Genomic DNA, 121,896 nt, shown 5'->3' with positions numbered 1-121,896 from the left:
GCTTCATAAACGGTGTAACTACCGATATGCAGCAAAGGATGCTATGTCAGATAACTCAGGTAGGGCATATATAATCTTGCGATACCTGAAAGCTTCTCCTAATTGCTGCTTTACTTGTGGCAGTGATGCCTCAGAAGAAAATCCCTAAACCTCTTGAGTGGAGCAGGGGCCCTGCCTCACTCTGCCATAGCAACAAGAGTGCTTCCTGCTGGAAAAGCCAGCTGAGTCCAGAGAATATCCCCAGGAACCTTTAGAAACTCCAGGAAGCTTTAGCCTCAAAGAAAGAGGAAGAGGCACAACTCTGGAGCTGACAAGACAAGAGTTTGCCAGTGGCAAGCATTCAAACTTCACCAGAAAAAGGTCCAGAGCCACAAGAGATGGCATCAGTATCTTTCATTTGGCTTCTCTTCTGCACTCTCCCACTCTGGTGCTTGGCAGAGCATATGTAAAACATGGCACACTGCTTGCGGGGATACTGGTTACAGTATCAGATCTAGGATCCTCAGAGACAGCTTAATCCTACCACTTATGACAGGCTGAATCTGTGGGAACTGTTGGATCCTTTTACTGGATCCAGGCATGATAATCCTCTCATTGGAAAGCTTTTTGAAGAATTACAATTCTTCATGCACACTATCATGCTTAAGGCTGTATATGATTGCAGGAGTTCACTCTTGCATGCTTAAAGCATTTGTGTAAAAATTCCTTAAACCTGTATAAGCTGTGTCTGATGATAAGTATTTTGAAAAGAAGAGCACTTTTTTCCCCCCAAAGATGTATTAAGCCTGCTGGGTTTAATAAGAGAAAGAGGCTGAATGCACAGCAGCAAACTGCACAGCCTGGCTCACTGACCTGAAACGCTACACTAGCCAAGGAACAAAAGCCTAACCCCGGCCTCCTTTCCTTCACCTCTCCTAAAGCAGCTATGCCAAGTACCATCACTGTGCAGCAAATGTAGCAAAAACACCAGCCCCCTGCCCCCCATCTCTCTCTGTTTAAAGAGAATAAACTAAAAGGTGCTGGGTGGAAATGTGTATTGAGGATTTAGCCACATCCTTAATTCTGCAGCCTCCTCTACTTCCAGTGCATACTAAGCAAGTAGGTCATTCTGAAGGCAGGAAACTTTTTAAACCACCACTTTAAAATACCTACAGAACACGCTTGGTGTTAAAGTTGTATTACTAAGAAGTTAAGGATTTTTAAAATAATTATAAAAGCATAGTTGTTACAAGCAAGAAACAGAGCATAATTAAAAAAGCCTTCTGAACACCTTAACAAGTGGAAATATTCAAGTCCTAACTTTTCTCTATGCTTTGTCTTCCTACCTGTCATTCAGCTTTTCATGTCTATCTGCAATGCATCGTATTCTTGTAACCCTAATGATTTCTAGGGTCTTTAAAAACTCTGCAGCTAACGTTTTAATTGGCTGTTTTTTTGTTTTTGTTAGGTCAAGGAACAGTTAAAAGCAATCAGTGAGCAGTGCCATCTTAATTATGGAAAAGCCAATACACAGCTTTGGGCAGTGTGAAGAACAGACCCAGCACAAGCCTTAGTACCTTGGTTATGACTTAAGTATATGTGTAACTTCATAAGAGGGTCATCATAAAGTCACTAAAGTCCCATAATCCCTGAGGAAAGGGGAGGGCAAATGAGGCCATGTGTGAAAACCTGTACTAGGTAGCTTTCTTCTTTCCCTCACTCCCTTACAGGAGACTTGCATAGCATTCTTATTCTCCAGTTACTTGTGATTCTATTTTACGTAGATCATTATTAACAGAATCAACTAGTTGACTGGAAAGCCATAAATGAGGCAAAAAGTCAGAACTCAGAATGTGGTATATGGAGGAAGCAGTAGAATAACATGCTTTTCCAAGATGCAAAGTGCTTCTGCACATGCTTTGATTAGCTCTGAAGAAAATGGCAGGCTTAGAGGTGGTTTAGTTGTGCTGGGTGAGGCCTGTGAAGGAGAAGAAAAAGCAACCATATGTGACCGAGCCCTTGCTCACATCAGGCAGCACTAACCTTGGGACTCAGATTGATGGCTGTCCTGCAGCACCAAGGGAGAGCACACCCAGCAGCAGGTGTGGAAGGAGTGCCGGGCTTACCTCAGGCAATGCAAATACTCCAGGACCAATCGGCACGATCAGTGAAGCCAACCCACCTTGCTTGGCGCAGCCAGCTAGCCACGTGGCACACTGGCATACCTTTGCTATATGGCTTTAGTGTAAGGGAAAACAAAGGCCTTCAAGCTTAGACTCAGCAAGCCCAACCCAAATGACCAGGTCAAGCGTACTGCAGGCAGTAATCAGATGCTAGGTAGGCTTACTTGTCATGAAACATGATGTGAAATAATAATACAAAGTATAACAGACTGTGAAATGTCAGGAACCATTGTGGCAACCAAGCCAGCCTGCAATACCCAGGCATTTTAGATTAACACTGTAGGCATTGCTAACTTGAGAAATATGGCAAGTGTGTCTACTATTTCAGATTGGACTGAAACTTCACATGAGATACCTACAAGTTGCTGCCACTTACCGGTGGAAATGTTAGTCAGGCGAAGAAAAGAATGAGTTGCCTGTTGTTGCCTGAGGAATGCGTAGTGCAAATACTTTACACATACAAATGCAAAGTGCAAACTGAAGGCAAATTGGACATAAACTGCAGAGCGTAACAGCTGCTGCAAAGGATGAAGCACCCTTAGGTTATAAAGTTGTATGTTAGGGATAGATGTTCACAAGGTCCTCGGGCACAACAAGTAACTGGGAAGAGAAAAGGGTAACTGCATGGTAAAGGCTGCATGCTCTGAGCACATTGTTTACAAGCCAGGAGCACAAAGAAACTGGTTTTTTTTTGTAAAATCTCTTAACTCTAAAGAGTAAATCTTTAAAGCAGCGCAAGGGAGTCATGCACACAAATCTCATTATTCTGAAAGCTGCTTAGAAACTTTAGCCCTTAGAGTCAACATACCACAATGCATTCAGAAGTACAGTTTCAAAGAGTTACAAATGCTTCTAACAATTAGCTAATTAAAAAAAAAAAAGGAAGAAAAAATAGGATTTAAAAGGATTTAAAAGGAAAGAATTACAGAGGGGTTATATGCTAAGAAGGAGGTAATTGAAAGGGATGAGAGGGTACAGTAGGAAGTGGATGTGGTTAAGGTATTTGTAAGATTAGTTGAAAAGTCTGATAAAACTGGAAGTAGGAAACCAAATCCTGCACAAATTAATAGAGTTTCTTTGATGTATTTGGAGCTGCATGGTTTATACATAGTCAGCGTCTGGCCTGTGGACCTTAAGAATGATTGGATAAAATAGTGGTGGAAGCTTATTAAAATACAGCCAGAAAAAAAGTGGTATATAGTATTTGATGCACAAAAGGTGCTTATATTATCAGAAATTAAATACCCAGTCAAAAGAACCGAACAGCTGCAGGTAGTGCAGCCTCAGGGGTCTTAGGGAATTAAGCAACTTAACAGTAATGGAAGCTGTGACTTGCTATGCAAGCTGGTTTATTGAAATAAAAAATTGAAACAGGATTTATTACTGGTTTAGAGGTAGATTGTGAGTTTAAAACTCCCTTTCAAATGTGCCCTCAAAGAAGCGGGATGATATGAATGTTAAAACTTGGGGGGGACCCATGGCGGTTGGAGGTTATGAGGAAAGCTCTGGCATGCGATACTGACTCCAATTAGTGCAGATACGCCTTTTGAAATGCCTGCAGGGTTTTTATAACTATAGAAAACATACTCAAACTTCGGGTAAGTAGGTTGTGTGTGCATGCTTGAGTTCTCAGTTTCTAGGATTAAGAGACTGTAAGTCTGTGCCTCATACTGTAGGTGCTCTAGTTACAGACTGGACTAGTCTGTGCCAGGCACTGAGCAAACATGGGACAAAGATACACAGCAAACAGTGTACAAAGCAAAAAGACAGCAGAGAAAGAGAAGAGCCAAACCAGGTCAGCAGGACAGTACCCAAACTTTGTGTTCCCCTGCTGAGCCTGCAGAACTAGGATCTTTTTGCATTTTACATACCGAAATTTCAAAACCATAAGACAAGGGAATCTGTCCTGACATTGAGCAGACTCATTTCAAAGATGACTCTTATTTCATTTTCGTTGCTTCAGTGAGCCAGTGCCATGTTCAGAGCAGTGTTAGCGTTGAGGAAGAATAGACAAGCACTGAGAATTTCATGGCTGTAAAAATAAACACTGTCAGCAGGATACATAAAATAATGTATTGAATTTGAAACACAATATCACAGGCAAATGAAGAAAACCAGTTGCATCTGCTAAGCATTTCTGGGCAGATCAATTTACATAATGTCATTCTGTAACTACACAACTTTATTTAAAAAGTCAGACAGAACAGTACTGCAGGTCTGGGATAAGCAGCAATGGACTTTCGTAGGTCAAAAGAAACAAGTAAACAAAAACCCCACCATCTCTTTTTATCTCAGTACAAAACACATCAGGATGAACATACTCAGAACCCCTGAGCTTATGTTTAATACTAAATTGAGTGTGTTCAGAGAACTACATAAAGATTTGCCTGCTTGATTTCTCCCACTTCTTTAGAATCCAGGGTGTCAACACATTTAATATGAGAACTGTTGTAATGATGGCATGTACTGTTGTGCAGAGGTGAGGAACCTCAAAGCCATAAACTTGGGTGGGGTGCAGGTATTTGTTAAGGACTTTGCCTGCCAGAAATTAAGAACCATAAATGAATTCATGTGCCTGTGAATCTGTCTGCCTATTCTTTGTATTTTATACTAGGTCTCAGGATGCATCAGTGACAGACTGGTATTACCTTAAAGTGCTGGAGGCTTATTTGATCACTTTGAGAAGCTTCTCCCACATTTGCAAGTAGCAGGAAGAAGGCTGCAACACCAGAAGCCTTAAAGAGGTCTGGCTTTTTCTTAGTCTGTGTAGTGAGTGTAGATGCTGATGCTGGTGCTGGTCCTGTCCATGCACTGTGGGGCAGGGCAGAACATTTGGATTTGAAATGGAGATATTTGAAAGGAGAGAATTATTCAACTGTACCCAGATAATTGACCAGGAAACTGGAAATCCTGGTATCAAGGTTGTAGCCTGATGAGGAACTTATACTGTATAAAGCAATCTTTTTTTGGGGGGGAAAGGAGGAGAGTTAGGGAGTGATGACAGACTAACGAAAGGGCAGTAGGAGGGAAGGAAGGATTTGGTGAAAGCTTTGAAAGATCAGAGAGGACACTTATCAGATGAAGCAATTTCTGGGAGGCATAGAATTAAGTATTTTAAATTTCAACAACAATTCAAGTAGTGCAGCCACTCAGAAAAACTTAAAAGCTTTTTAGAAGATAATTGCATGCATTTTACATGTACTATATGCACTTACACTTTCAGAGAGTGCAAGTAATTGATCACTCCTGCCAAAGTTAATAGGGCATCTCTGTCTAAATTGCAAAGCAATAACTAGTTGTTTAATTAATGAAAATTATGCCTAACAGTCTAAAACCCAGATTCTAATCACTTTTTAAGTTAAAGTGACTAATATATTTTTGGAATAACAACTTTGTGTTTTGCTGCTGTGTACAGGGCAATAATACTCCAAATTCAGAGCTTGTATAATCCACAAAAATAATTCCCAGGGCCCATCTATCTCTGTATCATCAAGCTGATATCACAAAGACTATAGATAAATCCAACAACCATAACTTTCACTAACAGTCTACTTAAGGCTGATGAATTTGAGAGGCTGGTCAGAAAATAGTGGTGAAAATTTAGTAGCCTAGTAGACACTGCACATGATGGGGAATGACAAGTTTAGAGAACAGTTTGGTGTTGTTATATTGTTACCACCATTAAACCACCCTTTCTGCAATGAGTGATAAAGAACAAGAAGAGGTAACATCTCTGAAGCAAAAGGAAAAATACACTACAATCTCTCAGTAATATACCTTGTCCCACACCATCAAGCTTATTTTTATCTTATTTAATGTATAACATCAAGAAGCCTGTCACTGACTGAAACACTTATACCAATCTAGTTATCCGTCAGCTCTGAACTGAGCTGCATGACTAGAATCCAGGCAGTTTACTTGCCTTAGTGCACACTGTTACCACTTGTAGGACCTGAAATACAGCCAGAAATGTGGGCCACAATGAAAAAGATTAGAGTCCATCTCCTATGCTGAAGTCCTGTGTCACAGCAGGCGACCTTGCTGGAAGAGCATTGTGAACTGTGAGGATTTACACTATCTCAGATTATTTTTACTATCACATCACCAGCCTGTGTGTGTTTTTTAACCTGTCAAAATAACTGACATTATTGTATTACCTCTGTGGGTTCATCCTAAAACATTAAGCTCAAGACAGTGGAATTTGGCATTTTCACAGCCCTGGCTATGGAATGAGATACATGTCTATGTACTTTTGCTGCAGATGCACTCATGCTGCACCTAAGAAAATCTGCTTTCCTGCTTCTAATGTGATCTGAAATATAAGATAGCTTCTCAAACACAGTATGTAGATGTAAGGCATGTTAATATGGGTATCAGCTGACCCACAACTGCACATTTGAAGGTCAGGTAAATCTTAATTTAGGCAAAATTTGTGGTTGATACTGATTTGACTGTTTCTCAAATGAAATTTAAAAAAAGTTTTTCAATATGGATTTTTTGAATGTGTTGCTATCAAGCATTTATGAATAGCTTTAGTAATCAACTCTCACAGGATAGAAAAACAAGTATGTGAAAAGTCTGCATCCTATTTACATTTGTAATATTTCATAATTCTTAAGGTATCAGTAGAAGCATTTTAATGAGGGTTTTGACAACAGTGCTGTACCAAATGCAGTGAAAATCCTTTTGATGATTAATTAAAGGAGATTGTAAGGACATCATTTGAAAATGTAAGGGTGGGGTTAAAAAAGATACCTCACCCACTAGAAAAATGCCTATGTTGTTCTTGGCCTATGTTTAAGTGCATATTAATAGATCTCCAAGAACAGGTATTTCTTCTTCTGCAAGTGGTAAGATGTCTTCTCATCTAGTATTTTACCATGAGGTATAAAAAAAATCATCTGGCCGTGTGCATACTAGACTAATGCATGTTTATAGAGCAATGGTTTGAAAAGTCACAATACTTTGCCCTCAGGATGCAAACATGGTATTGCTTGAGAGACTCAGCAACTAACACAAATACATAAAAATTTAGCAATGCCATTAATGCTTTATTTTTAGTACTGTGATTCTGTGCATTGCTATTGTGATACATGGAACAGGGATGCAGTGTATCCCTTCTTCAATAGGTGTGCTGGATTATTTTTCAGTGGTCAGCAGTTGCATATCCACTGCTCCACAGTGAAGCTCATCTTGATTTAAGAGCCCCCCATGCTGATGTGTCTCTGCAAACTGTTTATGTAATTCTAATAATGCCACGGAATACTGCAGACTGCAGTTTAAAGTGCACAAGTACAGTTCAGCCCTTAACTTCTCCTGGTTTGCAACAGGAATTTAGGTGGTGTACTTACTTTATTTTGCAGATCTGATCTTTCTGATTTGAGTTTGATTAAAAACCTTGTATTCACATTTAGCTTAGAAAAAGAAGAAAAATATGATTCTTTTGAATAGCAGCATAAAATTTAAAGTTGAGAAAGCTATAGCCGGTAATTTTTATCCTAAAAACAATTCAAGGTGAAATCTTGGCTCTATTGAAATCAGTGGCAATGCTCCACTAATTTCAAGAGAAGGTATTCACCCTGCTAAATGCTTTATATCCTAAGGGCTCAATAAGTTGTTGCAAAAACATTATGTAGTTAAATGATGAAAAAAACACACACCCATTTGTCTTTAGAAAAGGGAAATTCCTCACCTAAGGTAAAAAATTTTGCTGCCAGGTTTCCGTGGGAGAAGCTGACAGAGGTAATCCAGCAGTGATGAAATATTCTGGGATTAATTAGACATGGCCTAGATACAAGCAAGAGAGTATCAGGGCTGACCTAAATGTAGCAAGGAACAGTGCCTCTTTCTCCTCATTTCTGTTAATCCACCTTGACACCAAAGGCTGAGCAGGGCAAGTTTGAAGAGAGTGCTTGGATATAAGCCTAAAAGACAAGCAAGTTGTTACGCTAATCTTAATTCATATTATTATTTAGATTTAAAGTGTATTGAACACATGATTTAGCTTCCTGTGTCTTGTAGGTTAGTAAGAAGTCAAGCAGGTTTTCCAAGCACTTAGTCAAGAGTCTACAAAAACCCTCCTGTGGATCGCCATGCTTTAGCAGAATATGAAGTTTTCCTATTGCTTCTACTTTGTCCCAGAATACCATTTCGGCCGAGGGGAAAACAATTCATCACACACATGCTGTGTTCATTTTTAAGCACATACAAATATGTCAAAGTTGTTGATAGCAAATGAAGAATGGAATGAACTTCACTTTGGCCTAAGGTTTACAGGAGCAGCTTTCATTTGTTAAAACATCAGTGATTCTTCAGTTTAATTTGAAATAATGTCAATTGCAGTAATCTGCTCTGTAAGCATGTTTCTCAAGTTACAACCAGTGAAATAAATTGATTTTTTTTAAGGATAAAACTCTAAATTAGCCTTTTCCCACTTACCCTGTGAACTCCAAGTAAATTCTGAACTTAAAGGATGTCCCCGAGTTGATCAAAGTACTCAGAACAAAGATTCAGTTAACCCAGTATTAAAATGAAAGTACAATATAGAAATCTGCTTCTTGCTAATTGCAGGGAATTTTAGACAATTTTTGGTTTAATGGGAATACTCAGCCCACTAGTTTTTATGTCACTGCAGTTATACATTAGAAAAAGGGGTTTGAGTGGCAGTGAATTGAGAGGTCTGAAAACCTGCAGTATTTGAAGATGGATGAGATCCTGCCATTGTCACTATTGCTTGTCACAGGTGACTAAAAAGCAGCAGAGTTCAGCTTCCCAAGATGATGACTTTATTACAGTTCTTCACCTTTATTTCAAAGTCTTTTTGACAGGTCTAGGATTTTTTTCGGTGAAGTTGGTTGGGTTTTGGGTGGGTGTTTTTTTCAGTTGTGGGTTGTTGTGGGTTTTTTTGGCTTAGCTTTCAGTTTGGGAGAAAGATGGAAAACATTAAAAACCAAAAAGTTGAAAGGAGTATCTATCTCGATACTTGAATTAAAACTCCACAAGTTGGGAATAATTTAATTCATATCAAAAAAGGATATCTGTACGTAACTTTGGACCAGAGAAAAGGGAGAAACTACCAAAAAATGATGTATCTGCATGTTGTACTAAAGCCCTTATGAAATCTATTTCATTATGATTATATTTAGTAAAAGACTTGAATGTGTGCAGTGTTATGATCCAACAGCTGCTATTGCCTGCAATTCCACAAGCAATTCCCGCAAAATATGTCTTTTACAACAGAATCGTTTCATTGAATTACTAATCAATACAACTTGGTGTCAGACCATACATAATAGAAATAATCTACTGTTTAAGAATTTATCTCCAAATAGCAGCTCAGCTGCTGGTAATATCAAACTTAGAACTTATGAAATCTGGAAGAAGTAAGAAAGCTTGGAGCTGTCTGGCAATGCTTTTATGATTCATTGCTACTAAGACTCTCAACTTCCAGTCATCAATTTGTGAAGGAGGCTCTGTCCTGAGATCTTTAAATGACTAATGGCAATAGTTCTGCTATCATTTTCTATTGCAGAGACTTTCCCCATTCTCCAGGCATCCAGGGACCCCAGTCTGAAAAACAGAGTCCACATGATCTCTGTGATGTTGCTCAGTTTCTACTATTTCAATGTTAATGTATAAGCCTATCTACTGGACTGGACTTTCCCAGTAACTATTAATTTACCTTCTACTTATTTATGTAAAAAAGGGCTGATGACACTTTCTGAAACAATACTTTGCACGCTTACACTGTGACTAAGGAACAACAAAAGATGCTTGGTTTAGGGACTAGCAACTGTTGCATTGTCCATGCTTTTCTATATAAGTCTCAAGTGTCTTTTTTTGTCTATGAAGCTTCATAGGGTTTGATCTTGCTCAGATTTGACATGCTGACTTTATTGAACTCATCAAGTGCTTTATAAATGTTTTTTATCTTCAGTAGTTAGGTTTTGTTTCATTTTGGGCAACATGGCAGAATATATCCTGAAGAAAAAACTGTCAAAGTTATTGAAGTTTTACAGCCAATAATATAGCAAGTATGATACTGAATCGATAATTCCCAAGTTACCAGTTATATGTTAGACTATCGACACTTTATCACCAAATAGTAAAAATCCAGAAATATGAAAATCTCATTAATTTATCATTGCAAAATTTTCCATTTCACACCTCACATGCACTGCAGAGCTTGTTCAGCCTGACAGTTTCATCAAATTAACTCCCCTAATATTCTATATTTTAAAAGTTTTCTGGAAAAGTAAATCAGCATCTGAAATGTGGGTGGTTACACCACTCATTTTTTTTCCAGCATAACAGAAATTGCAGCAACCTATTTCAATTTTCTCTGCCCTAGATTCAGGAAATGATGCAAGTTAATTTCTGTTCATACTCAGAAATATGATACCTTGGAAAAGGATATTTTCTGGAGCTGATCTGATTACTTACATCTGGCTCAAAATACAGGTGAGAGTTCCCTAGGAAAAAAAAAAAAAAAAAAAAAAAAAAAAAAAAAAAAACTAATAAAATAGACATTTAAAATATTTTTTTTACTTTAAAAATGGCAAACCCCCACTTAGAATCAATCCAATTCTCTTCAAACTTAAATGAAACACCCACATAACAGACCATCCCATCCACTATTTTAATGAGATCTAAATCTGTCAAGAATTGTCAACACTCATCATATTGTGGATGTTTTGAGGACTTGCAAATCTGAAAGAAGTTAAATTTCTTCAGACAAAAGCAGTATTAATAATACAACATTGCTCATAACACTGATTGGTACTCAATACCAAAAAGGGCAGCTGAAAAAAAACCCAGCTTCTTACATTCCTGTCTTCAGAACACTGGTAGAATCCAGACCACTACAAAATAATGAGCTCATTTACTGTTGTGTGGGAAAAGAGAAGAGTAGCTAGAGGTGATACAGCAGGAGGAAAACCAAATAAGTAGGCATGACAGGAGTATGGGGGCTAAATGTAATGACAGGAACTTCATAACATGTTCTTCATAAAAATGACAGGAAAAGCAAATGAGGCAAACTGCACTCTGCCAAAAGCATTCATTCAAATCCTGAAATATTGAAGGATCATTTTTGGTAGGACACATGTTGCTAAACATCTGGTTAAAAAAAAATAAATAGGGTAAATGAGAATTATAGGAGGAATGGTACTAAAGGCTAGAGATCATGAACACAAAACAATGAAGATGAAGCACATCACAGTCTAATTTGCAAAAGCACACATTAAATATTACTGAGAGTCACTTATTTGATTAAAATACTTTTAAAACAAACACAGAAATTGAGAAGAATTTTAAATTCTGTAGTTTCTTTTTATCAACTCTGAGGTTAAAATTACACGCATTGTACATATTTAGGGCATAGTTTTATCTCCGTCACAGTACCACCTCATTAATCCAGAATCTCACTGCAAATCATTCAATGCTGGGGACAGTGTCAGAAGGGAGGATGAGCCTGTTTAACATAAATTAAGGTAAATTTGACCAGGCTTCTCCAGCCACATGTAGAGTTCCTACCTTCTCAGATGCAAACTAGGGAAGGAGTGTCTTGGATTCCACCTGGACACCCCAGAAGTTCAGCTAGCAGCACACAAGAGTTTTCCATAAGTGTCAGTGTAGCAATATGGAAAACTGCATCAGCTTTCTTCAGAGATGACTGCTCAAATGCAAATGACCTTAGAAGAGCTCGCACTTTAGTAGTGAAGGTCAGAAGAGGTGTGAAAAGGGAGCTGGAAGTTTTTACTGGAGCAGAGGTGTTGCTTGTGTCGAGGGTATTCAGTTTAGGAAAGCAAGTTACTCTCTGCCAGCTGGCTTTTTCCAGCACTTTTTTCTTTAATCAAAGCACGACCAAATTTGCTTTACGTGAAGCCTAGAGTACCTTGTGTCGTGAAATACTGTATTAAATGAAGCGTTGGTAGTTAGATCTGGAAACTTCTAAGAAAGTGAGATTGCTTGAGTTCTACAATTCATTTGTCATATTTTAAATCCATCTGGTAACTAACACCACTCAGCCACTTGCTCACTCTCAACCCCACCCCACCCCCAGTTCAATGGGGGAGAGAGTCAGAAGGGTTAATGTGAGGAGACCCATGAGTTGGGAAAAAGACAGTTTAACAGGTAAAGCAAACCAAGGAATTCATTCATCACTTCCCATTGGCAGGCAGGTGTTTAGAGCCATCTCCAGGAAAGCAGGGCTCTATCACAAGTAGTGGTTACTTGGAAAGACAAATGCCATTACTCCAAGGTCCCCCCACTTCCTTCTTCCTCCAGCTTTATATGCTGAGCGTGGCACCATAAGGTATGGAGTATCTGTGGTCAGTTTGGGTCAGCTGTCCTGGCTGTGTCCTCCTCCCAGCTTCTTGTGCACCTGCAGCCTCCTCACTGGTGGAGTGGGGTGAGAAGCACAAACATCTTGACTGTGTGCAAGCGCTGCTCAGCAACAACTGAAACATGGGTGTGTTAGCAACATTATTTCCAGCACAAATCTAAATCATAGTCCACACTAGCTACTATGTACAAAATTAACTCTACCCCAGCCAGCACCCGGCACACCATTGCTAATTTCAAAGGACTTATTTACATGGGGGGGAAGGGAAACAACCAAAAACAAACCCACAATTTGTGTTTTGTGCTCACTGCACTCAGTAGAAGGAGAAGTTGGTCCCTGACTTGCAGATTTTACAAAGGAGATCTGTGTGTTGATAGAAAACTACCTGCAGAGGAGCAAATGAACAGGGAAGCCCTCAGAGCAGCTTTGTTGTATTACAAAACTTTCTTAAGTTTTCATCTTAACAGGTACAAAAGTTCTGTAGGAATTTCCTTCCAAACACTGTGTTAATGAGCAAGCAGAGTGCTTTATTATGGCCAAATATTCAGGACAAGAGTTAAGAGGCATATCCAGATCCTGGTGCTTCTCTAGTGCGAGCAGTTGCATGAGATTTTGACATTTGCTAGTGACCCTGCTCCAGGCACCATCCCCCAAATCCCCAGCAATAAGGCAACTGCCTGGCTTAGGGGATTGGTAATCGGATACTTCACCTCCAGGTCGTTGTAGGTCTCTAGTTCAAGAGCAGCAAGGCTTTGTAAAGACTTAGACACCATTGGATATTTATTTGGAGGCATATGGGTAAGTGAACATATGATTTCTGTGCAGCAAGCAGCAGACATGTCCACATACAGATACAAATATTATGATAGCTGCCAGTCTGTTAGAAACATTTGAACGACAGTATGTCAGTCTGACAAAGGTTGATTAACTCCCTAATAACAGTGGGGATTGTGTCTTGTTTTAGTGCTGGATGGATTGTAAAAAGCATCATGGTTTCTACAGTATTTTACAACTGAGAGAGGCAAAAATACATGTTTAACCCTCCATTTCCCCTGACCAGGTTGTAAAAGACTTTGAAAGTAGTTGTGAATGTTACTGGACGCAATCCAAAGCCAATTTAAATTTGAGTTTTCTGTCTTTGCCAGTATGAATTCAGCAAGATCTAAAATGTCTTCTGCAGGTCTTTCCAGCACTTCACTACGTAGGGAAAACTGCAAGTGCAGAATCTGAGACTTCCACACGTCCTTAATGAGGATAAAACTGGGAAAAAACCTACTTCCAAGGTCTGTATTAACCTAATGCTTCTGCAGTCAGACTGTATGGCCTGTGTGTGAGGAAAAAACATAGATGATGCTCCCTATTGTGGTGGGACCAGAGCAGGCAGGTGTAATAGTAAAACAGAAGCATGATGCTTTTTCCAGTCAGGGGCCATTTCAGAAGGGATGGGGCTGGCTGGCATGAACACCTTGTCCATTGGCTCGTGATGCCATCCAGTGGGCATCAACTTCTCTTTCGGGGGAAAAGGAAGTGTTTTTTTTAAACACCCAGTACAGAAACCACTGCCCTAAGACAACTAATGAGGGAATTCACTGATGGTGACACTTCCACTGTCTAAAACCAAATGCTTGGGTTTTGTACAGTGTACAGCACTCTGTGAGGATCTCGGATACACTGTTCACCCATGGGTTTCTGCAGAACATAAGCCTCCATTTAAAAACAAACAAAAAACCCAAGCAAACAAACAAAAAAAGGTTTCTGCAGGCAACCTTACAAATGTGAATTCATATCGTATCGACTCGCACGCAGAGGGCTCTATCCCTGTCACAGCTTTGAGAAGCACCAGCAGAGTGGTATTACATTGCTTGAATGTAGCCAGTTTTACAGAGCACTCTGTGCAATGCGAAAGGTAACTTATTTTTTCTTCTCACTCTCTTTGAATGTGCTCACAGCACCCACACAGGACAATGATGAGAGATCCCCAAAACAGACAATAAAACAATGGGAGGAAAGAGCATCTTTTGCCACAGTAAGGTCTCTATAATGCAGTGAAAAGAAGAGTTGTGAGGAACATTTCCATAGCTTTTTGACAGCCTACAAAGCTTCACAGTTTGTAGCCCCAACCTGCCTTTTCCTACTGGGCTTGAGCTGGACACTTCAACCTTATGCCTTTCCTAGCTAAAAAAAAAAAAAAAACACCCTAATCCACCCTATGCCTTTCCTAGCTAAAAAAAAAACACCCTAATCCCTCCCAGAGTTGTGCTGTTATCTACCTGAGAACAGTCACATAAACTTTTGTGTTGAGTTGTTTGTGTGGTTACTGCAACCTAAAACAGGGCCGGGGCTTTGGGGAAAACATCACTGGGGACCCCTGGAAGTCACAGGATTTTGCAAACACGGGTTTAGAACTGTTGCCCATGCTTTGAACATCGTGTTTGTCTACGTCTTGAGCTGTGCTATTAAAGAATAGGAGGGGGGAGGGAGGTGGCAGATTCTACAGTGCTATAGCACAAGTTATATGAATAAACAAAGACTTCTGTATCTGGGTGTGTCCAACTACAAAAGTCACTTAGGTATGGGTTGGGGTTTGGGGTTCCTTTTCCTCCAAAGTGATCCTGTTCAGAGTGTAATATACTGTTTTATTTCTACAGTGCTTATCATTGAAGTTAAGGCTTGGGATCTTTGGATGTGATAACCTCCCAGTGCACACAAGAAATAGATCTGAAAAACATCAAAGCAAGCGGATAGCACTGAATACATGAAAAGGCAAAAGTATTACATTGGAAGCACTGTTCTTGCATCACTCTGCTTTGTGAAGAGCTCACATTATCGGGTTTGCATGCATGTGTGCACGTGCGAGACTCCTTCAAAGGAGGAAACAGGATGCCTAACTTTTAGTGCAGAAAATTAGTAACAAACTACGTGCAAGATAAGGGCTGATACCATCTATGTAATCTCATACTTAATCTGCTACCCTTAAGAAAATTCTGTTGACTTTTCGGTATTAGTCTGCCCAGGCTGCAAACAATAACTAATGGGCCTGTGTTACCTTGTGACAACCACTGAAGCTGAGCGTTTGCACCTCGATTTTTACCAGTCGGTGCCCAGCGCGGAGCTGCCCATCCAGCTAGCTGAGAAAACCGAACCCCCGACTCGAGCTCTCCCATTCCGTCCCATTATTCCGGGCGGGGTGCAGGCGCCGTTAATCCCACGGCCGGAGCAGGTGCAGCGGGAGCACACAGCCGCTACTACCGCCGGGGCGGGAGCTGGGTGCCGGGGCGGGAGCGGCTGCCCGGTGCGGGGCGGCCACGTGGAACCGCGGCTCCCGCAGCGGCTACTTCCTGCTCGCATCGCCTCGGCCGCTGTGCACAGCGGGGAGGCAGCAGGCAGGCGAGCAGCCGGCAACGGGGGAGCCTACCGGGGAGCAGGGGGAGAGAGAGAGAGAGAGAGAGAGGGAGGAAAAGAGGGGCGAAACAGAGAAGAGGAAAAGCACAGAAAGTTTGTACGTGCGGCGGTGAGGGGAGCCCCCGGAGGCGGGCGGCTGCCGGAGAGCAGCGGCGGCCGGGGGAGAAGGGGGAGAGGAGGAGGTGCCGGTGGGGCCGCGGGGGGCGGAAGCCCGCCGGTGCGCGGGGCCGGGCGCTGCGTGCGCGGCGGCGGTAGGGAGAGGGCGGGCGGGAGGATGCGGCTGAAGCTGGGCTTCCTGCTGCGCGCCGTGCTGCTGGCGGGCAGCTTCTTGGGGCTCCTGCTGCTCTGGTCCTCGCTGTCGCCCCGCACCGAAGAGCCGCTTCCCCCGGGACGGACGCGGGTGAGTGTGCGGCCGCGCCGGGCAGCTGAGCGGGCGGGACAGAGCGGGTGGCGGGGCCACCTCCCGGGATGTGACCGGCGGCTGCTGCAAGCGGGCGGGGGGGGGCTGCCAGGGCTGCGGCCTGCGGCGCTGCAGGCCCGAGAGGGGAGCGCGGAGCGGTGGGGCCGGCCCCAGCTGTCCCCCGGATCCGGCGTCCCTGCCCGGGCGCCGCCGAGCCTCGGCCCGCCGCCGCTGTAATGCTGCCCTCGCCGGGCCGCGGGAAGGACCGGGGCCGCTGCTCTCCGATGGGCCCCGGCGGGTATCTGGTCTCCTTCGCAGCACCCCCGAACGCCGGGGCTGGGCAGGTAGCTCGCCGCTGGGGTCCGCCGCCGGCGTGGTGGTGCGGACAGTGCTCCGACGGGGCCCTTACCCGGGACCTCCCCGGCGGCCGTGCCCTGCGCACCCAAAGCGCGTGGGTTCGCTCCGCCTTTGGGGGTTTTCCACCCCCAAAATAACCGCGCTGGTGTGCCCGGTGTAAACATTCTGCAAGGGTTCCCCCGGGCTTCAACAAAGGGTACAGGTGTTCCCCCCTCCCATCCACCCCGCCCGCGGGGATCGGCTTTCTGACGTTTTAGTAACCCAACGGCACGTTTTGCCAGGGAGAAGCAGCAGGTCGGGTAACTGCAGAACAGCCCCAAGGCGTCGGGTTGATGGTGCTGGCAGAGCAGATCTCTGACATGGGGGGGGGGGGGGGGGGGGGGGGGAACTCCGTGAGGAGCGGGGTGGGCAGTGTGTCGGCCGAAAGGGGCAGTAGCCTTTAGAAATGCTTTAGGAGGTCAGCAAACAGGTCTGTATAGAGAACCTTGCAGCCCATATGTTAGTCAGGTGAGAATAATCTGACCCTACAACACCAGGGTCTTGGAAGGAGTCAAAGTGTTCTCTTTGTTTCACCAGATGTTTTAGAGCTGTGGAACATAGCTGGGATTAGGAGATCTGTTAGAAGTAAGAATAGTGAAGATTCATTTAATCTTGATAAAGTCATAAAATTTTACAGTGCTTACATTAAAAAGTGATCTTTTGTGATGCGTTCACTAATGATCTTGGCCCTTCCTAGTGGGCTGCCTTGAATAATTGTGGAAGGCAAGTGAGCTGACTGAATTCTTGCTTTTGAAAACTGGAAATTACTTTGGACTCCTTCAGCAGATGCTCTGTCTTCTGAAGCTGTTACAGTTTGCTGTGTTGTGGCAGTTACTGCTGAGGTAATAGGCCGTATTGGAGATACACAGTTTATTAAGTGGTGAAGTTTCTATAATCTGTTCTTCTAGACACAGCATAGGCTTTCCTGTGTACAGAAAAAAAAAATCAGGAATTTTATTTGCATACCTCCCCAGAAAAGCATCAGGCAGTAAATATTTTGCATCAAATCTGGTTGAGTTGCTTTTCCTACTTAGGAAGGGGTAACAGACCTGTAAAATGACATCCTCTGGTAAGAAAGAAAAAGGTCTGGCTGTGTTGCTGTGTAGGGCAGTGACCATCTTCAGGTGATTATTCTGGGGTGACAAGTGAAATATTGCAGTCCTACAGTGTGTGTGCTGTATCAACTTATTCAGATGCTATAATGAATCATGCTGTCCTTTGTCACAAGCCTGAAAGCATTCACTCAAAGGCTTTTAAGCTGAACCCTTGTATCAACCTCCATTCACATGAGAGGTCTAATTTGGAAATCTTGTCTAGCTGCTGTGTGTTGCAGTAAAGGAGTCATAAGAGGTTTTTACAGTCCAACCCCTGGTAAAGCAGTATGCTGCCTTGATTGCCCTTGCCTTGGCTGGAGGAGGAAATAGCCATAACAGCCACTTCAGGAAATAATTCAGTGTTTGTTGGGAACAAATATTATTATATTAAGTAAATACTGTCAGAGATGAAATCTAAACAGTATATCTGGTTCATTAGCTAGATCAGCTGTTTACTTGTCATCATGGATATATGAGAGAGGGTAACACATGCTGCTTCCTCATTTTCTGGGAAACAGTACTGTTATTACTAAATGCATGTCGTGGTTTGCACTGCTTTCCTCCTCAGAAGCTGCTCAGGTGAGGAGTCCTAGTTAAGCACTGGTGAGCAGGCTCGGTACTGGCAGTGTGCCAGCATATTTCTGGGGAGCTGCCAGAGCCCAGGAGTAGGTACAGAGATTAGGTCCTGCTAGGTGGGGCAATGAGGTCCCTGTGGGGTGAGCTTGTGTCTTAGGGTATGCTCCTTGCAACACCTGGAGACACACGCTGTGACAGTCCAGTGCCTGCACATTGGAACTGGGAGTTTAATTGTAACTGCTTCTCTGAAACACCCTGGTGTGTGACCTGTTCAGTCAAACACATGTGCCTGTTTGCTCTTTTGCTAGTTGCCTGAAAGTTTGTTAAGCTAAAGATAACAGAGTAATTCTTCTGGTACAACACCCTCCTCCCTTCGCTTGCTCTGAAAGCGCTAGCCAAAAGACATAGAATTCCCCCTCAAACCAGCTTAAAATAGAATTTAACTATTTATAGCTAGCCTCGGGCAGTGCCTTTTCTCTTTCTGCACTGTAACCCTGGCCAGTTTTTCGTAACACTGAGGCATTAAAGAAACAAAGATAAAAAGTTCTGTTGTGTTGTTCTTTTTATGCTTATAACCTTGAATCTTTTTCTGCTTACAGCAGCAGGCAGGAGTAAGTAATTCTGAAGATCTTGTACTTATGTTATAACTATGTACTTTAAAAAAAGTATATTCTCCCTTCAAATATTGCATTATGTTTTTTCTAATAACTTTAAAATATTTCAGAGATCTCTTGGAGATGAAGGATGATTAATATACAGAAAGCTTTTAAAAGTGGAAGTGGAAAAGTGGCTGGTTTAGGGAGGAAGTAAGAGAACACAGAGGTAATAACAGTAATACAGACAGTTGGAGATAAGACTTTTCTACCTGATAGAAGACTACCACAGGTGTATGTGTTCATTGAAAGCATGCTCAGCAGTTGGGGGGGGGACAGGGGACGGGGACACAAAGGTCTTCTCCAGGTAACTCTGCTGTGAAGCTTTGTTTCTGCAAGGCACTATTTGAGGAAAAAGTGCTTGGAGGATCTGGATGGAGAGCCTAAGTATTTATTAGAAATTACAATTTCTAATAAATTGTCATTATCAGAAATTAGCATTAATAAATAATTATAATTATCCAAAATATCCAAACAGAATAAAGTAATACTTACCCTAAAGAGCTTTTAGTTTCCAAACTAAACCAAACAGAAACAATGAAAACTTACTAAGGTCTGTTCTCAGAGTCTTTAATAAGGACATGTGCTATATGATAGTAAGGGTTACAAGGGGACCAAAGATTGAGGCAGGGACACTCTTGTTTATGGCTGTGAAAAAAGATTAAGTAGAATCATCGATCTGTTTTATTATGTGTATGTTGTGGGGTCTTTTGGATGTTTTCTACTACTTTCTGATCTTCTGGGACAAAGTATCACAGTATTGGACCTAGATTTGAAGCTTTTAATCATGAGAAGATTGTGGTAGGGACCTCAGCTATAGTACTTGTTGGTCTCCAGTGAGATGTGTCGCAAATGATCAGTCTCAGAGATACAGCCTTAAAAGCTGGCATCACCAAGGAGTGGGTAGTACAGCCGGCAGAATCAATGGACTGAAACAGTAAAGAAAGATTTGTAACTGAAAGGTTGAAAACAGTGTATTTGAAGGAGTAAGTGTATCATGGGTCAACTTTAACTCTCCAAATCTGGCCAAATTGATATTCCAAAGATTCAAAGCTATGTACAATTGAAGTTAGTTTTTTATTTTGTTTGTTTGGGGGTTTTTGATTGGTTGGTTTCAGGGTTGTTTTTTTGTTTGTTTTTGTTTGTTTGTTTGGGGCTTTTTAAATATCTGTTAAACCTGCCTCAGGCAAAGTTGGAAGTACAGCTTTTCTAGTTTGTAGTCTAGGAAGCAGTCAGTACTGTGAACTGTGGTCTCTCACTTCCTCTAATGTTCTCTGGAGTGCTCCAAGAAGCTGACAGTAATTACCCTATTAATTTGTCCGTATGAAGGACAGTAAGAAATAGTGTCCAGCATGTTCCTGGTCCCCTTCTGGAGCCTACAGCAATAACAAAAGATTTGCTGGAAGTGTGTGGTTCACCTGGCACAAGTCAGAAATGTGGTGGTGAGATTGCAAAACCCACAAGATAAGTTCTCATGTGCAGTGAGGAACACTCCCAGAAATCTTGGCATGGGCTGCCTGGCCTTGTATCTGGGAACCTGGTGCTTCAGATCTGAAGCACTACAGGATTTGTGGTATTTACCAATTCTAGCTAGCCCATAGCCACTGCATCTGAGCTGCCAACTGTTAACTAGTCTTGCCACATATTGAAGGTGTTTAATTTTCTGTGTCTGTAAGTGACATGTTCTAAATGGGCCTTTGTTTAAGGAGTATTTGTTTATCAGCAGCTCTCCACTTTTCTGGACTGGGTTCCCAGGGCTGCTTTTGCTTTGTGTATGCATAAGTAATTGGACAACTCTCCTCTTCCTCCTGCCACTCCTGGAAGCATGCACATCTCCTATGCCAGGTGTGCTCTCAGTTGTCTGTAACCTAACAGGAGCTTTTAAGGCCACAGTCTCCCTCCCTTAGTCACATTTATACCCTCATCTCCTGGTTAGCTGTCCTGGCTGTCAGGTGTCAAAGAAGCCATGCCACAGTGAGGGTTATTCTTGGATTGGGAAGGGAGGCTCTGCTGAGGACTCTGGTGCAGATGGTGATTCTGGCATGTCCCTCTGATTCAGGAAACCAGATGATGGGCTTGCAGCTGGGGCTGTGGGCCCTCACCTACAGCCAGGTTTAAATATTACAATTCCCACATGGCCACTAGAAGGTGGAGAATTCATGGTGTGGAGGTGGAGGAGTTAGAGTTAAAAAAAGAAACAAAAACTGAATTGACATTTTCTGAGCTTTCTGGTGACACCCCTTCTCCCCTCCTTTAGAGTGTACCTTGGCTGGATTGTCACTTATTGACAAGTTGTAGACTGAAGAAGTGTTACTGTGGTTTAAATTAGATTCTTTGTGGTGGAAGTCCCAGTGCAAATTCTCTGCTTTCCCTTACGGAGTAAGGACAAATGTGCTTAGAAAAGAAACCTAGATGCAGAAATTTGAAGTTGATGTCATTACTGGAGGAAAGGTGGGAATTAGAACAAGATGATAAATCTGATGTAACAGGGAGAGCAGTGGTCAGCAGTGAAGGGATTTGAGTTGTCTGAATTTGGTAAAAATGTGATGCATTGTAGTACACGTGATGAAATAGCAAAATAATATCTCTCTCCAATTGCTTTGTATAGCTATCTACAGGTTAGTCTTTTTTTTTTTTTTTCACTGGTTTGCCTTTCTACAGTTGGGTGAGACCTAACACTAGGAGCACCACGTCAGTTTTGGTGTGCCAACATTACCTGACAGCTCAACACAGTCATTCATCATCTGGGTGTGAAAAGCTCCCTACAGGTGCAGGGCTAGACATAAGCATGCCGCCTTCTTCAGTTAAAGACATGATAAATCCCTGCTACTGGTGTGACACTGCAGAAATTAACACCATGGCAGATTCAATGAATTTGGTTTGAAATCTGTGTGCAAGGATGAAGTGAGCTTGCTATAGCCATTGTAGGAAGTAAGCATCATTTCCTCCACCACCTCTGTTTATTACTTTAATTTTTAGTGTTGCTAGTGACAGTAATAGGCAAAATGTTTTGAGATATTAAATGCTAATTTTTTTAATGTGTGCTTTCATCTAAATTTGCCTTGATAAAGCTTGTAAAAATATTCTGTCACCCTTGGGAGAGTATAAAAACCCCAATTCCTGTCATATTAAAAGTGAGATCATTTGACAAATACTTCCAGTTACACTGCAAATAAATGAACACACTAACAATAATGTGAAGAAATGGAAAAAAAAAGGCCTACAAAATTCCCATAATTTATGTACACATACATAGATTGTATTAAAACTTTCCCAAATTCACTTGTAATTAAGATCCCCTGCAATAAGTTAGGTAAAGAACTCATTGTTATCTCTAGACTATTAATTACGTAAATGTCCATTCCTCTAGGGAGAGCAGTTTTGCAATGTCTATGACAAGATTCCTTTGTCCTATTCTAGCCCCAGGTGTTAAGATTTGTGACTAATGTAGAAGAACTGAATAGCTGAAAAATCAACGATCTTATGTTAAGGCTGGTGTTTGCTTTTCGAGAATCCCATTGCAGGAGAAGGAGATATGGACCACCCAGAGAACCTTGGGCAGTATCCTCAGCACTCTTGGATAAGATTATGCAGCAAGATCTTAGTAACTGTGTCTGTTCGGGGCATTCCACAGGTAAAACTATTCTGCTGTTGCAGTTTCTAGTGGAGAAACCACAGTATGACCACAGAAATCAGGAAGGATCAACACAACCAGTTGGGCAGGTTGTCATTTGTTTAAAAAACCCAAGAACAACAGAAGTGATTTGTGCTGCTTAGTGGCCAGCCCAATGGGGCATTAAAAATAGCATGTAATGAAATTACTTTTTTAAATAAAAGTCTAGGTAATAGTTGCTTTATTTTAAAGGAGGTGAATTAAAATATGATGGCTCAGCTGACGTAGTACTAATTCTGGTGCTAGTAAATTTAGTTCCCGGAAGAAGCTCAGTGGGCCATCAGGCTGCCAGCCCTGAGAGAAGGCATGTCATATGCTGAAGTATATACACAGGATTTTTCGCCACATGGCCAAACAGCATGCACCTTCCCTCACCCGAAGCTCAGCAGAGTTAAAATTGCTTGTATCGAGCTGACATTCCCTAATGAAAAATGACAGTATCTTTGTCCTATTTTTGTTGGATATTAAATCAGCATTACGGGAGGCTGCCAAGTGGAAATAGGGCAGGATAAGCTGTTACATTAATAGGTTTGACTTCTACCTGAGGCGGGGGGGGGGAGGGGGGTGGGGTGGGGAGATGCTTTTTACAGAAACTAGGCCATATAATGTGAGAGAAGGATTCAAAGTTTGGCAACAGTTACATTTAATTACTAGATTTCCTCCACAAGCATGGAAAACAAAAGTCTACTGTGAAAGATTAGTATAAAAATAGCAACGTGCTGCTTAAAAGGCTGTCTTCTCCATCAGTTTTCTTTAATCTTTTTGTGAATTAAAGGAAGTTTATCTTGTTTGAATCTGCATTCAGCAGTCCACCTTCACCCCACACTGCTCTAGATTTAGATCTTTAGATCTAAATGCTGTTTAGGTGAGTAAGGTTTTCTGTTCCTTCCCCCCTCCCCCCCCATGATTAATAGCAATGCCAAGGTAATGTGTTCAGTAGGGAAGAAGTTGCCAGGAATGATCCAAAAAAGAAGAGCAATAAGAAGACAGCAGCATGCATGTCTTTGGAACCTGTGGTACTGTTAAGCTTGAATTTAGGGCTATTTTTCTTGCCTTTCACCTAATACAAGCTGGGGAGGGGAGAAGAGAATTACATGCAGTAAATTTATGTGAACTTAAACCAAAGGTTAAAGTTTTGCTTTATAGCAGATTTCTAGGTTGGGATTTATCAGTTTAATTGTAATGTCCTTGAAGGAGCTTGCTAGGAAAGTGTGTGGTTTTGTAGAAAAGGTTTTTTTTGTTGTTGTTGTTGTTAATAATTAGGAAAACATATAGAGGAGAAGGCTACCACTTGAATTCTACCTTTGTTTTTCAAACAAATATCCTTTTTGTGTTTCCCCTGCTTGGGACAGGACAGTTTTGAAATGTTTGCTTACTCACTGGAATATTGAATTTGTAGGTCTGGAATTTGGAAAAACAAATTATTTTGCTTAGTGCAAGCTGGTTTTGAAATAGGTTGGTGCTTTCCCAGGGATGTATTTTATAGCACAAAATTCCTATATTCTGAAAATCCATTGACTTCCCACATGGGAATAAAAATGTTATTCTTACCAGGCCATATACATACATTGTTACTAAAACAAAAATGTCTTCTTTTTGTAATGAAGAGTTGATCCTTAAAAAGGATTGTATTAAGCAGGAATTAAGCATGCTTCTACATGCATAAACATGCATGGAACAAATTGCATCTTTTTTTCTCCTCTTTTATAATAAACTAATTGTTTGCTGCTCTATGATGGTTTGTATTTTTTTAAGTTTCTCTCTTACCGTGTCTCCTTGAATCCATCATTCTAACCGCTGACTCTAGTAATGTTTTTTATATTGCTCTTGCTTTCCTAAGGTGCAGCTTATTTTCCTTTGATTTCCTTGTGGAACATTCAGTTGCAAATGGTAGCAGTTGGCACTGATGTGCAGTAAACCCCAGAGCAGCAGGAAAGAACTGTAGGAAGGTATAAGGTAAAAACAGTATACTGGTTTACATGCTGTTTACATTTGAAAAACCTTCTTTACAGTTGAAGGTCTCAAAATCTAATTGTTAATGAAATTAAAGCATAAGCAGATGGTACTCAGCTCACAAAATTTCTTACTTTGTTGTCTTTTAAAAAATGGGCAGTGAAAATTGCTCAGAAAGAAGTGTTATCACTTAGGTGAATGCAGCTGATTTTATCAGTAAGGCAGAAAGTATTATGTTAAATAGTGTGCTTTAGAAAAAATACAATATTTTCAATGCAATTGCGTGTAGCCTTTTGAATATTTTTGTCACAATTTGGGAATTAAAATTTGCTTTGTTTTTTAACCTGTAGTGAAAGATTCCCGTTTTAAGGGTGACTGAAAAAAAAACAAGGATTTCAATAAGATAGCATTTCAATAGGGCAGAAGCATAACAGCACCCCATTTTAGTTCTCAGTTCCTACCTTTATGGATTTGTGATAATTAAGCAATGACCTTGTTTTGAACTAGATAATAAGAACTCTAGGTATGTCTAAGAAAAATGTATTCATTATTTGAAGTTGGCTGCAGAAAATGTCTCATCTGCAACATTTTGAAGTAAATCCAAAAAAAGTAACCAAGCTACCTCTTAAAAGCATCTGAGATGGTAATGTCATGAGTATTCTCATGACATATCTATTCAAGAAGGAAGACCAAGAAAGACAATATTGAGATAATGTGTTCTTCAGGGAAAATAAATTGTTCCCTGTATGCTTTAGTCTTGAAACAAGATTTGCTACACTCTCACTTAAATGAGCCCTTCAAGTCAGCTCTTCAAGGCTCATAATATACGTCTTTTAAAAGCTATGTGTGTGTCAGTGGTGCATTTATTATGCACCTTAGACTGTTTCACCTGCTCTGGCTCTGCTAATCCATCTCCCACAAGTGTTATTTAACATACCAAAGCTTCTGAGAAGCTTTGAACAGCAGCTGTGAAATATGTTGGATTTTTTCTCACCTATTCCACGTTTCCCTCCCCTCTATGAAATATGTTCCTCCTCCACAGAACCAAGACCTTCACTAGTGATTAGCTTAAAAACAGTATCTCCTGCAGAGGTGGATAAGGGTAGGAAGTGAGTTTTGTTGTTGTTTTCTTCTTTTGATGGAGTATGAGATTTTACTGATTGTCTCTAAGTGTATCACCTGCCTCTGAAGAGAGCTCTTAGCCAGCAGCTCACAAATTCAGAAGAATGGGTCTCCTGCTGGTGATGGAAAAGAATCTTCTCCAGCATCGTTTATCGCTTTTTGGAGATCCTGAGCTCAAGATACTGATATTCCACTCAATGGAATATCAGCATATGGTATGAGATTTACTGAGTGCATAAAGTGGTCTTGAGTACTCTCTGAGGATGTTTTTCAGCCCTGGGTACCTGAAGTAAGACAGCAGATCTGTTTCTGGGATGCATTTGTGTGATCGCAGTGCCTAAGAGTTGAAGACTCCTTGTATTTTCTGTCCCTCTCTATGTTTTCCAATACTAATCTATTTCTCTTGAACACTTGCTTATTTTTTAATGATGTCAACAGTAGAAGACAGGTTAGTCTAAGGGAGGCCAAAAAGTGTTGGCTTGACAGTGAGGCTGTGAAGCTCTTTGACGGGGCTCAAATGTGAGCTCCTCCTTCAGAGTCACCAGCAGAAAAAACAGCCTCAAGAGCAGCTGTCCACGGCAGTGGAATCTAGACTGGGAGAAGACTTTCCTATCAAATCTTGAGCAAATGATTACTTTTGCCCAGCTTTGGCAATGTATGACGAGACCCTTGAGTGCTCGTATACAGCAGTGAGTATGTGTCTGAAGTGTCAGTACTATTGCCATGATTTCATGTAGAGAGACAGGGGGAGGGATCTCTGTGAGATAGGGTTAGCATAGATAGCAGACTTACCTTTTCCATGAATAGTCATATCAGTCACCTCTTGGAGTTAACAAGTTTTGCTCCCATTATTATCTTCTACCAAGGCTGGTGATGACAGGGGAGTTGTCAAGCTGTTGTGATAAAAGGGAGCAGACTGCCAGGATAGTTCATGTAGCCTTTAATCTTTGTGTATGCCTGAGGGGCCTTGGGAAAAGAGGATGGCAGGGAGCAGGCTGGATTAATTTTTCTGGATGAAATTGATATGTCCTGGGGGTTGGCCTACTTTAAAAATAATTAGAATTCTTTGAAATCTGCTGTCCTTGAGCACACTTCATCTGTCCTACGTCCCCTTTCTGTGATTCCTATATGCCTAGATATTGTGGTTGAGAGATGCCTCATGCCTCTTTGGAGGGTGTTTGTTATAGCAATATTTCCCAGGGGTGCATAATTTCTAAACCCAGGCTTACTTGCATATATTTGTGTGGTGAAATGTGTGCAGGGACTGCAGGTAATCAGAGGTACCTCATTATGGTTTTGCTGTTAAGCTAAGAACAGAGATGCTGCTGGGCTTACAGTAAGGCATGTGAGACTGATTTTCAGATCGTAACATCATTTTTGTATCTACTGAAAACAATAAGATTTTTTTTTGTCTTCTTTTCTTCTTTAAAATGAATTTTATATCAGTTCTGTATCTTTACATCAGGCGGTGAAGGTACGGCCAGCAGAAATCCGTGTTACTGTAATGAGGTGCATTGATCTTTGTTATTCCAGATTCTTATTTGAGTCTTATCCTAAGCTGAAGGATGAATACCTCACTTAAAGTTCCTTGTGCACTCTTTGTGGGAATTTGAGGAGTTAATTAGGCTTATTCTCACAAACCACTGTTCAACAGTTTAAGAGTTTTCTTGCATTGCAGTAAGGTATTAAGTGATGTGAATATCTGGAACTAAGGAAGAAAGATCAGACTACTTTTCTTGACTTTATCCTCTGTAATAGCTTGGGCAATCTATCTTCTAATAGGTTTGTCACAGGATATAAAATGCTAAGGTTTTATGAGAAAAAAAAACCTGTTTAATTTTAAACTCTACAATTCTTGTCTATGATTAAAGAAGTCTTCACAGCCTCAAATGCTAAGTACTAAAGTTTTCACTGATAGGCTTGGCCAGTTAGCTTTGCTGCAAAGGAGGGGCAGCTTGAACAGGTTTTTGAACAGGTTTTATCTTGTATGATATTTGCACGAATTTAGTCTATAATGATGACTTGTCAAAATACAGTTTGCAGTCTAATCCCAGCAATCCTAATTTTCAGGAATGTTTCATAGTTCTTAATTTATAAGAAACAGGCAGAAATATCTTTGAATTTAGTTTATCTTATAACCATAATGTACTACTTATTATTACCAAAGGCATAATGTTGCAAGCAGAATTCGTTATACCTTCCAGGTTGATGCTTTAAAAATACATTTTAATAGTTTAACTGACACTGTTAAACTATTGACTGTGATGCCGTAGTGTTCATTGGTAACAAAGCTTTTGCATACAATTGTATTTTATTGTCCTCCTTTTTTCATTCTCAGGCCTGAGATTTCCTAAGTCCAGAGCAATATACTTTTTATGTATTTATTAAAATGTATGGGTGTTTATTTTTAAGCCCATTTTTACTAATGAGGAATTTCAGGTCTCAGATATAGAATCATTGTCTTATAGCTGAACTCTTAAATATTCCTGTACGTAGCTGGCTTTCTGTAAGTCACTGTGGCTTTAGAGATTGAAACCTTCCAGCAGTGTATATTCAAGCAGACTGTTCATAGTCTAACACCAAACCCCAACAACTTTCCTGCAGGAAGTCTATTTTCTCCCCTGTATGCCTTTGTTAATTTTGTCAGACCTTAATGTTGCCTAGCTGATTTATACTGTATCAGCTGTTAGGACTCAAAGAAGCTTTAAATGCAATGAAAAAAATGCAGCTCTGGCAACTCTAGTGTTCTATAACCAGTGCTGATTTTATCCCAAAGCATGTTAACCTCTGTGATGTTCATTTCCCTTAATACATTTTTGCTTTTAAAATTTTGGTTTCTTTACTTACTTTGATTTATTTTGTCTATGGACTGAAGAAATGTGGCCAGTGCTAGACTAGCACATTTGCTAACACCTTTTCTTATCTAGCAGTAGTGGCTTAAAAGATTGAATACAAGAGTGAGAAAGTACTTATGTGGAAGGGAGCTTTGCCTGACAATTGTGTGCATTTTCTAAGGAAAGAGTAGTACTGGAGATTTAGAAATACATGCTCAAGTCACCATGCTGTGAAGAGTCACCATTTTAATGTATTTTTAATGAGAACTCTCTTGAGGCTTGGAACTTACTTGGAAGGAGAGAAGTGCCCTCACCTAGGTCAAGGCAACCACTGGTTACGCACATCTTCCCTCACTTCCCATTAGGAACATGCAGCTGTCTCCATAGTTCTGCACTAAACAGAGAAAATAATCTTTTTGTAGCTTTGGTTGAGAAGAGGAAAGGGAGATTCATACTGCTAAGAATATTTAACAGGAATGTCCTTTTGTTTAAACATAACAGTGTTCCTGCATTGCCATTGACACCACAAGAAACAATGGAAAAGCAGGCCTGGGTGCCTTGGGAAGGGGACCAGCAGCCATTGCCCAGACCACCCAAAAGAGTCATGTTTTACTGTTATAGGCATTCCCTGCCTAGGAACACTTGGATTATTTCTAAAAGGGGGTCTGGGTGTGGTGGCTGGGAAAACCAAGAAAGCCTACATATTTTTTCCTGATGCTCTTAAGCACACCATGGGTGTCTGGCCCTAAATTCAGTTGGGACGTAAATGTGCTGCCTTTATGCCTCCCTTTCCTTAGCACAGCAAGCGGATTTCCTCCAAGGGAGAAGAAAGCTTCAGAGAGGTGCTCTGTGTTATTTTTCTTGGTTTGGTTTTGTTCAGTTGTGTTGTGTTGTTTTGTTTTAAAGGTATAAAAGCCGCAGACGCTCTCTTAAGTTGGGCACCATGCAGGTACTTGTTCTGGTCCTGAGGATGGCCAGAAACCACTTGGGAAAAGCAGAACTGCAGGGTCCTTGTATCTCTGCTGCATGCCTATGTACAAATTCTAGTTTTAAAGGCTTGGAGAGGCAGCTGTGTTCTGTATGGTTTATTACTAGGGCTCAGTATTTTCAGCTACCCCTTGCTTCCAGCAGCTTTTTGCTTTCCTTTTTTTTTCCCCCATGCTCCTGTTTTGAACTAGCTCAGCACTGATGTTCACCCTGCATATGGATGTCAGTGTCATTTGGCTTGCTGCACAGCTGGCTGGGGGGGTCCTTGATTCAGCTTCACATGCGGGTGTGAAGGTGCTTGTACTGGCACACAAACAGAACAAAAAAGTGTAAGGGAAAAGGTAAACTGGTTGTGAAAATGAATCCATCTTACTCTGGAACATCAGCTTAAAAAAACCAGCACCTATCAGACAGAGGTTTAGATCAGAAACCAATCAGTGAAGACAAAAAAGTAAAGGCAGCTTGTCTACAGTCATTAATTTTCTGCAAGAGCCAGGTGCATCTTGTAATTTGTATTCCTGGTATTCTCCAGTTCTCCTTACAGCAGAGATGAAAAATATCACCTTCAGGTTTTACTATGTATCTGCAATCTTGGGAAGATAAACGTCAATGTAATACATCATAGTATTGACATTCAGAGGTCTTCCAAACTTTGCTTTTTAAGTAAACCTTGGAAGTCAGCCTTGAGTCCCTTTACTCAGAAGTGTAGGCAAGTGATTTTTTATTTTTTTCTACGTCTTATCTAAATCTGACTTCCTTTACAAATCTATAGTTGTCATGCTGTCAGGAATTATAGAATTGGAAATGCCATACTGAACAAAAGGAAAATGTTCGGTTTCCAGGTAAAATACTGTGTTTGAAGTGACTTTTATTGCTTGTGGAATTCAGCTGCTCACTGCTAAAGAGGTGCACAGAGTTTCTGCATGTTAATGTTGAAATCATTAAAAACAGAAAACTTCATCGTATTTTTAACTTTTTATACTTTTTTTTTAAAGGGAGCAAGTTGCAAAGTCAGAAGTTCCAGCTTTAATGATGTCAGAAAGGCTGTCCAAATTTCTTGCATAAGACCATGGTGTTACTCAAGCTGAAAGGGACCTGAGGAAGTCCCTAGTCCAACCTCCACTCCAAGCAGGGTCAGCTGTACGGTCATGCAGGCTGCTCAGGAATTTGTACACCTTGGCCTTGAACACCCAGAAGGAGGGAGGGAAGCAGCATGACCATTTTGCCTAACTTGTCCCACTGTTCATCTGTTCTCTTGGTACAAAGGATTTCTTTTAAGATCCAGTTGGATATTGCCATCAGTTTCATCAAAGAACACATTGACACCTCTTCATCACTATCCCTGATATTTTTAGTTTCCCATGAGACTTAAAACTATAAAACTGTTTAACTGTAATTTTAGCGGGGGGGGTGGGGGGGGAAGGGGTGGCGGGCAGGGGAATAGTGGGTTTTCTCGTTGGGTTTTGCATTGGGTTTTGTTTGTTTTGTGTTTTTGGCTGTTTTAGTTTACTGGACTGTTTAGTAGGGTGGTGACTCAAACTGGTTTTATTTCTGGTTTTATTTTAACTTAGAAGATTTGCCCCAGTCTACATTATATGCTAATGTATTGAGGAAATGTTGATTTGGGTAGCTCACATAAGATGGTTTTAAACAGAGCATGTACCTTTTGTGTTTTGCTGTTGTCACTTTGTATGCAAGAACTTTTAAAGGACCTTAACCCAAAAGGTGACTGATTAATGACAGCAATAATACTGGCTTTCTTGACAATCACAGTGAATGTTTTGTCTGTTACTGAAGAGACTCTTCTGTATTGCTTTTACTTACCATTTTCTATTTAACAGTTTTCTATGTAACAGTTCTATTTACTGTCCTGTCCTGATACTTTGGCCAGTTCATCCTTCTCTGGTATTTGAGCTTCTCTTTCATGCTGAAGATTGAAATACTGACATCTTTCTTCTTTTGCCATTCTTCCTCTTGGGAGGCAGTTTCTCCCCAGCCAGACTTCACTATGAACTGCCTTATTGCCTCTGCCTTCTCCAGCTGCTGGCCAGATTTTGCCATGTTAGAGACAATAGACTATCTTTCTTGGGGACTACAGAGGGCTTTTGATATGAGTTTTCTGACAGGGTTTAACATAGATGTCTTTGTCAGAAGTTAAAGTGCAAGGCTAGCACACAAAGATCTTGATTCAGTGAACTGTGTTGATGTTTAAACACACATTTAATGAACAGGAGAGATCATAAGTATACTTTGCTAATATCTTTTCTGTGTTAGATGCAGTAAGTGAAGGGCACAGTTTTTATAAATGCAGTTATTAGCAGCTCTATTTGAAGCCTAACAGTACCACGCATTCTTAAGGATTTTTAGTGGAAATTACTCAGATGGAAACAGTGTTACTGGGGAGAGTATAACCTGATGAAAGGCTTGCTGTTGTTTTGAGACCAATTTTTAACCAGAATTTTACATGGAGAATCCGAACTATCCAGACTTGTGTTTTCATAATCAGGAGCAAACAGTTGTTGAAAAGATTACTGAACTTCAGAGAAATTCCTCTTGCTATGCTGTTTGGGTGGTGGAAGTATCCTGTGGTTAGAGCTGTTGCTGAGAACACTGACTTCCTCTTCTTGCAAACAAGAAGGATACTCTTTCTTTGTATGTGTGCTGTATGCCAAATAATTTAAACAGTAGCATGCTGTGGTCCAGTTGCAAAGGAATTGTTGCACATGGGAGGATGATGTTCATTTGCATCTTCTCCAGACATGTGGTCAGAAATACCAGCCAGAGCATACCTGAGCTGGGAACACAAAAGTGACATGAAAACTCTCTTGTGGATCTGGCAAATGTAGGCAGGCCCCTTGGAAGATGTTCCAGGCTAAAGGGTGATCCTTAGTGCCATATTAAAAGAAAGCAGTAGGATGTTTGTTCCCAAAGATGGCTTTGAGAGTAATGTTCTGAACATTAGTCTCAGATAGATTTGAGTTTAGATTGCTGGCACCAGTGTGAATTGTCTGCACTAACGAAGTAAATGTCAAGGTATCCTGTTCCTTGAGGTCCAGGTGCGGTGTGTCTGCCTCTTCACTGGGTCTTGTGATCTCAACATGAATGTGGAGACCTTCATGCTAGAAATAAAAGATGTTGCTTTGGAGAATGTGAAGCTAAGTGCAAGGTTAAAAGCATACTGGAGAGCAGGCAGGTTTGATGGAGTCCATTTCAAGAAGCTTGTGGATTATATTGTCACACTCATGCCAGCTACCTAAAAGATGCAAAGAACCTGGCTGTGCTCACACATCACGCATGTGGCCTCTAAAGCAAAGCTATGAAGCAGGTTTTGATATTCATCGTGTTTACTTCACGGCAAAAAAAGTAATGTCACTAGCTGCATTTGTCACAAAAAGAGTAGTCAGTTTACTAAGACTGAATTATCTGTTCAATTAATTAGTTCTTACTAGTTTAGTATTGTTGCAGATCTTTATTCCTTCTTATGCTTCAAGTGCATGTATGTGTTGATTGTTTTTAAAGTATTTAGAACAGATAAGAAATTGCCTCACCTCAACAATTCAGTAGAATATAACTAATTTATTGGTCAATACCACACAAATGCTCTTTAATATCCTACATAGAAAAAACACAGGAATGAAGGGTCAAGGAAAGATGAGATTGAGAATGCAATTGATCATAACAAGTGATTTCCCCTCACTTCTCTAGGTAAGCAGTACACAAAGTAATTATGTAAATACTCTGAATTTCTGGAATCTTTTGGGAACTCAGATGAAACTTTTGAAAATGGGGTTTAGACAGTATGTGTAATTTTTATACAATGCAGCTTTTGGCTCCAGCTGGCTGCTTTGAAAAAGCTTTCAAAATGGTAGTGTTCATCAAATTGTGAAATACATTTAAAAAAAAGACATAAATAGGCTGTTGTAAAGCCTGAGAATTGTAATAGTATTTCAAGATAAACAGCAAGAAATCTGAAATGAGATTGACATATGTGTCTAAAAATTGAGGTAGACAAGATACAGCAGAGAAACCCACATCCCTTGAACAAGCTTGTTCATCAGTGATAGATTTATTGTATTGTAAATGTCATTTACTTGCTGGCATATGTAAAACAAATGCATGATTTTTAAATAGCCATCTGTGTCAGATGATTGAGAAACAAGGATGAAGTTCTTCTCCAGGCTTGAACCAGTTCAATGTTCATAGCTGGCTAGAAAAGCTGTCCTCAGCCATTCAGAACATGAGGATTGATGGTAATTTTTGTTTCTTCCTGAGGTTTTTTCCCCTCTGGAGGGAAACATAATTGAAGTTGGATATTTTCGATAGCAAACTTATGGATTATAAATTGCAACTCTCTGGTCTCTTAGTTCTTAAATTCAAAGCATGTGCTTGTTTTTACCTACTTATCTCTACAGCATAAAATTTTATTACCTCAATTTTAACTGTTTAAGTCCAAAAGAAATGGCTTCATCTATTTCTTTCTTCAGTCTAGAGAGCACTCATAAGAGGGGCTTGGTCTTAGTAAAGTGAAAAGCCTTGCCCCCTGATAGTCCACTGTGCAACACCATTGCACAGGAAAAGGAGAATAAATCTTCCTTTGTGGAACAAAATGAAGCTGGACAGAGGACTTCTAAGCTAAGCCCTTAAGAATCTCAAATATCTGTATGAATAAACATGAGCTCCATTTTTAAGATCTCATTCAAACGTGCATAAAATGAAGGATATTCCTAGAGTGAGACAGAAAGTGGAAGTGCAATGACTCAACAAGAAAGGTCACAAGCTTCGTCTACTGTTGAAATGTAGTGACAAGAACAAATCTTGTACCGTATCTCTTCAGTGATGCTGTGTTTTAAGCCTTTCACCTTGGAGAGCAGAACTTCCCTGGGGGGAAAAAAGATTGAAGAGGTATTCAGGATGGAAAAGAGATGGCTTGTTGTTGCTGAACTGTTAAGAGCTATGGGAGAAAGTTCTTAGCAATTGTAGCAATGCCTTAAGTGTAGGTATAGGACTGGAGGAGATCAGCTGCTGGGCACAAAAGACAAGGCAACACTGCTGAAGATCACGGAGTGCAGGACTGAAACAAGACAGTACCAAAGAAAAGGTCTTAGTAATAGAAATGTGGATTGTGGTAGTAATGAAGTGAAATGATTCATTCTCATGGCTGCTTTCTCTTTTTCTTCCATATGATTGCAAAAACTGTTGGAATTGTTTGCCAGGCACTTGAAAGCAGGTGCACTGGCAGTAGTAGAATACTACTGTAGAAATTGTTAAGCTAAATCGATTGACTTAGACTAAATTGACAGTACAACAAACCAGCACTTTATTTAATTTCAGGTAGTATCGCTTGCTCTTAATTTTTATTAATTACTAAAGTTTAATAGTCTTAGGGATCTACCAAGAAGGAGGTTGATTAAGCTAAGAGATGGGACCTGCTTTCTTATGTGAGTATAGTTTTACTAATTGTTGTGGTTGCTTGACTGAAACCAGGACACTAATGTGCTTTGCTAACAGAATATCTGCTATTCTGATAGTCTTTAATTGGCTATATGAAGAAAGATAGTAAAGCTCAGATGAAAAATCAATGCATTTCTTTTTCTGAAGAAGGGACAAAATTGTCCAAGAGTCATTGATTGAGACCTGATATCTGGAAGCTCTTTTGCATTTTGCAGTCAGCTCTGATGGAGATGATGTCTTAAGCAATTGTCCATTTCATTCTTAATATTCATAGTTTTTCCGGTCAAGCATTTATAAGATCCCTCTAGAGAGAAAAACTGTGGACAGTTTTCTAATTATGGTCTGTTGCTCTCTTTTCCCTGTACCTTGCAGAAAAAATTTATGGGCCAGCAAGGTGTTGGTTATTCAGATTATTATGAAACAATTTATTATACCCCAAATATGCTTCTGATTATTTTTGCTATAAATGTGTGAGAATAAATACCATTATCTTCACTCCAGTTTGCTGGCCTTGACTTGAAAGTCTATTTTTCTATTAAAAAGAAATGAATTTCAGTTTTATCAGTCTGCATTAGAAAACTGTGTTGTAGTTGTGATTTTTTTCTATATTATATGATTCATATGCATGTCTCAGGAAAAGCTTAGAGTAAATGGAAAAAAGCACCTGATAGTTGACTCTAAAGCCCTTTTATGCAAGTTGAAGGGCAGGGTTATGTTCCCCCTTTTTGCTTATGATTTGACTGTTTTCTAGATCATGTATTATGTGAGCCATTCAGCACTGTTTTCAAAATCTGATTGAATGCATGCATAGCACTGCTCCAAACCACATAGCCATGCACAAATGTGGTACTCATAATCGCTTGGCGGAGGGAGACAGAAAAAAATCCAGAATTTTCTGCCTTCCAGTTCTGCATTGCATTTTTCAAAAGGGATTTCCTGATATTCAGCTTTGGTCTGGAAGAAAGAGCTGGAAAACAAATTTTGCTTCCACCTTCAGTCCCTCTAAAATAGGGTAAGCAATGTCACCATCTTAATCAAAGCATTGTAAATAGAACTGGAAATTTGAGAGAAATTAAGAAGAGAACAGAAGGTTGCATTTCAATAAAATACATAACAGCAAATGTTTACAGAAATGGGAGATGGTAATATTGATGAGAGCCAGCCAGAATTCTGAGCATTTGGAGACTTCCCACAGCCTTCATCTGCTTAAACATTTTTCCGGGGTTTGCTATGTCCCAGGGAGTCAGTTTGTTGCACTTTTTGTTTAGAAATACGTCGGTTGATCTACTGCTTTGCTCCTCCTGTGATATCTACAGCAGCTGGCACATCTGCTTAAGGAGCAAGTCAACTTGCTGAACCTCTCACACAGGCGAGAGCAAACCCCATGGATTGCCTCCAGGTTGAGAAATTGGAAAAGAATTATTTCCATTAAGTTTCTGAAGAGAAAACGGGGTTTAATTTTCTAGGCAGTGAGTGTTGTTCTTCCTGTGAGTAGATGCGACTTGACGTCTCCTAAGACTTCTGGTGGAGGGTTGCTTCAAGAAAAGAAGGAAAATTGAAAGCAATTGGGTCCTTAAGAGTCTCTGCTTTCAATAGTAGACAAGAAACTACACTTTGTTTTTGAAAGATAAGGGTTGGTGTTTGGTGGGCTTTGCTTACCTGGGACAATTTTTAACCCTAGTGCCATAGTAGAATAACTGTGTCCCAGAGCTGGGTGCTTCTCTTGCCTTTAGGCCTCTTCATGGGGCTTGGCTGTTACCATAACAGCGATCTGAACAGCTGAATTACAATAAAATACTTTAAATGACTCAATTTAGTATGATGAGTCAACTGGCATATTCATTTTTTTTTTTAATTTAATTTGTGTTGAGGCTTATCTATGGTATAGCAACCCATATGGGGCATTTGAGGGTAAACATACCAAACAGGTGCTTCTTTGTTGGCTTGGCATTCTGAGACATTGTAGTTTCTGAGAATGAATTACTGTGGATAATGTTCTACAGGATTTTGCAGTTGAAATATCATGCTATGTACACTCTAATGACAATGTAGGCTGCAGTGCATTAGAAATTTATCAGTTGTGCAGAGGAAGAAGAAAGGTTATGGATGTTTGAAATGCAGTTGATGGCAGACTCAATGTTGAAGTGTAGCGTCTGGGTCAGCTGGTGGTTGATTAGAGTAGTCTTAAGTACTTAACCTAACCTGACTTACCTTGTATGATGCACAGTATTTGTCTTTTCTGAATGTGTGTCATGTTCTATTAAGAAGAGCTGGTCAGGGTCAATGCAGACAAGGAAAGTGCATGGTCTCTTGTGGTCTCTGGGTTCTAGGGGACTTTGATGCAACACAGCCACGTAATCAACAAGGAGCAAACACACCTGGAAAGATGCAGTGTTTAGGGAGATACTTGCTTTTATGCTGGTTTTTTATATTCTGTTCCACTTGATTACTTTGGCTTTCTTCTACTGAAAATGTTTGTTAGTTGTAACAAACTTGTAAGCGATTCTTGATGTTCTGAGTTTAAAAACCTTTCTGTCATTTTTGGTGTGCTATATGTAGGGCGAGGATCTAGGAGACCCTTGATCATACTTCTATCTTATCAAGGGTGCTCTAACTTTTCTGTTACTCTGCAGCTAGCAGCTGGAAATGTGGTTTGGGTATTTTTACTGCAAAGGCTACTAGTGCCAACATCTTTCTGTTTCTAAAACAAAGGAGAGTAAAATACAGCATCACCTTAGGTAATATGCAGCTTCATTTATGATTTAGTTTAAGAAAATATGTGTTACTAGAAAATTATTGCAAACCTAACAATAAGAGGCTATTTTGCCTGCTTCAAAACTAGCTTTAAGTTATGAAGTTAAACAGAGATTTCTTTAAATATCTATTTGTTCAGGTATATATCTAAGTCATTCTATTTTAGATCTCCTTAATTACTATCTCGGATGAGATGGTGCTTTCCAGAGCCACGAGGAGAAGTGCATTGCAGGTGGTTACCTCCACAAAGTCCTTGGGTGTCTCTTAAATGGACACTTTGAGTCAAGTGAATCTCTGGCAAAGGTTCTTTAGTGTAGCATGGCTGTTGAACCACAGATGCAACCTGGGGCAGTATGGGACAATAAACTATGATGGTATCAGGAATGGAAGTATGGAATGTGCAAAAGTTGAGTAAGAGTTGAATCTTGGGCAACAAGGAAGTAGAAGGTTTGGTAGATGGTTCGATATTCCCCAAACACTGAATGCCTGTAAAATGAGACCAATAAAAGGCTGCTCTTTTTGAGAGTAATTTGTTCTGAAGCACTCGGAATCTTTATTTTCCTTTACTTTCAATCAGGCAGGGTCTAATTCTGAAACTGCCTATTACATAGGAATTCAAAAAGTATTGCACCTTTCCTAAGGAGGCACCATGTAAGACAGATCAGGTACAGGGCATGTTCTCACTGTCCTGTTTGTACTCTTAAACTCATTGAAGGTGAAAGAGACAGAGAAGTTACAACTTTTGGCTGGCCAATGGCATCCCCATTAAGAGGCTGGGTCTGGCAGGAAGCAGACCCAGGTCTTCTAGTAGTTTTTGCTTTTGATGAAGGTCACTGAACTTTGCTAGGTAAAGGAAGTCACTTGGTCTGGACCAGGTGCATTTAAGTGTGACTGTAACATTTATAGAAGATCGAGATTCCTCCAGGAGGAGGTTGTGGGAGAGCAGGGACATCAGGAAAGGGAGCGGAGGAGCAAGGATGGAGGGGGGTAAAGCAGTACAAGCTGAAACAGCACTTACAGCAGGATTGCATTGCTCTGCAGGAGTTTGTCATATGTGTGCAGTAAGGCCAAAGAAGATGACAGAAGCACCATTAGCTCAGACAAGCTCCCTTTGAAAGTGAAAGATGATATCACAACAGATCCGTTTCATTTAAATGGGATGCTTAGATGGGTATTATACTTACTAAATACCTAAATGTGTGGATATCTAGCTCTAACCAAGGTACTCTGCAGGTAAACGTAAAACTCATGATTTATGGTGTTCCCCTCTGTTAGGCAAACAGCTGCGCAATCATGTTTTTCCAACTGAAAATAAGTATTCTTGCATTGTTAGCAATTTGAATATGGGAATTATTTCTATTTACAGACAGGACAGAAAAAGAAAAGGGGCAGAGGCAGTCCATAGGATTTGTTACCTGGGGGTTTCCACAGCTTAATACAATTTTGTATGCAATGACCTTGTGAGATGTTGTCTGCAGACCATGGCAGTATGCAGCAATAGCCTGAAGTCACTGTCTTAGATGAGTGCTTTTGTTGTGGTGAAGTAGACAGGATCTGTACAAAAATCCAAGAAGACAGGAACAGCTAGTTGGTCTTTTGCCTAGGGAACTCTTAACAGCAGCCATTTAAAAATGGTTAAGCAACTTAATCTTCCTCAGTGTCTTTCTTCCACCCATAAGTTCAAACAGCAGCAGAGATGACCACAGACATTAGTATTGTTAGTTTTTAGACTCGTCACTAAGTAACAAGAAGTTTTACCATTTTTTTGGAATCAGTCAGAGACAGTCACATAGATTAATGCAAATCACTCGGAACTCGAATGTTAAAACCTGTCAAACTCTGTTATAATAGCAGAATATCGAGCTGTTTCCAGATTTACATTTTTTCAGTTTCTCTCCCCTGTTATGTACCCTTTTTATTTTTGATCATGCCGGTTGCTTTTCCATACGCAATGTTTCCATTGCCTCAGGAATGTCAGCCTTTTGACAGAAGAAAACTGTTGATTTTATTCCCCAAAGTATTTTGCCCCTCAGCTAAGTCAGGTAATTTGGGTCTCAAACATAATGACACATATTTTTATTTTTATTTTTTTCAATGACCTGATTTGATATTAATGAATGCAGTCTGCTGGTACCTATTGAAAACTAAGCCACTTGTGTAACTGTAGAAATGTAAGTACCAGCGACTGTCCTGTTGTACCTTACCAGGGATGGCTGGGGAAAAGGGATTTTTTGTAATTCTACTGACCTGTTTTATTACAAGTCTCTATCCCTGGCAAAACAATTCCCTCCTCGAGTTCCCTCTTGAGAACCTACTTGGGAGCTGAGAAATCAGGCTAGAAAAAGCAAGCTGGATAAAGGATGGTGCAGGCCCATAAGTAATGCATCACATATCAATCACCTTGACAGATTCTGTGAAATTGAGGGAGCAGGTGAAGGGGGAAGTTGCCTTGTTTTTTTTTTTAAATGAACAACACCGAAACACGTGTTATTTTTCATTCCTCAGATGTAGGTGGGAGTACAGTACACAGCAGTATAAAATTACTGAACACTCATTTCTTCAAAGCTGTGTGTGGCCCTTGCACCTCAGCTACTCTTCAGAGTTACACTGGGGGCTTTTGACAAAAAGAACATAGATCTAAATTACATATATAATTTCATACTTGCTTGTTTAGACCATCAGAGGTTTTTGCAATTGTTTGGAGTTTTGTCTTGGGTCATAAGCAGCTTCTGATCAGTCTTATGTTGAACACTCCAAAAAGTAGACTGATGTGGTAGTTGTGGTAGGATTGCTTGCTCCTTCAGGCACCACTGCAGTAATGTGGGTTTGGTACAAAACTGCAGTTACTTCTGTCTGCCAAAACTTATTCTGAGTTGGTACAAGACAATTTACACAGCTTTAGCACTGATACATGTGATTTAGGTATGCTTAAGTAAATCTTGTTTCCCCTAGAATATATAACAGAGAACAAATCTGCTATGGAGGCATGGCATTGGTGCATAGTGCACTTTAATGTTGTCAGTATGTTTCAAAATTGAGGGCAACTATCAACATAAGAACATAAATTAGATGTTTTTCTGGAAATGCTGCTGGCAAGTACCATCATCAGTATGGTTTTTCACTTGGGTTGCACGAAGTGTGCAATTACAGTGATTTAGCAATCTGTTATTTTTACAAACATGTGTTTTTAAACTCCAAAAGTTTTCTATAACGTAGTGTGAAATTACATTTCTGTGTTTCTATAGTTCCCATAAATGCTCTGTTCTGAGTTTACAAAAGTTTTAAAGGTCACTGTAGTGGCTACCAAGCACAAAAGTATGCATTGCATCACCTTTAGAATGCCTCTGAAATACACAGAAGATGCCAAATCAGGAGAAAGAGTTTTGCCCAGGCCCTGTGACAGCGAATGCACCTTTTCAAGCCACCTTTTGAGCCAGGTGATTTGAATTCTACTGCTCATATTTGACAAAAGAATTCTCCTGGTTCAACTTCTGCCCTAATTTGATTATGTGGTTGCCTTGTGACGGAATTGTTTGATGGGAAGTTTTGCAAATTATGACTTGAAGGCAGTGTTGCATGTGGAGCTTAAAACAGTCTTTTATGTGCAAAATACTGCTGTGATTACAAAAGGGTTTTAATTATTTATTTTCTGAAGTGATGGCAGTTGTGCCACAGATCTTCATCCTTCTTTGTGCAGCCGTGTTTTTCCATTTGTGTGTGCTTTTGGTTTTGCTTTCCCTTCTTCAGCTGGTCCTGCTGTAGCTGGAACTATTCCTTATTTTATTTATCCTGAAGTTAGTGAGTATTTAGAGTAAAATCTATTCAGAAATATGTTGTTGGATGTGTCGATTTTCCCTTTTGTCTGTGTTTGATCCTCTATACTGAAAAGTCTTTCTGTTTTTTTGATCATAAGAGTCTTGTGGAGTCTTTTTCTACCATGTGGCACAAAAATAGTTGCATGACTAAGTAGTTCTGTGTGGCACTTCAATATTTCCATCTATGCCCTAAACTGTAACCTGGTAAGTAAGACCCACACACTAATGATTCAAACCAAAATATACTAGATGTTGGGTTTTTTTCTCTCTTCTATTAGCTGGCAGAGCAGAATCATGCCAGAAGCTTGGCTGAGAGCAGGCATTATTTTGGTATGTTCCCAGCATGAGCCTAGTTAATAAGGAAATCTGTGAATCCAGCTTGTAGCCCTTTTTCTTCCTTTTTTTTTTCCTTTTAAAAAGGTAACTGAATAAATTGAAACAGCCCCCTTCTATTTACTCAAATAAGTGAAAATGCTAGGCTCTGTATAATTTCTCTCCCATGGCCTTTTTTCTCCAATAAACTGGGAGTGTGGCTGCAATAAGTTGAGGCAAACAAACCAGAATATTTTCAATATGTTGAAATCATCTCTAAACTGATAGCTGTGTGGTCTCCATCAGAGCATCTGTGGCAGAGGCACTATGGAAAATGTTGCCTTTTTGCATAGGAGAAGAACTTGCATCAGGGGAGCTCTAAGAGCTATTGATTCTTCCTTAGTTAAATGTCCTTGAATGCTTCCGTATGGTAGAAGAGCATATATTGTATTCACCTTTCATGGGAAGTGAAGTGGTGTTAATGCAGCTGAGAATTAAGAAGGGTAAGATATGGACTGAAGAAATAGAGCTACATAGGGAGTGGCTTCCTAGGTTACTAAAATATTAAACTGTATCAGTTTTTATATTTTTTTTTCCTGGAATACCAGAACATTGCTGTGCTCAGTATCTCTCTTTAGTCAGCTAGGTATGAACATGAATATTCTGAAAGTGTAAGGGTTTTTAATTTCCTTTTGTATCCTTGGGTAATTAGAATACTACTGGATTCTACTTAAGTATTCCCCTTTTCAGTTTTGTGTATCGCTGCTTTTTGTCTAGATTAACAAGTTGCTTTTATAGACATGGCTTTGAATTGGCAAACTTCTTTCAGTATGATAATCTTCCTTTTTAGAAATGAGCCAAATTCACTTTTTTAATGACTATTTGTACTTCAGATATTATTTCACAGGGAGTTTTAAGGAGTTGCCAGTTTTGAACTGGTTGACTGGAGGAAAGCAGATTGTGCAACTTTCACATTCACAGTTTTATTGCCAGCTCTAACTCAAACCCTCCTACCAGTTGATCAGTCTTGCAGACCTATGAAGACCTCTCTCAGTTTTCCCTTTTACTTTGTATAATACAAAAACATGTTTCCAAAGGGATGCAGTTATGTTCTGTATGCCTTTAATCACGTTCCTCTCTTTTGCACAGAGGAAAATCCTAAGTTAAAAAAAAATAAAATAAAAAAATACACCAAACACTTCTTTCTTTTTTTTTTTTTAATTTTTTTTTTCATACGAGTCACTGTTTCCAAAACTCCCATTGCAGTGACTCATACATAATGCTCTAAGGAGTGAAAAGAACATTTAAAAAAATAAAGCAGCATGCACTGAACTGGAGCTAGAAAAGCTGGTGGGAAACCCTAGATCTATCCTTACAGAAAAAAAAAACCAATGATCTGTGGAAAAATAATTTTTCTATATGCATGTAAATAGCTTATTATGTGTCCTTTATAAAGATGTAATGAGATTTTTGTTGATGTTTGTCTTCAGATGTGAGAGCACTCACAGATTTTCTTGTTTCTCTGCCCTCATTTTTGGACAACCTAGAAGTGTAGTGTTCAGAGGTTTGTTATGCTTACTTCCTCTGAGCCTTCCTTTCACCTTGATGTCATTGATTTGTCTTTTAAAAGTTTTTCAAATAACTTCAAGACTTGTTTTTGGAAACCTTTTAGAAGATTGTCGTGGTTTGGGGTTTTGGCTGTTTTTTTAAATGCCTTCCATTTTGATTGTCATTGTATGAATTTTTTAGAAGTTTGATACTAAGTTTTAGTGGAGCCAAGCTTCTAATCAGTGAGGTGCACAGATTAAGTTATTTTAGGGGAGGGTTATATCACTTTTCTTAAAGAGAGGGAGGAGAGTCATAATTCATGTGAGAGAAGAAGCTCTTGGAGTGTTCAGCTAAGGCATTGTGGTTTATATGATGACCAAAATAGTTCTTTGATTGTGGTTTGACTTTGCTTGTTTTCCAGACAGTATTTGGAAAACCTTTGCCTCGGTTATCTCTGGAGAAATGAATAACCTTCAGGAACTGTGGTCTGCACACTGCTAGTTCTCTTTTTTTTTTCTTTTTAAATGCCCATAAAATGCTGAGATTGAGTTAATTTTCTTCATAGCATCCCTTATGATGATGTGTTTTAGATTTGTGAGCAGTGAGAGGAGGAAGGAGTGAGCAGCTGTGTGGTGCTGAGCTGCCTGCAGCACATACCTTCCATCATGTTTGTCCTAGGCACATAAAAATTGCAGGAAAGAGATGAATGAGTGTGTCTGTGTAATTGTCTTGTTTTAGGCAGTATTTTCTCAGGCCTACAAAAATGCAATATATTTAGTGTTTGGAAGGGTACAGCAAATGAATGCATTACAATGCAAATTATACATAACAGTTATAATGAGGCAAAGTGTAATACAAGACAAGTCATAGTTTTGATAACAGCAAAATTAAGAAATTACTTTCAGAAGTATTATGTTGGAGTCAGAACTAAGTGGAAACTTGTAACTGTTTTATACATGATGGAAATGGAATGAAGGGATATTTAATTTCACACTGACCATAAGAATTTACTGCCTGACTGGATTAGTGATTCAGGATGATGTCTGACAGGGGCAGCATGTAAACCTGGCTGCTTTCTATGCTTGCCTTTTCTTTGAATTCTTCCAATATCCAGCATCCACAGCTGTTGAATTGGAGTTTTTAGAAGGTACCTCCCTGCCCAACACTTTCCCAGTCCACTTACAGACCTGTCATCCACCTTGCAAAATGTGCCTTTTCACATGCCTTTATGCTTCCCTTTCTCATGCTGGCTTTGAAGTTCCTCAAAAAATAGTGATGGAAGAACAGAGTAATGTAAGACTTCTGCATTTTGTATGTCCTCCCTGTTTAAAGTACAAGCAGAAAAATAGAAAGTTTCTTGAATAAATTCTTCATCTTTTGAATTGAAGACAGTCTGACTCCCATTGTTACATTGTTAACCTAGACATTTTTATACTAGGCTTTTCTTCATTTTTGATGCCTTGTAATGCAGAATGATACATGAGGAAAATACTGCAATGTAGTAACAAGTATTGTGTGGTTTAGTTAAACTTGGACATGAGTCGGCATCGTGCTCTTCCTGGCAAACTGCATAATGGTTACATTAGGAAGAACTTAACCACAAAGCGAAGGGATGTGGTTTGTTTCCTGACGCATAGCATTAACAGTCCTATGTCTGGTTTCTTCTGTGCTGCCAAGCACAGGAGAGATATTAATAAATGGCAAACAAAGATCTGCTGAAGAGATTATAGGGCTACAGTATCTGGCATAATTATTAAAAGGGTAGAGGAACTCAGCTTGGTTTGGCTGGAGAAAAGCCTAATGATGAATCTAATTGGATCTTTCTGCCCTCAAAATTGAGGTTACAGAGAAAACAGAAATAAAATTTTCTGAAGGGTGCACAGTGAAAGGATAAAAGGCAATCATCACAAAATGCAACCTGAGAAACTTCTACTGAAGTACAAGGGAAAATACCTTCACTATGAGATTGGTCATATCAGAATAGCTTTGGCTGGAAGGCACCTTAAAGATCATCTAATTCCAGTCCCCACCATGGGGAAGGACTCCTTCCACTAGACGAGGCTGCTCAAAGTCTCATCTAACCTGGCCCTTGAACACTGCCAGGGATGGGGCATCAAAAACTTTTCTAGGCAACCTGTTCCAGTGTTTCACCACCCTCACTGTAGAGAATTTTTTCCTAATATCTAATCTGTCTCCCCTCTTTCAGCTTAAAGCCATTCCTCCTTGTCCTGTCACTACATGCCCTTATAAAAAGTCCCTCTCCAGGGTTCTTGTAGGCCCCTTTAGGTACTGCAAAGCTTTCCCCTGGAACCTACTCTTCTCCAGGCTGAACAATCCCAGTTCTCTCAGTTTGTCTCCATAGCAGAGGTGCTCCAGCCTTCTGATCATCTTTGTTGTCTCCCCTGGACTGGCTCTAGGAGCTCAATGTCCCTGTTGTGCTGGAGGCCCCAAAGCTGAATATAATACTGCCGGTGGGGTCTCACGAGAGTGGAGTAGAGGTGGAGAATCACCTCACTTGGTCACCCTTCTTTTGATGGAGCCCAGCACAGAGTTGGCTTTCTGGAACACGCTGTCCAGAGACACTGCGTGTTTTCAGGGTATGACTGGCCAAGTTTCTGAGAAACCTGATCTAAGTGTGAACTTACCACTGCCTCCAGCAGGTTTGAATAGGTGACATCCTTCCGATCCCAATTTTTTGTTTGATTCTGTATTTGTGAATACATAGTGAGACATTGCTAAACTGTGTGCATTCTCTTCCGATTTCCGTGTGATCTAACATGTTGTGTTTACAAATTATTTTAGAGGAAATCTGAGCTTTCGGCAATGTTTCCTCTTGTCCTCTTGGACAGTAGTATTGGAAAAAGCAGTGACTGTATCCTTTGGGTGGGGCTGTTTTACTCTGGGGATTTCACACTTCCAAAGTCACCCGCCCTCATTCTAACCCACCAGCCTCACTGATCACTGAAAATGCCAAGTAGTTTTCAAAATCCCAGCCTTTCTTCTCAGTGAGAACTTAAGACCTCTTGGTGAGGAGGCAGGGGGGAGTGCTGTGAAATGGAAAAGTCCTTTTAAACAAGGACGCGAACAAGGAGACACTAGTGCCTGTGTCAGTGCTCTTCAGCCCCAGTGCTGCTTCCTCCGGCGGGTCAGTCTGTGTGGCCAGGCAGCACATCAGACCAGGACTGCGTCTGATTTTTACCAGCTGTTCCCAGTGCCTTCAGCTTATCTCATGGCTCTAAATAAACTGTTGCTGTTGCAGCAGCACGAGTGATGCTTGGTGAGAGTGAGTTGGAAGGGATGAAGAATACAGATAAGATGTGGCTTGAGGCTGCTGCAGATGTGCGTACCGGATTGCAGGTAGTCATGACACTCTTTCCCAGTATGGGAGCATGTTGAGGCTGTATGTAGCAACTATTGAAACCCTTTAGAGGTCTCAGCAGCCAGTATGCGTAGCCTCAGAAACACCGTGTGTCCAAGAGTGGCCCCAAGGACCCCATGTCTCACGCTGTGGCATTGTCTGCCTCCTTACCACACTCTGTAAAGCGCTCTGTCAGTGCTCCCTGCACATTGGTTTGATGTGCAGCCTGAGCTATGTCCAAGCTAGCATGTCCTATCATGGGTATTTGGTCTTTAGGAATGTTTTGGGTGTTGGGCCATTTCCAGGCTCTACTTGCCAAGGTAAGTGTGGATAACAGCTGGCAATGTTCTCCAGCAGCAGATGCTTTAGTAAATAGTGCTGATTGAACCCCTTCACAGAGATATAGAGACTTCTCCCTTCTTGCTTACATATATTTATTATCAACTCTCAATGCATTAAGGTACTGTATTTAAATAAGTGAAGGATTATCAATATGTATGATCTGCTGTTTCTCTAGGATGACAAAGAAGCCAACAGACCCATGCCAAACAAAGGAGACCATGGACTAGGAAATGAGAAGTTCAAACCCGTGGTACCTTGGCCTCATGTTGAAGGTGTAGAAGTGGACTTGGAATCCATTCGAAGGAAAAATAAGGCCAAAAATGAACTAAATCATCATGGTGGTGTTGATAACAAACAGCAAAACATCATCCAGAAGCAGTATCTCACATTTAAGCCTCAGACGTTTGTATACCGAGATCCTGTTTTACGACCTGGAGTCCTTGGTAATTTCGAACCCAAAGAGCCTGAGCCTCATGGAGTTGTTGGTGGCCCTGGAGAGGAAGCAAAGCCATATGTTTTAGGACCAGATTACAAAGAGTCCATTCAAGCCAGCATTAAAGAGTTTGGGTTTAATATGGTGGCAAGTGATATGATCTCACTAGATCGGAGCGTTAATGACTTGCGTCAAGAAGAGTAAGCAAACTTCTTGTTTTCTTTTAGCTCTGTTTTTACAGATTTGATTTTTTTTCCATGTATATCAATTGATGCTTAAAATAATATTAATTAGGTAAAATATCTAAAGCTTCTTGTCCTGACAGGCAAGAGCACTATACTATGTCAAATGTTTCCATATATTATTCTTAATGCTGTTGCAATGTTTCCTTTCATGAATACTTAATCTATATTGATTAATCTCTGAAGTCATCTCTTTTAGTGTCTAATTGCATATATTGGCATGTTCCATGTCCAGCCACAGTCTTCATTATCATATCTTCTCTTAATCCATCACTTCTTAAGATCTGTCTTCAAGAAGGAATTATTTTCTTCTGCTATTTAGTTTATTCAGTTTTAGTTTCACCCCGATGCTTTAAAAATTACAACTCAGTAAATAGAAAAGAAACAAATATTGTTCCCTTTAAATAACTCTGCTTAATTACCCACATAAGCAGAAGTATAGATCTGCCGTAGTGGTGTTTGGGGTTTGGAGCTGATGGAAGAGTAGTCTGGTAATGATTTCTCGCTACATTTGTCATAAGGGAAGGCATCCTAGAAAAACATTTTTTATTTGCTGGGAGGGTGTCTACTTTGGTATGGGGAAATTCTGGGAAGCTGTCAGCATTTGCTCAGTGATTACTGATGGATTTACACAACCTCTTCTGATCTTTGGTAAACGCTGGAGCCAAATTTGCTCTCAGGCTAATCTGCATTTGGTATAATTTTCCTTGTTAAATACCAGCTAAGGACAGGTCTCTGAGCAAACTGACTGGTAGGGGGTTTTGGTTGTTTTTTTTGTGTTTGCATTTTTGGTGGTGTGGGTTTGGTTTGGTTGTTATTTTTTCATTTGGGGGGGAGGTTATACAAATTTAGATATAAAATGAGGGACTTGTCTGTTTTCACTTGCTCCTCATCCCTGGCAATAGGAACTATACCAACCCCTGGACTGGGTGCCAACCTCCAGGTTGTGTGTTTCCAGCTCTGGCAGCTGATCTGTTTGGTTGGTCACTGTCTGGTTACTGAGGCTCTGATGTGGTCTCTTATAGTGGGTGTTTTTCCATTTTGTGAGGTAGGAGAGAGCTGGCCAGCTGTGAGTGACTCATGCCTGTGCATGTACGGACCTCTGTGATGAAGAGATTTTTCTGAAGAAGAGGAAATCATCTGGGAAACCTGCATAGGTCAGAGCTGTCTTATAGAAGGTTATCCCCTAGACATTGCTGCTTCTGCTGAGGCATTTGGGGCCCCTTTTGTAGGAAGCAACAGGACTAAATAAGTCCACAGAGAAAACCCATTTCCCTGTCAAGTGGTGTGATTAACTGGACAGAGGGGAGCTGGTGCCAGGAGTTCATGCTAGCAGAGCTGGCTTTGGTCCTGCTTTCCCTGGAGAGAGAGGGTGGGAAAGAGGTAGAACCATGCTTTCCTCCTTGCTCTCTGCTTGGCAAGGGCAGCAGAGCAGAAATGGCAGCATGTCATACGCAGGTAGGACTGGGCTGCCTCTGCCCAGGCTAGTAGCCCTATCTTTGGCATTAGAACTCAAGTGCTCCCTCCCCTCTATTTTTCCCTAAGGTGGAAGGCATCAGCATATGTATCTGCCACATAGTTTCAAACCTATAGCTTCTTGAAGTGTTTTTTTGCCTAATCTCTGAGTTGGTCTTTAGTTCTGTTTTGAAGGAGGGCAATGAATACAAATTCCCAGAGAAGCAGCAAATACTTTGCATACTTTGAGGAACAGGAGATACACAGCCATGTCATGATCGGAACAGAAATGGTGGATTTTAGAAACAGTTTCCTCAAAGCACTGTTGCAGATAAGTCTTCCGTGAAGGTCAAAGCCAGCAGCTCAGATTAGTTAGGTTTAATGTTCTAAGCAAACAAACAAAACAGCATTGAAAACATTGTGAGCAAAAGCCATCTTTCTGACAACTTCAGATATTTTGTGTTTTGAATGTCTCAGACGCTTGCAATTGCCCTAAGTAGGTTAAGGGTTTATAGATTCCATGTGTCTCCTGGGAACAGGAGAAGAGAGGAGAAGCAATGTAAAGTTGGCTGATACTGCTATATGCTTTCAGATCTCAACATACTCTCACGCTCATCCTCAGATACCAGCAAGAAATGCAGCAAAAGGTCAGATGCACCATTTATTTTCCTCCCACTGAGCTGTTTAAAAAGTCCAGAAGCCATTTTGGTTGATAAGGCTGGTCAGTATTCAGTTTAATCCTACCAAAAAGCAGCATCATCAGCTTTTTCAGGCAAAGGCTGGGTTATTCATTCCAGGTATATTCCAGGCTGAGTTATTCATTCAAATCCAGGTAGATCTCTCTTGAGCCTTTTCTTTCTTTAAGCATCAAAATTGTTAAATGTCACCCTAAGCAGTTGGGTCTGCTCAGTGAAGTATGCCCAATGCTTTCCCAGGCAGTGCTAGCAGGAGTGAAAAGTGCTGCAAGAACTTTCTTAGCTTGAAAGCCGTCCAGCCTTGGGGCTTGTCCCTGCTGGAGGGGGAAGAGGAAAGAAATGCTAATAAAGGGGGATTCAATTCTGTTTATATTTGACTTTGGAGTAGGATGCCTTGCCAAGTTGATTTGTCAGCTGTCTTACTGATTCAATAGGAACTTCGCTGATGACTCTGGGCAGTCTCTGCTGCCACAAAAAGCCTTAACTCTTGCTGCACCCTGTAGAGAGGAATGATGTTGGATGGTGTGTTGAAGTTGTTTGTCGGGTACTTCAGAATATTTCTGTTTTGCCAGCACTGCGTTCTATTGCCTTACGGATTTTAACCGGTCTGTTTTGAGGTTAAAGCCAAGCACTTCTGTGGGCAGATGACAAGTCATAGGCCTGCTTATACAAAATCAGTAATCTATGGGGATACGTAAAAGTCAGTGTACAAAATTTCAAAGATGGTGTCATCTCACTGCAGCCTTTGAGTGCTCTGCAGGAGAGCCAGGGGAGCTATAAACTGGATTAAGGTGGAGCAATGCCTGTTTTCCACCCAGTTTCTAGTTGCAGAGAAGTAGAGCCAGCTTAGCAGGCCCTGGCCAAAACCTGTGTACAGTTGCAGAAAGAAAACTTTTTCTTAAAACTTGGTGTGTTTTACCATTTTCAGGTCTTTTTTTATTATACTGAGAGGTGACAGCCTTTTACTTTTTAGAGCAGTCATTTATATTTTTATATTGAGTTTTATATGTACCTGCGATAAAACTAATTTCAGCCTCAGAGAAGGATATTAATTAGATTGCTCTCTGGATTTTATTTATTTTTTGCGGTCAGAAGTCTGTACAGAGGTAGAGCTGGTGTAAAAAGAGTGATAAAGTTTCTGGATAGTCATGGATTCAGGATAAACACATCATGTCAGGGAAATGAAAAATGGACCTAGGTTTGTGGGTGAATGCTATCAGGTAATAAGGTGTGTCCTCTCAAAACCAGAACTGAAGAGAACTGCTGCTAGAGAGAACAAGAATTGAGCTGTTTTTCCAGCCTAATGAACCACTTGTGCAGAGTATTTTAAAATAAAATGCAATTTATAGGTCTCTGGGTCTGACTAGATATCATTTTTCATTACAATCTTGTCTCTAGCTCTGCCAGGAACACATGCTTGGGAGAAAACATACAAAAACGGACTAAGCTTCAGTCCTGGCAACCTGTGAGCTGGGACACTTGAGCCAAAAATCGCAACAGGACTGTCATGATTCATAGACCTTTTTCTGTGCACAGACTTGTCTTTTCAGTGCTTTTCTACTCTTGGAATTAATGACATCCTGAGTCAGTGACTCGTTCTAGGCTGAAGAATATGATGTTTGTTTTAGCCTGTCCTCCTGGATACTGCCATGTACCTCTGCCACCCTGTGATACGGTAATATCAGAGGTAACTACATTAAGCTACTTTATAAATGTTTCGTGTTGCTTCCTTATTATTCCTGCCATTCTATTTGTCTTTAACTCTGAGCTAAAATGCTCAAAAAGTTATTCATGTTTTACTCTAATTTTTTTTTTTTTTTGAGTAGTAGTGCCGAGTTTCAGGTCTATCACTGACTGCACACATTGAGAGTTGTTTAACACTCCATATACAGTCATTTGCACTTACAGGGAGCTTTCCTGCCAGATCATTTCCTCGTAGTGTCCTTGGATTATTCTGCAGCTGTTTATAGTCATTCTAATTGCAACTGCCAAGAATTTTTTCTATTATTCAGTGATGACCTGGAAGAGGAGGTGGACAGCTTGGCTCCTAGCACAGACACTTAAGGCTACTATAGTCCCAGACTTCCTCAAAAATTTGGAATGAATAGACAGTTTTTACACTGTAAAATACTCTACTAATGGGCTCACCTGTGCCTATATAGTTTCGTAGTTCCTCAAAAGATGATGGTGTGTTTTTGTGGCATGGTTTTCTTCCACAGAAGCTGTGTCTATGGTTTGCTAATTTTCTTATTTATGGCTAGTTTCTTTTCAATGCAAAAGTCAGACTTAGTGGTCTGCAATTCTTTACCTCCTCACTGCCCTTGTATAAAAATTGGTGTCATGTTTTCCTCCTTTTATTTGTCTGATAACAATGCTGGTGTCAGCAATGTTTATATACTGCAAGAGCTTGTCAATTTAGATTGCACTCATTTGGAAATAATAGGTTTATATAAAAAAAAGAAGAGGCTATTCATGGTACAAAAATACAGCAGAACGTATCATACAGGTACCTCTGATTTTCTACATTGGTCTGAACTGGGCTGGACCTCTCTGAGCCTGTGTGGATAAGTCTAAAATGAGCTGAACTGTGCTAAACTTGTCTGGACTGGGCTAAATGGACTGGCCTGAAGTGGGCTGGACTGAGTTGGGCTAAACTGGGCTGAACTGTTCTTGGCTGGGATTGGCTGGGTTTAGTTGGGCTGGGCTTAACTGGGCTTGACAGGCCTGAACTGGGCTAAAATGTGCTGGATTGGGCTAAACTGTTCTTGGCTGGGCTTAATTGCACTGGACTGGGCTAAACTGAGCAGGACTGGTCTGAATTGATCTGAACTGGGCCAAACTGGGCTTAAGTAGGCCAAACTTTGCTGAAGTTTGCCAAACTGGGCTAAACTGTGCTAAATTGGTCTGGAGAGATCTGAATTGGGCTAACTGGGCTAGGCTGGGCTGGGCTAAACTGGGCAGAACTGTGCTGGGCTAAATTGGTCTGGACAGGGCTAAACTGGCCTGAGTTGAGCTGAAGTGTGCTGGGCTAAACTGGAATAGACTGTGCTAAAATTGGCTGTGCTGGGCTATAGCAGGCTAAATGGGCTGGGCTGGGCTTGACAGGGTTAAACTGGGCTGGGCTGAACTGGGGTAAAGCATCTGAAGTGAGATAAAGTGGGCTGGCCTGGTGTGCACTGGGCTAAAATGGGCTGGGCTGGTCTAAACTAGGCTGGGCAGGGGTAAAATGGCCTGGACTGTTCTGAATTGGGCTGGACCAAGCTAAACTGGGCTGGGCTACATTGGGCTGAGTCAAACTGGGCCAAGTCAAACTGGGCTGAACTGTTCTTGGCTGGGCTTAGTTGGGCTGGATTGAGCTAAATGGGGCTGGACTGGTCTGAATTGGGCCAAACTGGGCTGAACGAGGCTGGGCTGGGCTAAACTGGGCTGGACAATTCTAAACTGGGCTGAAGTGGGCCAAACTGGGCTAAACTTGTCCAGTCTGTGCTGGTTTGCAGTATATTGGTCTGAACTGGGCTAAACTGGACTTAACTGGGGTGAACTGTCTAAATTTGGCTGAACTGAGGTAAGCTAGTGTGAACTGGGCTGAAGTAGGCTGGACTGGTCTGAACTGGGCTGAACTTGTCTGAACTAGGGTAAACTGCGTTATGCTAAACTGGTCTGAACTGTGCTAAGCAGTGCTGTGCTTGGCTGGCCTAAACTGGGTTTTCCCAGGTGGCAGGAGAATATTCTTTGAAACTCACGTTTGCAGGAACAGAATTTCCTTGTTCAGCAATTCCAAAATTAAACAGCCCCCCACCATCCTGAATTCCATTAAATACAAACTCCTCTCCCAGGAATGCTGCTGAGATAGTTCTAGGATTTGCTAAGAGGAGCGCCCTGCTCTGCTGGGTGCAGGTACACAATAGCCAGGGCATGGGCTCCTCTTGCCATTGGAGACCATGACACTGAGCAGTGCCATGCAGAGCCATGCTGTAAAAAATTCTGTCTCTGCCCATGGCAGGGGGGTTGGAACTTGATGATCTTAAGGTCCTTTCCAGCCCTAACTATTCTGTGAATTCTATTTACGAAGTCACTAAGTTTTAGGTAGCTGAAGATAGAAGAATCACTGTGTGCTTGCCCTCTTTTTGTTCTCTTCCCTGAGTGTCTGGTATTGGGCATTGGTAAGAGTTCAACGGAAATAGTTAATTTAGCTTTCCTGCTTCTGAAGTGATCTCTTTTCATTTTGATCATCTATCAGCCCAACAGACTTTCTGGCAGGCATCCTATTTGTGGTGTTCAAAAAAAAAGTATTTCAATACCAGCTTTTATACTTCAGAAAGTGATTTCTCAACCATTTTTTTTTCTTTTTAATCTATCTTCTTATTTACATTCTATTTTTCCTAAATTAGTGCTCATTTCGGTTTTCCATTTTTGGATGCCACCCTGCACTTTTAAAGAATGTCTGTCTAAAAGCGTCTGGTTTTTAATCATGCTGGCTTTCCCTAGTTCCTGTTGAGGCTTTTTTGTATGATTAACGATAAAACCTCAGCTTCTTAATAAGGTATCTTTGAAGAAGGTCCAGGCAACCTGAAGGCATTTTACCCTTAGCTTATCTTTCCAATAAGCCAAACTTGCTTCTTTATAGTTCCCCTTTTCAAAAGGTGTTGCTGTGCCACCTCTTTTGGTGTTAGAACTTCAGTGTTTTGTGGCCACAGCTAGACCATGGTTCCAGCACAGGTGTCTTCAGATGAGCTCCACATTGTGCTGAGGACTCAATGTGCTGCCTCTCTTGGGGGTCCTCTGATGTACTGCCCTCTGTGGAAACACTAATTAATGATGCCTGAAACCCTAATGTCTGGAGCACAGTTTATATTTACTGTGTCCCCTGAGGTAGTAGAAGCTTCCTGCCTGTATTTTCTATCCTGTCAGTTTCTATGATTTTTCCATACACATTGCAGATGCTGTCTGAGTCCTGCTTGGGCAGCTGGTACTTCTGTGTGGTTGTATTGATGGCTTCCCCTTATCTTCATACTAGAAAACCCCTGGCACATTTAAGCTCTGGTAATCTGGTTCTGGTTTTGGAGAATCATGGAGTGGTAGAATGGTTTGGGTTTGAAGGGACCGTAAAGATCATCTAGATCCAACCCCCTGCCACAGACAGTCCAAAGACACCTTCCACTAGACCAGGTTGCTCCAAGCCCTGTCCAACCTGCCCTTGAACACTGTCAGGGATGGGGCAGCCACAACTTCTCTGGGCAATCTGTTCAGTGTCTCATCACTCTCACAGTAAGGAGCTTCTGTATAGTTAATTATATCTATCCTTGTTCACTTTAAAGCCATTCCTCCTTGTCCTATCACTGCTTGCTCTTATAAAAGGTCCCTTCCCAGATTTCCTGTAGGTCCCCTTTAGGTATTAGAAGGCTGCTATCATTTTTTTCATGGGTAAAGTTAATCAGTTCCAAAAATTTCACAAGGTACGAATGAATTCAGAGCATGCTGTTTTCTCATCAAGGCACTGAAGCTCTACTCTCCCACTACCCTACCTCCCCTGCCACCTACCCCCCCCCCCCCCCGTATGTCCTGGGAATTCGGTACATCCAACTGTTTTCTGCCCCTTTCCATCTGGGAGGGGAAGAGAGCAGAAATTCACACACACACATACACACCCAAAAATAAACTGTGTCCATATCCTCTCAACTCCATGAATGAGGGTATGAGATGTTGAATGAGTCCTTGGGCCAGGCCTCCCTTCTGCTTCTTCTAGTCTGTTTTATTACTTTCCATGACATATCTAAAGATTGGCAGGACAAAGCAGGCATAGTGCTAGCCAAGGGTGCTGTTGCATTTGGAGCTGTGGGTAAAAGCCTAACTGAAGAGACCTGCTGCAAAATTACTCCTCCAAATCAACAGGTTTAAAGAGACCTACATGAAGTGATTATCACTCTTAGAAGTCAAATTGCTTGAAGTCTGTGGTTGTCATGTCAAATCAGTGAATAATGTTCTTTCCTGCATTCTCATGGCAGTCCTGCTACATGACTGTTGGAGCAGCAAGTGTTGTATAATAATCTCAGTATGTTGAAAAATATATTAATGCAAATCCCATGCTGTCATTGTGTGTTGGCCTCCTTTTAAGGAGCCAGAGTCAAACTGCATTTTGCTTTTTATGTCATTATCCTAAATGGATTCTTGCAGGACATAGTCTTATGCTTTTTATTCCCAATGGCTGTTGTTAATAGGTGGTTTGTTGGGGCAGAAAGTATTAATTTTGTGTTGGAAATTTTTTCACAGTCAAGATGGTGGCTGTGCCTGTGGTATTGTTGGCTATTCCAAGTCACCTTCTTCATCCACTTGGAAATGTCTTCCAGTAGCATATACTCTGCCATCTTTCCAGGGGCTAAGGTTAAGCTGCCTGGCTATAGTTCCCTGATTCTCCTTGAAGATGGGCATGGCATTTGTCTTTTCCAGTCCTCTGTTCACCGTCAAGTACCAGAAACTTGTAAAATTGGCAGAGTGTGACCTCACAAGCTCCCTCAGCACCCTCTGGTGCAGCCCAACCAGTCCAATGAATTTGTGCTGTGTTTATCCCATTTGCTGTGATTTGCCCAGTGAAATGGTCCCTAACCAATCCTTCCTTCCGTGGTGGATATTCCTTCGCTTCTACAGACTTTGCCACTAGACACACAGAATGTGTGACAGCAAACCTTGCAAGGAAAGACAGGGAAGTCAGGTGTTGAGTGGCTCTGTGCTTTCTGTGTCCTTTGACGCAAAGTTCATCTCATTCAGCTGCAAATTCATGTTTTCTTTAGTCTTTTTCCCACAAGCTCTTCCTGTCTCACAGATGTTAACTCCACCAGAGTTTAGCCTTTAATTCTCTCTGCATGTGCTCAGGCAATATTTCTGTTCTCCTCCTAGGTAGCCAATCCATGCATCTACCTTCCGCATTCTTCATTTTTGCATTGGAGCTCCATCAGAAGGTCCTAGTACAGCCAAGTGGGTTTTCTGCCATGCCTGTTTGATTTACTGCTTGTGGGAATGGACTGTTACTGTGTTTTGGAGAGGTTGTTCTCAAAACAGACCCTCTATGGCTGAGCTGTGACACCTGAAATCATGGCAGTTCTTGGGAAAACTTTAAATAATGGTTTCTCTATGAAAGAGTCAAAAAGGGAGTGAAAACTGCTTGAAGAACAAAATCACTCATGACTGTGAGTGTGAGGCTCTAACAAGACACTTTCTAGTTGTTCCAAAGAATCTCTATTCAGTATTTCTAAGCATTATGTATCTACAATACCATAGTTGCACTAGTCTCTTTATAGTTTCTATTATCTCAAAAACACTAAGAAGTCATGCAGGTGTTCCTTTATGAAGTTAATGAAACATTTTAATCCACATCTGACATTTCCAGTGATACGTTTTGCTGGGTTTGGGTCACACTTATTGCACCTTTTATTGAAGTTTAAATCAAGAAGCATTCTCTTAAAGTATACTGTAAGTGATGCTATGTGAAACTCCCTGTTTGTCCTGTTAACTAACTTACATTGCACCCCTTCAGCCAGGGATGCTCATGCTGTTGATTAGATTTCATACCAGGGTAATTAACTGCTGGCTGTAGAAGGGCTCAGTGCTTAATGTGCTTTGCTCAGGCTTGATATGCTGTTTTTATCCAATCCATGGGCGACTTGCTTACGAATTACTCTTACTGACCCAGAAGGTATTCATCTTGCGACTGTATTTAAGACGGGTTTTTTGACAGCTTCTTTTGACAAATGTTGGAGGAATTTCATTCTGAGTAGTCTGACTGGGAGCAGAAGCATCATGATACTGTGAATGTTTATGGCATGAGACAAATTAAACTCTTACTGAGTATTTATTTGGTTTTCAGTATGACAATACTGAAATGCTGTCTGCTGGCCAGCATGAGCCAACATTTCAGCTGTATCACTCACACACATCTGTCAGTCTGATCATGGCCAAATAAATATTTTTAAGTGTGGTTTCCTTCCACAGATTATCTAGTTTGACTTTTTCTTTTTAATGACATTACTGCTTTTACAGGGAATGTCCCCTGGGCCACACAAATTCATCCTTGAATAATGGTATTTGTTGCCATAGGTCACCTTTTTACTTCTAACAGAACAACTGGCAACAAGCTTTTGTTGAAAAACCTGGAAAAGTAACTCTTCCTTGCTTGAATATGATGCTCCTTGTGTACAGAAATGTATTTTTTCACAACTGTTTTTGCAGCTCATGGCATCTTATAAAATAAATTGCAAGGAAATAAGAATTGGCTTGGTTTTAAAAATTGTAGTTTTGAAGGGCCTTTATTATTTTTTTTTAATTTTTATTTTTAGTAGAAGCAGTGGAGGGAATTCTTACTAAAAATAAAGACTTCCAAAAATACACACATGCAAAGCTGTGTGTTAGTAAAGCAGAGAGATGTTACTAAGGATATTCTGCTATTGTAGTTTGGTGATAGCTTGAACCCTTTAGTTGGTCTGAAAGCTATAAAAAAAATAAGTTATATGGAAAATTTCTGGTGCTGGATTTGAGTTGAAAAAATACTAAAATCTCTAGTCGTATGCAATTGCTCAGCGTATGAGATAAGGCAGATAAATCTTGGTTGCTCATTAAAAATGGATGGTCTTTTTACAATGAGCAAATAACATGAATTTAATATGTTCTCTTACAGTAAGTAGTTGTCCACTCAGTCTTGTCATAGCTAAGGAGATTGAATAGCAAAGCTCTGGATTGGACCCTGCTTTCTTCAGGAATGTCATTAGTTCCTTAATTATAGCACTGTGCAAATTACATATTTAATACTGATGTATGAAGAATATTTCAGCAATTACTGTTGGTATCTGTGTCACTGGCAATGAAGCATTAGGGACTTGGTTTCATTTCACAAGGTACCTTGGGAAAACCTTTTATTCAAGTGCTACATAATACACTGGAACTCTTCTGTAACCAAGAAAACTAATTTTATGGTACGCACATAAATCTTTGTGTGCCTCAGTGAGAGCTGGGCTTGAGAATCAGGTGAATTATAGTGGTCAGAATAAATCAGGAAAGCTGGCTTTCCACTGCAGGTTATCAGCTGCCTGACTGCTGGCAAGGCTCCTGGAGGAAAAAAGTGTGTTTAAAATACAATTAGCCACGTATTGTCAGAGCGCCTCCTTGTGGTCAGGAAGGATTTGAATTCCAAGCTGTGGTCTTAAAGCAAAATCAAGCATTTTCTGTTAGTGTTTCAGGTCCCACCAGTGAACACTACAGTGAAGATGGATTCTGTGTCTTTTTCGCTTTGGCTGCTAACGTTTCGAATTATAAGTTTCAGCAGAGAAATGATTCACCCAAAAAGTATGAGGAAGTTGATAGAAACACCAGGTGTATTAACTGTGGTTGGATTTTCTTACCTGTGTGCACATCTGAAATGAGAGGATCAGGCTCCGACCAGGACCTCTTACTCAATAGAAATGTATAGTGCAGGACCCTGGAGTATGTTTAAATTCTGCCTTAAACCTTGACTTGGTAGTAGAAGGCAGAGATAAGCCTGAGAGGTTTCCTGCCACTGTTCATGTAACCTTCCATCTGCTGTCTTGTGTCGTAGAACTTTTGGGGCAAATGGAGGAAGCATTCTGTTAAAGAAGTTGTAATCTGAATGTGAAACAAAAAAATCAAATGAACTTACAAGTGTTCTGTTTTGTTCCTGTTAACCAGAACTTAGAGTGAGAGAGCATTTAAATAAACTTGCATGTGTAAGTTATAATTCAGACCAGCTGAGCATGGGCAAGAGATTCAAGGTTTAATATCTGATGAACAAGGCATGGTGGAAAGAAAGCATTTCTGTGGGACTGAGCCCATTGCCCTAAGCTTCCTTCTAGCATTTTCTTTACAATATTTGATAAAACCGGATAGTGTTTGATAAATGCAAAATTATGCATAAAGTGGACTCTTTTGAGCTTTACATAAGCTACAGTCTGCTGCATTTGGCAATTCTCATAATTTCTCCATTGAGGTGGGAACTAGTTATGACTTGATGTGTTTGGTTTTACCAGTGCTCTCTGAGGACACTGCTCTAGCTCCTTCAGAAGGGAGAGGGAGTGCATCACAGCAGCCTGCTGTCATGCAGCTAGCTTGCAGCAGTGTCCTACAGGACACCCTGCAGGAGTGCCTAGTGCGTCACGGTGCTGCAGAAGGGCTGGAGATGCGCTGGGAGGTACTGCACCACTTTAAACCAAAACAGGAAAGAAGAGGGCTTTGACTCCATCCCTCTAGAAAGGGGTTTTCCCTTCCCTAAGGAAGTTGCCCCAGCTCTCCTGCCCTAGGGTGTTTATTGTTTCAACTTTGTCAGTGTTGGGCAAGTGATACCATCAGCAAGAATTCTGTGATTAAAAATAGAAATGCAAAGCCTATTCCTTCCACTTTCCCATCAGCCCTATGGTGGATCTCTGTATAAACCCTGCCCTGAATTTGTATGATGACACTTTTGAATGTATGATAGGAGATGTAGCTTATGCTTCCAGGTGCATTAATAACAATGGTCTGGGATCTCCTTGACTGCCATTGGATTCTTTTTCGGTGGTAAATTCCTTCTTATCTCTCCAGTTGTTGCTCCTTACTAAGGATGTATCTGCTTTATCTTCTAATTTGCATTGGCCTCAAAACTTTCATTTACATAACTAAGCAGAAGTAGTTGCAGCCTAAGGCTCCAGAAGCTTCAGGTATCCATGCTAAGCAACTACTCATGCTAAGCAAGACCACCTAGTCAGAACAACTCGGTTAAGAAATTCAGCTAAACTTAATTCACAAGTTGACCTGATGAAGATTGTATCAGGTTATAGAGCTGGTTGCATGTATTACTTTTCTCTGATCTTAGGTGCTGGTATGCTAGGGAAGGCAGGAATTCAGGATGACATGGGAAGCACTTTTGTTGGCTCAAGATCTCAGACTGCCCTCTAAGTATCTATCTGACTGGAGCTCATCCTTAAGTTGCTGTCGAGGTTCACTTCTTACTTTTTTGCTTGATGGCTGGATGCTTTTGTTACCTTGAGGAAATTTGAGCATATATCTGCAACCCTACATCCTCCCCATTAACAGCTGTTAGTGGTTGCTAACAGGGAGGCTGTTGGAGTCCTTGGAGCATGTATCCATGATCCCATTTGTGGGACCCTTAGACATTAGTGAGAGCAAGCTAATAAAGAGAGTACAGAGCTGTGAGAGCAGAAGTTTCTTCAAGCCAAGGAGAGCTCCAGCTCAGATGTCCAGCTTCTTGTGCAGCTTGTCCAGCTTCTTGTGCAGCTTGTCCAGCTTCTTGTACAAAAGGGGTTGTCTCCTGCTGTGGTTAGCGCATAACTTTGTAAGTAAGGGACAATGACGTTGGCGTGACACAGTCTCCAACAGTGCTGTTCCCTCCCAGGGGTGGAGAGGAAGTAGGACTAATTCACATCTTAAGTATACAGGCTAATAGTGAGAAGAAATGTTATTCACCCTGTTTCTCCATTAAATCACCACAGTACCTTTCAAAAGATTTCTTCTCGCTCCAGTGAAGTCCATTTCTTCTTTAGTGATACTGGTGCTGATCCGGGGACAGGAAGTTTTTATTCATGGACTGATCTGAAGGTGTTGCTTCCTTTCACCTGTGAGCACCCTCACGAGGGAGGCAAAGCAGTTCTGCCCTGGAAAGGTGTTGCCAGCCCTTCCCAGATCCGTGCACGTCCTGCTTCTTCTTGCCCTGTGCAGTAACTTTTTACAGGGTTCAGGAAAAGTGATGTGAAGTGTCTAGAGGCAAAACTAGCTTAAGGATTCTACTCTGCTGTTCCTGCACACCTGCTGCAATGTGCTGCTCTCTCAGCTATAACATAAGTATTCAAGATAAACTCACAAAAATGTATCAGTTTGGTTCAAAACGTAGCACCACAGCTGGCCTGCAGACTACATCTGATAGGACACTGTGCTGTGGGCACACATATGTGGGCAGGGCAGTACCCATGGGAGGAAGCTAGAGGTTGAAACATACAAAATCCTGTTTATCTCAAACCCTTTTGTGCTTTGAATCTGCCTGTGACAATTTTCTGTAGCTTGCAGCTCTTTCCTGGATATCCATACCTGCTTGACCCTAGTTTTTAAAACTGAAGCATGAGGCTGGAAATCGAGGCTTTTTACTTTCTTCTTCTGGTGCCTAAAATTTACAGGGAAACTGGTACTGTAAAATTCGGCTTTAAACACAAGGAAAACGCTTTTATGGTCTCTTGGTATTTGATTTGCCAACCACTGGATGTCAGTGCTGCTCCACTGAAGAAAGGCTCTTCCCTGCTTCCTTCTCTGTGGCTGTGAAGGAAACGATAGCAGTCTCCTGATTTTTGTTGCTGAAATACTTGAGCAATATTTCTTTGGAAAAATTGATGCAATGATTAAAATATTTATTCATTGCACATATCTGAAACAACTACAGTGTCTGAGACCTCTACTTCTCAATGCAGGATGGGAGGCAAGGTGTGCATAGGAGTTCCTGCAGTCTATTGGAGCCTGTGGGCTCGGTGAGTCAGTCTGTGGACTGTCCAATAAGTGAAATAAGGCTTTTGGAAAAAGCCTAAAAGTATGATCTTATTGCAGGTATAAATGTAGTGCTTTTATGGCTTGCAAATGGCACATTTAGCAACACATGATTTTTCAAGTTTAAAAAGTAAAACGTGCTGACAGATTTGAGGAGATTAAGTTGGATATGTAGCAAAAAGCCTGTCTAGACCTCTGGCTTTATGTTTTTAAAATGTATTAAATACAGATCAAAAATGCTTATAAATTACACACAGATGGGTTATTCAGTTCAGGCTTTTGTAAGAGGTTTGGCTTTTAAAAATTACTTACTGTCTTTCATTTTTATGCTCTTCACTCTTTTGTTCCTAAATATGACTAAACTACACTGCAGGAAGTGGAAGAAATAAGCAACCAAAAGCTTTGAGGTTTCTTGCAGTGTTTGCTTTGTTTCTGTTGTTGAAGGCAATCTGAAATGTGGTTGCTGCATTTTTAGTTGGAGAGCAGAATGATTTCCTAGCTAAACTGCTGAAGTTACAGGTCAGCGTCAGAGGGCAACCTGCACCAGATACCACCTTCTCCTTTGAGGCAAAAGGTGTGCTATTAATTTCCACTACTTTTTACCTGGAGCTGTTGAATGGTGTTCAGTTGGCATGCTGACTTTGAATATTTAACACCTCATTTTCCTGCATTTTAACATAACTATCACCAAAACTAATCCGGGTAAATATATGTGTAAAGCAACACAGTTATTAGTCTGTTATTAAACTTATAATGGAAAACCTCTCTTTTACACAGCCGACTTAGCACACCTAGGTAGCATATCCATTTTATTTCTGCAGATGGCTAAATTCTCAGTGCCTTAAAAGCTTGTGCTACCGGTGGAAATACTGCAATCTGTGATCAGCTGAAATCTTTTGCGAGGGATCTGTGGAAGGCAGGCATCAGTGGCCTGAACTGTGCATTTTAAACAGTCAGCCTAGCGCTTGTATATTTGTGGCTTATAAATATGATTAACTTGACTACTTCAGACACAAAAGCAATTGACCTGGAGAATTTTAGTCAGCAAATCGTATTTGCAGCTATCATGCTGTTTCAGAGACTGCTTGCAGCATGTCTAAGAGAAGAAATACCTTATTATATTGGATTTATAGACTATTTTGATTCCGTAATTTTCTTTTCCTACAGAATTGAAATTAATAGTGTGTTTCTACCAATTAATTTCCTTTTTTGGGGGGAAGGGTGTGAAATATGTATTAATGCTGTTCCCTGGCAATAAGTTAAATACTCCTATAGGTCTGTTATAGGAGTTCTTTCCACATTAAATCTAATTTAGTTTCAGCAGTTCTGGTGATTTCTGATGATTAAGATGATTTCTTTTCAAACGCGGCAATGTTTCTGTGCATTTGAGGGTTTTATTTTCTATAGAGAATTATAACTATGGAAGTCTATGTACCCATAAGTTTAAAATGTTTCATTTGTCAAGAATATTTTCTTAGTACAAGAAAGGATTGAAAATGCAGATTCTCTCTAGTAGAGTTTACTTGCTGAAAGATTAAAAAAGGAAGCCTTTTGCCCATTGAAATCAAAACTGCCATGTCTCTGGGTTTGGTGATAGGTAGAAAATAGGCTAGTGATAAGGTAGGGAAAATTCCAGGTAAGGAAATATTGGGACTGGTTGTAATTAGGAAGACTGTGACAATCCCATTTAGGGATGCAGTTGAAGAAATCAACATCACAATTGTAAATTAAAAGCACTGTTGATAAACGTGATTAATGAATATTGGAAATTGTGTACTGAATCACTTATATTGATTGTTTCTAAATAATCCTGTAATCCCTCAGGAAAAAAGACCTGACCCCAGGTCTACAGTGAAGTCGAAATTTATCATGTTTTGAATAAATAAAGAACTAATTTTCATGGCACGCCAAGCTGGAACACACCAATACTGATACTTACATTGAAAAGATTTAGTAGGAATGAACATAGGCAGTAGCTACATTTCCTATGTTACTCTTTCTGACACTGGCACTGATACTGACACTAGTCTTGCACATTCAGTTTATGCAATTGTGATCTGGCTGCTGGAAACGTGTATTATAGCCAGATACATGGTTGATTGAACCTGTTACTTGAATGTCCATTCATGCATTTGATGGTTAGAATCATAGAATAGGGTTGGAAAGGACCTTAAGATCATCAAGTTCCAACCCCTTGCCATGGGCAGAAACACCTCACACTAAACCATGCACCCAAGGCTCTGCCCAACCTGGCCTTGAACATCACCAGAGATGGAGCATTCATAACTTCCTTGGGCAACCCATTCCAGTGCCTCACCACCCTAACAGCAAAGAACTTCTTCATTATATCCAATCTAAACCTCCCCTGTTTAAATTTGAACCCATTACCCTTTGTCCTATCACTACAGTCCCTAATGAAGAGTCCATCCCTAGCATCCCTCTAGGCCCCCTTGAGATACTAGAAGGCTGCTATGTGGTCTCCATGCAGCCTTCTCTTCTCCAGGCTGAACAACCCCAACTTTCTCAGCCTGTCTTCATATGGGAGGTGCTCCAGTCCCCTGATCATCCTCATGGCCCTCCTCTGGACTTGTTCCAACAGTACCATGTCCTTTCTACGTTGAGGACACCAGAACTGTACACAATACTCCAAGTGACGTCTCACGAGAGCAGGGTAGAGGAGAAGGATCACCTCCTTCGACCTGCTGGTCACGCTCCTTTTGATGCAGCCCAGGATATGGTTGGCTTTCTGGGCTGTAAGCACACACTGCCAGCTCATGTTAAGTTTCTCATCCGGGGATGACAGTTAGAAACTGTTTACTTTGATCAAAATTTGTGTTAACAAATTTGATAGCATTATTGTAAAATTTTATGTAGTCATCGCATTTTTTAATTATCTATAAATTCTTGGCCTCTTTTGGCAGCCCCTCAGAGTTCAGTTTCTCACTTTATTCCTTTGAGTTTTCTGCACTATTTTTGTTTGGTTTCTCACCTCTCTTTTTGTGGGCTTTTTTTTCCTTCTCTTTTCTTTCAGTAAAGGACACCACTGAAATTGGGCCAAATTTGAAATTCTTTCCTTGCCAGTCTATTACTTTTTTAACATTGTTATTATTATCTGTTTATAGAAAAAAAAAGTTCAATTACACAAATATGACCAAAGTGATTATCTTCCTATGTCTAGTAAACATGTGACTCTGCATTTTGACGTGGGAAATCAAAGGTTTGGTAAGGTTGGGGTTTTTTAAGCTGCATTTGTTATGCTTTAAAGTTTAACCATGAATAATAAATAGTAAAGATCACATCTTTTCTGCCACGGGATTACATTTTTCCCACAAGAAACTTTGTTTTTCTGACAGTTTTTGCAAATGGAAAGATCTTTTTGCAGTGTAGCTGACATGAGCATTTCACGTGCTGCTGCTGTACTTTCAGCAAGTTTACTCACTATGTTTAAATCTATTTTATTGTGAAAGGGTAAAAATTAATGCTTTTGCCTTGCCACAACAATGTTTTCAACTTTGTTAATTTTGCTGATTCTGCATGTGGGCTGTATAAACCTGACAGAAACACTTTATAGACAGTCCTATTGGGTAAGTCTCATTTCAAGATGCTTTGGAAAAAAACAGCACTGTCATCTTCTGTGTTAAGCCATAGGTGAGCCAAATGCACAGTCCATCCTAAATCATGATATCTCATGTTTTGAAGATGGCCCTCATCTGGCAGCTGCAGGTTGGGGCTTTCCTTCCACAGTTCTCTACTGGCCGCACAGGGTGGTGGTGCTGGGGATGTTTCCATGGCATCCGTGCAATGCCAGCCACTTACACAGGAGGATGTATGTAGCTGTGAGGCAGGTGTTGTTGTTCACCAACTCCATCCTACCTCTTTCAGGAGGGGAAAAAGGTTCACTGGCTGCAAGAAAGTTGCTCTTTGGGCCTTCTACCTCTGTGATGCATTTAAGCGTCATTACCTGCTATATCCTGTTTCTCATTATCTTTGTCCAAATGAAATCTTCACTGAAGAGTTGTTAAGCAGTTCTGTAAATCACAGTGTCAAAACTAATAAAATCAAATCTTTTTACAGATGCAAATACTGGCATTATGATGATAATCTGCTCACCTCCAGCGTTGTCATTGTCTTCCACAATGAAGGATGGTCCACACTCATGAGGACAGTCCACAGTGTCATTAAAAGAACACCCAGGAAGTACTTGGCAGAAATCGTGCTGATTGATGATTTTAGCAACAAAGGTATACTTGGAATATTAACACACTACTTGTAGAAAAAGAAACATTTCCTTTTCTTTTCATAGTTTTCTTTTGATTTATTACCTGCCATGGATTGATTTGACTCTGCAAGAAAAATTGCTTCTTCACAGTCCTTTCATTTTTCAGTGAAGAGAAAGCTCTTTTCCAATGAATTGTTTTCATAAAGGTGGCAATCTTTCATGTGTATTCAGCTGATTGAAATATAGGATTTGCGGTGGGCTTTCTATCACAGTTGTGGAGTAGTACATAGTAGAAAGCTGGGATAGCTAGTACCTCTCTCAGCTCTTGTGAAAACAAGTAGTTCAGGATTATTGAAGGAGTTTGGGTTAAGCCTGTTAGGCATAATTTCTTTATTCCACATAGGAATCCAGATTCCCTCTTGGTGTGTGTGTTGCTATAATAAAAATATATCTAAGACTATTGAATTATTCTGATCCCTTTTAAATATGTTTTTAATTTTCAGCATCCTACTCAGTTAAACATCATGTTAAGGTGTTTATTGTTTCTTACAGGGGGAGGGGCTTTTAAGTGTGTTTTAATTTCTGCCTTTAAACATTTTCAAAAGTCCAGAGATTTTCCTCCTCCTTAGTAATATACATTCTGGTCTTGTTTTATAGCCAGGATATACCTACATACATTTGATTCTTACAAATATAAACACACACTGATTTTTTTTCCTTTAATAGTTATATCTCCAGCATTAATCAAGGCTGAATGCAAGGAAGAACTGAGAGGTATGCTATAGACAGATAATTGATTAGATGAACCCTGTCTGGTTTTAAACAAATTTAAAAACAGTGCACCAAAGCTGTACATTCTGCAAGATTTTATTGCAGTATAGTTCTTGAATAGAAGTTGACCAAGAAAAAGAGTAGATGCATAAATAAAAACATAACTTTGAGTATTCAGGATGATAGCCTTCTTCTAGACAATGATGACCGTGGTTTTTAGGAGCACAGGCAAGTTTGAACTGGTCATCAGCATAATATACGTTCCCTTTACCCTCCTCTTTGTTTTTATAGTAGCTGAACTGGGTAGTGGCATGGAAAGCAGATGACTGTTCTGAAACCTTTTGTTTTGTCAAGTGATCTTATCTTCTCCCAGCTTCTGCCTCACAGGCGTTGTTTTCTGTGGGTATACACACTGTAACTTTTATAACTGAACTTGTCACATATTTGAGGTTGCCTTTTATGAGTATGAGTTGCTGTTAAAAGTAGTTATTGTCTGTTAATTTTTACATCATACCTGTAGATAGGTAGGTATCATTTTCTGTATGTTTTTACAGGAGAGGAACAGTTACCTGTATTGTAAACTTAACTACATCTGTCTTAGTCTAATAAAGATACTGAATGTTACATTATAGTCTCCTATATCCTTTAACAGCTGTTGGGAATTTGGCTTAGGTATACACGCACACTGTAAACCAAAAATATCTTCTCTCCTAAGGGATATAATTTTAATAATTTGATCAGCAGACATGTGCTGTGTTTTCCTTTTCAGCTGGGATCACAGCTTTCCTTCAGAACCATTCAAGGGCTGAGTTAGCTGCATAACATAACTATTACACTGATGGTCTCTAGAAAAATTACCAGACTTTTTACTCATGACTGGGCTCAGTACTTAGGTTTCACATGAATTGTAGCTGACTCTGTGCTATGTATATGTAATTCATGGAATGAGTTTGTCTGGCATAACTTGTTTTCCAATATATGACAATGGTTAAATAGAGGCAAGATTTTACAAGACATTTGTTTTGAAATGCAGGACTTAACTTATGCTTTCTGCTCATATATGAGTGGTTAGCAGATACAGCTAGCCTGGACCTAACATCCAGCAGACCCCTGTTCCTCTATTTCCCACACTTCATTTTCCCAAGTAGCTTTTCTGAATCAGAAAATTCAGTGAAACAAGATCAAGATGCAGTTTTCTCCTGTATGAGTGACTGGAAAACAAACATGGACTGGAATGGCTCTGAACACCTTGCTGCAACTGTACTGTTTCACTATAATAGTTCTTCAAAATGCTTTAGGCTATTACTTGGTAAACATAATTAATTTCAATAATTCAAATTGTGTTTTAAATGAAAAATGGCCAAGGGAATAGAATCTTGCTCCACTTCTTTCTCCACAGAGAGAAGCATGAGCTAGTACAGGCTGTGAAGCGTGCCAAGCCTCCTGAAGAGATCTCCAGTTGTTAGGAGAGCTGCAAAACACAAACACTCTTAATCACACCAGAGCTGCTAGTGGCTTTTTGCCTTTACAGCCAGAAGAAAAGCAGTGCTGACAGCACAGATACAGGATTTTCTCCTTCCCCACCTGCTTTCGGACTGCACACTTCATATCTGGCTTTCCACCCAGCAAAGAGTGTTTTGCACTCTTTGAGACCAACGTTGAGACACAGATGCTGAACTGAGTAGATGTTTGCTCACACTCAATGTGACTGTCCTTATTTCTTAGCCACCTCCTTCTCCAGCCATATGAAATTAAAATGGAGCATAGCAGTTACAAATACTTCCAAAGGCTGGCTCACAAAAAGAAAAAGCTCATCTTGCCTGTCCTCCTTTATGAGAAATCCTCTTTCATCAGAAGGGAGTTACAGCTGCATAGAAGCTTATATATGTTGTGCCTGACAGGGTTGAGCAGCTCCAATTCTTGGAAAATGTCCTTTTCATTATAATTCTTTATATAAAGTCAGTTGGGAGCAGTCTTTTTGCTAAACAACACTCTCTTTCCCTTCCTTAATCTCTTCTGCAAACAGCAGGGTTTGACCATGGATAACTGCGCAGAGAGATGTGCTGAATTCAGCTGGGGCATTTTTTCCTTTGTCAAAGCACAAAGGGAACAATAACAGTATGATGACGCCAAGATAATTGAATGATGCTAGTTCTGATATTTTCAATGGAGACCTCTGTATTAACGCTTGTTAGAGTCCAAAAAGTGTTGCAGCAGCTTCTATCAGTGTCAGTGTGACCACACTGCTGCTCATGGGGAATTTTTTCCTCTGTTTTGCTTGTGTTTCTTGCTCAAAACAGTTTATTTCACTATGAATACTAGCTGAGTAGAGGCTACAGTTGGTCTGGAAGGGCAATGAGAATTCAAAACACCAGATATTCTGAAGCTCCCTACAATTGCAGTTGTATATATAGGTCTTTGACTACTTGTTATGCATTTAGATGCCAGCTTGCTTGCTTTAGAGGTATAGAGGTATTGCTTTAGAGCATAGAGGTCAATATCTCAGCTGGTGCAGCTCACTTTTGTAGCCTGTGCCACCTGTAAAGAGTGACTGCAAGGTAAATGCCAGTGTTCCTAATAGCATTTAAAGGCTTTGACTACATTTTGCATTTACTTGTTTTTTCTTTATATTTCCCACAGATGCAGCATCCCATAATATAACCAAAGGGGATGTAATGAGAGTAGACAGATAACAGTATTTTTATTAACTTGTTTAACAGTGCTTGTAGTGAGGAAACTGAAACATTGATCAGTGCTTTGTGTTAGCCCAGAGCCCCACATGAGTAGTATTACAGTGCAGGGGACCTGGGCAGCTGCTTTATGGAGGACTTCTGATGCTATTTTTCTACAAACTGACATCGATGAGTCAAGAGAAAAAAAGCTGCCTTCCTCCTCCCCTTTTCTTGTAATCTGCAGTGCCTGAGATCTATTGGAGAAAGGACATGATTTTAAAAAATCATAGACTCATGCTTTAATCATGTGCTGAGACATGAGAGAAGCCCTGAAACAAGGGAAGACCAGAGCGGTGGTTATAATATTTTGAAAGGTGAAATAATACATTTTTACACAAAAAAACAGAATGTTGTAAGGCTGTTGACAGGTATCATAAATACATGTTCTAGGTGAGCAAAATTTAACACTGCCCAAATGGTATTTCTGACTGTAAAAGTATCAGGATTTTATACACTACTGTCATGCAGGCTTTGTAACACGGGAAGGAAGGAAAATTCACTTTTCCTGTGGGAAATAGCACTTGCTGCTAACCCTGGCGCGGTTTCAGATAATGGACTGCAAAGTCCTGAGACTTGTACTGTAGAAAAGCTTTACACAACCAATATGACAGGTTTTTACAGCTCCCTGTGAGCCTTACATAGCTGAACATTTGATAACTAAAACACTTGGCTTCATAAGCAGGAGAGCTGGAAATAAAGTCAGGTTTTAAATCTTTAAAACATTCCTGACAGTCCTTCTGTAACACATACTTGGAATTTGCAGAATAAATAATGGTGTGGTATAAAGATTCTCTTAGTACCACTTCAGTATGACCTCATAACTCTGTTGATTTTATCCTATAAACATTTATATCACAGCTATCATACTGCATATTCTATATATGGCACATTATTCTATACAGCATATGTGATAAAATTGTTCTCTCTCTAGTTTGATATTTATGCATCCTGGATGGTTTCCTAATGCAAAAGGATTTACAAAAGAGATTGTATATGCATGTGGGAAACAAGAAGGGTATATGTAAAACTTCCAGTTGAGAAACTTTATTCTTTTATAAAAGTGAAGAGGGGGGATAATAAGAGTGTTTAAAAGATAGTGATTTCAGAGATTGTTCTTTTGTAGAGTTGCTGGATTTTCAAGTTTGGAAAATATGCTTCTAAAAAACAACATTTCCATTTCAATTATTTATATGTCAGTTTTGTTTAATCTAGATTTTTTTAACACTGTCCGTAAGAATATAAAACATATTGGCATGTAAGTTGCAGCAAGCTCCAGACTTCAGTCATTTTAGGGTGAGAAAGTTGTTGCTGCTGAAGCAACCTGATGGCTTACTGCTGCTACAGGGGACATCCTTCTCCTTCCACTTCTGCACATCCCCCCTCCTCTTAGATCAGCAGAGGCATGGCCTCTAGCAGCCCCTTGGAGCCTGTTCAGACTAGTGCATGGATGCCTCAGCTGTAGCTGAGGTGGCTTAGTTTTTGATTCCTGACTGAGGGAAACTGAAGCTGTAGGCAATTCTTTTGAGCTTTTCAGTACAAAAATAGATGTTAAATGAACACCAGTAGCTAAATCAGTGTAGCCTCAAACAGCAAGCGCTTTACTGCCAGCCCTTCTGCCTTTGTGAGATTTCTCAACAGAATCGTCTGTGCAATATTATGCAAGGCTAGGATCCTTTTTTCAAATTGTGTGGTAGGAATGTGGTTTCCAGATTAGTTTAGCAAAGACCAATGTGCAAATACAAATCTGCAACCATTTAAGCATAGCCCATCATGATTCTTATGGGGTTACTCATCCCTGTACTGACCAAGTCCCTTTGGCTGAAGATTGCCAGTCTCATCAGTATAATTAGACATAGTTTGTTCACTGCAGTTCTGGCCCTCCAATTATTCTTTTTCTTTATTTCATTAGAAGGTTAGCATAAGACCACCACAGCCCCAAGAGGGAACTGGTCTAGTTGAGGGAGCACAATAGTTTGAGTATGGTGGGTTTCTGTCTCAGGTTTCCAGATTTAATAGACCAAGATAACATTTTGTGAGGCAGAAAGTGAGTGAGGACAAACATTTAACTGAAAAGTGGGACCTTCAACTGTACACATGACATTATCTGATAAGGAAAGATCATGTGCTCAAGTGTAGAAACTTCTCTGCCCGGTTGAAATACTAGCGATTACCTGAAAACCACAATGTGATCTATTGAAGTGACTGGGAATTTGTCTACCCAGCTCACCTGTGGTGTAGCCAACTGCTTCAGCCGTTTTTTTCTTCAAGTGTGCCAGAGACAAACCTTTGCTATGAAGTCAGAGCTCCAAGTCTTCAGATCTTCAGGTTTAGTACAAGATACTTTTAAGTAGAGTTGATCTGTGTTGTGTTAGGAGTACAAAGCTCTTTATTATTAAACCTCACCGTTGTTTTTTCTGTTACTTGATAGCACACTTACAAGAGAGGCTGGATGAGTATATTAAGCAGTGGAATGGCCTTGTAAAGGTATTTCGAAATGAGAGGAGAGAAGGTTTAATCCAAGCTAGAAGCATTGGAGCCCAGAAGGCTAAACTTGGACAGGTAGGAGCCAATTCACACACAAGTCTTGTCTTTGGGGAAGACGGATGGTTGGTAGGGGAGGTGAGGTGGTGGTGATTAAAGGGGATTCATTTAACTCATATAAGCTTCATTTTTTTGTTTATAATATGAAACCATTTCAGGGTAAATAAGCTTAATTAAGTCATCATGATTTCATATACAGAAATATAAATTGCATTACTTACTTCTTTTGAAGGTTTTGGTTTACCTGGATGCCCATTGTGAGGTGGGAATTAATTGGTATGCGCCACTTATAGCTCCTATATCTAAGGACAGGTAATGTTCTCCTGTTATTTCCAGTGTCTAATCCCTTAGGAAGAAAAAGTCACAGTAACAATCTTCACTTTTCAAACTATAGTCAGTGTGTTTTTTTATCTATACCAATGCATATATATATCAAACTATGTTTGCTACATAATGATTTTATTTTTTCCCAGCATAAAAACTATGCCAGGAGGAAGGAAAATAGTCAGGCAAACAAATCTCTGGGTAGTTTATTTTAATAGGCATACTGAATATTTTGCTTAGTATAGATTAAATATAAGACAACGCTTGTCTTTTGCAGTGATCTGAGGGCCTGTTGTAAAAATGTTCTGTTCTGGCTGAATAAGGAGCCTGATCAAACAAAAGAAACTAAACAAAACTATGATTTTGGGTAGAGGAAAAGCAGCAGTAAGTGTTTTGATTTAATGGAGATTTGAAGCCACTGTGGTCTCAAGACTTTTATAACTTTCTCCTCTTTGGTCTTGCAATGTGGTCTTATTTGTTTTCTCTGGAGCACTTTGGAGCATTGTCTGTAGGAAGCCAAGGCCACGGCTTGAGCCTGTCTCTGCCACAAGCTCAGGCACTTGCTAGGGGTTAAGAGGTGGAAATGCCTGTGCTTTGTGCTTGGGATTTGAGAGAGGTGACAGAGGAGGAGAATCCCCAGGGGCTTCACATCTTCCAGCTGTTGAAATGCTGTTATTGCTGTGTGCTACTGTGCTCTTAGCTTGTGTGGTCAGGGGGTATGTTTGTTTAGGAAACTATGGGCTTGTTTAAACTCTTTAACCCATAAGATAACTTCTTAATCCTAAAAAAGCTGTATGTTAACCTGTTGTACTATCAGAACTTTCATGAAGAGGTGGGTTTTGTGTTTTTGAAAGGCTGTAACTCAGCCTTTTAAACTATTTCAGCCAGGGTACTAGAAAGAAGGTGGAAATGCTTGTGTGCTTTCATCAAATGTGTGTTACTGTTTTACATGAGAGAGGCTGGTGAGAATAGGAAGCTTTAGAAGCATTCTGAAGCACCACCCTCAAAAGCAGTAGTTACAGGAGGACCAGTCATGCTGGGGCACGTGATGCCAGAGGGCAGTGCTCAGCAGCTTTCTTCCAGCCCTTGGTGCAGCATGTTGCTGCTTTTGCCTCAAAGAAGGCACAGAGTGTTTCACTTTTCCCCCACTGATTTTTCGATCTTAAAGTATTTGACTTAAAACGATGGAAATGCTCCAAGTTTGGTCACAGGGAAACTCATTTGGAAAAACAGGGGAGAATAACAAGATAATGTATTTTCCTTGGTGAATATTGTATATGAAACAGATCACAATGAGCAGCATATTGCAAATCAAACAGGAAAAATTCCACTGAAGAATGCTGCTAGGAGAGCACTAGTAATATTTTTTTTATCCTGAGAGGTTAGCAGTTGAACAGGGCAGAATAGTGAAAATCTATGTTTATACTAGTAAAAGCTAAGAGCTTACCATACATGTTGACAGATAAGATATGATATGAAATTACGGGAAATAATACTGTGAGAACCCTATGGGCTACTCTGTTGCCTCCTACAGTGCTTTGTTACAAGACCAGTGTCAAGAAGTACACATAAAGGGAAAAGTCCATAAATTGGTATATTAGCATTTCAGGCCTAACTCTTCTGCATTCAGAACCCCTTACAACAGCATAAAGAAAGGACTTTTTTTTTTTTTAATCAAAATGAGGCTTCATTTTTTGTAAGTATCTTTACAAGTGACCTTTCGTATACACTGCTCCATAAGCTTAATAATTAATGGTGTTCATTGCAGATTAGACAGATTACCCTTCTGAAATTGTATTTTGCTCTTTCTTTCCCTTCTATAAATGTTTCAGAACTGCATGTACTGTACCTCTAATAGATTACATAGATGGAAATGATTATTCCATTGAGCCACAACAAGGTGGGGATGAAGATGGTTTTGCCAGAGGGGCATGGGACTGGAGTTTGCTATGGAAACGAATTCCGTTAAGCCACAAGGAAAAGTCCAAACGAAAGCATAAAACTGAGCCTTATCGGTAAAGAGAGCTGTTTACATACTGTGAATCATAATGAATAATTGTCTAAACCCTTTCGTTTTTCCCTCTCCCACCTCTTTTCCCATGAACTGCGACCCGTGCACACCTGCCACATGGGTCCTTGCATATAACTGCATCTTCCCTGCCACCATCCGCCACCCTGCAGAACCACATGCACTGTGCCACTTATAGATGTCATAGATGGCAACACTTATAAGATTATGCCCCAAGGGGGTGGTGACGAAGATGGGTTTGCTAGAGGCGCATGGGATTGGAGTATGCTGTGGAAGAGGGTTCCCTTGACCAAGCGAGAGAAGGAAAGCAGAAAGACAAAAACTGAACCGTATCGGTAATCACTAAATCACTTACCCGTTTTTCCTGAAGTCAATATTGATCCACTAAAACTTGCATGTACTTCTATCTTGAAAATCTCTGCATTTCTAACCGCACCAGTTGCTTTGTTTAACCAGACCTGTTTGCCAAAACTATTTGCTCAAAATACCTTTGCTACATTGTCTTGCCTCTCTGTTCCTGCTCTTGTGTGGTTAATAGGGTGCACATTAGAATGACAGGGGTTTTTTTGGCAAAATAAAATGTTGAATGACTCTGTTTCCAGGGCAAACTTAATTTAGCTATGATATTTTTTTTAAGAAGTAGTGTTGGAAACAGCCGTGCTCATTTAAAAGTTTGATTTGAAATAACAAGCATGCTGTGAGTATTTATAATAGATGGTAATGCATAAAATCTGTAACCCGCTGTCATGGCTTGATGCATGCATACAGCTCATGGATTACGCATGTGCATCAAGAAAACCCCTTTTGTCATATTTCTCTCATTTGCTTTATAATAGACCACATCTGACAAAGAAGCATATTGTTTAAGAATCTTGGCTTAATATTTTCTAAGGTCTCAGTATGTTTGGGAATTTTAATTTAGTACACATAACAGTAAAAAAAAAAATAAGAAAGAAAAAAAAACCACAATTTGTTTTTTTTTTTCCTAAGAAGACTCCAATAACTTTCATAGAACTCCCACCTTTTTCTTACGGTTTGTAGTGGGGTATGCGTTCTTCCCAGCACACAAACTGGCTAGAAACCTAGCTTAGGAGCTTAGTTTTCTGGATGGCTTTTCAAGATTGGGAGACTGTGGTTCTGCTGGTTTTTATTACTTTCCCCTTCACACTTAACTAATCGTGTTACTACATTTGAAAACAATCCTCACATCTTCAGAATCTAATGTCTTCTATTGCTCGTATATATGATTTAAACATTGTAAGAACTGATGCTGGTAATTCCCTATCCTCACCCGCGACTGTTTTCTGCTAAAATGGCAACACATGCAAGGAAGTTATGAAGCTTTGATCTGTTTTATATACAGTATAAATAATATCGTTTTCTGACAAGGCTGTCCACACTGGAACTTTAATATTCTCTTAGAGAGGGATAAACTATTTCAAACGTTGCTGTTGTGTTCTGTGTTTACTATCCAAACAGGTCTTAAAATCCTTTAAACTGTTCCCAGAAACACAGAACACATGTTCTCAGAATGGTTTAAAAGATTACTCTATTTTTAATAATACTTTCAAGAGTTACAATGCTTCTTTTAAAAAGAGATATTCCCTGCATCTGTTTATGTCTAGGTTGTATGCAAGTAAGTATGGCAAGTAAGACCAAGTAAAAGTCTTGCTGAAACCATAGCCAGGATCACTTAGTTTAAAAAGAAAACACACAAACAAAAAAAACCCTCAACAGCTTAAAGCATGGAAACAAACTTTTTGTACTGTGAGAATTGCCTCTTCTTTCAGTAATATTGTGCTTACCTCTTCATATCTTATAAAATAAACTATGGAGCTTATGTGGATTTTACTGTGTTCTTTAATGCACTTGACAGCACGTTGGAGGCCAAGACTGGAGCTTCACCATCTGAGGCCTTTACACTTGCCAAGTCTTTATAGTGCTGAGAAAAACAAAAAAATTCAGGAAAGCCACAGGGCTGTGCTATGCAACATGCTTCTCCCTGCTGTGTTTGCTGTCTTCCAGTCCTTTGAACCCTTGTGATGCAAAAACAATGCTGGAGGCAAATACAGTATGCAGACAAGTAGGAGGGGACATTTAGGAGTAACTGATCAAGTGATTTGGAGATCATCTGAACTCATGACCACTGTACTTAGCTGGTACACCCAGCAGCTGTCTTTGGTTTTGCCCTGCCCCTGCTATGCAAAGGGAGTGTATGTTAACTCTTTGGGTTACTTTTTCTTAAGCAGATCTCCATTTGTGTGCAGAAGGGAAATACATAACCATTGCTGTTAAAAGGAGCACCACTAAGTTAAAAATCTAATGGAATGGAGGGACTGAATAGTGCTAGAAATGACCTATCTTTCAATAATTTGGTCATGAAGGAATATTTCATTTGTGTTTTACTTGGCTCACCAGCATGATCTGGACTCTTTGATCCTCCTGCTTTCAGTACTGCAGATCATCTGAAGTCAGAAAGAATTCACTTTTTCCCCACCAGCTTCTTAATTATTTTTATTGCCATCTTAGTAGGGACTCCAGCTTATATCCATTAGGGTTTTTATGTACTTATTGATCCTCAGGTGAAAAATGCTTGGTATGTGCACTGGAAATGGATTAACATATCCTACTCACTGTTTCACTGTGAGCAAGCTACCAAAGAATTTTGGGTAGAGCCATTGTGCAAAAATGCTCTAATCCAAACCACAACATCTTGTTGACACATTAAAGCTACTTAATTGAACCTTGGCATACATGGAGGGATTTGAAAAGCCATTTTAAAAAATAAATAAAAAAACCAAAATGCAAACCTTACAATTTGAATCCAGGCCCTTCCAGTATAATGAAAAATGTCTCATATGGCAGCAGTAGGAAAAGAGAGAGAGGGAGACCATAGAAAGGTATCATTTAGCTGGAAAAACTCTGTTGCTTGGTAATAGACAGTGTTTCAATGTGGCAGCTTCTCAGAATGTAAGCTTAAGTCTGCTATGCAGTCTCATTCTCAAAAGCACAACTTTCAAGAGAGAAATGTCACACTGATTCTTATCTTTTCTGTTATTATTTTAATAGAAGCATGCTGGCTGGCTGAATAAATAATTCCAACCAAAATTTTGTATTTAAGAAAAACCAACCAAACAAAAAAGACTAAACCAAACCAAAACCACAAGATAATAAAAACTGTGACTTCACTAGAAGTTAAATGGATGTCACACTGCAGAAAATTGCTGGAAGCAGATGACAAAGCTTCATGATTTTTCAGTGAATTGCCATTTATCTAATCTTTATTATATGTTAACAGTAATTTACTTCCTTAATTAATGCTCTCTCTGTGTGTTATCGTACCCTTTTGGCAGAATGACTTAACACTGTCTTCATCTTTCAGGTCCCCTGCAATGGCTGGTGGATTGTTTGCCATTGAACGTGATTTCTTCTTTGAACTGGGTCTCTATGATCCAGGCCTTCAGATTTGGGGTGGTGAAAATTTTGAAATTTCTTACAAGGTAACACCAAAAATGGAAAACTAATTCAGTTTGCTAGATCTTTTTTGGTAAATACTTCTACTTGGAGGTCAGACAGATCTACCTCTGATTTGCACCACTTCTGCCTTGTGAACGTTCAGCCCATAAGGTTTCATTGTGAGGAGATGTTGTGGCAGAGATGCGTCCCCTCAGCGTTTCCTTGTGGGCTTAGGGGCAGAAGTGTTCAGAGAGATGGCCTGGTGCTGACACCCAAATGCTGAGTAATCTAGATTTTGTTAATGGTTTGGGATCACACATATTCTGAAACGTCTGATCTGAAACCAGACTGGCAAATCTGCGGATGTGACTACATGACTGCTCTCATGATGAGTATAGAAAAATGTCATTTCCAATGAAAGTGATTATAGAGAACAAGTAATACTCAGTTTATGCATAGATGCCTGTAAAGTATATAATGATGCAACAAGAAGTAATCTGCCCTGTTTTCCTTCTCTCTGCCTTTTTTATGGGCAGAAAATGATCTCATATACTTTTCAAAATTTCAAGAACTTCTTTACAAGAGATACGTTCACAATTGAAATGCTAACTGCATAATTCATAATCACTGAAGAAGATTTTATTTTCCCTCCTAGGCATATGCATGCTCTTCAGTTAGCAGGAAACGTAAGATGATAATCATCAGCTTCAATATTCATGACTCAAGTGGCAGACAGCAGGAATCTGTCCCAATTAACAAACAAAAGTGGAGACATCTAATATCCTCAGTAGCAATCTGTGAAATCGTAGCTGAATTTTACTGAAAGTACATTCAGAGCTCCTCTAACTATTCTTGCTCCTCATGATTTTGAGGAATGTTCTGAGTGCACTTGCTCAGCTGTAAATCCATATGCAAAAGGTAGTTAGCAAGAATGTTTCATGTACTGGGTCTTTATCCCTCTAATTCTCCATCTTGCTTAGAGCTAAATCATGATTGAAATTGCGTACAGTAGCTTTGTAATTGAAGTGGTGATTATGTAGAGGCCTGCAAATTGGTTTCATGTCGATCATAACCAGTCTTTAGGAGAACTGAACAGTATTTACCAGTCTCACATGCTGACTCCTAGATAGCAAATAGAGTGGCCTTGCATATCTGAATTGGGGTTTTTTTTGTGAAATTTAAGAAAACTATTATGATGATGCAATAAAGGAAGTAAACTCTTCTGCCCATCTTTCCTAACACTGCTAAGTCATATTTTTTAATCTGAAATTTGGATTAATTTGGAACATCCCCAAAGTTATCTTGAGTTTGGATTTAATGCTATATTTCAAACTTGTCAAAACTGTGAGCAACTAAATTCAGATTTCGGTGTGTTTTCTTTTCCTCATAAATGGATTATCCAAGAACATGTGGGAGGGAGGGAATTTCAGAATGGTAATATGCTTCACCATATTTTATTTTCAGCTACTATAGTTAAAGAAAAATCTGCTTGCACTTGGGTTACCAAAGACATCCTTGTCTCCTACTAGCCATTATTAAGAAAGACCTAAATGTGATGGGCATCTAAACAAAACCCATCTTAGTGATAGTATGTGAATTGCTTTAATAAAATCAAATTACTAATTCTGTCATAATAAAAATTACCCAGTTCCAGGTTTGGTTCATTTATTACTGTTGTTCTAAAATAGCAATGGAATGAGATGGCAAACCTTTTAAAAGCTTTTAAAAAAAGTAATTTAGCTGAGTAATTTTGTAGCTAAGTTGAAAATGCATTCAGTGAAGTCTTTCATTTCAGAGACCAGCTATGTTTATGCTTACATCTGAAGCAAAAATATTTAAATATATCATACAGCTAGCACAGTAAGAAAAGTAATCAATATTTCTTCCATAATTTATTACCTATCTGTCTGTTGTAAATTCACAGAACCGCAGAATCGTTAGGGTTGGAAGGGACCTCTGGAGACCGTCTCGTCCAAACCCCATTCTTCTGCATATACATATATTAATAATACCTTTGTTTTAACTTGTAGATCTGGCAGTGTGGAGGAAAACTGTTGTTTGTTCCCTGTTCTCGTGTTGGACACATCTACCGTCTCCAGGGTTGGCAAGGAAATCCTCCTCCGGTGTACGTTGGGTCTTCTCCTACATTAAAGGTACTATTTTGCTGCAACCTTGAAGGTGTTTTTTGATTTTAGATAACAGCAGCTATTTAAATTATCAGCAGCAATTTAGAGAGCACTTCATCCAAAGCTATTTAGTGTCTAAAGCTGAGATGGAAGGGGAATCTTGTACCAATCCTGCTGCTTTTTATAGCTTTGTTCAATTTATGTTGGATGTAGATTAAAGGAAAACTTGTAATAGCTTGTGCCATCAGTCAAATCTATTAAGACTGTTTTAACACCAGGTCATTTATACTAGAAGAACTGTACAAAGTGAGGTGTGCATCCAGAACAGGTACAGGTTATACAGAGATAAGAGCCATCAAAGAAACTGAGAAGATGCAAGGGAGAGGCTTGTTCAGCAGGTGAGCTATCCATTTTTCCCCCTTGTCCAAGCAGCAATAAACTACTTAGGAAGGTAAAATCTCCTTGATGTGTCACAGCTGACCCATTTAAGACTTAATTTTTTCACGCCTGGTAGACTAATGCACCATTCTCTGTATAAAAGCTGAAGAAGGTGAATAGACAGTCTGAATTTCAGTTCTGGTACAACCTGCTGAAGGTCACAAATCATTGGTGCTCTATAGTAACTTCATGCTGTTACTTTTTAAGGGAGAAATACTCAGATTTCTGAAATTAGCATGCAGTTGCACCTGACCTGTTTGTTGTGTGTGATTTGAGGTCACAGCAGTGTCCTTGTTCTTGGCAGAACTATGTCAGAGTTGTAGAAGTGTGGTGGGATGAATACAAAGACTACTTCTATGCCAGTCGGCCCGAAACAAAAGCACTACCCTATGGAGATATATCTGAGCTGAAAAAATTCCGTGAAGATCACAACTGCAAAAGTTTCAAGTGGTTTATGGAAGAAATAGCATATGATATAACTTCATATTATCCCTTGCCACCTAAAAATGTGGACTGGGGAGAGGTAAGTACGGCACATAACCTGTCTTTATTTTAGGAGCTAAAAAAATGGGAATTCAAAAGGAACTGATTGTTACTTGGCACCAACCTGAGAAAAGTTTCTTTGATTACTGCTATATTAAGGTATATAATACTAACCAGAGAGCTATAGAAATATATCCCTAGGAAAAAAATTATATACACTTTAAGAGGTGTGAATTTTTTTAATTAGCTCCATAGGTCCTTGAAGGATGATTTTATCTCCAGCCCTGTCTTCAGTTATGTCTAAAGCTCTTTTTCCCATAATTGAAAATTAGGGGATTTAAAAAGAAGAAATGTGAATCCTGAGCATGTAGGAGTATTGGTGAAGATAAAAAGGTGATAATCTTTTTCTGTGAAGGCCTAGGGAATAGATCATTAAATCCAGGAGAAGTACCTTTGGCCTACATTTGCCAGCCTGAGTTGTACTCACACAGTTACAGCCCCAGTAAATAATTTATCTGCATATAATGATTTGATGCCATTTCTTAACAGTCATTTCCAGCATTCATGTACAGTGTATAATTCTCAATAAATTCAGAATGTGGTTACAAATTTGTCATTTTCACACAGTTTGCAGAGAGGGACAGCATGTAGCCAAGGGAGTGCAGGACACCTCACTGATCCTCACTTCTGGCTTTTAGGCCACACTTTTAGGAGCTCTTTACTGCAGGTCTCCTGTCTGCTTTCAGATTTGTATATTTATTTATTTTTACCTTTTCAGTTGTAACTTTAAAAGAGCATTAGAATGTACAGATATATGTTGTTTCCCATGGCCAAGAAAGTGTCATCTTTAATTTCCCTGAGGAATTAGTGATACAGAGCCTGTGCATGGTGGAATAGGGTACAAATAGTATCGTATCTGAAGAACCAGGTGAACAATGACACCTTTATTTCTTCCCTAAAAGCTAGCACAAAGCATCAGTTACTAGATTAGCCTTAGACATCCTTTTGAATCCACATAAAGGTTTAGGAAGGCTTGTTATATGTTACTGCTCAATGAGGTGTAAGTATCTGAAGAGAATAAAGTAATAATGGCCACCTTGTGAGAAATCATCCCTAATAGAAGTGAGCAGCTCTGGCAAAGCAACAGGAAAGTCAAAGTTCACAGACTTCTCTGAAGTTTTCTTCAGCTCTTCTTCACTGACTGCTAGTTATCCTATGTCTGAGAAATCCCCCCCGTTTGTAACACCACACTAATTGCATTTCCAAACTGCCTGGAATGGAAGTGTGGTGTTCATCATCTCTAACCCTTTCTCTGGGAGTCAGGTCTAAGCTTAGTCTTCCGGACTTTCTTCTACTGTCACGAAGGAAAAAGAGGCTCTGGCAAAGAAAATAGGCCTGGAAATAATGTTATTTGTGTCATAAAATCTTTGTAAAGCTGTTGGTTGGCCCTTTTGAGAAAGGATTGGGCTAATCAGCAATTGAGGCATGCTTTCTGACAAGACTTTTGTTCTATATCCTGTCCTGGTGCCTACCCCTCATCAATTTTATCTCTTTTTCTGCTGTGTAATTGCTGCTGCAGAAGGTATATCTGAGCACCTGGGTCAGTAGGCTGTGCCTGGCTCCAGTTAATAACCGCCATGCATAACTCCTCTGCATCCTGTTTCTCTCATCCACAAGATGAGAGCAACTTAGCTGAGCTCGTGCTTTTTATTATGACCTGTGAGACTGAACATGCTTTGATAGGGGGTTGAATAAATTAAAATAGTTGAAAGTCCTACATCTCAGTGTCATTAACTTGGAACTGAGCTTTATAACTCTAGCTATATCAGTGTACTCTAACTCACATAGGAGCCTGCAAATTAGTACAGATACCTTGAAGCTCCATCTCTCAGAACAGTTAGCATAAGTATTTAGATTTCATACACAGGTTTGTCTCATATCTCTCTGTCACATATCTGTTTCTGGTTTGAAAGATAAGTGAGAATTTCCTGAACTCCTTCACGCTTATTTTTAACTTGAGACTAACTTAGAGTGCAAAACCTGTTTTCCAGATTAGAGGCTTTGAAACTGCTTATTGCATTGATAGCATGGGGCACACCAACGGTGGCTTTGTTGAGCTTGGTCCATGCCACAGGATGGGAGGAAATCAGGTAAGAAGCTTGGAAGCAAGTCTGAAGGCAAATCACTTGCTGTGGATAATAACAGGCCAATTTTCTGTTCAGCCTGTACATAAAATCACTTAGGTGCCAGCTTCAGAGACGGGAGTTGGGGACTTTCCATAAGCATGTTGACATTGATAAAATATGTGAATCTGAAAATAAAATTACAAGCACAAACAGTATAAAATTGAAGGTAAATCCATAATCTCTTCTTCAGTGGAACGGGTACATGAGGAAGCGAGAACTGTACTGTTTTACCGCAACCATATCACTGCATTAGAATAACTGCAGCACCTGGCATTATTGCCTATTCATCATTTATCTTCACTTAATAATTAATCATTCAGGAAACAATCCCCTTAGTCACTTTGGCTCAATTATTTCACAAAGTTGTTTTGCTCTAATGGAGGTATAAAACACTTTTGTGCAGTAGGTCATCTTCCACCACAGGAGACAAGAAATTGAATACAAATATGTGTCTGCTTCATTTAAAAATTAATTGGCAGAATGTAACTGCTAATCGACGTTTGCAATCCAAGGTGCTATCATGTTTGACCTGTGTCTTCACAAACCTACCCACACTACCACAAAAACAGGCTGTTCTGTCTTTACATCCCTTTTTTCAGTAGGAAAACTTTTCAGAATTCAAAGTCCTTTTTATGTTGATGTAGACTTGAACCAGGCAAATTTTGTCACAGCACTCGTGAAATCACCCGCAGAATGATGCTTTTAAAAAATCATATTTGGGTTAGCTCTTGGTAGCCCTTGGAAATATCTCTCTGATATTTAATGAAAAAGTTCCCTAAACTACTTCTTTACATGTTACTCCCAAAAACCCTGTGACAATGATTTCATAAGTAGTAGCTAGGATAATCTTTCTTTATCTGGATGCATTATTTTGATTTTTTCCATGGGTAAAATGCCTTTCAAATGAAATTACCATCCAGTGCCTAGGACTTGCTACCAGACCTTCGGAAAGATAGTGGATTGTTTGACCATCAAATCATACAAAGATTTTGAATCAAACACTTTCAGAAGTCTCCCAAATAGGTATCCCTTAATTTTTACTATTTTTGTCTTGCTAGGTAAGTTTCTTACTTTTCTAAATCTGAGAGGAAAGTTGAAATTGAGTGTCATGACAGTAAAAGTGCATTACATCATGTAAAGTTAAGAACCCTCCTGAAAGTTAGGTGTAATGACACCAGAGAATGTTTTGAATGATGAAATTTGGTTGGTATTTTCAGTGTTTCTAAAATACTTGTAATTTTGAGTCAGCCATTTAAAAGATGGCCTTTTTTTTCTTCCTGTTAGCTTTTCCGAATCAATGAAGCTAATCAACTCATGCAGTATGATCAGTGCTTAACTAAAGGACCAGATGGATCCAAAATTATGATTACACACTGTAATCAGAATGAATACCAGGATTGGCAGTACTTCAAGGTATGTAGCAGATATATAGCATAAAAGAAATTTTAATTTGCATCCTGTTTTTTTGTACCTCTTTTTTATTATTTACATATATCTGAAACTAAAGTTCTATGTCATGGGTAACTGAACCAAGTAAATCGTTAACTGCACACTGTTAACTCAAAAATCCATGCTTGCTGGGAAACACCCCTCTAGGAAAAGATGCTTTTCTTAATGGTTCTAGTTGCTGGTTTCTGTATCAAAATCTTTAGGGAGAGTCTCATGAGGCTACATCTGCTGCCACAGGTTATGTTAGGATTTAGCAGTTGCCTCAGAGGAAGTGGATATCCACTAACTATGACAGAGTTTCTAAAAGCTTTAGTGTCATCACCCTCTCTGTTTCTGTGCTTTCTGTCAAGAAAGTTTCTTTTTCTAATGTATACTTTGAGAAGATTACTTAAATTCTGGGGTGCATTTAGCAGCTAGGTTCAATATTAAATCTAATTTTAGGAAGTTTATATTGAAGTGTTGCTCTGTTTTTAAGCCTACATAGAAAGAGGTGAACATAGCATTCATTACTCTTTTTGTGTTGTTTTTGCCATCTTCAGTATTTTTTTCCTGTTCATCAGCCATTCTCTAATAACATGCTCTGTTGTGAGTTCTGGGTGTGGCACCATTATAATGCTATTGCAAAATATGAATTAATAAAGACTTGGAATGTTGGCTGATGGACGTGTGAGGGTTGCTACAGTCTATTTAGTCACTACATCTGTAAGTCCTCTATTTGCTTTTTTTTTTCAATGTCGAAGTTTCTATTTCTGCTTGCTTCTTTAAAAAAGGAAACTGAATACTCTTAAGTGTGATGTTATCCTTGGACATAACCACACATAACTTGGTTCTGTCCAAGTATCCTGAGTCAATTTTTCTTCAGTCTACCTAGCATGTTGCATATTAAAAGAATTCATTAGCTGGTTATCTGGATTGTGTTTGTCTGAAAGATGCAGGCACTGTCAAGTGCAGTGAAATCTGTTTATTCTTCTTTAAGCCACCCCACCTTTTCTGCTCTTTACATAGATAATCAATGCAAAGAGGAAATATCAAGCACAATAATTTCCACACAGCTTTCTTGTGCCATATAGACAGGAAAATTCTTCAAACCTGAAACTTAAAAATTGATAAGCAGTGTTTCAGTCCCTGCAACTTCTGCTTTAATTTTGTAATAATATATAGCACTTGTTAACTCTCCAGCCAGTCTAGTGTGTCCCAGCATGTTTCTTGGCTCTTCTCTAAACAATTCTTTTATGCAAGAAGATCCATTTCCTCCACACTGGTAGTGAGTTGTGTAATTGTTTGCTTATTACCGCAAGTTATAAGGAAGCCCAGTAGGCATGGTCTGGGCTGTAGAACAAAACACTGACTGCCTTCCAGAAGTCAAAAAAGAAAGGTGGGGGTAAGAGCAAAGGGACCACCAAGGGTGTGTAACCAAGCAAATACTAGGAATTTGGCACTCTCTTTGTGCAGTACAGAGGGTATGACCCTTTCCTCTAATGAAGAGTGTATAAGGAATTAAATGCTTATGAACTGCTGAAAAATGTTTCAGCCTTCTCCTATAAGAGAAAGCTGCCAGGAGATTTTACCTGGCTGGTCAGCCGGTTGTTTCTGGAATGAATATTTGTGTGCCAGTTTGGTGAGTGCAACCTCTGTATGTCTTGACCATTGAGCAGCAGCAGAACTTTGGTGCCCATAAACAAACACCCAGAACAGAGCTAGTGGTAGCCTGCCTATTGCTTTTGTTCAGGCATCTGTTTACCTCTCTCCAAGTAGAGGATCCCCATATCTGGCCACACAACAGGAGCAGGGATCAAGCTGAACCAACGTTTGGACATGCACATGTGTGTGGGAGTGATGGGAGAGAGGGTCCCTATACCAAGGGAAGCTAGGTGCACAGGGCAGGGCTGTGCAGCCCCAGCCTGGCTGCAGTGCCTAGAGTTTGCTTCTGCTCCGGTGCTCTCCACACTAGATACAAGTCAGTGAGTCTGGCTGCATCTGGTGCAGGGGGTCAGCAAGCAGGAGAGGAGCCCCATGCTGCTCTGCAAATGCATGGGACTTGAGCGTGGCAGCACAGAGGGTGTGGAAGGAGCCAAGTGTGCGAGTCTCAGCTTGAATGTGCTAGGCACAATAGGTCTGCAGTTTCTTAGGCAGCATCCTGTTGCTCTGGAGGCCGGACTTGCTCTCATACCGTTTTCTCTTCCTTCTACCAGCTAAGCAGGAAGCAAAGTTAGTGCTTTTTCTCTTCAGTGTGGTTAATGCCGGTGTCTTGCAGTTGTTTTATGTGAAAGGCTAACCAAAGGAAGGTCTGTCTAGTGAAGTTAGCTCTCATAGAGCTGTCCTCAAGTGTCAGTCTTTTGGTTTGATTACAGGATGGATGAAAAGGCTGGAAATATGTTAGGCACAGTTCCCCTCCTTTTCTTAGCAGTTTGTTGCCTAAGAGAAATGTGAAGTGTCTCAGTAGGCCTACGTGTGTCCAACATTTAGTACTACAAAGGCTGTGAAAGTGTGGGTTAAATAAACAGTAAAATGAGTATATGACTGATCTGTTCTGAGACCCTGAAATTTGATTTTGTAAATAGCTATACTAAAGTTAAGAATTAAAAAATCAAACTCACGTGTTCCTGATGGCTTTGTTTTCCAGAATCTACACAGATTTACTCATATTCCATCAGGGAAGTGCTTGGATCGCTCCGAAGTCCTCCATCAAGTTTTCATTTCAGAGTGTGACTCCAGTAAAGCAACACAAAAATGGGAAATGAACAACATCCTCAGTGTGTAGACAAACGAAACCTACCTACTGACACATTAATTTGTACAGGACTCAAAATAGCCTGAAAACTGCTGCAATTATTAACTTTGTACAGCTGCGAGCCTCCTGGGTTGGATGAAGGACATAGAGGAACTGTGATTATTACAATAACATTATCATCCGCAGTTAATGTTTACAAAACTGCTTTACCTTAAACTCTGTAGATGTTTACATCCTTTTGTTTCAAGATGTTGATAAATTAATGTGCTGTTAGCTATGGTTTCATAGGAACATAGCTAAAGGCGTTGTCGTCTTCTTTGGGATTACACTCAGGGGTCTGAAGGCAGTTTTTTTACACACACTTGAAAAGGTTGGAGTAACCAGATTTTCATAGAACTTGGTGATTATCAACCTGTTGTATATTTTTATTTAATTTTACATCCTACTAAGCACTGCCACAGGTTATTAGCCAGGGTGGCCTTCTCTCACAGTCATGCTGCTTTTTTGGAAGGTGGATTTCAACATATTTAGTGCCTCTTTCATTTCTCTCTTTCACAAGAAAAGCATTTGTTGGAAATTAAACAATGGACTTTTCTGAGCTGTCACCAAGGGTAGGGACCAACCATGCTACCCCATGTCATTACTGTGTGATCAAAGACAAATTTCTATTGCCAGTTTGGCTGCTCTACTTTGACTGGACACTTTGTACAGCGTGAAGAACTTAATGTCACGTTTAGTGCTAATGTGGTACGTTTTGTTGGAAGTCAGCACCCTCGTGATTCCAGTTCAGAATTTATAAGCACTAACTTGCTTGTTTAAACCATGCCTTGCATAAAAAAAAATCATTATTAAAAAACAAAGAAATAAAGCTGCACAATTATGTAAAACTTAAAAAGAATCTAATGCTTCATTTGATTTGTTATTTTAAATGGAAATCACCTAGAGGTGGACTAAAACTTTGAATTAGGAAAAAGCATCCCGCATCTTAACACAGCTGCGTAATTCTTTACGAGGACATCTGTCAACTAGTTTGGATGCCAGATTTAGATTTGAAAAGAGAAATGGAAATCCTGAAACCACATTTGTTCATACTAATTTTCTTCTTCTTTTGGAAGAATGGAAGTCATTGGAAACTTCTCCTGAGGGACTGCAAACACAAAATAAAACCACTTGGTGCTATAGTGTACAGAATAGAATGTGAAGAAGTTTCTAAAAATGCTCTGGAAAGGAGCTGATGCAAACACCCTTAGGAGTATAAATATTTACTCTGAATGAGCAGAGGTGGAGGAGAAATGACTTATCCTCACTTCCTTATTCCAGATTTTGTGACTTAAATGTTGACATCATGTACTGATTTCATAAGAGTCATGCCTAGAATATGTCATACTATTAAATATAACTAAATACTTCCCTGAAGTCTAGAACAGCATTGCATGCAGCTTCCATTGGTGTTAACAAGGGTTATGTATCATATTTGGTGACAGATTTTGATCTTTATAGGGCTGTCTGCACTGATCTATTAGTTTGGGATCTTCCTAGTTTCTTTAAACTTCTCATCTGTCCTTTGAGAGCTATGATAAAATAGAAAATAAAAGAGGGAGAAACTGGAAAAAAAAGGAAAATAAGGGGGTGTGCCGGTACTTGTTCCTTGTGTGTATGAAAACTGACTCCATTTTTGTGTATTGGGTAGATTAATTTAATCATACGACTATGCATAAGAGAAAGAATGGTGGCACATAAATTGTGCAGGTGTGCATTTTAAATGGGTATTTTGTGCAATTCATTGAAAGCTGATGCTGTATGTGAATATGAATCTGTATGTGAGACTGAAACCTTACAAGACATGAGATCACAAGAAGCTGTTGCTGTAATGACCTTTTCCTGCTATAGCCGGCTTGGAAAAAAATAATTCCCATATTCTTGCTTTGTAAGTTGATAATATCACTATGCATTTCTACATATTTTATAAATTTGATTTATGCAGATTTTTGATACACTGTATGTTTCTGTAGAAATTGTATAAATCTTTAAAAAATTTATTAGGGATAAATCGGGGAAACCTATGTATATCTTACCTATGGGCTGCTTGTTTTTTAGGTGAAGTAAATAAAAGATTTGGATTTTTGGGTTTACTATACTTTTACAGAGTTTGTTACCTTTATGGAAATCCCATATCTCAAAATCTAGACAACTTCAATGTTACAAACTTAGAGATATTTAAAGTGTTTCATTTTAATTTTTATTTAGGCACCTTCTGTCACAGCTGTGGGGACTCAGGTTTTTTTCCAGTGAAATGAAAAATTAAATTCCCACTGAGAGTTGCTGCATGGATGCATTTAGATTTTTGTATCACCTGCCCTGATCTAATTAGGTAGATTTAATATGCTCATAGGAAATTAATTTGAGAGTGATCTCTAATGTAGAACCAAAGATCAGGACTAGTTGGTAATGTTCTGACTCTATGCTTTAACCTGGTCTGTTTCTGTTGCCACCAGCAAACATGTTTCAATCAATCATACTTTGTTGGGGTTTTTTTGTCCTGTAAAGGTGTCCTAGCAGAAGAGTAAGCAATTAAATTGGGGCAAGGTCTGGCCTAAGAACAAACCTAAATGCTGAAATCTACAGCACTTTTTTACATACAGTATTCTTGTTTCCCAGCCATGTCTGTCAGTGCACTATTGCATATTCGCATTTCTAAAGACTCCTTTGGCAAAACCCTGGGGATATAGTAGCAGTCAGTTCATGTAAGGAATATCCTTTTATGTACAGAAACAGGGACTGATAGGAAGGGAGGGGACATCCTTCTTCATTACCAGGGTCCTAGAACCAGGAACACCAACAAAACTCTTTAGGCAATACCAGAGATATTGTCCCCATTGATGGCATCCTAGAATAAATTATTTCCGTAATACCAGTCAATCTCCTTTACTGTCTGCTTCTTCTGTACCATCTGTCTCCAAGTCACAGTCCCTAAAGCCAAAAGTTAACAACTTAGTGCTCTGAAACTAGACCAAGAAGCCTGGGATCTATTACACAATGTTGGATGTAAAATAATTATGCTTCTGCCTGATCTGTGAGGCTTTTCACAACAAAAGAAAAAACATACCCTCTGTCTACGAAACCATAAAAGGTGCTTTGGAAGATTTTGTTGTACATCAGGCGCAATTTCCTCTTTAGGTTAAAAAAGATCAAGTTGTGCAAGATCTATGGAGGCATGGGAATAAGGAGGGGAATTTCAGACAGTGCGGAAGAAATTACCTACATCACTGAACACAAACGGGGCTGTTTTTGTAAAAGCATTAATTGTTTGTTCCCTGCCAGTGAGCTTAATCCATTAGTTGTAACAGGTAAAAAGAAACGACCTGGGAAAAACAAATTAGCTGTGTTTCTGTTTCTTGTTGACTTGGACTGCAAGTCTCCTCTGAACTCCTGTAGTTGCGTGCCTTGGCTGGCACTATACAGGAGGACCCTCTACGCAGAGTGAGTCTAGTTAGAAAAAGCGATAAGCTATCAAAGTATGTTGCCTCCTTTCGGGTTTAAAGAACAAAAAGTATACAAACTGTGAGTGACCCCTGAAGTCCAAAGCCACTCTGGCTCTCCTTTCACTGTAGGGAGCCTCTGGCCATCTTCTCTCACATGCTGCTGCCACAAGAGTGTGCACTGGTGCATGCTGCCTTGCTCATTGTGCCCTCAGCTGCACTAGCTAGTGTGGGGCAAAGAAAAAGTGGGAAGAAGTGTTTGTGTGGATTATACATCTCATTAACCCAGTTAATGGTTAGTAACCTTTGGTTTTTAAATCTTGAAAACATCCGTTCTTTACACTGGGAAACAGATTAATTATTCTCCATTACCATGTAAGATGGGTCCTCATAAAAGAAAAAACAAGCAGACAGGTTTTTTTTCCATGTTGCACTGCTCTCTGGCTGTTCTGAACAGTGCCAAGACAGAGACTCTTTAGCAAAATAGTGGCATAGTTTATGGTCTGAAAGACCTTAACTGACTGGTTGTTCCTTAACAGGTAGACAAAGGTGACAAGGATCCAAGCATGTAAACAGGAGTTAGAGCTGTTCAAACACCCAGGTAAAGAGGTATGTTTGCATGTTAGAAGACATCTTTTCCCAGTAATATGCTTTACTGAAAAGAAATGTTATTGCTTTATGGACAAGAACCATGCCCCATCCAAGGTGGAGTGCAGGCAGAGCCAGGCTGAGGGCTAGCTAGGTCCTGCAGGTCTTGTGGATGCAGTCCTTCAGTGTGAGCACAGAACTGCCTCTGGTGGGCTGCCAGTTCAAATTACTCAGCGATGTTTCTTCTGCAAGAGTAACATCTCCTGCACAAGAATAACGTTTCCTGCACTAGAAAGGAGCAGAAAGGTGAGAGAAGCAGCATAGCACTAGCTCACAATAAAACCAGAACAGAACAAGCTAATGCCCAAGATGCACATAACAGCAAAAGCAGCCCTCTGGCTGAGCATCGCCGGGCTCCTGAAAGGGGAAGGGAAAATTAATGGAGAGACAATACTTCAGTTTCCTGGAAAGGGCTGCTGGTGGCAGTGTGTGTCAGTCAAAAAGGCAGCATGCCCGGACAGCTGTTAAAGCAGTCTTAGTTCTGCTTTGAATAGGTTTTCTGAATCACTTGAAGGCACTAGAGTGGAAACTGGAAACAAAATACAGCCTTTTCCATTGAAAGTTTGAAGGGTTTCCACAGGAAAATAGTGTAGCCCCTTGTAGAACAAGCCCTGATATTAAACGGTGGTGGATCTTTGAGTGTAAAGCACCTGGGTTTTCTGTGGGTGCTTGCATGCTCTCTGAGATACAGCATTTACAGGTAACAGCTGGTCCAGAGCCATGAAAACTGGTACCTGGATTTCTGAGGGCTGTTGGGTGAAAATGTGCCCTCTATGAGCCGTGCTTTCCACACATCTCTTCCCACTGGAGAAGCACCCTGTTATTCTGTGGTACCCTGAGGAAGTCCCAGGCACTGCTGTCTTGATAGCCTGAGCCTGCAGGATGGCTATATCCCCTCACCAGAGTCCCCAGGGTCATCACAGCAGCACAACAGGAAGCCACAATTGCATTTTCATGTCTTTATTTCTGCGCAGCACGAACAACAAACAAAAGTAGAACTGAATAAGAGTAGAACCCTTCTGGAGGATTCTTGTGGGTTCATAAGAAGGGAAGTTTAAGAAGAGCTGACTGGGAGAAAAAGCACATCAAGTTCTAGAAGTGTTTCTGGTTATACTGCTGTTTCAATTGGACTGTGGAATGTCCTGAAGTCCTGCCTGTCCTGAAGATGTCAAGGAAACTCTAATAACAGAGCTAATCAGTCTGGCAATGGAAGGGAAAGCTGCCTGTCTTGCTGTCTGGGAGTGAAGGTAAGATGGTGTGGGGTGTTGCTGAAGAAAACAATTCTGTAACCTTATAGCAGAGTGGGATCTGGTTACTGCTGGTATTAGAGCAATTGGGGATGAAGTAATGTTGGACTGGGGCATTCACAGCTGGAGATAGGAACCACTCCTGCTTGGCTCTTCTGCCTGTTATAGTATCCTATTATCTTCCATGTGATGATTATGAGGGGAGTAGAGTCCACACTCAGAAATATCAGAACCCTTTGTCTAATTGATAAAGTTGAAAAAAAACCCTGACTTAGGATAAGAACTGAGCTTAACATAAGAATACTTGTCCAACATTTTTCCTACTTCTGTCAGTGTACAACTCAAACACCTTCTGAGCTAGAGATGGTGTTTTCTATTTGATAGCTCAGAATTTGTCCAGCTGCTGATTGAATCTAGGCAGGCTTCGGTCATCCGTCAGATCTGATTATGCAGAAAGTTTCAAGGTTTGCAAAGAAGCACGCTGGCTCTGCAGTCCACTCCTCTGCTGAGACAAATCAGTGAGCTATAGCAGAATTATGAAGGCTTGCTAAAGGTCTTAATTCTCACAGCAGTGTTTAGTATGAGGTCAGTGCTGGGTCCGGCCAGCCAGTAACTGGCTTAAAGGTGGCAGCACTGACAATAGCATCAGCACAGCATGTTTTTCAAAGGGCCTTTTAGAAGGATATGTTCTTGGCCACACAAACACCACCCCTTTAGCTCTGTTGAAGAACTGATTTATGGGTACAAAATTTACCATTAGATGTTTGGGCCAGGAAACATTGAGAATAGCCATGCAAATTCTAGGTGGAGCTCCAGATATGCTGGCTGTAAACATTTACCTGAATATATAGATTATAATATAATATAATATATAGTATAATATATAATGATATTCAGTCCTGGAACATCAAGACCCTTTCCAACACTAAGGCGAGCTGGATAGTTTATCTCAGGGTATCAGGATAGTTGGAGCAAAGTACAGATTCACTCACTAATTGGTGCTGGCCTGTGACAATTACTTAATTGCACTGATGAAGAGAAATTTGCATAGGCAAATTTTTAAGAGGGTAGGTCTGAATCTCGTGCACATCCCATAACAGTCAGAAGAGTTAATGCATCCCTCAAGGGCTGCGTGCATTGGAGAATGAAGCCATGAGCTTGACATCTGGGCTCCGTTATGGGATTCTTGACACTGGATTCAAATGGGATCATGGAAAAGCAGACGGAGCTATGATGCAGCTCATACAAGAGGCCCAGCAATTTTGGAAATGCAGGGGTTGCTGGCAAAACATTTATCTGTTTCAAGATGTGAAAAGAAACACAAGCCAAAATGAGAAAACAAACACAAGAGTAAATACACACTAAGGATGGTAAGGCAAGTGTAGCAGGAACCATGACAGACACCACTACAGCAAATAATCCATCACTAAGCACTATGTACTAGATTATTTACCAATGTTATATACAAGATGCCTGTGATACACTTACAAAACAGTTCAATAGATCACAAGCTAAAGATAAAACACCAAAATCCATTTTTCTCTGATTTTCTCTCCCAACCCATTTGCAATTTCTCTTGTTTTTTGAGCTCTAAAACCTTTACATGCTGCAGTAAGATCCCTGCTCTGTAGCTGTTCTAACTATATTTACAGTTCTTCAAACCATAGGTTTTACTTTGGAAAAATATGAACAACTTTGTAAATAGGTTTTGTCCTAAGCTGATCTAAATAAAATGAATCTTTACATTCCTTTAGGAAGATGGTAATGAAATACTAAATACTTCTTTTGCCCTTAACTCTTTCCCTAATAATGCCTAACAAATGCTAGATATTTGGTTTTCTAGCAACCATCTATTACGTCTTCACAGAATCACCTATTACAGGTTCAGCATCTCCTTCCGACTAACGTAATCTAGTTTATTGTCCACCCACATTACCTATGACAAATGTTAGACCTGCTTTTTCCCCTTCCCATATGTTGGAGAAGCAAATATTAATGTGTAATATGCTTTGTATTAACACCGTATTTCACCTGCTGGTTTTATTATCCTGTCACTTCGGGCTGCAGGCTGGCTTTGCAGTTCTCTGCTGTTAGCTCTCGCCTTTCTTGCAGCACCATTCACTGCTTTTTTCCAAGCCACTGATGTATATATTAAGCAATCACCAGTCACGAACCCCTTCTCCAAAAATAATTTATGGGTTTCATAGGTAATGTTCCTCCACTGGTGAAACTGATGACTAATTCATATTTTGTTCCTGTATTGTTAACCACCTGTTTATTCCTGCAAGGCCTTCAATGACAACTTATTTCTTTCATGAGTGGGCCAGACCAAACTCAAATAGGCCAGAATTACCTGATCTCCTTTACCTTCATGTTCACCAATTTCTTTGAAGAGTATTTACATGTCTATGGTACAGGATTTCCTCTGGTGAAACTGCCAGTCCTGTTTAGCTATTTGGACAACTCTGTGTACCATGGCTCCTACCACCCTGCCATATGGATATTACTGGTCTGAAGTTCCCCGTACCTCCACAGAACACTTTCTAAAATTCAGTGTCATATTTTTGACCTTCCATTCCTGTAGCACTAAGGCAATTTTAAGTGAAAAAATACAAAGTACAGTTCATAGTTCAGCCATTTCATCCTGAAGTTTCCTTAGAACTCTTGGATGAATACCATCTGTCCTGTCATTTTGTTTCAGAACCTTTTACACTTGGATTTGAGACAGATGCTCCGCCATGCCTCTCCAATTAAAAATTGCTGTCATGAAAACTTCCTGCAGCTCCTCTACAAGGTTAAAAAATAAAAAAGAAAATAGTTTTATTTTCCTGAAATCTTCTCTAGGCATTGTTACTTTATCTTGAGCTTCTATTGTCCTTAGGACAGCTTGGCAGGCCTCCTGGTTCTAATGTTGACTTGGTTTCAGCTGGGATAGAGTTAATTTTCTTCCTAGTAGCTGGTACAGTGCTGTGTATTGGGTTTAGGACTAAAGTAATGTTGGTAACTGATGTTTTAGATGTTGCTGAGCAGTGCTTACATGGTGTCAACGCCTTCTCTACTTCTCACACCCCCCACCAGCAAGGAGGCACAAGAAGTTGTGAGGGGACACAGTCAGGAGAGCTGACCCCCACTGACTATATTCCATACCATATGGTATGCATAGAAAGCAGGGCCACTGCACGTTAACAGGCTGGGCAGCAGTCTGTTGGTGGTGAACAACTGTTTTCAATTTGCATCACTTGTTTCTCTTGGGTTTTAGTTCTCTGTTATTTACCTTTTCATACTTTTATTATCTGTCTCAACTCACAAGTTTCCTCACTTCTCATTCTCTTCTCCATCCCACTGGGGCAGGAGAGAGGGAGCAGCTGGGTTGTGCTTGGTTGCTGGGAGGGGTTAAACAGATGTGTTTGTAAGTTGTTATTAATATGTCTGTTTTCTCAAGCTGCTCTGATGCTCTTTTTCCCTGCCACACATTGCTGTGTCTGACCTACTGAGGTGCAGGTTTCTTCTGATTTAGAAATAACTTTGATTTGTTAAAGACTGAGTTCCTACATTTGTTACTCTTTCATACCTGCTCTTTATCCACCTCAATCTTACTTTTGGTGGTATTTTGGCTTGGTTCACCAGGTGGTATGCCTCTATGCTGGACCTTTTGTGCAATGTGATCAGTCTCCCTGATGCCTGCAACCATTTCAGGCATCGCTTTTAGTTTTTATTTGAGACAGACCTCCCAGTTCACCTCCAGTGAAAAGTTTCCAGTGAGTCATTTGGGAAGATTGTCCATATTGAACACGGATGTGAAAAACTAATTTGGCTTTTCTCTTGAGGCCTTATCTTTTCTGAACATTCCCTTTACACTTTGATCACTTACTAGTCCTTTCCAGTGCTAGCTCTTTCAGTGATCACAGATGGGCATTCTCTGAACCCCCTGACCTGACATAGCATACCTTTTAAAGCTTAATTTGAAAGTAGGAATTTCAACATGCTCTTTTCCATTTGCCTTTAATCTGTATTCAACATCCTTCTTATCAAAAGGACAAAATACTATTTTCTTCTAAATTGTTGATTATCTTGAGTCATGACATCATTCCTGGTTGATAGATCAGCCTGATGCAGAGCTTTGCCGTGGCTTGCTGCAGCTCAGGCTGATGTGGCATGCACCCAAAATGATCTGTGTAATGATGTGGGTCAGGCTAGCAGAGCTGTGTAATGGGCTATTTTTGCAATAGTGTGCTCCAGCAATCGGGATATATTTGTAAATGAGCTCACAAACAAAAGTAACCCACATCATTAAGACCTAGCACAGAAGAGTGGCAACATTAGGTGGTTCTGCACTGACTTGTGCAGACATTGTGCTGCAACGAAATTAGCCAATTAATGCTAAATGGAATAGAATGTAAAAGCCATTTTACCTCAGTGAGGAAAATATTAGGAGAATTCATTTATTCTGAATTACCTCTACATGTGCTCTTATTCTGACACAATATTTAAAATTCCATAACCTGTGCAGTTTTCTAGGACACTTGAAGGGTTGTATTTTGTTTCAATTTAAAAGCACTTGAGCAGAAGTAAAAAAACATTTCATGTAATCAAATTAGCCAATTCACTCTGATGCTACTGCTCCACTGCAAAAGATTATTTAAATCTAATCAGAAAGACTCCTTGAAGCATTGCTGTTCTGTTTGGGGAGGGAGTCTGAGAGCTGAGGGGACGTGGTGGTGCATTTCTACAGGGAAATCTGAACGGAATATGCTGAAAAGGAGGGAGACCAGCATAGTCTCAGCTATATGCTATGACAGGGAATTGCCTCTAGCTGGAAGAGCCTTTGAGTTAAGGATAAAGGTGCTCTAGGATTGCAGGCTCTCTGCGAGACAAAATGTTCTTCAGCACTGGATGTACTGCACACAGATCTACTGCCTCTCGCTGCCAGTTCACACCCGCGGCTTCCCAAAAGCTGAGCTTGCAAAACAGAGCCATTTATCCCACCTGTGTAGAGTACATCCAGTGAGGCAAACACATGAAACAGCAGCCAGTCCTTCTAGTAGTACTATAACTATCTATCTCAGCAGCAGGGTGGGGAGGAAAAAGCCAACTCTGGGTTTCCAAGGCTTCCAAAGATTAGTACTTACATTGGTATGAAAATGGTTGCGTTGCCTATAGTTACCTTATTTCCATACTTTCAGGAATACACAGTGTTTATGTCCAGGCTCCTGCTTCAGGAAGTGCTACACTCAACCAACCACAGTGACATTCACCATGGTTACAGAGTGGAAACCACTTTTTATCTTGCATATGCACAATGACTGTAAGCAGATTCTTTTCAGAAGTTGATGGACGATAGGGAGACAGTTAAAAAACAAAGTTAGAAACCTGCTCTTTATAGTACTTGCTACTTTAGACATTAAATGCTTCTCATTGCTGGGCTTTCAAAGGCTTGGTAAAAGCTGTTGCCTAGTATTTATCTCAACAAACTAAAATTAATATATTAGCTTAGCTGTGGCATCTCCCATTTCCCACTTGCAAACAGTTACGTATCTAGATTTAACTTTTAAACATACTAAAGGTTGAGAAAAAAAATCCCTGAAAACCAAGAAATCTTATGTGGTGATACTGTTACCATCACAAACAGGAACATCAGGAGCACATGTTCTTTACAAATGCTACCTCCTCCTCTCTTTTCTGCAGGAATCTATTGGCATGTGTGGAAGTAACATTCCAACATTTTTCATGCTGTTCTGCAAGCTGTGTATTTTATGAGAAGCCACTAATACTGGGGCCAGAGGGAAAGAGGAGCAGGGAACATCTGGGAAGACATACCTCTAACCACATCTGTCTAACAGCCAATGTTCCTGTCCTGGTATGGACAGCAGAAATGGCCTGTGGCCCTGAGCTCTAGGAGAAAAAGTTCTCAAGATTCACAACTGTCAGAGAATACACCAAGGCAAAACTCGATGTGTGCTTCAGTAGCTTGGGAAAAATAATGCATTAATAATTATCAGCAACTTCAGTACTTGAAATCAGATTTTTTTTTCACTCACAAGGTGGTCTAAGTAAATGCCAGCACAAGGAAAACATCTACAGCAGCTAATGGCAGTAAATGTAGGAGAGTTGTGGCTTAAAACGTTTTAAGCTCCTGTACAGACTCCAGAAGTCAACAGTCCCAGACACTTGTCAGTTTTGTGACATGAGCAAGAACACAGAGCACTTCCCTGAATAGGGCTGCGGTGCTCTGGGGGCAGCCAGCCACTCCAAAACATCAAGAATGCAACAATCATCATGTACAACATTTTATTACAAAACTGTTAAAAAAGTAATACAATGTAATATACTACAAAATATAAGAACAGCTATTAAGCTACCTCCTTTGTTTTACTTAGCTATAAAGAAAAACCTGGCTATCAGTCACTGAATTTCAACAAAACCATTAAATATGCAAACATTCAACAACTTTTTCTTTTTTAATTTTTAACCGAACTGTAGCAGCCCTCAGCTACTACTTACATTAAAAATAGAGGTCTCCCTACAAAGAACCACATTACCTATACACAATTCTGTACAGATTTTTATACTGAAGCTAACAATGAGCTGCACTTGAGTTCACATTCTTAGCAAAATAATGGATTTTGAGCATAAATCTTTACAGCAGGACATTCATTTATTCCTCATCTTCATCTTCTTCCTCTTCTTCATCTTCTTCCTCCTCCTCCTCCTCTTCCTCTTCTGGTTCCGCTTTCTTCTTAGATCCTGCAGGCCTACCTGGGCCCTTTTTTCCTGCGTCACTCTTGCTCTTGGCACGATATGCTGCAATATCCTGCAAGAAAAATGCTGTTTAGTTGATGGTAACATAATTCTGAAGACAAATCTGTACTGCTTCAGTAATTTAATACTACTTAATACTACTAGACCAGCTACAGAGTGTGCGGTAAAGCAGTGTTTCAGCCTTCAGACTTCAACACTTAAACCTTTTAGCAAGAAAACACATGACCTGGGCAGCTCAAGAATTTCATGACCACAGCAGTTTGGAGCATGATTGTGTAATTTACCAAGCAGATGTCCTGTCTTCTGGAAGTAAAGCATATTATGGGTAAAATCCCTAAACATGCAAAAAACACATCCAGGTTCACTACAAGGGTTCCAGACATCTCTCACATCATACCCTGCCCTCTGAAGCCTGACAATGGCTGACATAAAGATGTAGCTATGAGCCATACACAGTTTAGGTGTAAAACAAAAGTCACACATTCACCTCTACAACTTCAGCCATTATTTTATCACTTTCACTGTACCTTTTCATATTTCTCCTTTAATTTTGCAGCCTTCTGTTCATATGGCAGTTTGTCTTTGGCCGACTGTTCAGACCACATTTCACCTAATTTCTTTGCTGTATCTCCAATAGACAAGCCAGGATGATCATTTTTGATTTTTGGACGGTGTTCGGAACAGAAAAGGAAGAACGCAGATCTAAAATAAGAGACAGTATTAAAGTTAAGTTCTAGACTAGTAGTAATAATACTTTTTTCCTTTTTTTGTCACAGAAACACTCACGGTGGTCTTTTAGGAGCATTGGGGTCCTTTTTCTTTCCTTTCTTCTCGCCTTTGGGAGGAACATAGTTCTTCATCTCCCTGTCATAACGAGCTTTGTCTCCTTTAGCCATTTCTTCAAACTTCCCTTTTTCCTTGCTAGACATTGTCTGCAGACACGTGGAGGAAAAAGCATAAGATAAAGCGCCCGGTGACCCACTAACGCCTCAACAGCAGCTGCCACCAGGAATCTTTTCCCAGCAGCCCGCAGGACAGCGGGGGCCGGCCCGGCAGAGCTCAGCCCGTCCCGGCCCTTCTCACCTTCCACCGCTCAGAGCACTTCCGCGAGAACTCCGCGAAGTTGACGGACGAGTCCGGGTGCTTCTTCTTGTGCTCCTCGCGGCAGGTCTGCACGAAGTAGGCGTACGAGGACATCTTGCCCCGCGGCTTGTTGGGGTCGCCTTTGCCCATGGCGCGGTCTGCGGAGGGTCCCTGAGAGGGGCAGCAGAAGAGAGGCGGCCTGAGGGCGGGAGCAGCGCCGGGCGGAGCCGCGCCTCCGGCCGCTCCCGCCTCTCTCCACCGGAGCTTCCCGCCCGAGCACACCCCCCACGGCCGCGGCCCCTCCCCCGCCGCCGACTTCGCTCCTGCCCGCCCTCCCCGCGGTCCCTCCCGCCACCACGCGCCTCCACCCGGCCCCCACGGAGCCACCGCCCGCGCTCCAGCCCTCCCCGGTGGGGCCGCCCGGCCCACCCGCCCGGCGGGATCCCTGCCTCAGCCCCGGCCGCACCGCCCGCCTTGGCAACCCCGCTCTCCTTCCGCGCCCGGGACAGGCGACGGCGCTCCCACCTCCCCTGCTCCCTCTCTCCTTCCCTCCCGGCGCTCTCCCTGCGGCCCGGGGTGCGCGGGGCCTTGCCTGGCTGGGGTGAGCGGGCTCTGGCGGCACGGGGCTGTGCTCCCTCCGCTGCTACCGCTGAATGGTTTCCCGGCGGCGCACTTACAGCCTCTTGTTTTCCACAGCTCTACCCGCCACAGCAACTTGACCCGCGGCGCCTGGGGACCCGCCCTCTACCACAGCGGATTGGCTACCGCACCGGTTCAAACTGCCTGCAGTCCCGCCCACTAGGGCCAGCGCTGCCTGGGATTCGCTGGCTGCCTTTCTGACGTCAGTGGCCGAGCAGTTCCTCGGCTAGGTCGAGCGCAGGGGGTCGTTAGCGCTCATACTCGTTGGAACCGGTTGGGGTGAGGATAGTGGAAGGGGCGGGCCTAAGAGCGCTGGGCGGCGATTGGGGGAGAGGGACGGTTTAAAAAACCGCGGGGGCCCTCGCTATTGGCTGCTGGGGTCTGCGCGCGGTTTCATTGGGAGGAGCGGGGCTCTGTAGCGTGGTTTAAAAATACAAAGGGAGTGAGGAGGACGGTGGGGTGTGTTCAATTGGGGTAGCTGTGCAAGGGGATGGGTAGCCGTGGGGCCCTGCCGTCGGTGGAGGACAGCTGTCCCTGTCTCAGCATGGCAGCCGGAGAGCATAGCGTCCCCTCGGCGCTTATGCTTCTCCTGTCACGGATAGTAGCCGGGGCGGGCCGCGGCTGGGAAAGCCACCATCGCTCCCTCCCCTCGGGGCGGAGCGGTGATCCCGCGGTTCTCCGAGCCTGGCGAGCAGCAGCCGCCACAGCTGTAAAACTGGGCTTTAATTTTCGGGTGAGCTACCCGAGCGAGGCCTGCTCCGGGGTGGTGATGGAAGGCCCCGAGCCGCCTTGCCGCGGGGTAATGGCTAGCGAGGCACGGGGTTACATGGCGGGGAGGGCTCGGGGTGCTGCCTAGGTGCCGGGCCCGGCTTGCAGCACCCGGCCATCAGAAAGGCCTGGTGTGGAGGGGCCGCCTGCTCCTTCCTTTCTTGCTGGCAGGTCTGATGGACGATGCCGCGGAGGGCTGTGTTGGGAAGGGAAAGTGTCACCTGTCCGTGTTTTGTTCTTTCTGCAAAGGGAAAGCCGCAGCAGTGAGAGCCCGGCACAACGCTCAGTCCAACCTGTAATGCCTGTGGTCTGAGTTAGTGTTCTTAAGTGAACTGCCAGCAGTGAACGTGGCCCATTCGTTCTGGGGATAAAACTAAAGTTTACGTACAGTCATTCCGTTCGGTTTATCGTGATTTGACCGATATGGGCTTTGCTGATGTTTGTTTTCTTCCGATTGCTTTCATCAAGTTCTCTAGCAAACATCGGTTTAGGTAAATACCCTTAGTCATCTGAGCACCTTCTAACAGTCTTGCTTTTTCAGGTGTAGTTGATAGCACTGATGAAAAGCAGGTTATAACTTTGCCTGCTGAAGATGCCATGACTTCAGTTGAGTTTTAATCACATTAACCTAGCTCAGTGGTAAAAAAAAATAAACAAAACCCGGAAAGCAGAAAGAATCCCTAAGATATGAGTGTGCTGAGTAACTGCAGGTGTGAGAGCAGTCAGTATCTTGATCTGTTGACTCCCCCCAATTCCAGATTTGCTCAGTGTAAGCAACACTCAATAAGAAGCACTTAACAGGTTCAGTCCTTCAAGCTGTCTGTCGGTGTTTTACTTTTTTCTGTGTTGATGTGTTCACATAGAGTAGTTCACTAATGTAGTAAATGACTCCTTGATCCCTGTTTTATTTTAAGCTTTATATATTTGCCCAAGCTGCAGCCTTAATAGACATAATGTAACTAGGAAAAAGTTAGAATCTGCTACAAAGCATGGGTACCTGGGAGGCAAATGGTCAGCACAATACAGAGAGATGTAGTCACTTTGTAGATGTCAAAGCCTGTCAGAAGCCAGTTATCCAAATTCTTGTATTGGCAGCCTTCTGTGGCTATTCGTTTTGATGGTGTTTAATGTACAAACAAAGCTTACACTTCTAAAATAAACATTTACAGAGGATATTCCATGTTCCAGTTTTGGCTTCTTTATTACTGTCAACCATTCCAGTGCTGCTCAATAGCAAATTAATATTCTCAGTTCTGTGGCACTGAATTCTGTGAAGGAGTTATTTTAATTGTTATGTAGTTTTAAAATGCCTTTACTTCATACATTACTTGGCAAGCACTGTTTTGTTTGGTGAATTAAGCTGCCAGATGGGTTACTCATTCACTCTGTGGTAAACCACCTGTAGATGACAGTTTTTTGCAGAGTGTTTTTTAGTTATAAAGCAGTTTTGTAACAGATGGTAGAATCTTGCAGTTCCAGCGTGTATGGAATAGCTATTACTATCTCTGGTGTAAAACCATTCTTTGTCTACCAGATTTACCTGTAGCTCTCCATACTGTGCCATTCAAACAAGTTTATGAGTACCATCTGCATTGTTTATAGCTATTTAAAGGTGTAGGTTAATTCCATCAAAATCAGTTTTACTTCTGAATCCTCACTGATGCAGCTGGAAAAATAATAAAGTGGGCTGCTGTTTTTCAGGAAACAAAGTTTTCTCAGTGTCTGTGCTTCTAAAATAGCAAGTTTTGACCAATGGGAGTTTGTCACTGACAAGTTATCAGGATGGCTACACACACACACCGGGAATTATTTTTAACAGTTGAAAGGAGAGAAGAAATTTTCTCATTTTACCCTTCTGAATCCATTCTCTGTCGGTTCTTGAACAAAAAAAAAAAAACCCAACAAAACAAAAAAGTTTTGTGTTAAGTATATTAACATATTTTACTCTTCCTTTTAACATTACTATAACAAGGGAAAAAAAATACTTTGAAACAGTCTTTTGAAATTATGGGATATAATTGCAGTATGTCTTCCCCTGTTGCATCTGTTTTCATATCTGCTCCAGGAATATGAAGAAAATAATTCTGGAAAAGCAGGTAGGGTGAGAAAATCTAATTACTGCTATGGGGAAAAAAAGGGGACTTGGCTTTCAAATTATTTAATCAGATGTTTTATGAAAGAAATGGGGTTCTTTGCTCTTTTAAAGATATTCTTTTCCTAGATTCTCTTCTCTGAAAAAGAAAGCTTTTGTACAATTACGCATATACATAGAGGGTTATGTCATGCAATGTCATGCAACACAGGGCAGCGTAACAAACCAAGCAGTTGTACTCTAACATCTGTCTGTCCTCCAACAAGGAAGGCAGTATTGAAAATTTTTCACGCTTGAACATGATACTGGAAGCTTTCCACAGCAGCGCCCATGCTGAAAGCTGCGCATAAGAATGCTGATGTTAGAAACTTGTCAGTCCCAAAGCCTTCTCCCCAACACCCTCACGCCTCTGTGTGCCTGGTTCCGCAATAAGCTGTCACTGTTTTTTTTTTTCATTACACCGTGCTGTTCCCTTTCAGACGAAACCACAAATTCTGTCTCAAGAGATTCAGTCACTCTTACTCCTCTAAGGCAGTGATCTGTGCAGTATTGACTTCAGTCAGTCTGTGTGGTTAATTTATTAACCGCATGTGGATGACAGTTGTGGGAAAGGCAACTGTAGACTCCAGGACTTGAAGCTTACTTCTGCTTGAATAATTCAGCTCATGAAATGACTGTTAAACTTTATAGCTCCCTGGCTTTGAGCCCTTTGGAGTTTCTAATCTTCTGCACAATTACAATTTTGGGCACTATTGTAAACTTCACTTAATCTTCAGTAAACTGCATATGAGGAGAGATAAGTGAGGTAGTGACTAGAAACAGTGGGTAAAAGGAAAGACAAGGTGGATGAGACCAGTTTACAGAGCCGAGGAATAGATTTAAAGAAAAGTATGTCATGGACAACAAAAATGTGTGATTGGAGTGATAAAACTTCACATCCTACTGTATCCCCTGGCTTCTGTGTGCAGCTTGTCTGAGTACTGGTGTGAGGGTGGACAAAGCAGGAGAAGAAAGTAACAAAGAAAGACCTTTTATTTGAGTTAACATTTCCATCAGTGGATCCATTGCAACAGATACCATTCAGCTGAGGAAATTGCAAACTACAGTTCCAGAACCTTAATGCTGACCAAACCTCCATTCTAATGTAAGTGTATTATATGGTAACACTGTCAGTTCTAATTCAGTTGGTTGGATGAAGAAGCTCTACTGTCTTTACCCAGAGACTCTGCTGTTACCTGAGCTGCTGTATGGAATATTCTTTAATGTAGCCTTAATGGCAGTAAAATTCTGCATTGGAAAGTGATCAATCTGGATTGATTACTGCTGAAAGGGTCTCTCTTCGGTCCTAAGAAGTCAGTGTTTGACATATGATTAATGAAAGAGAGTTAATAGCTGCTCTCAATGTCACCTAGCAAAATGATGAAAGAAAGAACAAATTTAGCTTTGATCAGCAATTTCTTTATACAGGAAAATATTAAAATCCAGGATACAAAAAGCATTTAAATAGGTCACTACTTAGAAGAAAGGAAAAAAAAAACCCCACAAAAATACCCCCCACTTAATATAAGTTTCAAAGTCTACAGGCAGCAACTATGTTTTTGGCCTATTTTATGTGAGCATCTCATAATAGATATATGGTAGGAGCTTTAGGATGAAAAGTGTTGAAAAACCAGATCTAGCTAGGCTACTGGTTACCCAAGTTCAGCACAAAACCTATGTTACTGTAGTGTTCCAATTATAAGCATTTATTTTCTTTGTACTTTGATAAAAACATATATAACTGCAGCTGCCAAAAGTTTGCAAAACTGGTATTTCTGTCAATGTCTTAAATAATTGCATTAATATAATGGAACTTTTCCCATTTTGCTGTAGCATGCAAATAATAAATATTTTGTAAAAATTGTAAATATATTTACCCTTTAAACATTATAGTTTTATTATGCAGGCTCTTGTAAAGCCTGCATAACCTGTTAAGCAGCTCATAGGCAAGTGGCAGGCTGATTTAGTCTGAAAGCTCAGGAACTTGTTTTGACTTTGTGCTGTGTACCAAATACTTGAAACAAAGGTGTCCTACATTAGACGCTGCCTGGGACAGCTGCAGAGTGGAGACTGAAACTGCAGTGGTTATATGATAGGAAATAAGTACAACAAATCTCTCCTGGTACTAATGCCGATAATACTAGAAGTACTGTCTGTTCCTAGTCACAGTAATTGTTAACTGAACTTTTTCAGTCTTAATTTGACAAGAACTTTTCTTGCATTGGGTTTACAAGCTTATATATATATATATATATATATATATACACACATATTTATTCTTACTTTTGTATTCCTAGACTTAACTTTCACATACTTTCTTATTTACATTCGAAGTAACACTCATGTAACATTTTTGCCTCAAAATCTTAATAGAACTCCTTTATATTTTGCTATACTCTTAATCCCTTTTTAAGGGTGTGAGAAGAAAGCAGTAATTTGCCTTTGTTCATCTATTAGATAGTTTCACAGGCAGTGTAGAGGGGCTTTAAAATGTGTATAGCTGTAATTTACACTCTGAAATCAGTTTGAATGGGGGAAAAAAAAAAAGCTTTTTATCCTTCTATTACCACCCCCCACTCTTACAGCCTTGGTAAGCATTGGTAGTTTATATGACTTACTCTTAAAAAATAAAATGTAATTACTAATGTTGTATCATTTGGGAATTGGAGAATATAGTTCTAGGATGTGGGGTTTTTTTCTCTTCTTCTAAGCAGTAAGACAAAGGGTTGGACTGTGTCTGGCCCTGAAGGTGTGACATCCAGCAAGCAGGTCTGAAGAGAATGTAGTCCCAGTCCACCTCCTGAATAGTCCAAGCACCCATGTGAGGCTAGCCGCTGGTGCTCATGCTGCCAGAATTAAGTACTTCATAACCCATGGTGACTTACAAACGCTGAAACTTCTACAGAGCAGACCAGAATGTTTTGTTTGTACCCTGTCCAATCTGAGGGACTGCTTCCTTCTGTGGTTGTGAGGGCTAGAAACCTAAAAAACAAGCTAAACGTGGTGGCAGAAGCTCTTCCTTATATAATTGTAGATCTAAAATTTCTTGGGAAAGAGAAATGATAGTGTGAGTTGACAAGGATGTGTGCCACAAGCTGCAAGAGGAAGGAGTAGTGCCCTCCTATCTTGCAGAGCCAGAAGGGAGAGCAGGTTTGACTGGTAACAGCTGTGTTCCTTCTGAGCACTGTGATATTCATTAGCAGGTTAGCCTCACATCCAGGTGGTGGAAAACTTAACTGAATTTCAATGAGTCTCATTAAACTTAAATGGGTCTCAAGTTTTGGTCATGTGGAATGCATCCTGTGCTGTTGCTAAGGTAGACATTGTCTTGGTAAAGTAATTTATTCTGTTATTTCTGGCAAATAGTGCTCTCATATGTGTCAGAGGAATGATCACGGGATACACAGGTAATCTGAGACTAGTAAGAAAACACACAGGAAATTTTGAAATTGTTGATTGTCATAGACCCTGCGGGATTTTCCAGCAACTAATGATATAAAAGTATAGTTTCTCTAGAACGTCCCATTGTATACCCTCCCTATTCCATACTGTTAAATGTTTTACAATAATAAGGAAGGGTGTTCCAGAGATCTTGTGCTACTAGGAAATGTCTTTGACTGTAATACGAGTCAAAGCTAATGCTTCTACTTCATGCCTGTTGGGAGGTGGGAATAAATCTTAAGAAAGTCTGATAATAAACCCTTGGGCCCATGATTAACCCTCATCATTTAGTCTGATCATGTGTGAAGTCAAGAAGAAGCTCTCCCCAAGTACTGGCAGGGATAAACACATATTATAAATGAAAAAGAAATGGAGCAGCACAGCTGTGCATTGGAAGAAATAAACAAAGAAATGCCAAGTCAAGTTGTTCATGTCAAAGAAAGGGCAGCTTATTCAAAGTTACCAAAAAAATTAATTGTAGCCTAAACCATGTACTTTCCAGTTTTTAAAAGCTGAAAACAAGAATCCTTAAAACCTGTAAACTCTTGACTTCAATGTAAACCTTTGAGAAGCTATCTTGATGAGTACACTCCAGTTCATAGGCTTGATCATGTTGTGCAATTTTTGTCACTAAATTTATATTAATAATTAGGATTTATATGTTGTTAAATTATTGTCATGTGCATAAATATTAAAAACATAAAATCTTCATTCTTCTTTTCCTGTAGCTAAAAATTTACTTTGTAAAGATATGATTCATTTTGAGACAGGCTTTCATAACATAACTACAAAGAGATAATCACAGAACAAAGAAATTAAAGTTGTTTAAGAGGTAAAAGATCTGCATTATTATTTTCCCAATTATGATATAATTTACAAGATCATGTAAAATTGTGCTCCAGCAGTCACTCCTGGAGAGAGGTAAGGATCTTTTAGTGCCTGTGGATAGCTTTAATAGCAGAATTGGGTCACATCTATGGTGTTAATAATGTTAATAAAGATTAACAAGCAAACTCTTGGATTAAAAATGGGAATTCTAAAACCATATCTGTTTAAAAAACAGAATGTTGAAGCTGGAGGGTGCAAGTCTTTTTTTGTATTCTATGCTTTATGTATGTCCTTGACTGGATTTCAAACTTACCTTTGCGGCCGTAAAGGCTACATGTTTTGTTAATATGAAAGACTGGAGAACATTTTATCTGATCCTTTTCCCATAGCACTTCTCAGTTAAGGGTTTACCGTCAAGTAACATCATCAAAAGCCAACTGAAGTTCAAAACTATGATGATATTTGAGTTTGTTGGAGTACAAGCCTATATCTTTTGCATAGAATGAGCTCTGCAGGAAGTCAGGAAAACATTTAAACCCCAAACCCACATGTAATTTTACTAATTTTATTTTTATAAAAATATCTGTATTAGTATTGGACTCTCCTTTGGTTTTACTGATGGAACTAAACGCCTTCTAGAGACCTTCTAAGTGATGCATTCTGGACTCAGGTAGAGGAACCATGCTCCCAAGGGGCACTTAAAACCTGCTGTAAACCTCAACAAGAGCTGAGTCAGACTGCAAGATACTGCACTCCAAAGACAAGGGCACTGGAAGAAGCATCAGGGCTACAGACGTTTCCCATTTCCCTTCCTGTAGAATGAATCCAGATCAGAAGAAAACATGATGGTGTAAAGCACCACTGCAGTTTCTGGACTCTGACAAAACTGTGAAGATCATGTGATATGCTTTTTTTCAACTCAAAAAGCAAGTGATTAAAGACAGTGTCAAATCTTGAGTTTCTATAAGGAGAAAACTGTGGTTCACAAGACTGCAGCAAAGAGTATTCAGTGCTTTCTGTGGTATCAGCAATGCCTTAGAGACCAGCAAAATTTGCTGAGAAGAAATGACAGTTTGTGTTACAGCTAACATCCCTGGAGACATCCAAGGCCAGGCTGATGTGGTTCTGGGTAACCTGGTCTAGTTGAAGATGTCCCTGCTCATTGCAGGGGTGTTGGTCTAGATGAGCTTTGAAGGGCCCTTTGAGCCCAAACTATTCTATGATCCTATGCTACTTTCCCACTATACATTCCAGACAGTTGCATTACATTTTAGAAAAGCACTAAAGATGATTTGGTTTGGTCTCTTTCTGACTGTGAGATCTCATGTATTGTGAAACAAAATGTTAATCAAAGCAATCTAGATGGACAAGTCATCAGTGACTCTGAAACAAGCAGATGGATGTACACTTTTAACTTGGCAGAAGCGGGGCTTGGGAGAAGGAGGAGAAGATGGAGCTAGAAGACAGAGTTAGAAGATGGATGTTGAAACTTCCAGGGTACCCCAGTGCAAAGCTGGACATTGGCTTCTCTGCTTCTGGGCAGTTGTTGTATCTAAGGTATCTCCCTTATCTCATACTTAACTCACCCACCAACCATTTGTCAACAAAGTACATCTAAAGTTTCTGTTATTTCTGCACGTAAGAACGAAGCCTTCTAACAGAAGGCCCTTTGATGCCTCCTTTAACTAATGGCTTATTGCGAAAGTGAACTGGCACAAACCGTTAAGGGGCATGTATTACAAAGCTTTAAAGCTTTTACAGTATGCAGGCTTATTGGTTTTAATCCTGTAACACCTAGATTATTCTTAAAATACAGTGTTTAGTTCTGGACCCTGTTTACTGCTTTAAATCTTTTAATAAGAGCCTGTGTTACCTAAACTCTTTCATACACCCTTAGTTTCCACTGTACAAGGCAGAATGCTTAGCAAAAGAACATGGGCTTCAGCTGGATTTACTCAAAAAACCTGGAAATACCAGTTTGGCATCAATATCACTATTTCGGTTAAAGGCTTGATTTTTTTTTTTTTCTCTTAGAGTATTACAATAACTTCTATGTGTGCTAAAGCAGATTAAGTTTTATTATACAATTAGCTATCTGAAGTTACATTTTAACTATCCTAGTGTAAAACATGAAAAGAAGTGAAAAAATATACAGTCTGTAAGTAAACCCCAATATTCCTGTTCTTTGGGCTCTATGCTTTAACAGATTGGATGATGCAAGAGGTAGAGCAACAGTAGGAGGCAGTAGCACAGTTAGTTGGTTAGAGGCAGTTGGTTAGTTGGAAGCAGTAGTGGTTAGTTGGTGCAGGAGGGGGAAAGGAAAATCAGAAATTCAAAAATCAGAAAAAAAGAGAGACCAACAAAAAGAATAGGACTTGTTTCTGATAAGGAAGGAGAGGTTTAATCACTGTTCTTTATCACAGCCCATGAAGGCCTATCGAGTAGGTTGTTCTTTTATCAAAACCATCAGGGCGTGTGGTGGAATTTGTGGAATTCTGAAAGTACTTTAAAGTAATCTATTTTCATTTGAAAAATCCAAATCAATCCAAGTTACAATCCAAAACAACGAAAATGTACACTTGCTGTGGAAAAATGTACACTAATAGTTTTCCTTATTATTTGCTAACAAGATAATTTCAGGTGCTGCACACAAGTGTGCCAATGTGTGCTGTGGAAGAGTCATCCCCAGTTGAACCTTATCATGTGAAGATGTACACAGTTACAAGCCACATTTGCACTCCAAGATTAATTACTAATAATACGTTTGCAGCACGCCTGCAATATATCCTAGGTGATGACATCAGTCAAGAGCCGACAGGAGCTGGGACATATAGCATCCCAGAGTGACACAAGCTGCCCAGCTCCACCTGTGCCTGTCCCACCTCAGTGCCAGGAGGGGCCACTGAGTCCCACCAGCTTCAGAGCATGCGAGCTATGGATTCAGCCACACTTTTTGGGATGCTGTAGCTCCTGCTCCTACTGCATACCACTTACAAGTAGTACATGCTGTGGTTTTGGCACCTATGAGGGATGTAGATAACTGTTGCCTTCCATATGATTCAGTTCTGCTTGTGTGCGTGGCCCATAAGTGCTACTGATATCTCATGCAGAGCAGCTGCCTTTGAACTGGTTTGATATTTAATGTTTTACTCTAATCAGTATATTGTTGCAATGCTGCATGTTTTTATGTTTATTTAAAATCTCTCCCTATATATGTTTTAGTTATACCTGCATAATTCTACCAATCACTACATAGAGCTTATGACAACAGATCTTTTTTTATCTCATGAGGCCTAAGCTTCATGAAAGTTTGCACATCCATCCTATAGTAAGCTTGATACTGCCTGGTAAGCCCATTTAGCTGCAGCTCTTTGTATTTTCTGTCTGCAGCTCTTTGTATTTTTTGATCCCACATATGATGCAAGACTAAAAGTGGCATGATTTCTTTGTTACTGTAAGCAGGGGTTCATACCAAATGAGGCGATCATTCCCCTGAGTGGGTCACACGGTCCTGCCCTTCCACTGGACCTTCCTGTCCTGGGACGCCACACGACTGATGGTTAAACGGGGTTAAACTTCACTGATTTTCCTGTCACTGATCAAGTTGTAACACAATTCAGTTTGCCATGCAGCCACAGGAATTTTCTGCAGGCACAAAGAAGGACAGGGCACAGTTTATGGCAGAAGCAGAACCATCATTGTCAGCCCCACAACTGTCTTATCGTGATCTAATAATGAAACTATGATACTCATCTACTTGAAATTCCACTTAAAATTAGCATACTGGCAAGCATGGCTGGGTAACATAATCAGGCTTTTAACCACTCACAAACTGTACAAAGAGGATCAGAAACATTTAAAATGCACAAGTGATCTTTCCATTGCAGCAAATCACAGCAGCCAGACCCAGACTGACATGTTTTATGCTTGCAGTAAGGTCAAATACGTGTGAAGAAATGAAAGGGACCTCTAAAGACATAGCCTAAGAATCCAGAAATTGCTATTCAGAATCCAGATTTCCACTGAAGAATTCCTGGAACTCACCCTTGCCCCACTTTTCCCAGCTTGTGTTTCTTATGTTTTTCTTTAAGGCCCACCATCGTTCTTACTGATTTGTTGTTGGGTTTGGGTTGTGGGTGGCTTTTTTTTTGTTTTTTTTTTTTTTTTTAACATTATTATATTTTTGAAAGTGAAATCACAAGAAACACAAAGTGTGTTAAACTTCTGATGCCTAAGACTGCACAGCAGCAGATCGTGGAATTAAACCCAGGCACTCCACATGGTCTTCAATCAAACCAGTATTCGGTATTTTTCCCATCTCTTACAAAATTCCCTTCTCTAATGCCTGAAACGTGACTTCTAGGGAACTGCTGCCACTGACTTTACGCTGAGTTTAGCTTCAGTTACTGTATCCTTCCTTCAGCTGCAATGCTGGGTGCATGAAGCGGCACCTACCCTTGTTCTCTAATACCAGGTTATGCAATCAGATTAAGGAGCCATCTGCAGCACAAACCAAAACTGCGCTATAATCGCGTTCCCGGCTCAGGCAGAACTTTGGCTTACGCAGGATCTGTGTCTCCTCGAATCACGCACCGGCCTCCCCACTACTCCTTTCCTCCTCCTGCAAGCTGGAAACGCAGGCCAAGCGATACGGTCAAATATTTCAGTGATTAAATCATTACGCGCCGAGTACGGTCAGCTCGGATGCCGCTTCTGAGATTTAAGAGAGTATTTGCGGACGTTCAAAAGGAAAGCAAAACCTCACCCTTTACTGCGTCTGCTTTGAAGGCGCTGGAAGAGAGACGGTCAGCTTGCTGCTTCTGTCACTCTGCTGTCGACAGCAGAATCGTTACATGGCTTGATGCCAATGCATATCGCTCGTAGCTTTTGTACTCTCAAAACAGAAAATAGTTGCTTTTATCAAGTGTTTTCACAGTATCTGTTTTAGCTAGCTGTGTGCACAGCAAGGTCTTGGTTCACTAGTAGCACAAACAATTCTGCATTCGTAGTCTTTTTTGTTGTTAAAAGTCACCTTTATTAACAAAAAGCTCTTTTAATGACAAAAGTGGAAACTCGCGAGTCCTCTTTGTTTTCAGAGATCGTACTAAAGTGACGCCGGGCGGACCCCTCGTTGCATGTGGTTTAAAAACAAAGGCCGGAGCTCGAGCTGTTCCCAACTCAAGAGTGGCACTCGGGGGCTGCGACCCGGCTCCCAGGGAGCTGCCCGTGACAGCAGGATCGGCGCGGAGGGACCCGCTTTCCGGTAATGACAGATAGAGAGTGTAGAAGGAAGGAGGCAGCGAGGCCAGAAGGGACGACAAGAAATTAAAGCCCAACTCGTGGAAAATCCTGGACAAGTGGCCCGGGTGGCGGAAACGCCAGAGCTAGTGCAGAGGGAGGAGCAGCGCCAGAGTCCGGGCAAGGGGAAGCGCGGCCGCCCGATGCGCCCTTGGCGGAGGCATGTTTACGCGCACCGCCGGTTCCTGCCCAGCCTCTGCCTTCCGCCCGGCGCCTTTCTCGCCTTCCCGCCTCCGGCCGGGCTAGGCTCTCCGCATGGCTGCCTTTCAAATCCCAACGGCCGCGCCGCTGGGGAGGAGCGACAAGGGGGAAACGAAGGGGAAGAGAATGAACAGGGCCTTTTAAAAGTGGGCCGAGCAGCTGCCACCCCTCCGCTCGGCGGGGCACAGGGTGCGCAGCGCGGAGCAAGGCGGAGAGCACCAACCAGCTGCCGCTCCGGCGGGACCGCACCGCCAGCCTGAGCACCGCAAAGCTGCACGGCGAGACCCCGGCACCGCGCGGCGCGCCCCCCGCGCTCCCGCCGGCGGCGCGCAGCAGCTCGGGAGCGGTAGTTCTCCTGCCGCGGCGGGCGCGGAGGGGTCGGAGGGGCAGGACTGCATTTCCCGTGGCGCCCCGCGGCAGGGAGCCGGCATGCGCGGCGGGCGGGGCGGGGCGGAGCGGCGGGCAGGTTGCTGTTGTTACATAGGAAACAGCTGAAGAGTCTCCACATGACAGGGGGGGAAGGAGGAAGTGGGGCGACCCGCGGGGCGCTGCTGCCGCTCCGGTAGCTGCGGGGTTGGGGCATCGCAGCTGACGGGGAGAGCCCTTTCCGCGACGTGCGGGCTGGCTGTCCTCGGGGGCAGGTTTGCACCCCGGTGCCGCCGCTGAGAGAAGGCGGACAGGCGGGTAGAGAGCGGGAGAGCGCTTCCCCGGGCCGCGGCGTGTCTCCGGGGAAGTTTGGTGCGGGGCGGGATCCTGCCTCATTCCCTTGGGCTTCCCGCCGGCTGCGGCGGTGGCGCCGGGCATGAACGGCTTCGCCCCCGAGGAGGTTACCCAGCGCGGGGCGGACCCTGCTGCAGCCGCCGCCGCCGCCGCCGCGGTGGTGGGCAATGCGGGTTCTGCCGTGGAGGTGCCGCCGCCGCCAGCGCCGCAGGGGCTGAGTCCGGCCGTAGCCGCCGCCGCCGCGGGCTTGGTGGGCGCCGGGGGTGCGGGCGGCCCCGGGGCAGGGCAGCTGTGCTGCCTGCGGGAGGAGGGAGAGCGGTGCGGCCGCGCCGCCGGCAACGCCAGCTTCAGCAAGCGGATCCAGAAGAGCATCTCGCAGAAGAAGGTGAAGATCGAGCTGGACAAGAGCGTAAGTCCGGGCAGGGGAGGATGCCACGCACAGGGGCCGGGGCTGCGGCGGAGCAGGCGGACAAAAGCGGCCGATGGGTCCCCGCGGTGCGTGCTTAGGCAGCGGCGGCGGGTCGGACCCCAGTCCCAGCTCCCTCCGGCCGGGTACTCCCATTGCCTTAGTTGGTTTGGGGGCTTTTAATAAAGTTTATGTTTAGTTTTATTTTGGTTTTTGGCGGCGAGGAAGTGTTGTTTCCCCTTTCGCCCCTTTTTCCATAGCACGGTGGAGTTTGGGTAGCGCTGAAGGAGCACGGCCTGAAAGTGCTCTTCCACTGCAGGAGGAGCAGGGGGGAGCGCTGCACCCTCCTGTCTTCTCCTGGGGTCTCTTTCAGCTCCCAGGAGCGGGGGGCACGGGCTGCGCTTCCCCCGCGCAGCTGGAGCGGGAAGCAGCGTGGTTGGGCAGCGCCCCGCCTCCCCGGAGCGGAGCCCGCATGGCTCCCGCCGCGCTAGTTTGTGTCTGTTGCTGGCGAGCGCAGAGCTCGGCTGCTCCGCCTCGTGTTGCAATGTTGCACGTCTCCCCTTGCCACTGTATCTTCGTCTCGGCAGCCATCAGGCGCAGCTCGGCACTGCCGGGCACGGGAGCATCCCGGTTCCGAGGTGTGCGTGCTCTGCTACCATACCACAAGCTTTTCCGGCGCGGGGGCAAGGTTGCTTACAATGCGCGGTAGCGGACGTGAGTACTCCGCGCCTCGGCCCGTGGGACCACCACAACCGCCCCACCCCGGGCCGGAGTTCCTAGCTTCGCAGGCGCGATTCCTAAGAGGGGTCCGTGCTTTCTTTGCTGTGAAATTCGGTGTTGGTACGTGCTGAAGAGCTCTCCAGAGTGTGCAAACCCGCACAAAGGGAAATCGGTAAAGAAAGGGGAAAAATACCCCTAAAAAGTGTGTTGCTTGACCTGGCCTAGGTAGTGGAAGTGAAACAAGAGGTGGGAGGCTATAGATGGGAAATAGGAGCCTGCATTTTGCCCTCCAAAGAGCACCTGAAAGCTTGTTTCGTGTTTGTTTGCTTCCCGATCCTCGAGTTGCGGTGCATGGCTGGAGGGAGGGTTGTACGCGTGTGTGTCTGCAGACTGTTAACTGCTGAACCAGTAGATTGCAACACTTCGGCTTCCCCTGGCCAAGCCGGTGACAGTGAGCTGCAGCAGAGCACACTGTTGAGCAGAACCCGGTAGAAAACCGTTCTCAACGCAGTTAATGTGACTGCGGTTGCTGAAGGGTTGTCTCTGTATGTGCATTTATATTGTCAGTGGGAGATTCTGACGTGAGTTTGACTGAAAGACGCCGAATTACTCTTCCAGGCAAGACATCTGTATATTTGTGACTTCCACAAAAACTTAATTCAGAGTGTGAGAAATAGAAGAAAGAGGAAAGGCAGCGATGATGATGGTGACTCACCCGTGCAAGACATCGACACTCCAGAGGTAGCTAAATAGTTGTTTGGTTTGGTGTTTATTTTTTTCCTAACTGTCCTGTTAAGCTTGTTATTAAGGACTACCAAGTCCACACAGACACCACTTTCTTACAATTTGGACAATACTTTCTTTAATTTGGGGCATGTGGTAAAGACTCCTGATTCACTCTTAATAGAACAAAATCTCACAGAATCTTACAGTATATTTTCTGTATTAATTTTGCATAGTAGAATGAACAAGACTCTGTATGTGATTTTTAAGTATCTGCTAGTTCTCTCACAAAACAGCTTTCTTCTTGGTGCTTTTTTCTGGGTGCTCTCCATAGTGGTGCTTTGCCACATAACAACAAACTGTCTTCACAGGAGTTGACAGTTCAAAGGGAATTGCACATGGGGCTTGGGATATTGTCTGTGCCCCATCCCTCTGATCCTTTACTCTGTACTCAGTGTGTTGGAGATGGCTCTTGCAGTTACTCCGTTGCCTTAGTCACCTTAAACACACAGTTTAACAATGGTAGGTTTGTGGTTTTACCCTTTTGTTGGGGGAAGAGACATTCAGGGAGTTGTGCTAAAGAAGAACTAGTGTTTTTCCCCACCTGTTTTCTCCGCTGCAGACCAGTGAACTTCACCTGTTACAAAAGTGAACTACAGTTTTAAACTTTTCTCAGAGCACAGTAGGAGAGACTGTACCAAAGGCTCCCTTTTACCCCACCCCCTGCATGTGCTCTGGATTATTTCTGCTGCAGCCTGGCTTAGCAGGTGCTCTTCTGTGTGGTAATTCTGAGCAGAGGCTGGCATGCCTACCTGGTCCCTTCTGAGAGGGATTTTTAAAGCATTCAAGCATTGTTCCATAAGCGTTAATTTAATGGCATCCTTATGGTCAGCGTCTATAGAGAGCGGCAGCTCTCTACTTTGGTAGAAACTTTGTACAGGAATCTGTGTCTAAAGGCACGTGGTTCCAGTCCAAAGGCTGTAGCTAAGAGGATTTTAGGGGATTGGGAGTAGTTTGGTGTTGGGCTGTGTTGTTTGTCTGTTTAATATCTGGGACTGCTTCTTTGAGAGTTCTGTCTGAAGCTAATGCTCTGTGTGACTTCAGGTAGCTCTCTGGAACAGTGGTAATCAGCTGTCTTGCAAGCCTGTTTTGTTTTCTCATGAAAGAATTATTAAACATGTCACAACTGATGGATATCTCTAAGACAAGAAAGCAAGCTTTTTCTATTAATGGTGCTTCTGCGGGAAATTAAACTGCCTGGGAAGTATTTTTGAGGAGTTTCAGCTGGCCATTTGGATAAGGGCAGTATGTTCATCCCACATGATTACTGCACGTGTTAGGTGCCCATTGGCCCTTGATCTTCTTTATTTTCAATTGCTATCCAGTCTACTAAGGAAAAAGTAAAAAAAGTATAGTTATTCTGAAGACTTGTAAAGCCTTCCTGTTTCCATCTTGGTCATGACCATCATTACCTGTTAGAAGTGGCTCCTACAGGAGGGGAAGAGCCTTCTGAAGTACTGGTACCTTCCGTGACTTGATAGAAAGCTGCCAATACTCCTCTGTGTGATGCTCTGGGGTGTGGATTCCCCACTGTGATTTGGGAAGTGGAATTTGTGCCATGTAAGCTTTAGAACACCAAAAGATACCTACCCATCCTCTGTCATGGAAGGCTGCATCACATAAAGTGTGGCCAGATTACCAAGTATGCAGTAACACTGCTTTTCTTTAAGTGTTCTATAGTGAGACTGCTAAATGAATTTAAAGCAAAAGCAGTCTTTAATGCGGTGAGTTTGGAGAATGCTATTGTAATTGCCACTGATCTAGCAGACTTTCTCATTCAGCCTGCTTTCTCAGCTTACTTTCCCACTCAGTCATCTGGTTAAGCTCTCTTCCATTGTCAAGGAGGGTAGGAGGAAGGTAAGCTGTTGCTGGGGGAAGTGACTGTTGATCAGAGTTCATGGGATTCAAAACTGGCAGAGTTAAGGTTGTGTATTTGTATCCCTAAGAGGACCTTGTGCAATTCTCTCAACTATCCACTCGTGCTCAAAAACAGTTTGGCCAGTTATACCCATGCACATAACTCCTGCATTATGCTTATGTAGCAGCAGTATGTTTGGAGAGCAAGAGCAGCTGCTTTCTTCTCTCACCTCAAGCCAAGAAAAACTTTGCACTCTAGACTTTTTCCTGATTCTGATACATGCTCTTTCATGGTGTGGATGTGCCATATCTTGCATGGAACTCGTGTAAAAAAAAAATCATTATATAGGGCCCTCCTTTGAATCAGCATCTTCATAGATGCTATATGAAAGCTCTTACTGGGACTTGTGTTTGTCATGTTTGAACTGGGGAACAAATGAAAAACCCAGTGAATTCTTAATACTGTCCACAGCTAAAGGGTGGCAGAGCCATGCTTAGTAATGATAAAATGCTCTTAAACTGAGCTGGGGTGTTTTCCTTTCTGCTGGAAGGTGCAGGGTGGAGTTTATTTTTTGTCAAAATGAGATCTGCTGGGCTGACTGTTTTCACTTGTGAGTCTGTGAGATTTCAAATTGTTTTTGAATCATTTTCAGTTGCATTAGATATCCTCCCCTTCCCCTTCCTTTTCTTCTAGGTTGATTTATATCAGTTACAAGTAAACACACTTCGAAGGTACAAAAGACACTTCAAGCTACAGACCAGACCAGGACTTAACAAAGCACAGCTTGTTGAAGTACGTATGAGTGTTTGTTCCATAATAGAAAATGCAATTTGCTATAGCATGTGGTTTTCTATACAATGTGATACTTGCATAAAGAGCATGTGTAATCTGGCTTTTAGGAGAACAAAAGGGAACTGCTTATCTAGTTTCCTTCACTGGCCACAGCTCATGAGCCAAGTAAATCAAAAGTAAAAGTTCTTTCCAGAGGCGGGGCTCTTCCGAAAGGAGTGTGTACGGCTTAAAAACATGAAGCATTGGGTTGGAGCAGTAAGATGATTTGCATGTCCCTGAATATCATAGAATCATGCATTTATAGCCTATGCATCAGTCACAGCTTCATCTAAAGTGTCCTGCTGAAAGAACTAGAAACTGAGAGGTGGCAGCGAAGTTCTAGCAAGGTTCAGAGTTTGCTTTAGAAAGCTAGTTACTGCAAGCATGTTCTTCTGTATATGTAAATTACGTAAACCTGAAAAAAAAACAGGGTTCTACTGATAATTAATTCTGTTGATTAAAATGACTGGGATCTGCCATCAGAAAAATGGAACTTTACAAAATTAAGGGTTTTTATTGATTCCTAAAAGTGCCGGAGCTGTGTGAGTACAGCTGTACATAAGCATCTTTGCAGCTTGAAAGTATAATTTTAAGGAATTCTGTGCTACAAAGATGCAGTTACAGCATGCTGATGTAAATATGTGGGAGAACTGGTGTCATGGTTTAAGCCATGACAGCTGGTTATCCTCTTAAAATGGAGGTATAGCTGCTGTTTTTTCACTTATGTGCAGAGATACTCAGTTATATTCCAGTGCAGATATTTTGTTGGTCCGTCCCTTAATTTGTGTAGATTAAAGCTGAGGCGGGGCTGAGCTGCTGCCACTACAAGTAAGAATGTAAAATCAGACTTCCGTTTTCTTATATGCAAGTGGAGGTACAGCTAGCTTTTGAATTAGCAGTAATGCGATTTGAAAAAGCACAAGATGTTTTTGTTCTGCACAACTGGTATTTTTAAGAGTCTGCTTTAGGTATCTCTCTAAATATTTGCACTGTGTTATTCTTACTGCATGGTGTGCACCAGCAAAGCTGCTTCTGTCATGTGCTTGGTTTTACTGACATGCAGGTCTTTGTGAACATTAGCTGCAGAACTTGTGTAGTTTACAGTACACATGATTCCTTGTAACCTGTCCTAACATACCATAGACACTCCTCTGGCTGTTATTTAAAGTTCACTTCAAAGGACTCTGTCAAACTGCTTCTTTGTGATGTTTTTTGTTTTGGTTTGGTTTTTTGTTGGGGTTTTTTTGGGGTTTTTTTTTTGTTTTTTTTTTTTTTTTTAGGAAGATGCGGTTTAGAAAGCTTCCTAACTTGCTAATTAGGCAAAACTTTTATACCTATATCCTATATAGCTAGTACTATATAGTGGTAGTTAAATGAGCAATTCCATGTTTCTTGCTTGCTGATTTCAGTCTAACAAAATATTCCGCAAAAAGCCAGAGAACAGACTTGGGCAGGTATAATATTTTGCATGCTTTCTTTTAGAGCTGATTTTCATTGTGGTCAAGGGAAAGACTTCTGGAATGGAGTGGAATAACAAAAAATTATTAAAAAACTGTTCAGAGATCCTCATATTTTAGTGTTCCAGCACAGTGAATTTTCAGTGATAGTATTTTGAAGATCTGAATGTTCAGTTATAAATTTTGAAGATTCTTGAATTGTTTGGATATTTCTGTCTGTGACTTGGTACAGACATACTCTCATGCCCCCCCAGCTTGAGTAACGAGCAGTAGCCTCCCATTTCTATGCCATTGTTTTGTTGATATTCTGCAATTATTAGTTGCTTTATAGTTTTTTAGTTAAACTGCACAGATGTAACGATACTCCTATGCTTGTTTAGAGAGCTCCATCCCCCTTAATTTGGAAATAGGGGTATACAATTTGCTATATTTAGTTCACAGTTCTCGATAAAATGTTTCCTGTTTATCTTTTTTATTACTGTTAAAGACTTTTGAAGAGAAGTAGCTTTTTTAAGCTGCTTGATTAATCTTTTAAAGTTTAATGTACTCAATTTCAGTCTGAAACTTTGGTTTCTGCGTATAGG

General features: G+C 41.0%; 3 protein-coding genes and 1 long non-coding RNA gene across 5 annotated transcripts in view; 3 read left to right on the top strand and 1 right to left on the bottom strand.

Annotated features, from left to right (window-relative positions):
- The first annotated feature begins 16,183 nt into the window (after window positions 1-16,183).
- Window positions 16,184-90,152, top strand: GALNT7 (polypeptide N-acetylgalactosaminyltransferase 7). 2 transcript variants are annotated; one of them, XM_005145520.3, is made up of 12 exons: window positions 16,184-16,309; window positions 47,353-47,810; window positions 66,605-66,771; window positions 72,681-72,811; window positions 73,026-73,105; window positions 75,299-75,481; window positions 78,529-78,646; window positions 80,633-80,755; window positions 81,471-81,689; window positions 83,701-83,799; window positions 85,120-85,248; window positions 87,908-90,152. In XM_005145520.3, the coding sequence occupies exons 1-12, from the start codon at window positions 16,184-16,186 to the stop codon at window positions 88,043-88,045; spliced, it is 1,971 nt and encodes a 656-aa protein (XP_005145577.1). In that variant the 3' UTR covers window positions 88,046-90,152. The 2 variants fall into 2 exon arrangements, with proteins under 2 accessions (XP_005145577.1, XP_030901653.1); XM_031045793.2 differs by lacking the exon at window positions 75,299-75,481 and adding an exon at window positions 74,950-75,132.
- Window positions 90,153-99,660: 9,508 nt separating this feature from the next.
- HMGB2 (high mobility group box 2) lies at window positions 99,661-101,975 on the bottom strand. Its single transcript, XM_005145521.2, has 5 exons — window positions 101,824-101,975; window positions 101,232-101,402; window positions 100,935-101,080; window positions 100,676-100,850; window positions 99,661-100,200 (listed from the first exon to the last, which is right to left on the bottom strand). The coding sequence occupies exons 2-5, from the start codon at window positions 101,379-101,381 to the stop codon at window positions 100,045-100,047; spliced, it is 627 nt and encodes a 208-aa protein (XP_005145578.1). The 5' UTR covers window positions 101,382-101,402; window positions 101,824-101,975; the 3' UTR covers window positions 99,661-100,044.
- Window positions 101,666-103,811, top strand: LOC115945918 (uncharacterized). The gene is made up of 2 exons (XR_004080105.2): window positions 101,666-101,807; window positions 101,928-103,811. It is a non-coding gene; the product is annotated as an uncharacterized lncRNA (long non-coding RNA).
- An 11,225-nt stretch (window positions 103,812-115,036) lies between these two features.
- Window positions 115,037-121,896, top strand: part of SAP30 (Sin3A associated protein 30) — an 8,348-nt gene continuing 1,488 nt past the window's right edge. The window contains exons 1-3 of the mRNA XM_034065026.1: window positions 115,037-115,666; window positions 117,002-117,124; window positions 119,718-119,816. Of these exons, the coding sequence (XP_033920917.1) occupies window positions 115,340-115,666; window positions 117,002-117,124; window positions 119,718-119,816 (549 nt within the window). The 5' untranslated portion in view covers window positions 115,037-115,339. The remainder of the gene's footprint in view (window positions 115,667-117,001; window positions 117,125-119,717; window positions 119,817-121,896) is intronic.

This window comes from Melopsittacus undulatus, chromosome 7 (genome assembly GCF_012275295.1).
Source record: "Melopsittacus undulatus isolate bMelUnd1 chromosome 7, bMelUnd1.mat.Z, whole genome shotgun sequence".
NCBI lineage: Eukaryota > Metazoa > Chordata > Aves > Psittaciformes > Psittaculidae > Melopsittacus > Melopsittacus undulatus.
Note: the sequence above shows the minus strand (reverse complement) of the source record. Positions and strands in the feature narration are given on the sequence as shown.

Coding starts and splice junctions, on each gene's coding strand:
- HMGB2 (XM_005145521.2), bottom strand. CDS start 101,381: ATGGGCAAAGGCGACCCCAACAAGCCGCGGGGCAAGATGTCCTCGTAC. Junction 101,081..101,231: donor AGTGCTCTGAGCGGTGGAAG/GTGAGAAGGGCC, acceptor ACGTGTCTGCAG/ACAATGTCTAGCAAGGAAAA. Junction 100,851..100,934: donor AATGCTCCTAAAAGACCACC/GTGAGTGTTTCT, acceptor CTCTTATTTTAG/ATCTGCGTTCTTCCTTTTCT.
- GALNT7 (XM_005145520.3), top strand. CDS start 16,184: ATGCGGCTGAAGCTGGGCTTCCTGCTGCGCGCCGTGCTGCTGGCGGGC. Junction 16,310..47,352: donor TTCCCCCGGGACGGACGCGG/GTGAGTGTGCGG, acceptor CTGTTTCTCTAG/GATGACAAAGAAGCCAACAG. Junction 47,811..66,604: donor AATGACTTGCGTCAAGAAGA/GTAAGCAAACTT, acceptor ATCTTTTTACAG/ATGCAAATACTGGCATTATG.